This window comes from Phycomyces blakesleeanus (genome assembly GCF_001638985.1).
Source record: "Phycomyces blakesleeanus NRRL 1555(-) unplaced genomic scaffold PHYBLscaffold_4, whole genome shotgun sequence".
In the NCBI taxonomy this organism is placed as follows: domain Eukaryota; kingdom Fungi; phylum Mucoromycota; class Mucoromycetes; order Mucorales; family Phycomycetaceae; genus Phycomyces; species Phycomyces blakesleeanus.
This window is the reverse complement of record NW_017265137.1, coordinates 1-135,969: the sequence shown is the minus strand read 5'-3', so window position 1 is coordinate 135,969 and position 135,969 is coordinate 1. Positions and strand designations below refer to the sequence as shown.

The following is a 135,969-nucleotide window of genomic DNA, read 5'->3' as shown; positions in this document are numbered from 1 at the left end:
TTGCCACCTTTTGTGAGAAAATCTTTCGATATTAATTATTATTTTTTATATACTGTATCCAAGGATACTAAAGAATACAAAGAAAAAAGAAAATGGGAAATATATGTATATTTATTTATACAGCAACAAATCCCGCGTTCTTCGTTTCCCATTCTTTGGTTGAACAGAAAGGAAACACGAGGAAACAATCGGCGCTCTATTGATAAAAAAGATATATATATAAAAAGGGTCTGCTGCCTTTGACTATATAGATATGTTACACGTCTTGCTATCTTTTCTTTCTTTCTTCTTATTCTTTTAGCCAGATGTTTCATAACACGATTAGTCTACCTTTGAAGGGGAATTTATCTGCTTCTTCTTCCTTTCTTTCTTTCCTTTGATCATTTTGAACACAAGCCAAGAAGTGGAACACAGGAATGACGTCTGGTTGTATTTTACCCGCTTTATTCTTCTTCTTCTTCTTTTTTTTTTAATTCATCACTATTGTCTGTGTTTTCCCCCATCAATATAGAAACCATAAATGATGATAATTTCACAAGAGGTTCGGGGTTAAGAGAGAGAGAAATCAACTTATCACTATCCAGATAGACAATAATTTTACATTTGCCTTACTCTATCAATAAACACCAGAAAGAAACCCAATTTTTGTTTTCCAATCTACACATGGACAAATAGTTCAATGCCTATGAAGAACATGCGTATATACACACAAACACAATTCACTTGCTTTGTTTGATTTCTTTTATCTTTATTCAGGACAGTATTTATAATAAAAGCAAAAATCTATATAGTGAATTTATTTATTTTTTCTCTTCAAGTTGTATTAAATAAATGACAGCCACACTGCATTTCGTGTCTTTTTTTTTATTATCGGGTAGTTTAGTAAGATGACGAATAATTGCGTTTTAAGATATCTTCAACAAAAAAAACCCCATTTTTGGATTTTATTCTTTTATCATTGGCCAACAATACAAAAAAAAACTCATATTATCATTTTATATTATTCTGATAGTAACCTACTTGAAAGTTTTTAGGTAAAAGTGGAAAGCAAGGTAATAATTAGGATCTCAATTAATGTGAATAGAGTTTAATGATTGTCAAAAATCAAAATAATAATAATAATAGTATAGTATAACAATAAACAATAGTAACGATAGACATATTGGGATAAGATCATATATTTCAAATAAAATCAAGCAAGATTGGGAAGAAAAAAGGGTATATAAATACCAGTCATACGTGCTTTGGTTCATCTACTACAACACACAAACAAATCTAAATTCAAATGGTTCAAAATACCACGTCAATTGGACTGATTACAATGAATGAGGCCTAGAATTTCCTGGTATAAAATGTAAACAGATTTGAGAATGTTAGAATATATATATTTTGCTTTGTCTTTAAAGTCCAAGGTCTTGACCATGACAACTAAATTAACAGTCTTGGTATTAAAGATGTATCTATATTATGATTTTCTTGCATTAGAAATGTATTGTCGGAGATACAATATATTTTTCTTTTATAAAATTAAAATGTCTAAATATATTTATATAACAATTGACAGATTGTATGCTTAAATAGAGCCATTATATAATTTATTTATATATAAATATTTTTCTTTCTATAAATTTATTATATATATATATATTTGTTTCTTGGTTTTATTATTATTGTTTTGATTAGTAATCCAAACAATGTCTGAAGATAATGATTCAATCTGGGGATCGAGTGATGAAGACGATGTTCGATATGAACGTACAATTGCAGAAAAGGAATGGAATCGCATGCACCAAAATCATGGAAATGTAAGAATGTCAAATAGAGCTTTATTTATTCCATTATTTATTTTTAATAATAATAATAATACTTATGATGATAATGATAGGAAGGATACAAGGATGGTATTATAGAAGGAAAAGAGGTTGTTATGCAAAAGGGATTTGATCGTGGTTATGAAGATGGTCTTGGTATAGGAAGATCGATGGGATATTTACGTGGAGAATTAAGGTAAAAAAGAAAAAGAAGTTTAATGCTACAAAATATTTATTTATTTATTTATTTATTTTTATTGTAGTACTTGGATCTTGTTTTATCAACAGATGGTAAATAATCCAGAGGCTGTCAGAGTGTTGGAACTTCTTTTAGATGAGGTCAATAAGGTGGATGTTCATCATATCTACACCAAAGAGTATTTTCAAGACAACTCAAAGTCTGCCGAATACGTCTCTCCCCAGGATTTTGTAAAGAGCTTACAGGACAAGGTTTCTTCTACTTTAATTGCCTTGCAAGATCACTAAATGATAGTTGTATACATCTATACTGTTCACCAAGCCCTTACCCTGCATTACATTATATTAAATACACACTACTCGCATTAAATTACATGTACAATTTGTCTTTGTCTTTGTAACTGTATTTAACATTTATACTTGATACTTGATTCACATTCATTTTTATTATCATTTCAATATCTATCACTGACTGCGCCATCCAACACACACACACATATATATATATATATGTACAACAGTAGAAATCCATCGTCTTCTTTATGTCACTTCTTTTTTTGTTTTGTTTTGTTAAAAGTCGGTATCTTTCAACAGGTTTAATTTCATCTTCTCTTTTCGCTTTTGACATTTGTGAGAAAACAATTAAAAGAACTGATATTTGGGGTTGAGAGGGAACGGAGAGGTTGGGAGTTTTTCTTTCTTTCTTCTTGTTGTTTTAATGACGTCTTGGGGCTTTCTCAATCACCAGTCTGTCACCGGTGGCATAGAGAGTGCTGATGGCAGCCTGTCGCTTGACTACCTCGAGATCGTGTTCGGCCTTGCGAATAAACTGAGTAATCTTGGAGGGGTCTGTCTCTAGCTTGTTTTCGTGAAAGGCATCACGGGCTCTGCGAATGGTGTAGTCTTTAAAGTTGTAAGACTGGAATCTGTTACCGAACCGAATAAAGTTGCGATAAAGCGATAAGACGTGTGCACTTGAAGACATTATTTTTTAATTTAATTTAATTTAATAGAGAGAGAGAGAGAAGGAGGGAAAGTGAAAGGGTAATTATTATTATTTTTATTAATAATAATTATAGATATACATGGATGGTAATTTTTTTTTAACTATAGATTTTGTATGTAAGAGATGTAAGAGACAGAGCACTAGAATGCAGTCACAATATTTGATGACGATTTTAATTTTTAATTTTTTTAATTTTTTTTTTAAATACTTTCACTCACGGAGAATTTGACCGAAGAATTCAAAAGGAGAAAGTCGTACAGAACTTATACGTATAAGACAGGTACATACCATAAGAAATTTATAATTCACCAAGAACTGTATTCAAGAGAGTGTGGTTTCCCTCTAATGTTTCGTTTTAAAGCATAATAGAATGCATGTATAATATGTGCCAATACACCATCTGGAAGGTCAATGTTGTAGTTTGTTAGATTAGTGTGTAATCTGAACCCTGTTTCTTGGCAAAGACAAAGAAATATATATTAGTGAATAGGTCTAGCTTGATTGGATCTATATGCTTGAATAATGAGTCTGTATGTTACAATTATACAGACATTATAGTATTTCTTTTCTGTTCTGTAGCAATCCTAATCTACACATTCGACTTTTCTTTTTTTTTTTTTTGGTTACCATTACTCAAATTACCACCAGATGTACCTGTTGGCAATACCAATGACAGGATATTCCATATAATATTTCGTTTACTTGCAAGAAAATAATCTATAAGCCATGTATGTATATTAACTTGGAGAGATGGGCACTACTTGTTTCCCCCTTTTTCTTTTCTCTCTCTCTTCAGACTGTCCCTAACGGTTTACTTTTCTAGAAACCCGACTTTTTTTTTAAAAAAAGAAAGTGCTATAATGGTTTTGATTGATTGGCTGGAAAGTTCTGTTTCAGGAAGACACTGTATATAGGTATTATAAAAAATCCCAATTTACACATAGTAGAGTACGGTACAACACATGAATATGAGATACACATGGTATATATATATATATATATATTGTGTTTTTTCTATCCATTCATTTCATTTCATTTCATTTCATTTCATTTTATTTCATTTATTCGTCGCTTTTCGATTACTATATTATATTATATTATATATATTTTTGGAAGAAAAATAATTTTCCTATAATCCTCGTTAACATTCACCATCTTCATTTTACTTTATAAAAAAAAATCTTGATGAGCAAGATGAAGAGATGTATAAATTATATTTTATGTATGTCTTATGTATGTTTATGTATGAATGTGCTTATACACCAAAATATGCCTTATAAGAGAGATAGGTAGATAAAGGCATTTACTTGATCGCCAAGTCCAGGCTTCTATAAATCTTGTGACTACAAAAAGGACCAACTGTAACTGTAGTGTACTGTAGTGTATAAACAAACAAACAAACAAATATATATATATATATATATATACATATTATTAAAGGCAACAACATCTACATTGGACCTTGGCTTGGTAATGTGATTGGTGGAATATCTGACTTGCTCTATTCCATTACACATAATGAATATGGTAACGAAAAAAAAAAATTTACCTTTTTTTGGGGGACTGGGGATGACAAGTAAAAAGAGAGAGAGAGTCTTATTTATTCAGTCAGTTAGGTATTTCATTTAGGTAGTTGGTGGGTTGGTTAGTTTGGGATAAAGATAAAGATAAAGAGAGGAAGGAAAGGCAATATGAAGTGGTAAAAAGACTAGATTTGGAAGAATCACACGCGGTCAAATGGTTACATGTAAATATCAATTATTCAATCGATAAAAAAGAATAGTGAGCAAAATGAATTCAATCGAAATCTATTAAACAATTTAGAGCTAAATAGACCAATCCTTAGGCACAAAATATATATAGAGAGAGAGAGAGAGAGAGAATATGAAAAAGGTAAATAATTTGTGTTGTAGTCGATTGGAGTCAAAAAATAATAATAATTATAATTATAATTATAATTATAATACAAAACATATAAAACTTGGCGAATTGAAAGTAATACATATATATAAATTTTTATACTATGTATATAATAACAATAATTTTTTTTTTCTATTATTTACTTTTTCTCTTTTTCTTTCCCTTTCTTTCCTTTTCTTTCTTTCTCTTGACTTTTATTTTATTTTATTTTATTCTGTTATTTTATTTTTTGTTAAAAAGAATCAAGATGCCAAAAGATATCCAGACCTTTACCTTTGAACGCCCACCAAATTTTGATCAAATCCGAACAGTCATCCAGCGACGAACCATCACAAAACAACGACGAGCCGTTAAGCAAATCCAACTCACTCCTACCGCTCTCCCGTCTGGTCTGCCGTCTCCTCCAACAGAACTCATTGATTTCGAACCAAAACAAACCACCAAGTCCAATCTCAAGTCTCAAACCAAAATCTCAAACCAAAAGCCAAACCCAAAGCCCCAAGATCCTTCTCTTTCTCTTTCCCCTTCCCCTTCCCCTTCCCCTTCGCCATCCCCTACTTCTTCTACTTCTACTTCTTCTTCTTCTGATGCTAAACAAATCGACGAAACCCAGATCCACCAGAAGCTGGCTCTCTTGAGAGAAGAGAAACACCGGTTGTTCCAACTCTTTAAACAAAAGGCTGCCGTCCCACCAACGCCTACATTACCACCCACTCCACCACCACAGCAGTACCAGTTCCAGCACAAACAGAAAGAAATATTAATGTCACCATCACCTTCTTCTTCTTCCTCTTCTTCATCTTCTTCTTCTTATTCTCAATCAATCTTACCCTTATCACCATCAAATTCTACAATTTCATCGTCATCCACACCGTCTCCAAAAATTGCCTCTGTAAATCATCTTCCCTCCAAACGACAGAGACCATCTCGCTGGTCTCCCGTAAACCAAACCCCATTCCCGTCCTGCTATCCTTATCCCATTCGGCCTCCTCATTTCCCTAACCAACCCCCTGCCAGACTTGTTAGTCTCAGGGACCACTAAATATATATATATACTCTCTCTCTCACACTCACACTCACATATACATATAATAAAATTCTTTAAAAAAAACAAACAATCAATCAATCAATCAATCAATCAATCAATAATAATCAACAACAACAACAACAACAACAACAACAACAACAAGATAATAGCTGACTGACTGACTGACTGACTGACTGACTGACTGACTGAAAGGATGAAAGGATGAAAGGATGAAAGCAATTAAAAAAAAAAAAGTGTTTCAATAAATAACGACTTACCCTAATTTTACCTACATTACTTATTAGCAGTGTTACTCATTTATCATTTTTACCAATTACCCACTTTTTACTACCGTTATTTATCTAATGTATAAATATATACTTCTTTTGTACCATGTACCAATATATCTTGTAAAATTAATACCTCTTTGAGTTGTATATATATATATATTTATATATCTATATCTATTCATATGTTCATCTATCAGTGTATTGTGTATTGTAGTGTAGTGTATATATTACAACCATAATTATTTATCCAATTTTATTTTTATGTGTATATATATATATAGTTTAAATATTCATCCGGGTTGGCTTGGTTGCAACCCAGCAATAGTATCGAGAAAAGCTCTGATAGGCATCCCACTCATCAAGCACTTCTTTTACCGCACAGTCATACTCCTCAGACGTAATGTTCCAGCGTGTCACATGAAAGCTCTTTTTGTTCTTTAACCAAGCCTTTTGTGTTTCTCGATGTATAAATCCAAATTGTTTGAGTTCTACACACAACAAGATATATGTAAATATAATATCAATAATATCTTGAAAGATCTATAAATATACATATATATATATATCTTTACCTCCGTCTTTGGACCATTCACCAATCGGAAGATCGAGAGTACGAACCTCGGGAGGCCCAAAACCAGCCTGGACAATCCACTTCTCGAGAGTCTGGATGTAATTGACATCTAGACCAAGTGTAGAGTAGTATGATTCTAGATATCCATGAAATGTCTGTTGCATTGGTCCTGGGTTGTGATACCACAGATCAGATTCAACCAATTCGATTGTCCCGCTTGGCTTAAGCACCCGAAACATTTCCTGTAGCACCCCAGCCCACTGCTTGCCCTGGATCATCTGGCCCATGTCTCTCTGATGAATCCTAACAACAGAAATATATTTAATTTCATTTTTAATTTCAATAACTATTGGTAAAGAGGTATACATTTTTTTTTTCTTTTGTTTTATCATTCGTTGTAAAATTTAACTTACCGGTCAACGGAATTCGATTCAATGGGCCACGGAAGCTGGTGTATGTCGCTTTGAATATAATACAGATTTTTGGGGCAACCAAGCTGGGTGGTTGGTGGAAGTAAATCGAGTCCAATGACCTTGGCATCACGGTACTCGGCGGCCATTTCAAATGCCCATATTCCGTTACCAGTGCCGATGTCCAGAACAGTAGCACATTGTGGAGGACATGGTGCCCAGCAGTTTGTCTTTCGTGCTAATTTCAATAGATAATGCTAAAATGATAATTATAATATTATTATTATTGGCCAAAATGGTTTTGTATGTATCTAGAATACCAAAACATTCATTCATTTACCTGTCTTTGGAGTCTATCTAATTCGCGTGGATCATGCGGCGTACAATGGATAGATACAGGTGATGTAGGTTTCGATTGAGATGCTCCAAATAATCTTGACGCTGTTGTTTTTGATAATGATATTGATGTTGATGTTGATGATGATGCTTTTGATGATGATGCTGTAGATATGATTGATGATATTGATGCTATTGTATTTATTGTATTTGCTGCTGCTGCTGCTGTGGGATCATGATCAGTGCTGTTTGTGTAAGAAGAAGAAAAAGACCCCGTCAAGGAGTCGAGCCAGTCCTGGTTCCTAAAGCTGTGGGGGCTACTTGGGCGTGAGATCGAGAGTGGAGTGCAGCCAACGGTTGCAGTACTATGCCGCCTGATGTGCTTCTTTGGTTTTATTCTTCGTTCTCTGGTCTTTTCAATCGCACGACTGGTTTGATTACCCATCTTCTTTAAGCAATATACGTATATATAATTTTTTTTTATGATACAAGAAAGAAAGAAAAGAAAGAAAGAAAGAAAGAAAGAAAGAAAGAGATTTTTTTTATTGTTTTGTTTAAAATGAACAAGGGATCTGATGAGTGAACTAGGCTGTGATGGGTAACACTCACATTCATCACACGCGTACCTGTACACTTTGATGTACTTGGACGTACTTAGACGTACAAACCTGTATTATACTACACAGAATCACACAAAAAAAAAAAGAGAGAGAGAGAGAGAGAGAGAGAGATTGTGAGCTAAGAATCCTTTTACGCCAAATGACGTGAAATATAGACAGATGGCACTAGTCGTTTTCTTTGTGATTAGACTATAATATAATAAAATAGCTTGGTCTATGTCTATGAATTTATATGTCTGTATATTTTTGCTATCAAAATACAATACAATACAAAATATAATAAAAACATAGTAATAATTAAAGATAGAGGGAGGGAATTAAAGGAAACTATATGATTTTAATAAGCTTTTTTAGTATTGTATTCTATTGTTATACATAGAAAGCCTCGGAAGCACCATCCATTTAAGCTTAACTAAAGTAAAAAAGAAATTTATTATTATATATAGTGTACAACCCTTATCCATTGAAGGTAATGCTGTCATTCGACTCCTTATTTTGCCTTTTTGTTTCTTTGAATCTTGAGAACCAATCAGTACACAAACCCCATCTTGATAAATAACATAAAATACATTAGCGGGGTAGTTTTGATTTACAATAATCATATAATTACCATCATTTATACTTCTTTACGGTGATAGTGATGATTCTATAGAGAATATCAATAAACAAAACAAAACCAAAGAATTGTATGCATGGGAAAGGGAGCTGATTTAATGGTTTTAATGGTTTTTAGTAGTGTCTATTTTAGCTAGCGGGTGTCAAAAACAGGCCTTGTACAATGGAGCGCCATTGCCGTTCCCATCTCTTCGAGGCATATTCGGTCACCACATTCTCACGCAAACTATTCAGCAGTAAATCATCCTTGACAAACAAGATCTTTTTATATTTATTTATTTATTTATTTATTTGGTTTTGTTTGGTTTTGTTAGCAAAAATTATTAACCATGCAAAAAGAATATCAAATGTATTACTATTATCATTTAGTTGTTTAAAGTAAAAAATAAAATAAAAATAAAATCATACCTCTAATTTCTCGGCTAGCTCTTCTCCGGTTTGAAATACTAGTCCGTTCTTGCCATCTTCAACAAGCTCATGGAGACTGCATACATTTAAAGGTATCAAGGTTGTTATGCTTGAGGTTTCAAGACTAACTTTATAATTCTTTGTTTGTATTCTTACCATTCAAAATCTACTGCACAAACTGGCAATCCACATCCAAACATATCAACCACTTTCATCGGCAAATCCATGCCACTCGAACTAGTGTGGAGCGAGATACCGAGGTCTGCACTTCCAAGCAACAGAGGGTAATCATTCGATTCCAGCCAGACAGTAACAACACGCGTCTTTTGGAGTTTCATGCGAGATATCCGTTCTTCGTACACACTCTTCAGCGGTCCCTTTCCGGTAATCACGAACAGTAATTTCGGATAGCCCTTGTCTTTTTTGGCCTTTTCCTCATAGATCTCGACAGCCTTCAGAAGCAATCCGAAATCCTCGTCTTCTGTCCATGAAGTCGAGGACACAATAAGTTTTGGTCGGTCCTGTCTAGACACACATTCGTTTCCATTGAGTGTCATCAGAGTCTCATTTGGAGAATATGGTTGGCGTCCGAGGAATTCATTGGCATCAAGAGTTTCTTTTTTGACAATATCCTGAAGTCTAAATCCAACAAAAAACTATATATATATATTTTAATTAAATTATTATAGTTTTTTTTTAAGAAAAATAAAGAAACTTACGTCGTGTACTTCTTTAGTCGACAAGCGTTTGAAATGATAAGGAGGACTATCTTTGAATGTGACAATTTTGCCTCTATTGTATAAATCAATATATATATATGCATGCATGCATAGGTATTATAAGAGCTCTTACTTGACGTTCCAGTTTGTAAGTTCTTTATGCATTCGATCGGTCACTGTCAGATGACAATAGGCAGTGTTTCCAAAGTACTGTTCGTATCGTTGAGCAATCCGTACTATCCATGATTGGCCCAACTTGACTTTTAGAATAGAATAGCCAAAGTTGTGCCAATCAATCACAAGTTTCGCACCACGTAAACATGATGTCCAGCGAGCAATAGCCAATGTCGGAATAGCCGGTGGATTCTTTTTTATAAAAATAAATTTAAATGTGTGCTTAAATTATTATTATTATTATTATTATTTGGCTTACTTGTATAAAGATGTATTCAGGAGTTTGTGTAATACAATTCATAACCCAAGCCAATTGAAGAGCTATCCAGATTGCCTTGAAAGGTGCCCATAGAATATAAATCAACTTTGGGAACTTTTCAGGTAAACTAAAAGCAGGACGTAGGCGACGGACACGAATAGATCTATGGGTTGTAATACGACTAGTAGGATGTGTTTCTAAACAATATGTAAATAAATAAATAAATAAATACATATTTGAAATTTTCCTTACCAACATAACCAATAAGATCTACTATGCATCCTGCATCAGCTAATTGCACAGCATGAGAACGCATCCTTGGAGATCTTCCAATGTCACCCAACACAACCACTTGAACAACTGGTCGATGACGCAGAAATGAGTTTGAGGAATCAAACAGGTACAATCGCAATAGCTTTCCACCAAGGATGTAAGTGCACAGGATTACCAGCAGTACTCCTCCAACAGACACATTCCATGTCTCTAGAACATTCATTTGTTTGATTCAATATTTAATTATATTAATGTCAATAAATGAATGAATAACTACTATTAGTATTAGTATATTATGGTATATAAAAGGGTAACGCGCTTCGAATACACCTATTCGAACTCACAGTATATATATATATTCTCTCTCTCTTATACACTTACTTTTGGTAATGCTTATTTATTTATTTATTTAATTCAATTTTAATAATTAATTAATTAATTAGTTAGTTAGTTAATGAATGAAAAAAGGTAGTCACGACTATAGACCTTTATATTTCTTTACTTCCAATATCTTTCTTATTGTTTTGATCCCTTTTGATCGTTCTATTTGATGTGATTTTGATTAGATGCTAAAACCAGACTATATAATGCTATTAATTAATTAATTAATTAATTAATTATTTATTTATTTATTAAATAAGCAAGAAAATGAATAAATAAAATATATAATAAAAGAGAAAAGCAATAGAAAACAAATTAAAAGGTAGTTAAAAATAATTAGTACACATAAAACAAGCCCAATCTATACACCCACTTGTATGTGTAGGTGTGTAGGTGTGCAGGTGTTTATATATATATATATATATATCTAGATTGTAATTGACAAGAGAATATAATAAATAAATAATTCATTCATAAAATTATTCTTTTTTTTTTTTGGTTTGGTTTGTTTTGTTTTGATTTGATTTGATTTGTCTTCATGGCTTAAATGGGTTTGTAACATAGTAAAGAATATAAATAAAAAAATAAAAAATGAAATGAAATGAAATAGAAAAAAAAATAACAGGATGAGAGTTTAGAAGATGAAGGAGAAGAGGGAAGAGAGAGAGAGAGAGAGAAAAGGTTTGAAGACATAAAAAAAAACATCTTACAAGATTCCCCAATTTACTTCTTTTTTCTTCTTCTCTTTTTGTTGCCTTGATCTCTTTCTTTATCTTTCTTTCTTGTACTTTTTTTCTAAAGACGATGGGTACATCAAGAACAAGAAGTAAGATAGAAGAGAAAAAACAAAGAAAAGAAAGAAAAGAAAAGAAAGAAAAGAGGGTCTTGAAGTATGTGAAGGGGAGGGTTATTTTTGTATAAGATGTAAAGGAAAAATAGAGGGGGTGGAATGCATAAGAAAAAGAAAAACAAAAGGTGATGAACAAGGTTTGGGTGTGGCAATAGAAGTAAGAAAAGAAGAAGAAGAAGAAGAAGGGTTGGAGAGGATTATATATATATATATATATATAAAGATGTGTGCAAGTTGGATTCTTTTTTTTTTTTCAAAATGAAAAAAAAGGGGAGCTTAGTATTGGGGCAAGACTTGACCAAGGAAGCGTGTGAGACCATGGGCTGTAGAGCACTGGAGAAGGTTTGCCTTGACATGGGCGTCAATTTCAAGCGAAACATCTCTGGCGCTAGGACGAGTTCCGGGTTCTTCGTCCAACAACCAGGCAACCAGACCTCGCATGTACATCGAGGGGTAGCTGTAGGTGAAAGTGGGGCTGGGCTCGGTGGCGATAACGTCAAAGAGCTCTTCTTCGTCCTTGATCAAATAGTGGGGTGGTACACGGTCCATCATTTCAATAATTGTAATGCCAAGAGACCACATGTCAATCTTTTCTTCGTAGTATTCTTCTCGGATGACTTCAGGAGCCATCCACTTTGTTGTACCCAAACGATCACGGTTACGACGGGAGATACGAGCAGACAGACCAAAGTCAGCTTTTTTTTTGTTTTGTTTAAAAAGACATAAAGTGTTAATAATATCAATAATAATAATGTCAGTTCTTATTTACCAAGCTTTACTTCGCCATTCCATCCAAGCAAAAGGTTTTCACACTTGACATCTCTGTGCAAGAGTCCCTTTGAGTGGAGATAGGTCAGTGCCTTGAGAGTCTCGCAAGTAATATAGACCGTGTATTCTTCTGGAATTCCACGCTGGCAAAGCACAGCAAATACTGAACATCTCATCAAATCCATGGCAATCCAGATATCGTCTCTACACAGCGTAATCTCACGCAACTTGATCAAATTGGCATGACCGCTCGACATAATCCGCAGTTCACGCAGAATGGCTGCCCTGTACTCCTGATCGGGATCAAGTTTACAGCGTTTAATGGCGAGCTGGACACTTGGCTTCTTGCGATACGTTGCACGAACAACAGCACCATTGACACTAAAATAAAATAAAATAAAATAAAATAAAATATTTTTTGTATTTACAATATGTAAATGTGCACATACAATTATTATTATTGTTATTATTGTAGAAAAATATATAAAATAATAGAATAATAGAATAATATATATATATATATTTGGTATAAGAACGTGCATTATAGAGACCTCATGGTTTTATAATACGATGGATATAATAATAATGATAATAATATATATATATATATATATTTATGTATAATTGGCATGTTTAATTTACCCAGTACCGATCTCCTTAAAGTCGGTGTATCGTGCGCGTGGATCGGAGGAGCGGATGGAGACTCGAGGCAACATCTTACGCATCTTGACCTCGAACTTGTTCTCCGCACGAACAAGGGGTGGTAATTGAGGTACCTGGTAATGGGGGCTGGGAGGATACCATGGACGCTAAAATAGGATAAAAAAGAAAGAAGAAAAGGAGTTTTTTTTTTTTCGAAACAATACATATGAAAAATAAATAAATAGTAAATAGATATGAGTGGATGTGATATAAAAAGAAAAGAAAAAAAAATTAAGCTTGTTGCCATCACAACGAAATACATATATACATATATAAATATTACAATAGTTTCTTCTTTTCTATTTGAATTTTGGGGTTTTTGTTTTTGGTAGAATTGTAATCAAATGATCTGAATTTTGGAATATAGAATTTTGTATAGATAGATATGTAATGTTTATATGCCGTTACCTTTGTAACTTGCTTGCTTGGGTCATTAGGACGGAGACTAAGGCCAACAGGTGGACTTGGTTTAAGATAGGCGTTGCCAAGGATATCGGGGATCTCATAGCAACCAGGGGGACGCCATATATCCTTTTTTTTAAAAAAATAAATATATATATATATATATATATATATATATATATATATATAAGAAGAAGAAGAAGAAAATAATACAAAGCATAGATGTTTGTATAAAACAAGAAGAAAGGAACAATAAGCGTTAGTTGTCTCTTATATATATCTTTTCTTTTTTTTAAAAAATAATATTTCTCTTGTTGTAAAAGTGTAATGAACCTTGAGACAAGTGGATCGTGAGTCGGTTGTTTTGGCTGCATTGCTAAATGACGAAGTGCGTCTGAGATTGCCTGTCGATTTTCTCTTGGGATGAGCATGTGCAATTGTCAGGGCAAATGAGTTGGCGGCTGAACTTGCACAGTTTGGTTCTGATCTCGACTTTTGCATGATGGCCATGGACTATAATAGTTCCAAGTGTATATATATATATATTTCAAAAAAAAAAGAAGAAGAGAGAAAGGTTGTCCGATTGATTAATGCGAAAAAAGGTTGAAAGGTGGGTTTGGTTGTATAGGTTTGTACAAAGAGTTGCGAGTACGAGTACGAGTATGAGTACGAATGTGTATAGGTGTGGGTGTGGGTGTTTTGTATAAGATAAAGAAAATAAATGAAAAATAATAATAATAAAAAATAATAATAAAAAAAAACGTATGGTTAGATCAAGAGACCAAATGTTATATAAAATATCGTACCTTTCCAGACCGTAAGGATTGACGAGGAGAAGGGCCTCGTTTGTCAACTGCGAAATGCATTTTTAAGAGTTGTTTGGTCTTGCTTTTTTTTAATGAAAAGAGAAAGAAAGAACAAGTGTAAAAGAGAAAGAGAGAGAGAGAGAAGAAGGGGAGAGGGGGGAGGGCTTTATTAGGGAGAATGTGAGCGAATAAGAGAGTAAGGTTATTCGATCGGGGAACGAGTGGGGTGGAGTCTAAGTCTAAAGAGAGAGAGAGAGAGAGAGGGTAGGAGTAAGTCTAGGAAAAGGACAGTGATGAAAGGAAAGAAGGAAGGAAGGAAGGAAAGAAGGAAGGAAGAAAGAAAGAGTGAAAGAGGAGTATGTGGTTTTTTCTTTTTCTTTCTTTTTTTTTTGTTCAACGTGCAAGTGTGCTATAATTTATTTTTATTTTATTTTTTGTTGTAAAGATTTACTATGATTTCAGTTGGTCGATCGGAGAACTCTTTGTGGGTAGTTTTTTATATATATTTTGGTTGTGCAAGTGTGTTACCAATATTCAGGCTACACACAAGAGACACATAAAGGCACTCGTGCACTCTGTATCTTTTTTTTTTTTCAGAAATTGTTCGCGTACATTTTGAAATATATTTCGGAGTTTTAATTATTTTACATTTAAACATAGCACACATTTTACGCTTTTAACAAATTACAGCCATACACTTTTGTACATCAATATAACCATTAATATAAATGAATGAATCCCCATTTTATTTTATTTTGATTTGATTTAGTATAAATTCAACCAATATACAGCCAAAATAACCCACAAAATCAATTTTTATCAATTGAAGAATAAAAGAGGATTCCAGGTCAATAGAGACTAATTGTGCCTTTATTGTCTATAGTTGATTTAAAAGAGGTATTAAAAGACAAAAACAAAAAGGTCAATGTTCATTATTGTTCATACACACAGCCACAATAGTTATAGTTTAGCTATATCATTTTCTTCTCCTTCTTAAAATATTAACCAAACCTACTCAATTGGGATTTACCTGGTGAACAAGGAGCAAAGACAAGTGTGTCTATGCATCTACATCCACGTTTTGCAATCTTTTTTTGGATCTCAGACTTTTTCTTTTTTTTATATATATATTGAAATCATTAGTGTGTATTAAATATACATATAGTCTCTCCTGTATATTGGTATTTGATACATTTCTATATTTCTGTTGGTTTATACACCTATAAAGAGTCTATCTATATATGCATTAAATACGTTTGATTTGATTTATACATGGTTGGGTTATCTATCCTTTTTGCTCTAAATCATTTGATCAAATCTTTAATAATCACATCATTGTAATATACTTGGAACAGCCTTTAAAGTCATAGAATCTAGGGCTTTGTATTGACTGATTAATTGCAGTAATGGTTTGTTTGAATAGTAGAGAGAGAGAGAAAAAAAGAAAAAGTCAATGCAACACACACACACATATATATATGTATACACACAGACCTACACACAGACACGCACACAGACCCACACAAACATGAAAATAGAAATCTCATTATTTGGTACCTTTTTTCTTTTTACTTCTAATTAAATTAGGTTCTCCGCTACGAAGCCACTCTCCAAGCCGTCACAGACCCACTCCATATTAACTTTTTTTTTTATTTCTCTTTCTTTTTTTGTTTCCTCTCTCTGTCATTTTTATATTATATTTATAATATATATATACACACACAGCACATACATCACATACAGCATATCCCCCCCAAGATCTCTTTTTTAATCATAATGACAGACTATACTCCTGGAACACTTTCTAGCTCTATTATCGGCAACTCTGTCGACACAACTCTCAATGACCTCTTTCAAAAGAGTGTGAGTGAATTTAACCATAAAATAATAATAATTATCGTTCTACAGATGCATATAACTTACATTATTTTATATATATATAGGCTGGTCCAAGTCAATTGCTTACAAAACCAGCAGCAGTTTATGTCAGAACACCCAAAGGCATTAATGCAACCAAACAAGCAAAGGCCAAGTCAAAGACTCAAAATGCTCAGGCATTAGCAAAGAAGGCTGTCGAAGCTGCAAACAAGGCTCGTTCCCTGGCTGCCATGTCACCCCTCAAGAGAAAGGTACTAAAAAAATAAATAAAAGTATTTTAATAATTGTTATACTAATGGTCTTTCTGTTATTTTATTTTATTTTATTATATTATATTATATTATATTATATATATATATATATATAGAGAAACGAGTCTATCCAACCTGGAACAGTTGCTAAAAAGAGCGCCACTGACAAGAATTTGGCTCCTGAAACACCAGAAGAAAAGAGAGCAAAGGATGCTCGCACTGTATTTGTTGGAAACGTACCTGTAGAATGCATTGAAAAGGTAAAAAAATGTTACTATAAAAGAAAGAGGGAGTGAGTGAAGGAGTTGGTGGTGTTAATGACAGTGGTTATGTATTGAGAAAGGCAGAACAAGGGATCATTTTGTAGAGAAAAATGAAACCAACAATTATCTCTTTGTGTGTGGGTGTGGGTTGGGGGGTGGGTTAGGGAGTGTTTCTCTCTCTTATTATTATTATTATTATTACTATTATTAAAACGAAAGAAAATATCATCATCAAGTTTTATTAATATTCATTTTTTTTGTATAGGCTGGTTCCAAGGAACTCAAGGCAAAGTTTGCTGAATGTGGAAACGTCGAGTCAATTCGCTTTAGATCAGTGGTGGGTAAATAAATAGAAAGAAGAAAGAAGAAAGAATGGTTTGATATCAAAGAAACGGTTATTGATAGAATTTACCATTGTTATTCTAGGCATTTGCTGAACCCATGGCACGTAAGGCAGCCTTTATTACCAAGAGAGTGCACGAAGACCGTGAGGCTGTCAACGCATATGTAGTTTATAAGACAAAGGAAGAAGCCACAAAGGCATTGGATCTGAACGGTACCGTGTTTATGGGCAAGCATTTGCGTGTTGATCGTGCTTCCAACATGAAGGTTTGTATAAAATCAGTACTTTGTATATTATTAAGTATTAATTTGATTATATATATATACATATTAGCAACATGACCGTAAGCGTTCTGTATTCTTGGGATCGCTTCCTTTTGATTGCCAAGAAGAGGAGTTATGGACCTTTTTCAAGGATTGTGGTGAAGTAGAGAGTGTACGAATTATTAGAGACACAAAGACCAACGTTGGCAAGGGGTTTGGCTACGTTCAATTCACAGTACGTATCTTTTTTTCTTTAATATATATATATATATATACACATTAGATCATTCGATTGGTGATACAATTGTCTAATATTTGTGTGTGTGCTTATGTGAATTTATTAGGATCGTGCATCTGTAGAGGCTGCATTGTCTTTAGAAGACAAAACATTTAGATCCAACCACACTATCCGTATCCAGCGTTGCAAGGTATCGGCATCTGAGGGTGGTGTTCCTTCTGCACCAAGAAAGGCTGCTTCTGCACGAGGCACCAGAAGCAACGGCAGACCCCAGAGAGGCAACAAGATCACAGGTATTTCTGGAAAGCTGATACCTTCTGGAAAGCTTCACGAGGGTACACGTGCCAGTAAGAACGACAGTCAAAAGTTGAAGATGAAGAAGAAGAACCCAACTGCAAAGAAGTCAAACAACAAAAAGGCCAAAAAATAATGAAAAGATAAAGAAGAAATAAGCTTTACTCAAAATCCAATGCAAACCAAAAAGAAATCAAATCGATAGAAAGGTAGAACGAAAAAAAAAAGAGAAAACAAAACAAAACAGTACTTTGATTTGGCTTATTTGTTTTTGTTCTATTCAATCAATCACTCATTCAATCACTCATTCATTCATTCATTCATTTATTCATTCTAGATACTTGTTTTCCCTTCCCTCCCTCCGCCTTCTTTTGTTTTTGTTTTGCTTCAATTTGTTATTTTATTTATTCATATATATTTACTACATATCTCCCATATTTCCATCCATTTCTCCCACTTACAAATATAAAACCACGTACACACGATTTTCTCTTATTGACTTTAGAACATGAATAATACAATATTATTATAATATATATATATATAGAAAGAAAAGGAGAGAATTGAAACATGATCAACAATGATGATTATAAAAGAAAGAAACTAAATAAATAAATAAATAAATGATAGTGTATTTTTTTTTGGGTAATATCCACTTTCATTGGACTTTTTTCTTTTTTATTTCTTTATAAATATTGTTGGTATTTCTAGACCATATTTATTGATTGATGATGTTGTTTAAAGAAAAATAAGAAAGTCAAATAGGGAGGAGGTTAGGAGAGAGCAGAAAGGTTGTTAAAAGGGGTTTATATATATATAAAAATTGATACAAAATATGATCTATAATTGAATTGATGTCTATGAGTCTAATTTTTTTTTTATATTTGTTGCTATCGTTACTTGACCGTTAGTTGGTCATTTACTTGGTAATATTCTTTAATTGACTCGGCTTGACTTTGGTTGGGTGGTTACCACATGGTAAAAAAAATAAAAAAAAATAAAAAAAAAAAATATGCATTTCTTTATTTATATATTTATATATAATACTTGGTGTAGTTTCTCCTTTGATTCGGTCTATATTCTTATTATTAATGCATATTATTACAATTTCGATTACACGATTCCTACCTTATTGTTATATATTTTACGGCCTTTTTGCCACAAAAGGCATGCAGATTTATTTATTTTTTTATTTTATTTTATTGACGCGGAGCACAAGCGATTATTTTTATATATATATATAAAAAGGTTTGTTACCCAAACTCCCCCTCTCTCTCTCTCCAATACCAATACCAAAACTAAACTAAAGAAACCAAACTTTTCTTCTTCTTCTTCTTCCTGTCCCTATTATACAGCAAATTTACTAATATCATCATCATTATCATCATTAATAGTATTATTATTGTTTCTCCGTCTATCTCCTTTCTTTTGGACAAACCCGTCCCTTATTCTCCTTCTTTTAAATCAATATAAATAAATTATATTGAATGATGAGTATTTTGTAAAGATAAATTGAAACAAAATGATATTTATCTATTTATTTATTTATTTATTTATTTATTTAATAATAACAGCAATAATTGAACCGTCGTTATTTTGTAAAGTAACCTTGGTCCATGGACACTTTAGTAATCTATAGTATTAAATATGTATATATAATAAAATGATAAATAACTAAATAACTAAATACTAATACTGGTACTGGTACTGGTACTGGTACTGATGCGGATAATGATAGTAATAGTAATAAACTAAAAGGTCGGACTAGTAAAGCAACAGACACGGAAATTGGTATTTGGAATGGAATATATGATGACCGTATGCAATTTACATGGTGCAGAATAGAATAATGTGGAATACTTTTAGACCAGGCCATTTATTTAGTATTCAATTTCAATAAGACTAGCGCACAGTCCTTGTACCATGAACATGAAATATTATCATTGAAATATTAGATGCTTTGCTATATTTCTTTATTTCTTTATAAATCACCAAATCAATCCTATGTTTTCACAAGATGGCATCACACAAGCTGATAAGATTTAGACTATACTTGTGGTTAGTTGAGAATATATCTGATGATCTCTCTTTTAAATACATATATTGTAGAAAGGGTTTTGAAGATCCCCCCCCCCCTTTTTTTTTTCTTCTTCTTCTTGATAATTTTCATGGACTATCATTATTAATTATTTTATATTGTTTCGATTTGGTTTGGGTTGTTGACCGATTGTTCGGGAAAGCAAGAATAAATTATAGGGTTTTTATTTCCAGATCTCTATAAAATATATCTATGTACCAAAAGCCACTCACTCTCCCTCCCTCTCTGTTCTGTGGTGAAAGAGTCGCTAATACTGTCCTTATCATTACCAAGTAAGCACATATTAGCGCGCATTCCTATATTTTGTTGTATTGTAATTGTATTCTTGCTATATTTCACATAAAGAATACCGCGGATTTCAAACAATTATTATTATTATTATTTTGTGTGTGTGAAAGAACGGGCGAACAAATGTATAAAGCATATTTCTTATTGTTTCTTTCTTATTATTCAATAATAGTAATACAACAAGAATCTAAATTAAATGGAAACTTTTAGAAAAGAAAGAAATAATAAGATATATATATTTCTAGTGAGCACACGAAATTCAAACCACAAACAAAAACACAAGCATAGTAATTTAAATAATCCCAGCACGAGCCATCGCTCAAGTGTATTGTTATTTAAGAAAGAAAAAAAAAAAGAAGCAATAATGATGATAATAAAAGATCAAATCCAAAAGCAAGTAGACCAAAGAAAAGAGAATTATTATTCAAACAACCGCTCCACGTGCTTATCTTTAGTTGTACAACTTTGTGCTTATAAAATAATAGTATAACAATAACAATAGTAAAATTTGATTTTATTTTTTTCTTTTCTTTTCATCACTTGAGTTGTACCAATAACCACCAACAGAACTCCATGTGCCATAAGACATGGAAATTGTACAGAATAAAGGGATACAAGGTAATTGATCTCATAAATGGGGAATATCACGGACCATGTCTTTTTTACTTTACTTTACTTTACTTTACTTTACTTTACTTTACTTTACTTTACATACTCTGTTTGGCACTGCGTAGTAAAATTCAGTCTCAAATTCACAGACTGGCTAATTGAGTTTCTTCAAGAACATCATGCCATAAAAATGTCTTTGATCAAAAAGAATATATATATAAAGGTCTATTAGAATGAGAGTAACTCCACGCCAATGAATTCAAAAATGCACTCAGCTACTCATATATATATACAAGAATTAAACCCCCAAACTTGTATTTGTATGAACCATTCAATATAAAGCAAATCAAGGGCAATTCTTTATAATAAATAACCTCTTTATTAGGTGCTTTTCTCTCTCACACACACACTTATATATATCTTTATAGATATCTTTCTAAAGCTTTGATGTCTTGCTAAACTCTATGTTATCATTCACATTTGTGATTTTCTTGACAGCATTCTAAAAGAAAAGAGAGAGAAAGAAAAATGGTATATATAGTAAGAAATAAGTCGAGTTTTATATATAATCAGCATGACACATACCTGAAACTTTTGTCTTCCTTCTTCTGTATTAATAGGGTTGTTCTGAACGGCAGCCCATAAAGCTTCATAAGCCCTTCCATTCTTGACTCCAAGGGCAGAGTTGAGCTCAAAATCGGTAAAGTCAAATGCATCAGTCAATCCAATTGCATTGGGAGCAATGTTAGCCAATGTAGCACGGTAGTGAGCTTGAATTGCCCCCAAGTCAGCAGGAGCAATTGTCAAGGTTGACAAAAATGTGGCAGTAGAAGTTTCACAAATAGTTGAGAGAGCATACTATAATAAAATAATAATATGATAGTCAATATTAGTAAAGTTTACAAGTCTGGCTTAATTACTTGATTAGTTAGTTAGCTAATTTATCATTTATCATTATAAGCATCAGTATTAAACATAATAAACCTATTTAAATTACCAAGTTTGTCAGTTGGCGGATAACATTGGCCAATGGAGCATACTCGGATGATGACTCAAGTAATGCAGACCGACTAATCATTTGTTTCAGCACAGCATATTCGGCATGTGCGAGACATATATTCCAGCACTCCATATTCACGTCCGACCAAGGGCGACCAGACTCGAGCTGTTTGGCCAGATCAACTGCAAGACGGGCAGCACGGCGACCAAACAGAGTTAGCAGAACATCGTGATTCAATACAGAGGCATCTGGACCACCAAACACAAATGGGTTGTCGGTTCCATCCAAAAGTGTTTCAAGGTACGAAACAGTCGGAGAGGGTACCTTGCCGTTCTTGATCACGCCTTGAAGCTGTTTGAGAATATAACGACCGACTTGCTGAGATAGGACATAGTTGTCGCCTTCGTATGTGTTGGCAGGAACAAAGATAGCAAATATATCAGCGATCCCACTGAATATCGAGTATCCATGTCCACCCAATGCCTTTCGACATTCTTCTATGCCGTCTGCACCACGGCGAGTACACCACACCTTGAGTGCACATGAGCTTACGTGCAGCTGAGGAAGATTTTCCGTCTCTCCTTTAGCCAGTCCATCCATCAGCTCTCCGTAATCTCTGGCAAGATCCTGACCAGTAACTATACAGCCATAGGCAAGTGACAGTAAGGGCAGCAGGCGGTGCTGGACTCCAGAGTAAGACATGACTTGAGTCTCGAGAGTAGCCTTGTTCCCAGAAGAAGGAGAAGCCGGCTGCCCACCAAACTGACGGCGGATAGTGCAGTATCGAATGGCAATAATGACTGCCTTTGCTAACTGCCATCCCCCACTTTTCACAATGTCAACTCTGATTCGTACCATACTTCCATAAGACAGCTTGTCGTGGATAGGTGGAATATAGAGGCCTTCTCTTGTGACATGCGAAAATCGCATAAGCATATTTTCACGAGGAATTCGAACGTTATCAAACATGGCATCTAATACATGAATAAATCAATAAGATAGATAGATATATAAATATTTGATTTTGATATATCTGTTTAGTTTTTATTTTGTTTTACTTACAGCCATTATCTACCGTAGCAAATCCACCATATGCCTTGGGACCAATGTCACCTACAGTGACACCTTTCATAGGCTTATGATCCTCTATAAAAAAAAGATGTGTAAGAAAAATAAATGATACGGAAAATGTTTTACACACACACACACATATATATATATATATATTTGGATTGAATACTCACCAATAGATCGGATAGGAACAATGAATAAATGTGGTCCACGAGACTTGCCTGCAAGAATGAGTTGTGCCTGCAGAGTAAATAAATAAGTATATAGCCTTTTAATAATAACAATAATCAGTGGTAAATAAATAAGACTTGCTGTTACTTACTTGAACTACAGCATGAGTGCATGCTACTCCAAGGCCACCAATAAGCCATTTGGCAGCCTACAAGAATATACAAAGGAAAGAAGTATACAATATATTTTGATTACAGGTATGGATAAACCAAGCACACACACACACACATAGAAATAAATAAATACATAAATACATAATTTTATTTTTACACAATTTTACACTTACGGTCAGGTCTGGGGTATTGATCACAAACTCGTCTGTGATACGATCAAATGTAGCGGTTGTTTTGAGAGCAAGCACATTTGATCCATGAGCAAGTTCGGTTTGAGCATAGCATCCCAAGACAGCGTGTCTTTTGACAGCTCCAATCCACTTCCTGCTCTGTTCTGGTGTTCCAATGGTGTTTATCACAGGAACAAACGCTTAATAAGAATGATAATGATGTTAGATATCGATCCCTTGTTTGCTTCTTTGTTTATAAGATTATATGTGTGTGTTTGGATGTGGATCAGAATGATCATCACAATAAAATTCTTCAAGAAATACGCTACTCCAAAACTGGACTTATATCCATAATTGGATGATAAAATATTACCTTGAAAATGCAAGGTAAGCTTTTATACAGCAGAAAAGAGGTTCATTAAAAGCCAAAAGGAAAAAAAAAAGTGAGGGAAAGCCTGATTAGTACAAATCTATATTACTGACAATTGTAATGGCAATTGTACTAATTAAGCATTTCAGTTTTAACTTTATCATTAAGGTTACTACTATTACTATTACTACTACTACTACTACTACTACTACTACTACTACTACTACTACTACTACTACTACTACTACTACTACTACTACTACTACTACTACTACTACTACTACTACTACTACTACTACTACTACTACTACTACTACTACTACTACTACTACTACTACTACTACTACTACTACTACTACTACTACTACTACTACTACTACTACTACTACTAGCATATATATATGTATAAACCTCAAGTTACTCACAGGATTTCCGGTACCAATTCTGTTTTGAAAGTCTTCACGATCCTCATCGTTCCAACCGTGTTCATTTGACAGCTCCAAAAGTCTCTTGGCTGCATTAGTAGACCTATAAAGTCTCTATATATACACACACAAGAAAATAAAAATATATTAAATAAAAGTTATAACATATAATCGACCTTGTTACTTTATTTGATTTGATTTGATTTGTTGTCACCAAAGAAAAAAGCTCAAGCTTAATATAATATATACATATATATTTAAATTACCTCGTCTCGACTCAAGAAAGTGTAGGTAGCTTGTTCAAAAAGTGGTTCTTTGAGAAGAATCCTTTGAAATTCGCGCTGCTTTTCTGTATTTTGTTTGCCTTGGTGAAGGTAGTATGTCATAAGTTCAACTGGAAAGGTGGTCTGACGACGCGCCTCTTCAATATCAAGAGCCATTTGGTCGAGTTCGCTGATTCCACTTGACATTTGATGAATGCTGAGGAGATTACAAGAGATGAAAGAAATGAACAAAAAGAATATCGATACGCAAGACGTGTGTATTTGTATTTGTATTTGTATTTGTGTTTGAGTTTGAGTTTGTGAGATATATATATAATATATTAGCTTTGGGAATCCATCACATGATGGAATACATTTTTTTTTCTCCAGGGTCTGTGTATCCTTCAAGTTTGGGGGCGTACCAAATAAGAATAAAATAAAATAGAAACAAGTGTAAAGGCTTGGTCAATCTTTTGAACATAGCTTATTAGTAAGAATAATATATAAAATATTCCCACTACATTTCAGCTCTTGTTCATTCGACTATTACTGCCATATTTTCTTAATACCTTGAAAATAAAGTGTTTAAATTTGCTTACAATATTCAATAAATGTTTAATATATTTTCTTACATTTTTTTTTAAAAAAAAATATTATAATTATACTACACTACACTACACTACACTGTAGCTCAATTTTCCCAATACTAATGAATATACAGATCAAATACTATAGTGGTAATAACACTGTGATTCACTGATACTCCTGGAGAGTATTTCTTTCTTAGAATAAAGCAAAAGTCCAGAGTTTTATGTCTAGCACTGAGAATTCATAACCAATGGATCTGTGTAAACATGTATTCATGCATACGTATGTACATATGTATGTACATACTTAAGTATAAAAGTATGCAATTATGCAATTATGCAAGTATTTATCCTTTCAATATCTAAATCAAATCAAAGAAGCCAAAAGTAATGACAGCAACGATAATAATAAATAAAACTCAAGTATAGGGATTCGAGTATTTTATTCTTTGGCTTTAGTAATTTTGTACACTTCTTCCTTTTCATTTTCTTTCATTTGTATGGATAAATGTGTGGGCAGCTTTAAGATATATATATATAACGCCCAAAACAAACCAAAGCGAAACAAAACAGAAAGAAAATACTATACGCCTTCCCCTGATTACCAAGACAGGTTTGTAGGTCTGGGATCAACAGAAGCTTTTGTTGCTGCTTTTGTTGTTGCTGCTTTGTTGTAAATAACAGGAGAGCAATACTTACTACTGTGCTTATACACATATACGCATTATCTTTATAATATCACAAAATATGTATAATATATATTTTGAATAGACTATATATAAAATAGAAGGGAAAAGGGGAGAATGGGAGAATATTCACTTGGGCTTTCTCTCTCTCTGGTCACAAAAATGTATACCAGATTATGCTTATATGTTGTATATATTTAAATTGAGCTTTGCTTTATGTGTGTAGTTATGCATTTAGTTTTGGAAAGAAAGACATGAAGAAAGGAAGGAAAGAAGACAGCCTTAAAAAGCTACACTGGACTATGGGTAATAAAAGAAGAATATTTACTGAGGGGCCACTTGCTTGTGATTTGCAGTCCACTGGTAATAATACAACAGTGCAATTGTAGGTTGTCCAACAACACAAAATGTGATCCTAAGTAAAGAAGAGTAAAGAAGGAGAAGAAGAAGATTAATAAAGGTTATTAGATCATAATACATATATAGTAGATATATATATATATGTATGTGTGTGTGTATTTCATTTAGATTTGAATTCCATGTGATTTAAATGCACGGACGCCCATTCAACTCTATCTAATCCAATCTGATCCAATATAATTCAATATAACCCAACACAGTTCAACACAATCTCCCCTTGTTTGTTTTTGGTTTGTTTGATAGTGAAGAGCACCATCACTACTCCATTACCACTATCACTGCCACTATCGCTATTGATCTAGTTTAAATACTTACCAGAACACCGTGTTACCCAAGGCACTATTCTTGCCGCGCCACTTCTCAAGAAGACGTGTGAACGAGATAAGAGGAATCTGCCCCAACATTCCGAGAAACGCATATCCATTGATAGAGTGTGTCGGTACACCGACCAGAAACTCATGTAAGATTGCCGAGACCAAAAAGACCAGCAATTGGCAGACGCTTGGTGGAAGACCACGGCGGACCATGGGAATGTAAAAGTGACGCTTGAAGAACAGATAGACAGGTCGATTCCACAATCTCCAGTAGGTCGCCAGATTACCCGAGTTCCACCAGGCCAGATAGAATGTGCGATCACCAAACCGCAGCACTTCACTGAGTGCATTGAGAAAGGCGTGGAATAGGGCGTAGAACATCAGGAGCCAGATCACAACAGCTGTCGTGGACAATTTGAGAACACGTTCGATAATCGTAACCAGGTTGCGCTCCTCGAGGGCCTGGAGCGAATTGGCCAACGTTGGTTTTGCGTACTGCTCGGCCAGGACATACATCATCACAAGACAGACTACCAATTCACCGACCCGTTTCAAAAAAAAAGTTGTTCTGAATGCTGGAGTGCGTGGGTAAGATGGCTGATAGCAAAGCGTGGGAGCAAAGAAGAAATACAAAAGGTTTCTTGAAGAGATGTTCTTTGGATAAGCCGCATCGGTATCGTAAAACTCGTCTGGCTTTCCTTCCACATAGGCCTCACGCAATTCTTGATTGACCAAAGCATATGAAGACAGCTTGAGAAATGTGATCAGACTAATAAAGAGAGCTGAAGAACCGGCTACAATAATAATAATAATAATAATAAAATGTTCAAATACACACGCGAGAATCGAAATGTCAGCATGTATTCCCACACACACACACGCAATTGTAACTAGTTTCATACTATTTATTTATATTTCTCTTCTAATAATAATAATATATATATATTTAAATAAACAATTCTCTTACCCATGGGATGATATATTCTTGTGTAGACGATAAAGGAGGTGAACATCAAAAGAAAGACCAGATGTGTAACATGTGTGGCTAGTGCTACTCGTTCAAGGGTTGCCAGCTTTTTGACAAACTCGGGGCGGGTTTCCTTTGTTTCCCTTGCCTTGGTAGCCAATTTGGCCATACTGTACTCAACCAGGAGAGAGATGGCCAGACTCATTGGGACACTCAACCAAGCCAAGAGAAAGTAACCGTAATCTTCGAGTGGAACATAACTGTGGGGTAGGCGAATGAGCAAACCATACTTCATCCAATTCTCAATGACCAGTCGAATGTTGCTTGCACCCAGCACAAGCACTTTATTTTTTTTTAAAATAATAATAATAAATTAATTAATTAATTGTTTACTTTTTTATATATTTTATTATATATTTAAAAAGAAAATAATGATCATATATATATATATATGTGTGTGTGTGTATGTGCCTATGTAGGGTTTATGTACTTACTGCCTAGTCTAATAAAACCACTGTAGTTCTCGGGAGGAGCTTCTTTGGAAAGTACAGATGCCTTTGTGATAGTGTGAATTGGTATAGTGTGTGCTTGGTCTGTAAAGACTGCCGACTGTTTCTTCTTCTTATCATCATGTTTTTCTTCGGTGATAGTCGAGACTCTTCTGCTTGTGATATGAAGGTCGCGTCTGTATTTTGTGTCTGATTGATCATCTTCACTATCTGTGACAACCTTTACAGGTCGTCGCTGGACGGTAGACATGATTTATATTATTCTTACTATTAAATAAAGAAAAAACTTGTTTTTTTTCTATTATTTTTGTTATAAAAAAAATTAAAAATTAAATGTAAAAGGTAAAAGAAGAAGAAGGAAAAGAAGGTGTCTATGTATCTATTGAATCCTTATTATAATAATAATTAGCAGTAGCAGTTGCAATAGTATCAGTTTTAGTGGTATTGGTAGTAATGGCTTTTTCTTTTCTTTCTTTTTTTGGATTTTGGAATGGAGGGTTTTTATATATATGGCTGGTTTGAATGATGTGATGTGATATGATTACAGATATATATATGTAGTCCGGGGACTGAATATCCAAAATTAAAACTTGATTTACCATGTGATTTCTTGTTCGTTGTCAAGTTTTTTTTTTTTTTTTTTTTTTTTTTTTTTTTTGGTTTGAACTTGTCAAGGTCAGGTATTGTAATTAACTGATAACCAAGTAATATTTGATCTGATTTGATCTGTTTTGATTCTGCTTTTGCTTTTGCTTTTGGTTTCATTTTTATTTGTCTTTAATGTTAATCAAGAAATCCTTGGCGTCCAGTTAGTGCCGTACACCAAGTACAGAAAAAAAGAAAAGATTAGCTGGTTAAGTTGATAGTTCACATCACCACCCATTTATTGGCGTGCGTATCGGACAACGATCCTAAGCACGTGGAAATTGATACGTAGCAACGAGAGAAAGAAATAAAGAGAGGCAAACATGTCTGTGTGTGGGTGCGTCTGTGTGTTTGCATTACGTGCACCCAAGACCAAAAATTCTTATCTACTAACACACACACATATATATATATGTTGTCATGGATACACTTTTAATAGAGTAATTGAAGAGTATTGTGTAAATAGAATACTTTATGTCTATTTATTTCATTTTATTGGCTATAGATCGCTTGCTGTATATTCTAAAGTAGGGATAGTAGTAGAAGATGGATATTAGACACCACTTCTTTTTCTCCTTATGGCACACTATATAAAAAGAAAAATGTTCTTTCTTCAAAAGTGTTTCAATTTTTGTGACATGGTGTAGGTGTGTGTGTACGAAATATAGGTTTTCCTTTATAATCACACTTTACAACTACACTTACACACAAATACACAAACACGTATAAAATATTTAGCCAAGATTATCTTGCACTTGTGTACGAATGAATTATGCTCTTTTAACTTTTAATAGATGATGTGTGTACAGAATATAGAATAATAACAATATAATCATTGGCTTGTAAATGTGTTGTGAATTGGAATTCTTTGTCACTTTTTTGAGCGTGCTTTTTTTTACGGGGCTCCTTACAAGATCACCATTTTCCTTGTTTTTACTACTGATATATTTATATATATATATATATTCATTGTTGATAGATATTTGTTTTGACAGATATAAAAATATTTGATTTATCAGAAATTGGTTTTTTTTAATTAAAAAATCACACTCAAAAACACACGCGCACAGCAATTGTGAAGAAGTGAATTAGTGTTTATGTATGTTAATGTGTGACCAAGTGTGATTGAGTGTGTAACTGGGTATGACTGAGAGTATGAAAGAGGAATTCAGAGAGAAAGAGATATTAAGCAGATAACAATAATGGCGAGGGTGAACGTGAAGAAAGTACTCCTCCACAATTAAAAGGAGCCATAGTTTGTGCGACAATGTTGTCTCGCATATAACCATGCCTTATACTCAATTATTCGCTTACCAAGTCACCAAGTCATTCACTAATCCCAGGTTCAAGGATGAATGGTATTTCAATGACCCCAAAAGGAATTATGTCTGTTATTGTCTTGTTTATATATATATATATACATTGTTATTATCATTTGAAGAGTTGCGATTATAAAGAGAGAATTGCACATGCAAATTTCTATAATTTCATTATTTCAAAAATGGAACGAGAAACCTGTATTTTTGATCCGCTCACTTTTACCTCTCCTCTTGAAGGATCCTTTCCTTCTTTTGTGTACACACTAACTAACCTATGCATACATACAGATACACATGTACAAACGCACAATGTGTAAGTATACCTTTAAAAGAGATAAAGAGAAACAAAAAGGCAGACTTATGTATTGCAAGCATAATCATCATCATCATCTATTTTACCCACATGTATAATGTATATAGTGTTTTGTGTGTGTATTAAGCATGTAAGATATAAAAATCAAATTGAGTCATGTATGTATGTAATGCACTGCAAATTCTTACGGATTTGATTTTTCAGCAAAAAAAAAAAAACGGAAACAGAAAGGGGGTAAAATTTATCTTTCTTTATCTTTTGTTGTTTCAATGCCTATTATGTGATGATAATGATGATGTAACCGATCGTGTCAACAGTGTTTATTGCCTTTATTGGCTTCCTTTGAAGTGCATATGATTTTTAAGACTAAAAGAAAAGGAAGAAATAATTACAACATTCATTTTCGACCCTCCTTCCCCTTACCTGTTCCCCTGCTTTCTGTAAAATGTATATGTAATATGTAATTTGAGTATATTATATACTGTAATGTACTGTAGTGTACTGCACTCTGTATTAGTAGTAAATAGTAGTAATGGTGATAATTGCTTGCTTGCTTGTAAAATAAAATAAAATTATATATACATATATAAGGGGCAAAAATACCTATAGGAAAGATCGGACCGGGATGGACCGATTCACACCAATTTTGCTCCACTCATCTATGCATAAATAGTACAGTAAGTTTAACCCAAAAAGCAAAAGCTAATAAAGCAAAAAATAATAATAATGATAATTAGAAAAGCGCGGCAGTAAATTATCCCCCAATTACATTTACAGCCCGGAAGAAGTTTAACCTTGGTTCCCGATAATATATTTAATTGTATTATAAGAGTGAATATATGTATATTTATATACTTTTTAACCACTGTTGATATTGCTATTGCTATTGCTATTGCTATTGCTATTGCTATTGATAGTGGCATTGATATTGGCATTGCTACTGCTATTGTTATTGCTTACAGTGTACTACTGTTACAACTGCTATTCCGCTCCATGTGGTTGAAATGAAGCTTATCCAATCAATTGAAAAGATTTCATATATATATAGAAATGGCCCTGAATTTATTCTATATCATCTCCGTCATACACAGACTTTTTTTTTTTTTAAAAAAAAAAAAAAAAACACTCTTTTCACGATCTATTTGTGTGAATGTGTAGGTGAGTGTTTTTAAAGGTTACTAAGTGGGGTATACCAGATAGTGTATATATATATATATATTTAGATATCTTTAAGTAAATGACCATAAAATATATAATCTTACTCAACAAATGAACCTAATTGTCAGTTTGTATTTTATATATGTATTTGTTTGTTTGATTTTTTGATTATTTTATTCGAGACTGATAGCGCATATCTCTATCTCTTGCTCACACTGACACTATCCTCCCACTCATTTACATCCAAGCTTGAAATTCAAATTTGCTAAAAAAAAAAAGATAAAACCTGTCACAATTACTTTGTGTGTGTGTGCATGTGCATGTGCACAGGTGTACAGGTGTACAGGTGTGTATGTGTATGGGCATGCGTATTTGTGTGTAATTCAAAAGCTTCTGGTGAAAACCTTACTCTAACTATAAATTCAAATTAAGTATATTTCTGTACAATTAATTAGTTTACAGGTTCTTTTTTTTCCCTAATAAAAAAATAAAATTACATTACATTACATTATATATGTACATATGATAGATAGATAGATAGATATATACAGTAGGACCAATGCCAGAGTGCCTTCATTTCCCACAAAAAATGAACAGTCACTTTTTTTTTCTAAAAAAAAAAAAGAAATGGTAGTATTAATTAATGGGGGTACTCAGCCAGGTTGATCGATCAAATTCTTGTGTGAATCTTGGCCAATGGTATCAATTTGTAGTTGAGGACACCAAAAGACAAAAGTACAAATTTCGTACAAAATTCATAGATTTTTATAGCATTTATAGAATAATCTTTGCACATTCTGATTTCTTCTTTGAACCTGTAGGCATCTAGACTCTCGAAGAAGTCAAGTGCTCTTTCCCTTTACTCAACACCTAGCAATACATTGTCAACCTTGTGTATGTATTTATTGGCTTTAAGTGTTTGTTTAAGCTCCTTCGCGGCAGCCATCTGCTCCAACTTTATATTAACTTCCTTTTTGATTACTTCTAAAATATCTTTAATAAGCTCGTCTGCACTTGCTGATAAAGACTCTACCAGTGTTTTTTTTTCACGATAAATTCCCTGATTTTATGCGATTTCTTCAAGGCATCAATTGCTTGTTGCTTTGTACTATATTTTGGCATGTAAGATGGAGAGAAAGAAGTATTATATAACTGTTGGCAATAAATTCTATGATTTATTAAGGAGAAAGATAAAAACAGTATCGTATTGCATATAAAAAGTAAGGATTAGGTTAATCAGAGAGCCGTACGTTTTTCGATCAAAATTTGATTGAAATTAGATCGAAATTTGATCTTTCAAAAAGACGATCAAATTTTGATCGTCGCTATTACAATTTTTATCCAATAATATCGCGTTTTTTATTCAAAATTTGATCGATCAATCTGGCTGAGTACCCTCTATGTACTTGGACTAATTTTGCACTCTTTTTAAAGAAAGGTATGGTGAGTCATAAATTAGTCTGATTGGCCAAGTTCAAGATGAGCTCGTTTTGCCCTTTTTTTAACCTTTTTTTTCGAATTTTTAGTCTGTCCACACCGAGTTTGTGCTGGACCTGCCGAATTCTTTCAGGTTCAGGAAAGTGTGATTGCCTGTATTTTGTAGTATATAAACTTATCGCCAATACTAGAGAGCGGTTTGCTAAATTGAATGTCGGATAGTAAATAAGTTAAAAGGGCATCTTCCCAAATCTAAGGTGGAATTCAATAGCCAATCGTAAAGTTTCGGAAGCCTTGACAGCACCCTGACTTCAAATACAAAAAATCAAAAAAATCAAAGAATCAGATAATAAGACCGACGATTTGAGAGATGGTATGATTATCACAAAGACCAAAAAAAAATTGTATATTATTATTATTATGACGGTTATTAAAGAGAAGTATTAATGGGTAATTAGTAAGTATTAGGTAGTAAGTAGTAAATAGATTAAAATAGAGTTAAAGAAGTAGAGTTTAAGAAGTAGATTAACAAGATTAACAACAAAATGTGGTGTGCTTTTCTCCTTAACAAACAAAAGAGAGAAATGTAAAGATAAATAGAATGAACAATTAAAGTGAAATCAATAAATAAAATGTAAGTAAAATAGAAGGTTGTAGAATGAGGAAGAATTAAGTTGTAGAGATGAAAAGTATAAAGTAAAAAGTACAAAAAATATTAAGAGGTATTATGTCCCTTATTTGGCGAAATAGTGCATAGGTGGGATGGATGACTGGGACACAGTAGGTGAAGAAGGTTCTGAACAGGTGGGTGTCGATGTACTTGAGCAGAGGGTTGGGACAGGTGACGCAAGACCATCATCCTTTTCATCTGTAGGTAAACCGTAATCAAGACGTCTGAGTCTAAGTGGAACTCTGTCTGTCACAGGTGTATCCAAGGGAAGTACAAAGATATCCTGGAGTTCACCATCCATGTCAATAACAGCCGACTTGAGAACTTGTTGCTGCTGATTATATTCTTCTTGTCTCTTCATCAATCTGGATTCTTCATCGTCCTGTCTCTTGAGTCTAAAGGCCTCCGAGTCTGCTGGATTACCCATATATTCAATACTGCGCACAAATGCACTCAGACTGAGTTTCTCGATACCATAGTAAGCCAACCGAGTCCGGGCATTGGGTTGGATGCTGGGCAGGTAAGGACGGGCAATACAGAACGCGATTAAGGCGTAAATTGAACCACCCACGAGATCGATCATGTAGTGATGAGTCAGGTACATCGTAGCCCACCACATCCACATGGTGTAGGCAATGCAGACAGGCCACAGCTTAGGGCAGAGATAGAACAAGAAAAGCATCTCGATAGTAGCGCAGCCAGAATGCAACGAAGGAAAGGCACCAAACACAAGAGGTGAATTTCCAAAGGTTGAGCCGTACAACTGGAGCCCAAGGATATCATCGATACGGGACAGGCCTCCTGCTTCACCCTTGATCGAATAATCAGCTGGAGATGATCCGTAGATGTTTTCGTACCCTGTAATTTTTTTTTTCAAAAAAAAATTATATATATAATACGTTAGTTTATGTACGACAAAGCACAAGAAATATAGAAGAAGAAGAAAACTTACAAGGTGACGCATTAGGAAAACAGAGTTGAGTCAGGACTCCAGCAAGATTCATGAATCCAAATGCACTTCCAAATACTTTGAGACAACTGGGAGGGCCAAAGACAAAGAGAAGAAGAGACAAGACAAAGGGAAATGCAAAGTGGATGACACCATAGGGCAACCAGGCAAGTAAGTCCAAGGTCCAGTGGGTATGCTTTGAGATGATTTCTGAAAGATTGGCTCCGTAAAGGATGCGTTCGAGGGTCGGTAAGATGTTGACAAAGATGTGTTTGGGGCGATAGTCAAGAGGGATGAATTGACAGGCATAAAAGGTGATCAGCCAGGTGAAGATTGGTAAGGCGGGCAGGACGAAGCGACGGACATATGGAATGGTGAGGGATGTCATGAAGAGGCAGGCGAGGATAATTCGGACAGCAAGAGGAGGCGCTTGAATGATGGCAATGTCGAGTGCTAGAATGGTAATTATCAAAGGATACCGCCAACTAGACCAGGTCCAGTGGCGTCTGATAGATTGCATGTAAAACACAAAGACATTAGTCAACTCTGGGAGTGTGACTTCTTGTGATGCGGCCTTCATCACAGTTATGTTTTATTTATACAAAAGGTGATAATAAATAAATTGAAGAAGTAGAAGAAGAGAAAGTCGGCAGTTTGATGATTGTGACTTTAGTAATGATGAAGGTATTAGTGGTAGTGATGGTAACGGTATCTATGGTGATATGATTATGATGATAATTGTAATGATGGTCTTCCTGAGGAGAAAAAGAAAAAAAAGAAAAAAAAGGTCGATACAATCGTGGGCTATATAAACATTTTTTTTAATTTTTTTTTTATAATCTTTAATTTCAAAAAAGGGAACTCAAAAAAGAAGGTGCAGAAGTCGGAGACATTTGTTCTAAACTCATATACTAAAAAAGAAAAAGAAAAAGGAAAGAATCTGAAATACAACAAATAGGTATAACAGTACCAAACCCATAGTAGATTTGTGTGCCTTTCTGTGTCTGTGTCTGTGTCTGTTTTGGTTTTTGGTTTTTGGTTTTCTTTTTTGGTGCCTCTAGTTTTTCTTTGTGGAGTATATTTATGTGTATTGTGTGCACAAATCAAATAACCAAATAAAAATGAAGACAATGTTATGTGTATATACGACATAAATAATCATATGGGAGTCATAAATCACATACAAATTAGAATACAAAAGTGATAAAATATCCTCCGTCAAAGGTGTACGGTCGTCATCCGGCGCGGTGTTTACCCAGGTACATCTTTAACCGAAAGCCGAAAGTACAAAGGTATCACGCGACTTGTAATGTAATGTCCTTTAGTTGGGCTGGACCTTTTATATATATATATATTTTATCTAACCAAGCTGAGCATATAGTTTTCCTTTTTTTTTTTTAGATAAATGTAAAATAATCGGCAGCAATAATGACAACGGCTAAAAAAGACGCGTTTATGATACAACATTGACCACATATGTATCATTAGCATTTTGTATCTTTTTATTTTATTTTTAAGCTTTCTAGTCGTTGCCATGATTACATATTATACTTTTAAACAGTATAACATATACCGCATACCATACAAAATACAAAATACACTACAGGAACACAGGTACAAAGATTCCATAAACTTGAAACCGCGAGTTCAGTCTTAACAGATATATATATATATAAATATATTTGATTGCTTTCTTGGTATATTCTTTCTTACCTTTCTTATATTTTGCTTAGCTTTTTCTTGGATTTTGCTTGGCCTCGTAGTATTAAGGAGATTAACTATTATTATCATTCTTAAAATAACAACAGCCAAGAATAAGAATAGAAATGTAAATGTGAATGCCCAGGGATTTTGACAAAAAGAAAAAAGAAAAACTACTAATTTTAATAATGATAATGATAATGATAATGATGAATTTAAACTTTTTCTTAACTTGACTAATTACCCTTCAAAACCCACGCCTTTTGAATCAAATCTTACTATTCTTATCATTCCAGTCATGTTGTTGTTGATGTACCTCTTGTTGATGATGTTACAATCATAACTACAATATGTATATCCTTCGTTATAAAAAGCAAAATATATCAAAAAAAAATACTTTTGAATTGTTTATACATATACAAAAGGCGTTTATTTTTGCACATGTATACATACAACTTGTTTGTTATCTGTTTCTAATATATATAAATAAAATAAAGGGTTCTTTATGTGTGATAGCTTGTGTTTCACAATCTGTTATATATATATATATATATATTGTAACTGCGTACCTGAATAGCATTTCCGTTGCACTCTATCTATGAAACAAATCTGAGAGAGAAACATAAAAGAATAAAATATAAAAAAAATACCCTATTTTACTTTTTTTTATTACAATTTAATGCCACGGAGAACCTTTTACATTCAACAGCAAACCTCACTCAAAAAAAAAGTCAAATAGTGAATTTACATGTACATGTGTATTTTTATATATAAGAATTTTAATTTCCTGTGAATTATCTTTTTTTTTTGATTTATTGATGTATTTATCCTGTGGCCTGTGGTGCAACCCCATACCAGACGTGTGTTGTACTTCTACACTCAGCCAAGAATCTCAAAGGTTACTTTAGACACAAAATCACACGGAAAAATAAACCATAAATACAAACAAACAAATAGCTAACTAAAAAACTAAATAGACAAATCGACATATATAAATATTTGTAGAGCTAATAAGATAATAAGATAATAATAAGTAGTTGCTATATATGTACATCTACGTATATATACATACATATATACACACATACATACATAAATATACGTGTAAATGTTGTGTATCTGTATGTGTAGATATTTAATGGGTATAATCTTCTCTTTTGTTAGTGCTTAATATAATTATATATAAGCTTATATGTAAGGCGTTACATACAGCTAGCCTTAATATCAATGACAATACCAAGTGAAAAAAAAATGATATAAAAAAATCAAGTCGGGGAACGTAAGAAATTATACACTGCAAAAAAATCAATAAAATCGATAAAAACTCAACCTCCACTTCTCCCTCCTTCTTCCATTTCCCCTTCTTCGCACCCCGAACCAAATCTCAATTAGACTTTGTTCAAGGGGACTCCAATTAACTCTTATATATATACTTTTTTATGTATTAATTATATTTTTATCATTATCCTTTTTGTACATAAATATACATATTTAAATACGGGCCTAATATTCTCCCAAAATTACATATGTATATTGAATTAAACTTTTATTTTTTTGGAATATTCAATAAAATAATAATAAAATAAAAATTTTCATTGAGAAAGAAATGTTTAAAGAGGAATTTGGAGTAACCACACGTGGGTTGAACCCATAAATAATCATTTCTGTGATGCCAGAATAAAAATCCCTTTTCTCCCTCTTTCTTTATCATATATATATGTTATATTGTATATTTTACTTTCAAAGACCGGAAACTGGGTAATCAGAAAAAAAAATAGAAAAAAAAAAGGTTGGTGATAATTATTATTTAGACTTCCAGAAAATACAAATAAATAGATCAAATATCAATTAAAAAAAATTATCACATTATTATAATTAGTTTATTTGTTGACATGACAACAGTTGTCATGGGGATAAAAAAGAAAGAAAGAAAAGTCTAAATAGATTTTAAGTCATTCTGTTTAGATAAAATAAGAGTGGAATAGAGAGAGAGATTTGTAAAAAAATAAAAGTAATGAAAATTATGCTTTTTACTTTTTCACATATTTTGTTTGAATTTTTGAATTTGTTTGAATTTTTTTTATATATTGAAAATATGAACATTTTTGATTGCTTTTTTGTTTTTAAGGAATATGAGTAACGCTCTTGTCTTTGCGCTGTTGCTTGAACACCTGGCGCTGTCGAACCTCTTCGCTCTTGAATGCTTGTTGTGTAGACTTCTTTTCTTCTCGTCGGTTCTATATCATAGATTTTTTGTTAAATTTGGTATCAATGTTTTTGCTTTACTTTATTGCATTGCATTGCATTGCATTATTTTCATATATACACATATATTTACCTTTTTAGCATCTTTGACAGCTTGCTTTCTTGCTTTTTTATCTTCCTTTGACTCTTCTTTTGATCGTCGTGCACCCAGATTCAAACGCTCTTCCTCTTCCTCTTCTTCCTCCTCCTCCTCTTCGTCATCATCTTCGTTATCTTCATCAGCTGTTGCTGACTTCTCTTTCCTCCGCTGCTTCTTTTCTATTTCTACCAGAACAGGCATGCCGGTCTTGGGATCGATTGTGATCTTCTTTCTGGGTCCTCGGTCAGAAATCAATTGTGGGTGGTTCTCAAGGTTTGAGTAAGTAGAGAGTACACTCTGGCAATCCCACGCAGCTCTTTCACGCTGGATAGGACGAGCCCACAAGTTCTCTCCTGCGGTGTCCTTTTTAGGCTCTCTAATCTTAGTAGCGGCAGCGGCAGCAGCCTCGGCCGCTGTGTTTTCATCATGCTCTGACAGATGGGTCGCAGTCAGGGTTTTTCGAATGTTGGTCAATTGTTCAGAAGTATCGCCCTCCAACTTAAACTGCATTTTTCTGCCAACAATCTCGTACTTGTCCAAAAAGTCATCCAGAATGTCATCAAAATCAGCTCTTTCGACAGCAAACTCATCGTAAGGATCTCCATCTTCTCCTGAATCATTGTTGTATTCTTCTTCAATCTTCAATTATACCCAAAATCAAAGTAAAGTGAGATAAATGTAATTAGCACATGTTAGGAACATCTTACTCAATTATATATATATATGTTACCTTTTCAAATCTGTCATCCAACAATCGAAGCTGAGTGTTACGGTGCATAGCAGAAGAGGACATGGAAAAACCAGTGCCGACTGTTTGTCTGTCGTGATGATCATCATCGTCATCCTCATTATCAGAGTCATGACGGTTTTGGTTTTTCTTGAAGCTATTGATTGACGCACAACAGTTAATATGTGTACCATTTAAACTATCCTTACTCCTACTCTATTCTTTTTTCTTTTTTAAAAAATGTACAATTTCGATCAACTTACTTTCTGAAAGCAGCCTGCCAGTCATAAGTACCAGTATTATCAAATACTTCTTCAATTTCTTCTCCTCCTCTATGTATTCCTCCTTCTTCGTCACTATCGTCTTCCCACTCTTCTTCCTCTTCGTCTTCAGGTTCATACACCTCTCCTTCGGCATTCAGATTGTCAAAGAAATCTTCCGTCAGATCGTCCTCTACATATTCTTCATCCTCCAAGGCTTCCAAAACTTCACGGAGACGAGGATCCATATCAGGCTGAAGACCTCCATTGAGACCAGTGTCTCGGTTGATTCCGGAGATCTCGACATCCGAAGGAAGTACACCAGCAGGTAAGTCAATGAGTTCTCTGTTCTTTGAACTTTGGTCGTCACGGAGCTGCAACAACCCACCGCTTGGCTTGGCCTTTGCTTTCTTTCCGGGTGCTTCGACAAACACAGCCTCGGCATCGCTACCGATCGTTCTAAGATGCTGCATGTAATCGTATTCGGCATCGTCGAAATAGATTCCGTGAAGAGCGGCCTGTCCAACTCGTCTATTATTTATTTAAAGGAAGTAAAAGAAAAGAAAAATATTATTGTTATTATTATTAGTAAATTATTTTGGTTCAAATGTAGAATGGTACACCAAAAGATTAGATTTCTTTTCTTAAAAAAAAAAAGGGTGAACTTACTGATCAATCTCATCCTGAGTAAGTTTTGTAGGTCTTTGGTTGACAGCTGCCAATTCTTCCTTGGTTTTATACTATAATTTCAGGAACTTGAAAGGTTAATGTATTTGTAATCGATCGATCGATTGTAAACGTCATTGTTGTTGTTTATTTTGTTTTCTTTTTTGTTTGTTTGTTACTGTTTCTTACTTTTTTAATGTTGCTGGGAATTACTTCCTGAAGAACTAGTTCAGGTGCGTCTGCATCGTTGATAAGAGGATCTCGTTGGGATCTATGAACAACATGGAAATGCTTTGCTGACTTTCGATCAATAAATGTCTTTTTGCCCATAGTTGTAAAAGAGAGAAGATATGTATGTCACAAATAAGTTTGTAGGATATATATATATAAAAATATATAATATATAATTTTAAAGAGTGGAGTAAAAAAAAAGTGTCAAGTGGAGTTTGTAAAAAAACAAAAAAAAAAGATAAAGATTTACATAGTGAAATTCATATATAGTGCGAGTAAGAGAAAGAACAAGAGAATATGTGTGGCTTGTTTCTCGAGAAATTCACTTTACACATTATGATTGGCCTAAAGTTTATGTAACGCAGTTATTTCCTAATTCGATTTTAATTATTATTTTTTTATTATTTTTTAAAGTGCTACTTACTGCACCAATCTATGTCTACCAGCGCAAACACACCATCACTACTACCACTACTACTAATAATATTGCTACTAATATGATGATAATGCTACTACCGATATTAACTTTAATATAAAATCTATTACAATCATTATCAATAACACCCATCAATTTTTACTCAATTTTTACTCAACTTTCACTCAATTTTTACCAGCCCAACACAACCATTTTTTTTTAAACTTTTTTTTTGTACTTCCATTATTCTTTTCTTTTCCCCCTTTAATCCCCTCTCTCTCTCCCCCTCTCTCTCCCTCCCTTTCTTTTTTTGGTCTTTTATTCCAAGTAAAATTATAACACCATGACCGATTCTCCTACAACTCCTACCTTTGTTCTTCCTCAGGGCATCAAGAAGCCTAATGATGAGGCCTACAAGAAGCAGTTGGAAGAACTTAATACAAAGATTGACAAGCTCAAGCTCCAGTCTGTAAGTAACTTCATCATCTGAACATTCATTTTATCAAACAAACCTTTCTTTTTACCTTCTCCCCTCTCCACACAATAATGATAATAATATAAAAGTAAAAACAAAATAAAACAAAATATAATAGAATAGAATGAAGAAGAATATATAGAGTTTTATTCATACAAAACGCGTTATTTTCTCGTACATTTTGGTTATATACTTTATTTTAAACTTATTACAATGTGTAAAAAATACCAATATAATGATGATGATGAGAAAGATGATTATAATGATGCTAATGATGATGATGATGATGATGATGATGATGATAATACACATTATTTCTAACCATTAAAACTTAAATATACTTATATTTTACTTTATTTGACTTACATGTATGTATGTGTGTGTGTGTGTATGTTTATGTATATATAGGAGGCCGTCAAGGAAAAGATTAACAAGCTCCCCGGAAAGTCCGATAACACTCGCAAGGACGAGCTCAAGGCCCAGCTTAACGACCTTCGCGAAAAGCAGGCCGAAATCAAGCTCGGTAGACAGGCTGTCTATGAGCAGCTTGATGCTATCCAGGAATCTATTAGAAAGAAGGTACTTTATTTTTGTGTGTATATATGGGTTTGGGTTTGAGTTTGAGTTTGAGTTTGTTTTTGTTTTGTTTTTGGAGTTGCCCTGAGATTTCAAGAATTATATTATATTATTGTTTAAAAAAATGGAATCCCTGGTCATTTATTTATTTGTTTGTTTATTTATTGATTAATGTGTGTGTGTGCGTAGGTCAATACCATTAAGGCCTTCCAGAGCAAGGTTCCTTACAAGAGCACCACCGAGTTAGATGAGCGTATTAGGTAAAATAATCGTGTTAAAGACTTTGTAGCGCATTTTAGGAAAAAAAATCTATACGGAAAGGTAGAGAGATCGAGTGATATGATATGATCCTAATAATCTACACAAAAATATTTAAAGTGAGCTTGAGACCAAGATCGAGAGTGGTGTTAGACTTGTTGAGGAAAAGAAGGTAAGAACTTGACAACTTTTTAATTTTATATATCTATTATTCCAATGGAAAAGGAAGTAGTAATATGAGAAAGGAATACAATAAATGACATGGGCATAGGCACGGTGAAATAAAAGTCCAAATAAGTGAAATGCGCCAAGATTGGAAACTAAATGTAATATATTTTCTTTATGTTTCGCTTATTTGGTTTAGATGCTCCAAGAGATCTCTTTGTTGAAGCGTAGCAGACAGCAGGTTGAAGATCTTGATGAGCAGCAGGCTGCTATCGACCGCGAGAAGACCATCCACGCCGAGATCAAGAAGAACATTGATGACGGTGATGCCAAGAAGTACAGTGAGCAGTTTGAGACCCTCAACGCTGAGTACAAGCAGCTCAATGAGGAAGGATTCAAGTCACGTGAGGCCCGTAACAAGCTCTTTGATGAGCGCACCCGCCTCAGAGGTCTTTTGGACGAGGAGTTCAACGCCCTGCGCACCTTGCGCGACGATCACCGCAAGGCCAATGACGAGTACTACAATTTCATCCGCCAGTTGCGTGAGCACAAGCGTGAGCAGGAGCGTCTGCGCAAGCTCCAGGCCGAGGCCGAACAGCGCAAGGAAGTTGCCGAGCAGGAGCTTGAGCTGGCTTCCATGCCTGCATTTGCCCACGAAATTGCTCTGTGCGAGAACTTGGCCAAATACCTTGGTGGATTTGTCAACAACGGCCCCATTGCTGCCTCTGCTGCCGCTGCCGCACCTGTCAATGCTCCCGAGGGTATGGTTTTGCTCAAGAAGACCGATCTTGAGGAGACTTACTTTATGGGTGGTGGAAAGAAGAACAAGAACAACAAGAACAAGAGCAACGGTAACAGCCCTACTGGTGCTGCTGGTGCTGATAAGGCTTCTGTTCTTCCTAAGAAGTCTGACGCACTCAAGTTGCCCTTGTCTACACTCGAGGACTTTTTCCTTGTCAAGGTTACCGTGCCAACCAAGATTACAGAGGTAGCTGTCACCCTTGAGAAGCTCAAGGAGCGAAGAGAGTACTACTTGTCTGAACAGCCCAAGGTGACCGAAAGCAACAAGCAAAAGGCTATTGCCAAGATCGCAGCAATGGAGAAGGAAGAAGAGGAAAAGAAGGCTGCTGAGGAAGCTGAGAAGGAGGCCGAGAAGGAGGCCAAGAAGGAAGAGGCTGCTAAGAAGGCTGAAGCCAAGAAGGAAGAAGTCAAGGAAGAAGAGCCAAAGTCTGAGGAATAAAGAAAACCCACACACTAAAAAAAAACAAAAACAAAGAACAGCTTTTCTTTACTTTACTTTATCTTCTTTATTATTATTCTTTTTGTATTCTTTTTGCTTTTCTACTCTTATTTCTTCTTCTTTATATACATTCCCATGCATAGACAATAATACAAAAAGGTGCAAGGCATATATACACATACACACATACAAAAATTATAAAAATTATAAAAAAAAAGAGCACATATGTATATATACATATATCTCTTTACTATCTCTATTTAATCATTATTATGCACTATTGAAGTAAACTTGAAAATGCATGCTTTGATTTGCTTTGTTTGATTGGTTGGTTTGTTCTTTATTTGTTTGTTATTAAGTGAGTGAGTATATACAGGTGTGTAAATAAGTAAAGAAGTAAATAAATAAATATATGTATGTGTATGTATGTATGTATGTATGTATGTATATGTACATGTGTGTAATCATATATGTATATGTAAGTTATGTATCTATCTACATATAACTATATATAACTATATGTAACTTTTCCTTTCTTTCCTTTTAATCCCAGTGAAAATAATAGTAATTAAAGACCCTCGCTTTCTTCCTTTTTGAATCTTAACCTGGTTATAGGGTTCCTTCTTGTGGGCGTGGTTACAAATTCAGTGTAGTTGTTAGCTCTCAATAGACATGTCTTGTTGCAATTTAAAATAAGGTCTCTGTACATGATGTGCAATGAATGTGTTGGTGTCTGGTGAAAAAGAGTCAATGGGTGGTACAGCCATAATAATTCTGAATTTGGTTTTGGTTTTGATTTTGATTCTGATTCTGAGACATAACCTCTCTTGAGAGTACATATGCATCTTTGCACTCCATCGAAGGATAGTAATTCTTTGCTGTCATGATCAGTCGAAACCCATGCTTTAGATAGAAGTCAATGGCGACACTGTTGCATGTCTGGACATGTAAATAGACCGAAGTTATTTTTGGGTTATTTAGTCTAGCTGCTTCTCCCAAGATGTGGCTGATCAGCAAATGACCTACAAAAATTCAATAGAAACAACAATTCATCTACAGCATAATAATAACAGTGTTTTTTTTTGTTTGTTTGATAAAATAATAGATATACATAATTCTATTGATGTAATTCATTCATCACCACAGTCACCATGACTACACTACCACCCCAGCTAATACAATCATTCGCATCTGCATTATTTTCTTTGCATAGATTTGTATATATAACTTTTCTCTCTCCCTCTAATATTATATATATATATATTATAATTCTTCTATATTTTCTTGGACGTACCCAAACCCAGCCTTTGGAAAGCCTTGAGAACACCAAGTGTTTGTATGTAGACTGAGGATAAAGATGGGTCCAATGGGTTTTCTTGTATCCGGCAGCAAACGCTTCCCACACAGACCTTATTGAACATAACTATAATATATATAAAGAGAGAGAGAGAGAGAGAAAAAATAAAAATAATGATTGTTGAATTACCATCATTCCAAATTACTATTACTCATTCATTCATTCGTTTAAATCTTTTTGTTTCTTTGTTTGTTTTCTTATTTACCCATTTGTGCAAAAGGACCAGCCTTTAACACTAGATCATAAAACTTCGTATTGTATACTATTGGAAATATCTTGACATGAAGCCTGACAAGTTGGTCAATGTTGCGTTCGGTAACGTTTGCAAGTGAAATTGAACGTGGTAGAGCTTGAACTTGGAATGAAGACATTTATTAAGAGTTTTTCTTTTCTTTTTCTTGTTGGGTTGTGTTTGTATGAATATGAATATATAAGAGAATATATAAGAAAAAATATATATATAGGTGAAAGAAATCTCGAGAATTGAAAACTGAAAACCAGCAAATTTAAGGTAAGTCGGAGTTTGCGAGTCACCCGCATTTTCTCTCATTCGGTTTTTCTTTTATATATATATATTTATAAAATATAAGCATTGGCCAATTTCATTGCCAGTATTTGTAAATCAGATTTTGACTTCCTTTTATTCGCTCTCTTTTAATCCAACCAAATGAAACAAAATAGAATACATATAAATAAATGATCTTTTACTGTCATCATTCTTTCAAGTTACTTGTCTCTGTTTGTTTAGCCTACTGATGGCTTTATTTTAATGCAGATCTTTATATGAGACGTATATATATATATATACAATACACTCAAACATATTCCAATAAAAGGACAATGTTAGTTGTACGTACTGATGATAATACCATTAGTGTCAGTAGTAATGACAGCACTAGTGAAACAGAAGATTGAACAGCCTCTCTTTCTCTTTCACACACAAGCACAAAATGTATCTCTCTCCCTTGTTTTTAATATATATATATATAATTCTATTGTTATATAGTATACTTTTTGCTTCTATAATATTACACCTTTATAAAGAGGCTTAATGTTCAATATTAGTAATTTGCGGAATAGGATAATTATATACGAGAGTTTTCACAAAATATTATTCAAGTCCTCTTCTTCCTTATTTTAAAATAAATAAATACATAAATAATAATTGGTACTACAAGAAATAAGGTGGTTCGTGCTGAGAAAGAAAAAAAAAAAAGAACAAATCTATAAGAAAAACAGACCACCAAATTCGATTCTCAAAGTAAGGTTCAATTGCTTTTATTTCCTTCTTATTATTTTTATAAAGAAGTACTCTTTAAAGCTTTGATTGGAAACTCTTATTTAGATAGAGATATATATATTACTGTTAGAAAATCTAACACACAGACACACACATATATATATATTTGAATTTACTCTCCCTTTTATTCATGTTGGACACTTGCTGTTGTACACCACATGTTTAACTCATCAATACACACACATATATAGATAAATACTTAATTCATCATCACCAGCATAATCATTTTGAATAAATATGTATACAAATGTAACATCTTGTTTCAATTCTTTCTTTATTGATTATGGTTGAGTGTAACGAATACAAATTTACTTTATATATCTGTAGACTAGATATTCAAATAAGTACCAATATATTTAGTGAGTACTTATGTATGTATATATATATACATTTTGTATACAAGTATCTTAATAAAAATAATAAGTTTTATTTCTTCCAAAGTATACATATAGTCAAAGGTACAAAAATCAAATCAAATCAATTTCGCCTTCTTCTTCTTTACCAAGACATATGTACCGCTTGAGCTAATACAATATTTTTGTATCACTGAAAAATCTGGATAATAAATTTTTTGAGGTTGAGTTGGATTTTGTGAATACAAAATTGTCAGAATGTAAAAAAAAAATCTAATAATAAAGGTTTACCAACCAGGTCAAAAGACAGGAGAAGAGTATCGATTAGGGTAGATCATATGGGACCAGTACTGTCATGACACTCAGGTTTATCCAACAACTATAACTGGATGCTATATTTTATAGATAAAAAAGAAGAAGAGTGTGGCGAGAGTGAATAAGTAATATAATAGATTTTATTTTATCAATACAATTAAATAAGAAATAATTAAAAGCTAGGACCAAGTCCTTGGTTTTATTTGTTGACTTTGAGATATTTAAATCTCGTATATAACGTATCAAAAGAACAGCTTATTTCATTCCATGGATACTATACTTTGTTGGTTTGCTTAGTGAAACCAAGAAGAAGAAGAAAGTAAGAGAATTGCTCTCGAGACCTTTTTTGTTAAAGAACTTTAAAGTTAGATATACATACGTTCAATACATCTGGTGTGGTCATTTCAGAGAAAAAACAAGAAAGTTCAAATGGATCTTATTGCCCAAGTTTCTTTTTTTTCTTAATAATAATGATATTAGTAATTCATGTATTTATTGATAGTTGCATGAATAATAATAATGATGCCTGTCTTTAACAGTAACAGAAAAAACTTTCTGCACCAAATCTCAACTTATTTGTGAATAGCAATAAAAGAGTTTACTAGTTACTGCTTAATTTTCTGGCAAACTTAATATTCCTTTAGCTTATTCTTGTTCTTTTCCCTTTCTTTTGGCTTTCCCTTTGGCTTTCCCTTTGGGTCTACCTCTTCCGTTTCCTTTTTTCTTTTCCTTTTCTTGCTCTTTCTCTTGCTCTTGCTCTTGCTCTTTCTCTTTCAGTTCTTGCTCTTGCTGTTCTTGTTCTTGCTCTTGTCCCTGTTCTTTTCCATCTTTCTGTGATTTGACGAGAGCCTTGTATTCACGCAAGAGGTGATTATCTGTTCTTCCGGGCATCAATCGAGCAATAAGAGACCACTTCTGTCCATGTTCTGCTACTAATTTTGACAAAATATTCTTTTCCTATTTACATAAAGTAAAGTAAAATTATATAATTTGTATTTTGTATTATGCATTTGTATTTGTATTTTTCACAACTTACCTCATCATTGAGTGGATCCCGCTTTATACTGGGATTCAGGATATTAACCCATCGCTCTCTGCACTGCATATCCGTACGTCCTGGTATGTGCAAGCAAATCTTTGCCCAGTGTCCTTCACCATAAAGTACGACTGCACTCTTGAGCGCCACATCCTCATCTCTTGTCCAGCGAGTCCGCCGAATGGCCGGATCGATTGATTTTCTCCACCGTTGCAGGCACTGCTGCCCAGACTTCTTTCCCATCGTGGCAGCAACCTGTTGCCAGTTTCCATCTCCAACCACAGCCACGGCTGCTCTGAGCGACTCGTCATCCTCAGCTGTCCAAGACTCTCTTACTCCCTTGTATTGGTTCATCTGGTAACGCGAGAAACACTGAGAAGGTGTCCGATGATTGTCCATGCCTTTTGATATTAGCTCCCATTTTCCGTCAGACCCATGGCTTTGAACAAGTGTTTCAAGAAGCAAGTCTTCCTCCTTTGTCCACGGTGTTTTGTGAATAATAGGATGTTCCTGATTTGTCCATTGGATGAGACACTCTATTGGAGACTTTGAATGCACCTATACAAATAACAGTAAATATATATATATATGTATATCTACTACAAGTGTGTATATTTTAATTTTCATTTTTGATAACTTACTACTTTACTGATCCTACTCCAGTCTATTAATTCAACAGAGTGCCACTCTATCTCATCCTTATTCATACGCTCAACTTCAAATACTCTCCAGTCTTCTCCACTAATAAACCCAAAATCCCCAAGGTAAAACAAAAAGAACGATTAAAAATATGAATAAGAGCAAAGTAATCATATTACACTTACTTGCGTACATGTTGTTGTGACAGTAAACGTTTAACCTCAAGGTGTACTCCTTCTGATAACTTTGTTCGTTCATGATGGTACCCTTATTTGATGACATTGACAACAATAATCATAATGTTATTATATGGCTGTACCCCAGATCCAATCACTTACAAATTCTTGATTTATCCCCTTCGAATTCTGGCATATTATTTTCAATGGAACGCTGAGATGGCTCCTATAGAGAATATTATTTGTTTAATAAACTCACCCACTCACATATCCATTCATACTTTTATTCACAGAATAGCGATTAAGAGAAAGAAGAAATAAATAAATAAATAAATAAAAAGAAGTGCTTACTCCTATAATTTTATCAAGTGATTCAAGGTGACTCGGATAGCGTTTGTGAAGCTCTAATCGATTCTTTTCTTCTTCTGCCTCTTCAATTGCGAAAGCTCGAACATCTTTCTACATATTTCACACACACACACACGGACACATATATGTATATATTATTTATTTATTTTATATGCACATGCATGTATGCATTATATATTAGAATTATTTACTATTTACAACTTATTGTCATAGATACATATATATTTACAAGAAAATAATAATCAATCAACCGATCAATCAATTGGTCAATCAATTTCAATCAAGAAGGAAATAAACTCATACACACTTACGGCTAATACTTCATTAGCATCAATTTTCTTTTTAATGTGCCGTAGTTGAGCCATGACACAATTCTCCATCTCCACACTCAATTCTAATGCTTCATCAATAGCAGCCTTTTTATCTTTGAAGCTAGAATTGTTCTGGATTGGTTTGAACAATTCCATTAGTGCATCCACCATGCTGTCAGCATCTTCTTTTTCTTCTTCTTCTTCTAGGTCTTCTTCTTTGTCTTCTTCTACTTCTTCTTCGTCTTCTTCTTTGTCTTCTTCTACTTCTTCTTCGTCTTCTACTTCTTCTTCTTCGTCTTCTTCTTCTTTGTCTTCTGCTTTGTTTTTTCCAGAGTCTTTGTCAGAGTCATTCTCAGTTTTATTTTGAATTCTTGCTCTTTTTGTGATTCTATATTCTTTCCTGGATGTGGAATGAGTAATTTTACGTGAACGAGTATCGTGTGAAATAGTATTGGTGGCTACTGGAGTAGTTGTAGTCAGAGGAGAATCACGATGACGAATGGTGGTATCAGCAGTAGAAGGGGTTTTAGTAGCAGTAGTAGTGGTAAGTGGAGTATTATTATCATTGTTGTTATTATTATTAGTCGGAGGAGGACGCCGACGACTACCAGTTTTAGTAGTAGTAGTAGTAGCAGTAGAGCTATTTGACTGAAGTGGTGAAGAAGTGTGAGTAAGAGGACGATGAGTAGAACTTCTGGTGATTCTTTTGGTGATTTCGCGTTTAGAAATGACCATTTTGATATAATAATAACAATATGAAAGAGAAAAAAAATGCAAATTTATAGACCTATCCGAGAGTTGATAGAATTTTTTTTTAAACTCAATGAAATAGGAAATTTTTATAATGCATAGTTGTTAAGCTTTATTTTCTTGAAAGATTGTTGTGTTATCTAATAATTACCGAATATTTGGGGTGGACAGACTAAAAAGACGAAGCAAAGACCGGAATAGGATTAGCCAATAATACGGCCTAGATTTCTGGTCTTTGTTTCATCTTTGATCTCTTCAGTTTGTCCACATCAATCGTATTATTTTCTTATGTCTTTGAAAAGTTGAAATATAAGCACGTGACTTAGACTCTGCCTTTAAATTCTCTGCAAATCTTACCATTTTACGACCACATCACTTAAAGCCTACTATCCATTCAATAAACTGCTCAGCTCATTTTTACATATTAATTGTAATATATAGCTGCTAAAATTTTCATAGCAAAGATGTACATAAAACTTGAGGGGAGGTGGGGAGCTCTATTTCCAAAAAGTGTGCTAATTATTTATTAAGTTATTCCTTACATAGGTCTATAAATTAATCACAATATATATATATATATATGTGTGTGTGTGGGTAGACTTTGAGTACCAGACGTGACATAGCGAAGGTACAAATATTAAGAGAGGCAAATTGAATAGTAAGAAAAAGAAAGTCTTTATCGATTGATGTATATAAGCATATTATTCTATCTCTTTAATAAATAAAACTATCATAGTATGTACCTTTGCTAATCTTAAGATATTAAACTGAAGTCAGTTCCAAATACTTCGAACATTACTTTAACTTTCTTTAATAAATAACACATACATTTTTTTTTTCTAATATTGATATACTAATCCAAAATCAATCACAAATACTTTAATTTAGATGCGGTATAATATTTGACAAAAATTATAAGTTGGAATAAGAGGGTCAATTACTTATTATCAAATAATAATAAAATTAAAAACTAATTGAAAACTTGCAAAAAGGCAAAAATAAGAAAATAAAATAAAATAATTAATTTAAATTTAAAATGCCCAGTCTTTTTGGTAGATTACAGGGCATTTTTGGAACTCAAACGATCTAAGATGTTTTTAGTAATTTAAAAATACCTGGGAGCGTGACATTTTTGTGAGGCTAGCAGTTCTCGTCCACAAAAAAAAATGCGACGGTGTTTCAATATTTTGTTTCTCCTAATATCGTATAATCAAAAAAGCAAAATTTTCTCACTTCGGACTTAGCAGCGTACTTTAGAAAAAATCATACTAAACTGTCTATTTTTTATGTGCTACAAATAAAGTAGCAAAAAAAAGTCGGCAAATGAAATTAAATAATTGGATTTCACATATAATATTGCACTTTGATGTGTGTGTGCATGTGTTTTTTTTTAAAAAAAATAACTAAATCCTTTTGACTTTTTTTTTACTTTGTATTTATATATAGTTATTAAATATAAAATAGAGCTCTACATCATATATAGTACAAAACAGAGTATAATCAATGTGAATAAACATAGCTATCTTAAGACTAAAGCAATGAAGACTATTTTATTCATGAGTATTTCAATCAAAGTTATTATGCTTGAGGGTTTTTTAGTCCAAAATATTAGAGGTACTCAACAGTTTTTCTTTAATATTGAACATTGTTGGGTGGTAATTAAAGTATCGTTACATTGAATTGTCAAGTATTGCAAACTAATAACCCCCCCCCCCCCCCCCCCCCTAATATTGCTTTCTTAAAAGAATAAAAACCTTTACGCCTGTCTACCTCTTTTATACACTGCAACAATTAGAGCTGTGTGTGTTTGTCTTTTTCTTGTGAAACTCACAGATACCTTTTTCGAGACTTGTGGCCACGACTGCTTTAGCTCTTAAAAACATCAATCAAAACGAAATCCAAGATTCTGTTAAACGATAATTAAAAATCCCCTTTCATCTTATCTGTAAATTTTGCTTACATTCGTACAATGTTAGCAACTTTACTCCCATTTGAAATTCTCGCAATGACGGCATCGTTTATGACCCAAAGACAAAGATTCACCTGCACCACAGTATGCAAGTCATGGTCCAAAGCATTTCAACACTCTCTTTGGTACAGCATAGAGATAGTCAGTGAAGAAAAAGTTGTCGCTATCCTCAATCCACCAATAACTCAAGAAAACGCTTATAAAAACAATGGAAACCGTGTTCGAGATCTTACTCTAAAATCAAGTCTCCTTCTGACTAATGAGCAACTGTCTCAACTTCAAAGCTATTTCCAAAAACTTCTCATTTTCAGAGCCGGTTTTGGTAGCTTGGACCCAGATGTCCTCAATACAACCAGCAATTGGAAAAATTGGAGCTCTCTTGTAGAGCTTAAAATGGCAATCATGTGCATGGATAAAAACGAACCAGAAGATAAATTATTTGAGCTTCTAGTCCTCTTACCTAATCTAAAGCGACTGGATTTCACGGAATATTGCACCAAAGACACACATTACTACACATGGGAAACACTCGAAGATATTCACTGTGTACTGCCAAAACTTGAGAGCTTGTCTTTGGACATTAGATTAATCAGTACGCCACTAGATAACATTAAAATGATGATCAACATCTCGCCAGCAAGCCGCCTGAGATTTTTGGAATTACGACGACATATCATGAATTTTGGATGGCTATATTATATTTCTTTAAAATATCCAAATATTGAAAGCATATTATCAAGTCCTAAACTGGGAGTACGTATGCCTGACCTCAGTGTATCAGACAATGAAACAATGATGCTGTTAAAGAACAATACCCATGTATTATCTCATCTGAACAAAGTTGATATTACTCATGATATAGCGTCAAGGGATTCCTTCCAGTTACTTTGTGTAATTTACAAAGATCTGTTTAAATCGGTTTCAAACTTGAAATGCAATGTAGAAGTTTCTGGAGATCTCTTAGAGAACCCAGTAACTGTTGGAGTCGAACTTATGAATTCATTTCCAGCCTCACTCGAAAGTCTACATATTGAAATCACATCTCCTGGTTGTCTTGAATCCTACAAATTACCAGCTTTTCAAATATTTCCTCACCTAAAATATCTAAGGATCAACATCTTCAATTCCACGGTCAATATCGACAAAATACTGGATAGCTTCCCATCTTTGACCCATCTACATATGAAAGGAGAATTTATTACTCTAAGTTCACCTTATGCCAGAACCGAAAAACTACATGGGCTACGGAATCTTCAACTTCAAGATGCAATAGCAGATTCTGTCATATTCAAATATATTTCCTATCGATGCAGGGACCTAGTGGTTATGCTCTTATACGACTTGGATATTGTTGAAAAAAATAGTACAAAAGCATACAAAGTATACATGGATATGTCGTACACGCATTTTCAATCATTACTATTCAACCAAGTCAGATTCTTTGTTACTACTGAAACCGGAAGCTTTGATGAAGACAGTCCAACAAATTTGTTTGTTGTAGAACGACTAGTCCGTTTTCCACAGTACAACAATCCTAACCTTAGAGAAATCCCAGAGTTTTACAAAAGAATACCAGGACCTGATGGGACTATGATATGGGCACACTTCTATCATGATAAAGAGGACATATATAAACCGAGAAAGATGTCTATACTCAGCTATAAAGACGGTCAAGCCATCAAGAAATCATTTGCTTCAAATATTATTGTACCCGAAAATCCAGAAACTGTACATAGTCGCCGAAAACGATATTCTGGTGGGTTAGTCTTGCAAAGGTTTTGGAGAAGTGACATTCCAAAAGGTTGTGCCCGAATGCGGTGTGGATATGTACGATTATACTACATCGATCGAGTTTGTGTTAATATCGAGGCCAAAGAAATATAATATTTGCACATATAATCTTTTTTTTTTAAAAAAAAAATTAACTTTGATCAAATTCCCATTTACCCCCTCTCTCTTTATACCTTTCTAATCACTCTTAAAAAATATAACTAATATGAGGCACTCATTTACCCAAAAAATGTTATGAGCTTCACGCGCACATGTGTTGAGTATTTTCACACTTTTGCATTGTAATAAATCATAATTAAAATAAATATAATATACATACATATGTCAATATTCTTCTGATAGAAATTGTGGATCATCTGAATTAAATATGCTGTTAATTTCTAGCTTTTTGTTTTATTCAAATCGATATTTATTAAACATAGACCTTTTTACCTCTAAAGCTTATATATACAAAGAAGCACATACAGAAACATTTGTTAGTAAATCTAAAAGTATATATTGAATGTTTCTTCCCTATTACTCTAGTTTGAAGATCAAAACTACACATATCAGATCCTCACTGTTTTTGAGAATTTAGTTACAGGGTAGAAGAAAATATGGTACTTAAATACTTTTAGAGGTTCTAAGTAATAATAATACACCCCTTTAAGTTGAAGTTAATCGAAACATCTACTTGAAATATTGATACAAAACTTTTTTTACTTTTAGACATATGTTTACTAATAGTAACATCTTTCAAGACCATTACTTTTATATATGTCATGTCTCAGGACATTTGTCTCAATGAATCTTGTGAAATTATCATATCTCTTAGTCTACGCATCTTTAGAATAATGAGCTATATTTTCTTTAAGTAATATTATATGTTTAATGTAAAGCAATTACACATTCCCAGACTTTTTATTGCTGAAAAGTATTGTATAGTGCTGTCAAGTGACATGGCTAAATTTTGAACAGGATCAGTTTTTTGGTCACTATCATAGGATTCTTTCTTATATGGCTAGTATGTTTTAGCCACAGAATCGCTTTTTCATTTCGCTTTATGTCAAGTTTTCTTCTTATTTTTTCTTTCACGACAGCCAAATTATACCCTATTTTTATTCTTACCAAAGCTATTTTCAAATATTTGCTATTTTGTTCATACTGTTATTTAAGTACCTATGCCCAAATTACTATTATTATACAAAGTATTCCATTCACCCACAATAAACTTATTTAAGAAATCTATACAAACCTAATAGAATCAATTGAATAAAGTTTATCCATCACATACATTTTCTTCTTTATCCGAAGAGCACTGCTAGCTGTCCCGAATGTTATGAGTATTGATCTGATCACCCTTTCTTCTCTAAATTCTACTTTCTAATAAAGGTGCATCTTCAACCGTACCAACCAATATATTACATCTCATAGTTTCTATACTTTACACATTTGATAATAGTGCTTTGTATACGGGCTGATAAAAAATACAAATTCTATAAATTATGTGATAAATTATAAACTTGGAAGTAGAATGTTTCAATATGTTTCACTAAAATGTTATACAGACACACACACACAAGCACACACACTTTGAGACGATCAACACACTAATTATGATTCTATGTTTTCTTTTTTTTATCACAGTGTCCAATGTCCCGTTTCTAGTCTCGTTTTGCTTTTAAGCACCAGTACTTTTTAAGCCCTTTGCGATTATCGGTTAGGTAAATAAACACACATACACTTTGACACGATAGATATATTAACTTTATACTCTATTTTTTCTTCTATTTCTACTTTTGCAGTGATCCATAAATACCCCGTATTCTATCGGTCACGATATATCAAAAAGAATATACGTAAACATTTTAATGCAAGATGTGTATATCATGATCTTTAACAATGAGTCTTTGGGTTCATTTTCAATGCCCTCATTGTAGACGCCTTATTTATAGGGCTTGTCTTAATATGAGATTCTGGTTTTATATTGAGTACACTGCACTATTTGGCTAGTCTAGCCTTTGAATTCGCTCAAGGTACTATGGCCTAAAAGTGGTCTGTATCTTGCACGAATTTACCTGCATTTAGTGCAGAGGAGAAGAAACCAAAATGGGATTTCGTATTGGACTTTATTGTTTGAGATGGAAAAGCTCCAAAGTTTGAACCGATGTAGTATTTTGACTGCCCTGAATTGTGAACTAGTGAACTGCTTTTCCAGATATACCAACAAGTCAGTAGCCCTCACTCCCCTGGAAAAGGTTGTTGGAGGGTGCAATCAACTCACCTTGTCTTGAGTTCTTGTCTTTGTGTTAAGCAGCTTCCAACGAGTCGGGTTGTTTTTACAAACTCCCTAATCCCAGTGAAAAGTTTCATCGAAGACTAAATATATTTTTAAAAAACCAACTGATCACAAGTACCGTCAGGGAAAGTATCTCTTAGTGTAGAGCATACCTGGTGTTAAAGATCTTCCTGAGCCAGTCATATGAAGGCGGAAGCTGGATGAAATCCACGTCAGTTTTTCTGTGTTGTGCGGCACATAACATGAAGGAGACTGAGTAACGCAGAGGTAGCTTTATGCCATTTTCTTAGGACGTTGGATATTGGCACTTCAGATTTTGTCTTTCGAGGCATGTCAAGATTGTCACAGAAAGGTGCAAGTATAAGGGTGTATCACCTGGATGCATAGAGTTTTTAAATTCGTTGAGCATCTGGACATGAGGTAATGCAGGTAGATTCCAACACAATCGCCTGTATTTTACTGCTTCCTGTTGAAATGATCTCTGTACGTTTCAAGTTCTTCTCTGCTTAGTCTTTGACACTTGTAACCCGCGCTCTGGTAAACAGAACTGAACATGAGGGAAGAACCCGAAGCAAAGTTAAGGTGTCTAAGTAAATGCTATGTTGTCCCACTTGGGTGTCTCAGACATCTATCTTGAACAGTTTGGCATCAAACCATTTCACCGATACTTTGCCGTCATGGTAAATTTGATGCCATGCCGAGTAGTCAGGAATGAGGGTTGTTGAGAAGCTTGGGTGTAAACTTGAGTGGATCGATCTTCAAGCGCAGGTCTTGAGAAAAAAAAACTTTACTATTTTTACTTTTGGGATATATTGAATACATTTTAAAGATAAATGTTTATTTTTTATAAAATATAACTATATAACAAGTGTTTGTTATCTAATAAAATTTGATATTGAATCTAAATATCCACAAATAAGCACATATTAAATGAATCTTTCTGTAAATAAAAGTCAATGATTCTTAATTATACAAAATAATCTTATGATGTAGTGTCCAATAAAAGCTGCTCTTTATAAAATATAAAAAATATATAGATTGTTTTTTATAACAGCCAGAAGGTAAAAAAAAAAACGTCGGTCCTGAGAATATTTTACGTTCAAGAAATTACAATAGACATAGATTGTCTACAGATGTAAAAATAGTAATTTTATATAGGCAATTTAGCGGCACCACTAGAATTGCATGTTTATATATATGTATAAATTGGTGATTCCGTACGGTATATTGTAGTAATACACAAATCTACTATGATACACTTTAGTTGACGAAAGCATGTATCGATGGGCTTTATCGATCTCCTGAGGAGTTTGGTTTTGCTACTTTGAGAGTAGCACTGATTGTTAGTAGATTAGTTTCCATGTCTATAGTTCCTAGAAAAGTAAGCATGCTGTTATTTTAATAAAGAATGAGAATACATTACTAAAATGAACAAGATGGTACTGATTAAAGTCAACTGGAATTTCCCGGGTAGTTCACTATTTCTCTATATATATATATATATCTACGTATATATTAAATAAGCACAAAGAATCTAGGGCTGATCTGTGCTTGTACAACCAAAAGCTATCCAAAAACAAAACTCAAGTGTAGATAATTATATTAGCTTTATTTATGCTAAAGAATTCTGTGGGAATAGCTCGCAAGGAAACAGGCTATCGGTGTTTAGTTCCAGATGTTTTCAGTCGTCTGAGGTAGGCATCTATTGTCATGGAAACATTGAAATATTAGTAAATATCTGGGTGAGACTTGCGTGGGAATTGTTTGTATTCAAGAGAATTGAAAAAGAGAAAATTTCTTGGTTAAAATGATGGGTTCGATTGGTGTAGTCTTTGTAATTTGTAATTATATTTACAAGCTTGAATTTCCCAGGTTTTAATAGAAGTTCAAGTTCTTATTTTATCATGTGATAATTCCAACGCCTTGGATCCTTCAACTATTTCTAATCAGATACACCTTTATTTCTTAATTATTCATTTATTTTAAAAAGAATATTAAATTAATAAAAACCAAAATTTGTTAATCATGATTCTTTTTCAATCACACGCAAATCATTGGCTATTGTGGGATGCTGATCAATATCTTTACAAACAAAAAAATAAAAGCCAAGAATTAACTCTTATAATTTACACTTTTGACAATTTTAACCATTAGACAGAAAACAGAAAAAAAAAGTAATGGTGTAATATCTGGTGTTACTTGTATTTTTTCTTCTTCTTTTTTATATCAATTAACATGTTTGGAATTAAAGCTTACTACATATAAAATCTTAGCCGATCCTTCATTTTATTTATACTCTTCTTTTTCTTTTTTGGGTAATACATATATATATATATATGGGCACGCTATTCTCTTTCTTATTCAACCATTGAGTAATCTAATTTGCCTCGTAGTTCTTTAACTCATAAATTCCTCAAAAATTGTAAAGAGTCTTGTGAATTGGTGTAAATAGAATCGAGAGTGAAAGAGAGAGAAGATCCATGTATATGTATGTATGAATATATATGATCTGAGGGATCACACATACACATTTTCATTTTGAATAAAGTAGATATATATATATTGCGGATTTTACTTTTTTTTATGCACTTTAATATCCGCCAGGTGACGTGTGGAGTACCTTGTCAAAAAAAAAAGCCAACAAGGCAAGTCTTAATGTGTATAGATCCTACAAAGCGATCATCGACTTCCAATGCAAAATCTCACAACACCAGACGAACCTACTCTGCTTTACATCGGCAACCTTGATCCCCGTGTAACTGAACTTACACTCGCAGAATTGTTTTCTCCATTCGGTCAAGTTAAAAATACCAAAGTGATCTCGGACAAGAATGTAGGTTGCTTTTTTTTATTCTTTCTTTTATTATTGTTCCCTTTTTTTTTGGTTTCTTTTTTCTTGTTTTCTTTACTGTCAATAGAATTACTTAAAACCCCTCCGAGAATTATTACTACTAGTATTACTATTAGCTCTGTCTTTAAAGAAAGAGAGAGAGAGAGATAACCGAAAGAAAATACAGTGGAACTGGAAAGGTCCAAATCAAAAATATATATATATATCTTTTTCTTGATTGTGTATTGAACGGGAATGAAAAGAACAAGGGAAGGAAGAAGAAGAAGAAGTTGCAGTTTTGTTATTGATGATTTTTTATGATATTTCAAAAATTATACCATAAATTTCTCTCTCTCTCTCTCTAAATACATTATTCTTTGAACCTGAAAGCTTATTCCATATAACTCTGTCTTATTGTAATTTTTTACCCTTTACTGTATATTTAAATATTAAAAATTGTGCCTGAATTTGATGTTATTTTCGACGGGCATTAAACTCTTTTTTCTTTCTTATTTTATATTATATTATAAAAAAAACATTGTTTCAATTTTATGAGGATACTAATCCATGAATGATTATAATGATGGTCTTTTATAACTGATGCACACACACAATATATATATGTATATATATATATATTATTTCCAAATTGTTAGCTGACACACAGTGGACCTCGTTATGGATTTGTGGAATATGTTCACCCAATGTCAGCTCAGCAAGCATTATTAAAAATGAACGGAAGTTTGGTCTTTAGCAACGTAAGTTTTATTACTACCAATATCGGTACTATTGCTATTGCTATTATAATATTTAATCATACTTTTGCAAAATAACAGGAGATCAAAGTTAACTGGGGTATCCAGCGAGCCCAAAAGGAAGACAATACTAGCCAACACGCAGTTTTTGTTGGCGATCTTAGTGGTGATGTTAACGATGATATGCTTGCAAAGGCATTTGGTGTCTTTGATAGTATCACGTATGTTTATGCTCGCTCCTTGATTTATAGTACAGTCATACAATATAACACCACACTAATACGTCAAGCCATCTACTCTATATCCCTCTCTATTTTCTTTTTATACATACATAAACAACAACAAAATATGTGCGTCTGATTTAAAAGTGAAGCACGTATTATGTGGGATCCTCAATCTGGACAATCTCGAGGCTTTGGCTTTGTAGGTTTCCGTGACCGTGCTCAAGCTGAACAAGCAATTGCAACTATGAATGGAGAGCGCCTTGGAGCTAGAGCTATTCGTGTCAATTGGGCTAACCAAAAGAACCAGGGACCACAGAGTAAGTACAGATAATTGTATACATATATACATACATTTTAGAGAGTGTTTTTTTTGAATCATATAATTAATAAAGAATGTGATATTGTTATTGGTGCTTGTTATCATTAGGATTAATCACAGGACCATTATCAGCCAATTATGAAAAGGTGTTAAATGAATCGCCCGTAAACAACACCACAGTATATGTTGGAAACATTGTTCCCTACACACAGCGTAAGTTGTAAAAAAAAACTGGTAACTAAATATACATATACATATAGATATCTATGCGTGTGTGTAATATCTGACTTCCCCCCTTTACTTGAGTAGAGCAAGACTTGTTACCATTCTTCCAGTCATATGGTCAGGTTACAGAGATCCGTCTCCAACCTGAGCGTGGTTTTGCTTTTCTAAGGTAAATTTATTTACTGCTTCGTTGTTAATTCAAATCAACCAACCAACCATCCAATGTATATAATTTTTTTTTTTGGAAATCTAAATTAATTGTGTAGAATGGAGAGTCACACAAGTGCTGCTGCTGCCATTGTTTCTCTTCAAGGAATCGTTATTCACGGTCGCCCTGCCAAGGTTTGTCTCTATAATGAATTACAATATATATTAAATAATATTTGTGTCTGTGGATATATTGTAATTAGTTGTCATGGGGCCGTAGTAGACCACAAATTAGAGATGACAATAACAATAACAATAACCGTCAATCAATCTACAATCAATCTACCCCAGCCAATGGGTACTCACATGCACACACCTCAACACCAGCATCTGTACCTTTAGCTGCACCTACAACTTTATCTGCAGCTGGGAATGTACCTACAGCTACAGCCACAGTTACAGTTACAGATACAGCCACACCCAACCACGCACAGTTACAGTTACAGCTACAGTAACAACTTCTGGGCCTGCTCCTGCTCCTGCATCTGTAGTTGTTGTACCAGCCACTAGAGTTCCAACCACTACTACTAATCTAGCAGCCGTAACAGGATCAGAAACCAACAAATCGTCTGGTCAACCTAATTGGGATCCTTTTTATCCTCAGTATTATGAAAACCGAGCCTCTGTTCCTCAATAAACAAATAAATATAATATAATATAATATAATATAATAAATAATTACTGTGAGAATTACACATTTTAAACTTTCCATTTTACACTTTACACAATACCAAGCTTAATTGATTTTGTCTTGTCAAAGTTAAATTATTATTACTATCGTTTGTTTGTTTGTTTGTTTGTTTGTTTGTTTGTTTTTGGTTAATTAGAACCATAATCATAATCATAATTACTATCCCAATCATAATAGCAGTGGGAATTCTCACTGAATTTTGATTTTCTTTCCCTTCTTCTCCTTCTTCTTTTGCTTCTCCTGCTTCTTCTTCTAATAATCAAATGTGACCAAATGAGTAAATGTTTCTTTTGGGGGGAGGGGGTATAAATAAATCATTAAGTTTTTTGGGATTTTTTTTTAATGTGGGAGAGGAGTATGTAAAACAAGGCAAAGAAAAGGGGGAAAAAAAGGATATGCAAATTGAATAGAAAGAGAAGGCTATATAGAATCAACAGAGCGTGCAAGTGATATTGAGTGAGTTGGTTAGTTAGTGTGAATGGGTAAGATTGAAATTGAGATTGATAGTGAGAGAGTGCACAAGAAAAAGAAGAAGAAGAAGACGAAAGAGATATAAACAACGGAATACAAATGAGAAATAAGATTCCCTTTTTTTTTGAATGAGGGAGTGTGGAAAGGGCTAGTGAAGAGAAAGAAATGAAGGAGAAGATGTGAATGTAGAGGTAGAAGAGGTATAAAGTAGTAATAGTAGTAATAATAATAAAAAAGAAGGCATTTCTTTATATATCTTTCTCTTCTTCTTCTTCTCTTTCTAGTCATCCAGTGGTTTCTGGGCTAAAAAGGCATAGAGACCAATGAAACTCTTGGTGTTCATCATATCTTTCTTTGGTGCACAGACCGCCGAGGGTTCAGGAGACGATGGGTTGTCAAACGATTGTCGCATAAGAGGAGCAATTCCTTCCAAAGTAGCCTCATAGACATTGTAGTATGCATCACCAATCAGGCCACCCCAACCTAATGGGATTTCTCGATATTCGCTTTGCAAAATGGTCATTCTGGCATCACTAAGCATCATATCAATCTTTGCACCTGATGCCTTGTCTAGGCCCTTTAGAACACAAAACTTATCGACTAAGGACACACACATGGATATAAAGAGATGGATAAGCATATAAATATATAATTAAAGAAATATGAAAATCCACTTCTTTAGGTTGGATCAAAAAAATTTGGAGGCAGAATTTATAGAATACAATTTTCAATTCTACAGTCATAATAATAATATTAAAAGCCAAAAAAAAAAAAGGGCAAGCTTACATTTTGATACTTCGGTTTTGATATCGTGCAGTAAAGATGCCACGGTATCTTTCTTTCTTGAAAATTCATCTTCTGGATGTACTTTTGTCTCTAATAAAGAAGAAGAAGAAAAGTAGCAAACGATGTATATATAATCATTAGTACAATTTCATATAATATATATAAATATATAAATATGTAAAAGAAAAGGGAAAAGATCATTCATTGATCCCACAACCTGTGATAATCTCTATCAATCTCTATCTCTCTTTTCGTATGTATATATATACTTAAAATAAAAATCACAAACCTTCTGATGTTGCAGAGTAAATATCACTTCCTCCTTTTGATATCTATATATTTGCAGAGTAAGAATCTCTTGTGGTAGCAGCTGTACCAGTGTGTAGTATATTTGTTAAGGTTCTCACCGTCATATCAAGGTCAATGCACTGAAACATTCCTCCGTCTTTCAAAACTCTTTTGATTTCCAGTATAACCCGGGTCCATTCATCTGACTTGAAGGCAAGTGCGACAAATCTGTACAAATAAAGAACAAGACGTATATAAGTACTTATTCCACCAGTGCTGCTTTGTTGTACTACAGTCGTGCAAACACTAAAAGACGCACAGAGGGGAAAAAAAAGGGGGGGTAGGGTGAAGATAGAAATAAAGAAAATTTCTTATATAATAATAATGATATGTTACCTCAACTGTACAAAATCTGTAATAGAGAAAAAAAAATGATTAATAATTAGCGGTAGACAGACATTGAATGATTTACTAAAACTTACCAAAATATTGATCTGGATAAGGTAGTCCATGTAAAACATTAGCTCTAGTAAAACTCAGGTTGACTGGGCGGATGATTTGGGGCCACATAGTAGACATATCTACACCGGAGAAATGGCAATTGGGGTATTCGAGACTGGTCTGACAAAGCCATGTTGCTGGACCACAGCAGACATCCAAAATGTGTAATTCACCGCCCTGAAAATCAAGTCTCTTTGTGGCCTCCCTCATGATATTACTAAAGAATAAAAAAAAATTTACAATTATATATATTTCATTACAAGTTCACCAATAGAAATCAATGCTGCTAATAAGATTACGTACTATTGCTGCTATTGCTGCTATAGCTGCTATTGCTGTTATTACTGTAATTATTATTATTTAAAAGATTTCTTTTTTTGGGTTAAAATAATATGAATGAAAAGAAAATAAAAATGGTGCTTTATTTCTGCTTTCGTTCTTTACCATCCCAAGAGTTCCTTTGTCAAAAAGTGTTCTTCGTGGAGTCTATCGATTTCTCGGTCGTCCATAGGGAGAGGATAATTGCTGTCTTGTTCAGAATGATAAATACGGCCTTCGACTATCCGTTGTCCTTGTGCTGTCGATGTACGTTTTTCGGGATAAATATCACGCGCTGGTTTGTTGCGATGAGAACGCCTAACACTAGACGTTTGGCTTGATCGAGATAGACCACTACCCATATTTATTTTATTTTGTTTTTAGTTTACTTTTATTAAGAAAAAGAAATTATACAATAAATGGGTATATAAAGTAAGAAGAAGTAAGTAAGTAAAAGAGAAAGCAAAGAAGAAAGAAGTAAAAGGAGGGGAAGAGAGAAAGAGACAAAAAGAGGATGAAATGTAAGTGTTTCCTTTGTGCCCTGTGTGATTTTATGTGTACAAACTATACCAATCATCAAAAAGAGAAATAGAGTTAACCTATTTTAGATCAAGGTAACAAATAATATAAATATATTTATATTATTTATAATAGACCGATATATCAAGGAGGAAATTTTTATATATTGAGCAGAATATCAATATAGAAGTGAGTAGCCGTGTAAATAAAATAAAATAAAATAAAATAAAATATATTACATCGATTTCTCCCTCTTTTGTTTCACTTGATCAAAAAGACCTTTGATTGTGTCTATTAAACCTACTCTATCATGTACATCAAAGCTATCAGATTAAAATCAGATTGCAGACTATCTTGATCAGATCGACCTCTTCTTTTCATTTATTTTATCGTATCTTTATTTCTACGAGATTTTCTATGGCTAGTTTGGTTATTTCTTATTTCATCATCGTACTACTACAATTTGTAGAATCTAGATATAGCATGCTCTAATGTACTGCACTGTACTGCACTATCCTGCACTGTACTATAATGCAATGCAATGCACAGTATACATATATATTATGTGATGAAAATCTTCCTGTAGTGATGTGAATCTAATCTGAAAAAAAAATAAAAATAAAATTACCTACCACAGTAGGAGGTGGCAGAATTTATAACTCCGGCATAGTTATATCATATACGAGATCATATATATTTCCTATGAGTCTGGAGTTATAGATTCTGCCAATAGCATGTCAGCTTCTAGTAAATTAAAATCATTTACAGTGAATACTATTTATGGAATTTCAGATTACTTTGCACCTAGTCCAATCAAATGCTTTAAACATGGTAGATCTACACTTTTTTTTTAGGTACCTCTATTCTTATAATTAGTTCAACAAACCCACAGTTTTATACTGGAATTTTATGGCTTTTTATTTATCAGAATAATAGAAGTTAAGCATAAAGAAGTAGGCAAAGAAGAAGTACTAATTTATATGATACTTGGTAGCCGTTTAAGCTATAAATTTGATATATGATATACATATATCTAAAAAAAAAGACAGGTATTCTCAAAGTACTAAGATATTGATAAAGACATGTATGTTGCTTAATTGAACCTTTTTATCAAAGAGTATACACATTTTCTGTGTTCAGACATGACTATGTCTGATTCCTATTTTTGAGAAACCAAAAGACAGATTCCCTGTGATCCTCTCAATTCATTATTTCTCTCATGAGCATGCAAGTAATCTTGACAAAAAAAAACTGTGCATTATACAAATACTCTTCTGTAACCTCTCCTCAAACCTCTCTTGATTGTCAACTTTACTAACTTATATTTTATCAATACTAGCCTTGATAGCTAGTAAGCGTGTTTCTTTTAGATGCCTTTAACATTCTAGACCTTTTTTCTTCGCTAGGATACACCCAAGATACCGCTGGTAAGCTATTATTAGGTTTGAATAATTTTATCGTCTTTAATTCTTATACTGGGTCGAAGAAGTTGGGAAAAAGATGTTTTGCATTAACTGCAAAAACACGGTGGCGTAAAAAATAAAATAAAATATATATATAAAAGAAAAAATTAGTGTTTAATTAAAATTCAACTATAAAAGAAAAAATAACTTTAAACGCCGGAAAACTTGCAACAATTCACTAAAATCGCCTATTTTTCTTTTTTCTATAGGGTACTGATCAGCGTGCTTTAAGCCAGAAAATATCGTGTGAGCTTAGACTGGAAATGAAAATGAAGATATGATAAAATATGGAAATATCTTGCGTAGCACAACTGTGCGATAAACGATCCCCATTTGCAAATGTGGATTTATTGGTGACTCCCCCTCCACAAGATAAGCTCATTGGTCAAAACACATCTAGAATAATAATAACAATATATAAATAAAAAAACGCGCGCAGGCACACAGGCACACAGGCACACAGGCACGCACGAACTCACGAACGCATGCACGCACAAAGAGAGATATTATATAGCTCAAATATTCTCGATTAAACATTTTAGGAATAAATTCTAAGATGTGAACTGTGAATAGTTTAAATTTGTACATTCGTTTAATAATAATAGCTATATAATTTATTTTATTTTACTCTTATATATATATATAAAAGGTTTAGAAAGGTAAAGAAGAAGAAGTAGTCAATTAATCAGTAAGAAAGGAAAGAAGAGAGAAAAAGCAAGGATAAGCATTAAAAAGTAGAGGTAGATTAAACGATTAAAAGAAAAGGAAAAGGAAAAGATATATATATATAGAAAGAAGATGTCAAGGTCAAAATATTGCATGGATTAAAAATAAAATATTCTTCTTTATCTTCCTTCCCCTTAATGATTTTGAGCTACTTGATAATCTGGATACATAAATGCTCTGGTGTCAGGTATAGTCTTTTCCGTAGACGTGTACAAAGTATATAATGCCGCACACTGAAGACTGCTGTACTGCAAGGCCATAATAGGAACATTCTCTCTGTCCCAGATACTATTCGAGAAATTTCTGTTACTTGCAGATTCGAAATCATCCTTTGCAGCCTTTAGTATCCCGAGGTTGGGCCAATCCTTGATGTACTTCTCAGCACACTGAAGAAAGTTTGGCTGGTGTCCATCTGTACCACCAAGTTTGAGAGACATATCCAATGCACTTCCAAGCTTGATACCCAGCGTTTCTTCAATAGTCTTTGCCATAAATCCAATCGCCCACGTAACACGATTCACTCGAGGATGTGTGAGCAAGTATGCAAGCTCATTGTTCTTCTTTGTATGGAGGGCATTGTAAATATGCTCCACCAAAATGGTGTACGTATTACCGGTTGGGAAATGTATCTGCAACGCCTTAAGTATCATTCCGGCATCCATGCGACGGTTGCGCGGCACATACGCATAGTAAGTAAAAGCAATGGTCAGCGGAGAGCTCGGATCCGGAAGTGACTTGGGAATGTGCGCAAGATGTTTGACCTCGTTTATTTTGTACAAATGAAGATACGTTCCGTCCACCAAATAAAAGTCCTCTACAAAAATTTCATCATCAGACGCACCAGCATTTGCTCCTGCTCCTGATGCTCCTGATGCTCCTATTGATCCTGCTGCTCCTGTTATCTCTGTTGTTCCTGCTTTTGCTGATGACGATGATGTTGCCGTAGTGCCCATTCTATTTGCCTTCGCACCCACTGCCATATTACGATCAAGTCCTCCACCATCACTATCAGAGCTCAAACCATCATTGTCCGTATCGGAGTCCGAGTCAGCATCATCAAATGCATTATAGAACCTTGGTCCCTTTGGCTTGTATTTGATTTTAGGTCCTCCTTTTAGCGCCATCTGCATCGTATTTGGTCTGACCGTAACATCATCCCAACTGTCCTTCTCTCCTCTCCGCTGATCTCCCGAAGTACCAATAACCGTATTAAACTTTGTAGATCCAGTCGGTCGATTGATGTTCTTGGCCGCCTCTGCCTTCTTACGTTCATAGTTACTCATGTCCAGTCCCATATCTTTGCCTTGTCTCCAGTGAGTAATCGAATTGTCCATCAACTCCTTCCATTTCTCATCATCAATTTCTCCTTCCACGGGCTCCTGCCACTCGAAAGATCCTTGTCCTCCATACTGGAAAGCTGCCGATTGCGCATTAACTGCAGAATTGTCAAGTCCCCTTTTGACTTTTACCCAAGCAGGCTCAGCATCTTGTGAGCTTGCTTTACCAACCCCGCTGTCGTTTGAGCTATTCGATTTAATATTATTTTGACTAAAGTTAGATGGCTGAATAGTTTGAGGTGGTGCAGAGTAAGGACGAAGGTTACTCTGAGTCGGGTTTGTAGCAGTTAAAGAAGCTGAAGTTGAAGGTGAGACAGGGGCAAACATGGAATCCGAAACGGATGGAGTCGAACTAACAAGTAAAGCTGCTGGTTTATTTATTGATTGTGGTGGTCTTTGTGGATCGGGTTTTTCAGAGTAATGTTCGGCCAAAGGAACCCTTTGTTTAACTGGGAGTGGATTTGTTTGAAGCTGAAGAGAAGCAGGTCCTTTTTGTGCCTGTATTGGCCGTTGTTGTGGTGATTGTGCTGACTGTGGCGATTGAGGTTGTCTTAATTGTGGTGACTGAGGTTGTCTTGATGGGTATGATTGGTTTGTTGTGGGTAAAGAAGAAAGACCTAATCCACTATTCTCAGATCGTCGGTTTGATGAATTATTTGCCAGTGCAGCCCATCCACTTGGATTACTGACCGCTGAATTGTTCGTCAGAGGACCCCATCCACCAGTATTTCCACCAACGTTACCACTGACGCTACCACTGATACTTCCGCTGACATTGCCATTGCTGTTAGTATTTTGTTTATTAGCAGGTAAATTTCTCGTAAAATCTGACCATCCGCCTGGCTTTATGACAGGTGCTTTAGTGTTCTTTCGACTTTCTTCATAAACGTCGGGTGCAAATTGATATTCGTACGAATCTTCGCTATGAGAAGCCTCTAGCTCATGATAGTTCGTCTGTTCATCCGAGACAATCCGACGATCCGATTTGGTATGACTTAATATATTGTCAGATCCATTGCTTGTAGGCTGCTGTGGGGAAATCTCTGCTGGTGCTACATGATCGGTCTCAAAAGATTTCTTTGTGGGTTGTTCTACAGTCTTCTCAGATTTATTTTGAGCATTTTCATTTGATTGTGTCTCTCCATTGGATGGTACCACAGAGGTGCTGTTTTCGGATGTCCTTTGAGCAGGCTGTGGCAGTGATGGTTTGGGTGTGTTTCTTATGTACACATTATTATTTCCTTCGGCAAAATTGGAGGCTCTTTCACGATGCCATTTGTCCAATGCCTTTCTGTTGTATTCAAGTGTGATCGAGAATGGCCAAAAGTGCTTTTCATTTGTTTCTTCGTGCTCGGTGATCTCGAATAGAGCGACAAGGCTTACGACATCAAATACAGCGTACACTAGGGCACTTGGTGGAAGTGGATCTTGCATCCAGACGCAATTTTCTCCTGTAAAATGGAACATTTCTCCCAGCTGTTTCGCCTTTTGGAACTCTTCATAACCTTCCCAATCCTTAGCAAATCGAGTAACTCCATTGGCTAGACTGAGGTTTTCAACCACGATTGAACGCAATTTGGCCTGTAGATCAAGGACCGATGTCACCAGCAAGCCTTTAAATGCATTTTCAATAGCACGTCCATCGGCATTAAAAGCCCACCCAACTAGGTTAATACTATTGTCAGTCAATATTGGGCCAAGTAACTCCATCGCTACTCGATTTCCAATTGTGTTGATCATAACAGCGTATCCGCGCGTGCGTGAAACTGCAATCTGCAATAACTTGAGTTCAGGCGAACTATTCTTTATTCCGAGAAACTCGCAGTCTAGCGCAACACATCGACTTTGGCGGATTTCTGGTATGATTTCTTCAAGCTCCTTTCTGGTGGAAATGGCCTTGCAGACAACAACACTGTTATCGCTCAATGTAACGTTGACTGTAGAGGAATCAACGATTTCCCAATTGGAATCATAATCTGAATTGATCTGTACAGGTTTTCGCTGCTTTTTTGGCGAAGTATTGACGTCGCGTGGGGTTGGTTTGTACTCCATCATTGCTTTAATGTCTCGTCCATGGCGAATCAGTTGTCTAAGTGGTTCTGTGGTGGCATCTACTAGTGCATGGTCTTTGTTTTCGTAGACTGACAACATACTCAATGCTGCCTCGCAAACATTGATTGTGTTCTTCCAGTAGGTATGTACAGACAGAACAGTCTCCTCTGTATTGGTCGGACTAGCTTCTGAATCCATATCCTTTCTGAATTTCCAAACGAATATTCCAACAGCAAAAAAAAGGAGAGATACAGAGTCTGAATGAATAACAAATAAATTATAGGGTAATACAATGCTACAAGTTTACAAGAACTCTACAGGGACATGACGTCATTTGACTTTCTTCATTGGAATCTCTCTCTCTCTCTCTTTCTTTCTTTTTTTTTGCCTTCTCTTTTTGGGAGCATAAGGACGCGTTTGGGGGGTGTGGTGGGGGGAGACAGAGCGAGCTAGAAGGGGGAGAGAGGCGGAGAGAGAGAGAGAGAGTTGAGCTTTCTTTTCTCTCTTTCTCTCTCTCTCTCTTTCTCTATTTCTCTCTCTCTCTCTCTCTCTCTCTCTCTCTCTCTTTGCTCTATAGTCTTTGCTGCACCATTCTTTTCTTCTCTCTCTCTATTGCCCAGAGCAGCCTCTTATCGCTTATCCATTGGATAGAACTTCATCACCAGGTTCATTACCTGCAACACTAAAGTCCATTGAGACCTCTCAATCAGACCCGAGATGCACAATCCTCGACTTCGAGACAACGTGTCTACCGTCAAAGCATCGTCTCCTCTATCGGGAACTACGAGAAAACCAGCAATTACAGCAACTACGACAGCTAATACGACAAATTCATCCTCCTCCACCTCTCCTGATCACGTAGACCAGATTCTTGTTCAAGTGCGACGGCAGGTAATATATGTAGATATATGTACAGAATATAAGCCGAGATATCTATAAATATACATAAACACATTCAAATATATATATATATATATATACCAAGATATACAGAATGGCTCACAGCTACCATTACCACAAAATAAAATAAAATAAAAGAAAGCCCTTGGAATCCAGCCAAAGTCTATGCAACTTAGCAGGAAGAGCGGAGTCTGACAAAACCAAACTTCTTTACTGTATAGATTGAACGATGGGGAGAACACGCGAGGTGGCATATTAACCTAGTCTTGCTCGATCCCCCGAACAGCAAGCCAGGATCACCCCTACCTCACAAAGGACTATCACCCGTGCCTCAGAAGAACAGCTCACCCGGCGGAGACACTGGTGCGCGACTCCAAAGCCTATTTCAAACTCAATACGGCACCGGAGCAGGTTCACCACAGCCGCCGGCTTTGAGCATCTTTGGTGGAGGAGCTACAGGAACCCATTCACCGGTAAACACAAAAGATATAAAGGAAATCAAATTAAAAGGATATAATGAAATTAGCTATAAAACTAGGAATAGCAGCAACACAATATATACCCCCCCCCCCAACACACATATATATATATATATATATATAATTATATGGATCATTTATCAAGCACACACACACACAAAAAAGTTTGACCCAAAATAACAAGTGCTGTAAAGTGGGGTCGAATTGGATTGGATTAAATCTGGGGGTGTTTTTTTTTTGTCTTTTTGTCTGTAAAGTGGTGTATATTAATTGATATTTCTGTGGTGTGTATATGTGCACTATGCTTTTATTTGAAGTGGGAATACAGTATACCATCTACAAGTTACTCTTATACAAGGCCCAACCTAGACGATGCTCAGCAAAAGGTAAGTTTATTTGTCATTATAGTACATATTTAAAACCTAGTAAGCTAAATTCATCTTTTTACCTTCTTTTTTTTCTTTGGTTTTATTTAGCTTCAAGACGCGTACGATAGACAGCATCACCTCGAAAGTATTGTACAATCCCAGGCTGATCAAATGAAACTGCTTGGAGATCATCCGCACGATACTGAAAAAGCTATTGAAACAATGCGAACCGTGTATTTAATGACAGTAAGTGATGAAATTAATACCACATCAATCTTATTGTTGTGTCACCAGGAAAACGAACAAAAGCTGAGACACGCTCTTGAGACAAGAATGCTGCAGACCGAAATTGATACACTCGCTCGTAAACTACGAAGAGTTGGAACCACTTTGCGTACAGTCGAGAATATAGAACTATCAGCAGAGGTAAAGAAAAAAAGGCTATACTTTTGTACAGTAAATCAAATATATTTATATAAAAATCAAACAATTTCAACAGGAAACTAGTATGGACAGTAAATGTCTGTTAGAAGAACGGAAATTGATGATGCGGAAATTACACCTGGCTGAACTTCGATTATCCGCTCGAGATGCTGAGCTAGACTACCTGCATGAAACTCTACGGGCCTACAATGCTCATGCTGCTCACCATGAGCCTCCAATATCACGCCAGTCACCCACTCTTCAGAAACAATTTCGAAAAGGACCTCCTTACCTATTCCAGCAACAATACTCTCCTAAAATTAGAAGCGATCTTCGACCTCCCGCACAACAATCCCACTTGATGTCTGGCCTAGACAGCCTGGGAATTCTCGCCGATCAGATGCTCAGTAACCCTGATTTTGAAAAGAAAGAAACCCAGGGCGACACAATTGCAGGCAAAAATACGAGCACGGACCTAGAAACGGACACCGACACAAATTTTGCACAATCGTCTCCCACAACCTGGAGTATTCCTGCAGAACCTCGTCATTTTGATCTCAAACGCTCTAAACGGTCGATTGACTCTGCAAATACTTTAGTTGCAATGCCTTCTCTAGCCATCACTTCCTCTGATGGTCGAGAAAGTAATCATGTTAACTACGAGACCAGTAACAATAATAGTCCTATTCATACGCATAATCATCATAATCATAATCATCATAGTAGTAATATTAATAACAATAACAATAACAATAACAATAACAATAATAATCATAATAATCATAATCATAATACTACGGTGGATGTACGAGGATCTCCAAGTGATAGTCATTTCACAACAACATCAACAACAACAGCAATAACAGCAGCAATACCATCATCATCGTCATTGTTATTATTATCATCATCGCCATTATCATCCCCATCATCATCATTATCATTATCATCATCAACCGCAAAAAAGGCGCGCTTGGACAGCGTTACATGGACGCTTGAAGATGATCTGGCTCTGCGCCAAGCCGTAGATGGATTAGGCACCAATCAATGGGAGAAAGTTGCTGCTACGATTCCAAATAAAACATTACAGCAGTGTCGGCAGCGCTGGAGTGATCTCTGCTTTCAGCTGTCGTCTCCACCACAACCACAACCACAACCACCGCCACCACTATCACTATCACTGTCACTGTCATTACCACAATCATCATTGCCTGAAAATTTCTCGCCATCTCTATCGTCGAGACCATTCAATGCTCGACGTACACCTTCAATTGCTGCTTTGTTAGACTCGAATGAAGACATGCAAATGAGGCAGAATAATTATTCCTTCCGTCTTGGCTCTCCTCTATCCCGACACGAGACTAATCCATCTTACTGTCGATCACCACCACACCCACCCCAAGGTACAGGGCACATCCAGGAGAGACCCTAGAACGATATGCCAACCTTACAACACTCCTCCAACTCCAATTTATTTTTTATATATTTATTTCCAACTCTCACTTCCTTTACCTCCCTCTTTTTTTTAAAAAAAAATTCTTCATCTTATTTCATCAAAGTTGTACATAACTGCAATCTGTCAAACTACCACTGTCACTACAACAGCTGGCGCTACTACAAGAAAACTATCAAACAAGCTGATTTCCCGGTTTAGCTTGCTTCTTTTCTACCTACCTATCTATCTATCTCTATCTATTTTTATAAATAATCTTTCATTGATAATTACATTGTGTAGTATAGGCACAGCTAGTATATCTTTTTTCTTTATTATATTTCTTGTCTCGTTTATCTATTTTTCTCTTTATTATTATTTTCCATTGTTTTTTCTTCTTCTTCTATTTTCAATACAATCAAAATGCTTTAGTCAATAAGCGCAAACAATGGTAATCTTTAAATGATACAAGAATCTGTACAAATGACGATCATGGACTGCTTTTTTCTTATTTAAATTGTACAACTCTTTACAAAACATCATTCAAACGCCTATATCTGTTATCTTGCGTCTCCCATTATTATTCCTATTCTTCTCTTTCTTTCTTTCCCTTTATCTCTTTAAAGCACCCCCCCTACTCTTTTTAATGTCTGACCAAGAGACCCCGCTTCTGGGTCCTAGGGCAACACCTTTTGGCCCGAAAACCAAACAAGACCGTCTGGCCGGCTATTCTACTCATCTGGGTATAGGATTATTTACAGTCCTCGTACTTTCAGTCTTGATTAGACTCCCACTGTCAGTATTTACAATTCACCCGGTATTTATGACCATATTTGTGGTATCCATAAGTGAAGGTAGTTTTTGGCCTATTAAACAATAAATAAAGAAAGATAAACAGAATATCTATATATCTATATCTATATTTGTAAAAAAAATATTTTTTATTAAATAAAAAAGAAAAAAGATTAATAAACACATTATATGTATATGTATCTTTCTTGCTAGGCATTTCGCTTCTTCAGCCAACTCATACTCCAGAGCAAAAGGCACAGGGCTTGAAGAAACATGCTGCAATTCAAACGATCTCTTACGTGGCAGCCATTATTGGATTCACGGCAATTTTTTACAACAAAGTTATTTCCAGTAAACCACACTTTACATCGTAAGTCAAAATAAAATAAAATTTAGCTTTTTCTTTAATAAACGCATATATGTATATTATTTCCATTGATTAATATCTTTTTTCTAATTTTCTTTAACAAAATTGATATCTATCTATCTATATATCTATATATATATATATCTAGTGGCCATGCACAGCTGGGCGTATTTGTGTTTTCATTTTTGTTTGTCCAGGTCCTGTTTGGTATCATAATTGCCGTCTTGCCGAGAGTATATGGTGATCAATCAAACGCAAAAAGCTTGTGGAAGTACCATCGAGTGTCTGGATACCTCTTGCTTGTTCTTATCTGGACTACAGTTCAGCTCGGAGTCCGTGCTGATTATATGTTCAACAACCTTTGGTCACCGCAATTGATCTGGTTGCACTGGCTTGTGGTTGTTCTGGTTGGATATGGTGTATTGAGAAGAATACGATTTGGAAAGTGGGGTCTCTAAGACTAAACAAAACAAAACAAAACAAAACAATTTTTTTTGTAATTTGATCTATTCATTTCTTTTCTTCTTTCTCTATGCTTTGAACAAGAAAGCCGATATTATTATTTCTAGTAGTAAAGAAGTCTTGATGTTTCATCTTTCAAACAAACAAAAAAATACACACACACAGATATATACACGTCCCTAGAATATTTGTGTTTGTGTTTGTGTGTTTGTGAGCATACGTAAATACCTTTATGCAAATATGTACAAATATGTATGTACCTGCAAGCACACTCTGAAACACAAAAAAAATACTATTGATACCCAAAAACACCAATAGTGTCAGTAACAAAATTTCGGAAAACAAAGCGAGAAAACAAACAAACAAATAGTTACAGTAAGGCTGAATTTGATCTGTATCCATGCCCTGACAGTATTCGGAATTTTGATCCATAAATGCAAATGCATTATGCTATATAAAAAAATTGATAATAATCATAATAATAATAATAGGCGCATAAAGTATAACCATAGCTCTCTTTATCTATCTATCTATATCTCTTGTTTTTTTCAAGCAAAAAAAAACATCTATGAATTTAATTCAAGAATCGCTAGAAATATATCTCTACGGCACAAATGCAAACTTGCGCAAGATATTCAGTTCAATTTACTTTGAGTACCGAGTTACTTTTTCTTTTAGACTTAAAACGTAAAGAGAAGAAGAGATCTGGGTGGCAAGTGGTATGAGTACCAAAAAAAAAACCTAACAACGTATATGGCTGTACAAAATTGAACCTATTTTCAGTGCAACCCAAGTCGGACGAAAGTTTGAGAGCTTTAATTTATAATTATCTTTCTTTCTCAAAAGGGAGTAAATAAGAAACAAACATATTTTAGGTTGACCAAGTAAAGTACATTATTAATTATTGAAAAATAAAATCTTGTATTTCCTTGTTTTTGAGCTCTTCTTTACTCTTTTCTTTTTTAGCATTCACCATCTGGTTTCCCATGCTTCAATATCCTTATATGTGTTATCCAAAAAGCAAGAAATTAGTGAACCAAAGCAGTAATCTATACACATATACTTTCACTATTAAAGAAAACACATATATTCTACAAATCTGAAATTCTGGCGTAAAACCTCGATACCCAAAAAAAAGCATTCAATTATTCCGCACAAATACATGGATAATTGTGAGTGTGTGAGTGTTTTTTCTTGTACAACTACCAATACATTGTGAATGTGCATTCCATCTTACGACATCCTATTCCCTTACATGCATTAATATATACGCAAAAAAAAAGTGTTTGTAGATTGGAAAGCGAGTCTAAAGGAAGTTTTTCTGTCTTTGGTTTATTTGTGACAAAGTCATATTCTTAAAGACTTGTGAATTGGTTTCCAAAAAAAAAGATAATGGTAGTAAATATACAACAGTACATTACTTTGTAATAGGACTTTTCGATATTGAGATACCAATCTACGAGATTGTACGGTTTTGTAGTGTCGCCTATATATATATATTGCAATTGTTAATTAGACTTGTACAGTTGGCGCAAAGAGGATGAGTAGAAAAAAAATATAGTATTAGTATTATGGAACACTTGCTAAAAGACGTCATTTGATTTCTTTTAATTGATTATATTAATATGCCTTAAAGTGTACAGAACTTCTTGTTAATAATATCATTCAAGAAAACTTGCAAAACATAACCCTCAAACTCTACAAAAAAGTCTTGTTCATCTATAAAAGACAGTCAGATATAGATAGATAGAAGGAGATGTCTGCAAGGTTGTCCCAGACTACTTGTACTAGTAGCTTGGTTATTTATTTATTAGAGCTAAAACGTTACTTTTGCAACATTATAAAAAAAAATGCATCCAAAAATTCATCTCATTTTTTCTTTCTTTTTATTCTGAGCAATAATTCAATACAGCTGCATATCAGTATGCCAATTAGAAAAAAGAAAAAAACAAATTGCCCAGCTTATATATTCTATTATACTATATTCAATTAAAGAATCGATATTTATATAACAAAGAAGATGTTAAGCTGAGATTTTGTACCTTTCATATCCTTTCTTTCTTTATTAAATATATATATATATAAAATAGGAACTGTCCTAGGATTTCCAAAAACAGAAAAGCAAAAACAAAAATATCGGTATATCACGATTATCGCAAAACCGAATATCACTAAATCGAGCATTGATCGTGTAACCTATGAATATTTTAAAAACACGTGAGTAGATGGATTTCCTGTTTTGGGTCAAACTATTTTATTTATTTTTTACTGTCAGAATTGAACTGGGATTGATGCTTGATTGTATTGTCTAATCAGAAACGACCAAAATTACTACAGTAGTTTAATGACCAAACCACAGATAAATTGCTGCTAACTGATCAACTTACACGTTAATAATAATCTATAGATTCTCTATGTAAAAAATAAATAAAGAAAAATTCCATATAAAACACCTCTTAGAAATCAGTAATATTCATATCTCAATTATACTAAGCAGTAAATAAAGTCCATATTTATATGATAAACTCTTTCATATTCTCTTACTGTGTGACTTCTCGCATATTACAACACTGTATCACGTGTAGAAAACTTATTTTATTAAGCTATTTGGAAGGAGCAAAATAAAATAAAATAAAATAAAAAGTGCTGTGGCTACATAAATATATAAATATATGTCTCTTTTTTTTGAATAAATAAATAAATAAAAAACCCCCCCCCCCCAAAAAAATAAATAAATAAATTCCCATCCAAAGTATTAATGTTATTTCGTACGCCATGAATCCCTTTGAAAACATCGTCCCATTTAACCCTCAACTATATGAAAGTGGCAATGTTCCTCCATCAACAGACCGTCTATTCTCGTACAGTGGCTACACTGCTGGTTTGATAACAGGGATGCATCAAAATGTCGGCCCCTCCGCACCACCACCACCACAACCACCACAACCTATGTTTCATGGCATGCCGCCTCGACAAAATATGCCTGTATCTGTTCCAGTACCAGTTCCTATTCCAGGACCTATTTCACTTCCAGAGGCCACTGGGCCAACGAATCCTAATGAAGTTGGTGCTCGCTACTCTAGCATGTATGCAAGCACCGGTTTTGACATGCTTTCCATCCTTGCCCGTGTTGCAAACAGGTAACAAAAAAAGCAATAATAATAATAATGATAGTAGTAGTAGTAGTAGTAATGAACTCCTTAATTCTTCTTTCTTAAAATAACGAGAGAAAAGGAAAGAAATTATAATGATGTTCATTAAAACTAATATATCATCACTCAATTGCAACATTATTCTCAACATTATACTTTTGCTTCTTTTACTTTTATTTTAATATTATCATTGTTGTTGATGTTCTTCATCTAGGCCAAATCCACAGATCAACTTGGGACCTGTCGATTTATCCTGTTCTTTTGTTGTAGTAGATGCTCACCAGTATGACGCACCAATCGTCTATGCTTCTCCTACTTTTGAAAAATTGACTGGGTATACCCCAAGTGAAGTGGTTGGACGTAACTGTAGATTCTTACAGGCTCCGGACGGAAGAGTTGCCCTAGGTTCTCGTCGCAAATACACAGACAACACAGCAGTTTGTCACATCAAGACTCATATTTCTCAAGGAAAGGAATCCCAGGCAAGCTTAATCAATTATCGTAAGACAGGCCAGGTAAATAATAATAATAATAAAACAAATGAATATATATATAAATACTGTTTCTCATAATTTTCATCTTTGTTTCTCTCTCTATATATTATTTACCATGATTATAAAACAACAACAACGAAAACAAAAAAAATAGCCTTTTGTAAACCTTTTGACGGTCATTCCGGTTGCGTGGGAATCAGACGAAATCGATTACTTTGTTGGACTTCAGGTTGATTTGGTAGAGCAGCCAAATTTAATATTTGATAGCATGAAGGGTAGTTAAGGTATTTTCTTTTCTTCATTGGGAAAAAGGACCTTATGAAGAAAGTGGTTGCGAATCTACTGATCTGGTTTTTTTATTATTATTATTTTTACTTTTATATATCTATATTTATATATATATATAACTATACATATGTGTACGTGTATTGTTGTATCGAACACCTGTATATGTCTATGTATTAGACGGTACATATATGGTGAACTATCGTAGTCTTGTCATACCTCAGTCACTTCAACCCAGTAAGTTTATGAACGCCCATAATACGAGATCCGAATCTGTGGAAGATAAGGAGGGAATGGCGTTAACAACCAAAAAGAAAAAGAAGAAGAGGAAGAAAATAATGATTTTTTTTAAAAAATATATATGATTTAGATAACCCAATGAATCAAATCGAAAATCCTTCCGAAGTAGTTCAGGAATGGGTCAGACCTCCTTCACCAAAACCGGTCGCACCAACTATTCCAAACGAAGCACTCATGGATGTAGAGACCTTGATCAAGGAAGCAAGTACAGACGAAGGCAAATCGAGAAGATGTTGGCATGAGCTGCTACTTGACCAAAGTCCGGATTTCATCCACGTTCTTACTGTCAAGGGAATCTTCCTCTATTGCTCCGAGGCAACCAGACCTCTACTCGAGTACGATCCCAATGAGCTGGTCGGCAAATCTCTCAAGGAAATCTGTCACCCCTCTGACATAACCACTGTGATGCGCGAACTGAAGCAATCTTCGAGTGACGCAAGTGAGCCGGTAAACCTTATATACCGTGTCAAACGAAAGAACTCGGGTTACATGTGGATCGAGTGCTATGGTAAATTGCGGAACGAAGACGGAAGGGGCCGTAAATACGTAGTGCTTTCAGGAAGAGAGCGCCCAGTCTATCAATTCCCTCGCAACTTCCTTTCGCTCAAGAAAAGAGTCCAGCCCTTTGACCAGCAGCAACAACAGAACAGTGGAGCCATGAGCAGTGGTACAGATGACCACGAATTCTGGGGTAAACTTAGTCTGGACGGACTGTTGCTTTATGCGAGTTGGACGTGTGCAAACATTCTTGGACTACCACCTTCTCAGGTTATCGGGACGTCGTTGTATCAGCTGATGAGAAGCAACCGAACCACAGACCTGACTCGTGCGTTGGCAGAGGTCAAAGAAGGAAAGATTGTCTATCTCAGACATGCGCTCGTGAACAACACTGGAGACGAAATCATGGTCGTTTCTTCGTTTTACCCTGACGGAATGTCTTCTCTTCAAGATCAGCCTTCATTTGTGCTAATGCAGACAAAGGTGATCTTTGATGACATGGTGCCCGTAGACGAGCCTGCGTTTATCTCGACAGACCCAGATGTGAAGAAGAAGGGCCGGGCTGATGCAGTGCCTGTTCTGGGAGACAATGCTGATAGCACTACAACCACAACCACCGCAACCACCACCACTACTACTACTATTGCTGCTGCCCGCGCTCAAAGACAGCCTTTTATGTGTGTTGGCGAGAAAGTCATAGAGGAGCTGGATATTCAACGTGACGCTAACTGGCAATACGAACTTCACCAATTGCGCATCAATAACAAGAAACTCCGTGATGAACTTGGCCTATTGTTAACAAAAGCCAAAAAGAAGGTAAAACAAGAAAATAATTATATAATATAATATAGTATAGTATAGTATAGTATAGTATATAGTATACATGTATAGTAATTAAAGAAGAAGAAGAAGAAGAAGAAGAATAATAATAAAAGAAAAGAAAAGAAAAGACCAGCTTGATTTAACTTGACATCAAATCAAATATTCAAATTTGTTTCTTTGTTTAGAGTGTGGAACCTATGGACAAGATCTGCAGTACATGTTTACGCAGATTGCCAGGCTCAACTGAATTGCTTGGAAATAACTTGGATACTCCCGTATTTTGCAATACTTGTACTATGCGGCGCTTGTAGTTTAATTTTCTTTTCTTTTTTCTTTTTTTGTCTGAGATTAAATAATAATAATAATAAATAATAATAATAATTTTTTTTTTCAATTAAAAAAGCAAAGCCTCCCAATTTATATTTTCTTTACCCCTTTTCTTCACAATGGCTTCAATTGGTGTAAGTAGTAATAGTAAATGAGCACTAAGGCACCTTCCTCCTGTCCCTCGCCATTATTACCTTCATACTCCACCTCACAACCATAATTATGATCCGGACCCCCTCCCTCTTCCTCTTCCTCTTCCTTTTTGGATCCAAATGTTTTCTCTTGTCTCTGCTCACTCTTATACACATATAGACTATCTCCACCTACCCCAACAACGCCCGCGCCGCCAAGGCCGTCATTGCTGTAAGTTACCCCCTACAGTATCTAAAGATCATAGAATTATACTTTAAGCATGCTGACTTAACGCGTTACGACCTTCAAACCAATACAGGGTGCCTACAACGGCGTCAAGGTTGATCTCAAGGACTTTGACTTCGCCAAGGATGTCACCCCCGAGTTCCTTGCCAAGTTCCCCATGGGTAAGGTCCCCGCTTTCGAGAGCTCCGAGGTCAACCTCTTCGAGTCCTCTGCCATCGGTTACTATGCCGCCCTTGCCAAGGAGAACTCTGGTCTCGTCGGTAAGACCGCCGTTGAGAAGGCTCTTGTCATGCAGTGGATTCTTTTCGCTGAGAACGAGATCGCTGCTAACGTCGGTGGCTGGGTCTACCCCCTCTTGGGTTACCAGACCTACATCAAGCCCAACGTTGATGCTGCCCAGGAGAAGGTTAAGCGCGCCATGGCCGCTCTTGACAAGATCTTGTTGACCAAGACCTACTTGGTTGGTGAGGAGATCACCTACGCCGATATTGCCGTCGTCTGCAACCTCTCCCTCCCTTACACCCTCGTCTTCGACAAGGCTTTCCGCAGCGAGTACAAGAACGTAACCCGTTACTTCACCACCGTTGCCGGTAAGGACCACTTCAAGGCTGCTCTCGGTGAGGTCAAGCTCTGCGAGACTCCCCTCAAGTTCGTCCCCGCCAAGAAGGAGAAGAAGGAGACCGCCAAGAAGGAGGATGCTCCCAAGAAGGAGAAGAAGGAGAAGAAGAAGGAAGAGGTCGCCGAGGACCCCATGGATGACACCCCCAAGCCCGCCCCCAAGGTCAAGTCCGCCCTTGATCTCTTGCCTCCCTCCAAGTTCGTCATGGACGAGTGGAAACGCATGTACTCCAACAACAAGACCGATGTTGCCATGAAGTGGTTCTGGGAGAACCACGATTCCGAGGGTTACTCTCTCTGGCGCGCAGACTACAAGTACAACGATGAGTTGACCCTTGTCTTCATGTCCTGCAACCTCATCGGTGGTTTCTTCGCCCGTCTCGAGCGCGCACGCAAGTACGCTTTCGGTTCCATGATCGTCTGTGGTGAGAACAACAACAACAACATTGCTGGTTACTTCCTCATCCGTGGTCAGACCATCCCCGAGGAGGTCTACGATGCCGCTGATTTCGAGTCCTACAACTTCACCAAGATCGAGCCTTCCCAGTACGAGGAGAAGAAGGACGAGATCTACAAGTACATGGCATGGGAGGTCGAAGGTTGCCAGGATGGCAAGATCTTCAAGTAAACGGATCTAAAATCCATCTTGAAAATCAACCTTTTTTTTTTTACAAAAAAAAAGAATCAAAAAAAAATCTCTACAACATCAATCTTCAACAACACCAATAAATTTTCATTTGTAGCTCTTTTGCTTAATCAAAAACAAAACATACCATACCATACCATACCATACCATACGCACTTATAATGGATCTCATATTACATATATATATATATGTGGTTTTTTGAATCAATATTACCTTTTTTTTTTGTCTTTTGTAAATATGTATGTTCTTAATCTTGTAGACCAGATAGTTCCAATGGTACTTCTTCGTTAATACATATATATATATTATGTATTCTTTGAGATTGATGACGCGGCAATTTGCTTCCTTTGTTTGTTTATTTATTTATTTCTATTTGGGACTGTATTGATATTAAGGGGGTTGGGATAGGAGTTAGAGAGAGAGTGTGTGTGTGTGCGTGCGTGTGTCTGAAATATTGCTGAGCATAAATCAGTATATGGGAAATATCTACTCGAAAAATATATGTATATAAGAAATTGACAGCTTTTGTGTACAAGGTTTAGACGCACAAAATTTGAGTCAAAACATACGCAATATTATATCATCTTACGCTTGTTCCACAAAGTATTAACATGTCTTTGATACTGTACACAGCCTATAAGAAAAATTAATAGACATTTCTGAAAACCTTTGATTCATTAAAAAAAATACTGTCTTCTTTTCTTTTCCGTTTTATAAACTGATTTTGACACATTATATATTTATTTTCTTAAAAGAAGCCAAAAAGGTTGGGGTTCACTATAGCTCAAATATTGATAGTAAAACTTGATACAATGTACAAACAACTATTGCTTTATCATATCAAGAGGTATATCAACTATTCTTATTTCAGAAAATACAGAGTGCTAAAATAGATAGATAAAAGGCCGTAAAGATATTTTTGAAAAAGTTCTTTGTAAGAGAATCAATTGGCTCTCACTAATTCAGTCTAATTTACATATATATATATATTTGATGTTGATTTAATGCTAAATTAGTATCCTGTCTGTTTAAGTAAAATTAAAGGTAATCTAAGCTTGTTTTCTTTGAGAGGGGAAAAGAAACAGGAAAAGTCGACAAGTGAAAGAAGGTTTATATAATTTGGTACAACAAAATTGAAGTTTCATTTAAGAAAAGATGTTGGTTTTTCTCTATAAATGACTTGAATAAATATTTAGACCCTTGTATTCTTCTTCCAAAATATAAAGCATCTACTTAATGTATTCATCAGGTATATTGAATGATACTGATTGGGACTGCTTGTCAGTCGATAATACGTTTGTATATTACTCAAAGGATAATATATATATATGCGTGTGTGCGTGTGTGTGTGTATGTGTGTAGGTAGCAAGAGTGCTTAATAAGCCGTAAATAGATGGCGATAACCGCCTACTATTTGGTCTTGTGTACAAACATTATGATTTCAAAGTAATGTAGTCAATCATAGGTTACGCTGTACACTTACAACAAAATAATAATAATATTTGGATTTTCAGGGCTAAATTCCTCATGTAGCTTTATTTGTTAGTGGTAATGGCAAAATACTTGAAACTTGAGAAATGAAAAGGATCTACATGCATATTAACTATCGAATACCTGTCATGTCTTACTTTCATTGCATTACAACCTTTATATTACACTCCGTTATTTGCAACCCGTTATTACTTTCTCTCAAGTTGCTATCCAGAGCACACGGACCAAACAAAGCTCAAAGGGTTAAAGACATAAAAAGAAATTTGGACTACTTTGTACTATCAAAGCCTTTTTGTGTCTTTCCAATACCTTTCTGTCTTATCCTGTACTGCACTGTAATGTCCTTCTTTACCAGACTTTCTATCTCCACGGGGTGATGTTCTAAGCAAAAGTGTTGTCATACCTGTCTTAACTCCTCTGGTGCCCTCAAAAAGGACCAAAGACTCAAAACGCACCTGTCTAATAATAATCACACCACCCTTTTTCATATCATGTATTGGTAAATCTTCCGTTATCTTTTTTATTCTTTTGATTATTCAACCATTACATTAGCATGTTCTATTGTGAATCTTGGTTCACCAGACCAACCAATGCCATTAATGATTACCTTGAAATCAAAGCATACTCACAAGAGTTGAGACCCCTGACTGTTTTAAACTGGTGAGACTTGTTCACCCAAGAACCAAGGAAGTGAGGATAGTAGAGTTCAAAAAGAAGGGGGAAAGGGGTCCTTGAAATAATGAATGATTTATAGACAAATAACAACAACAATATGAAAAGAATAAGAAAAAAAATAAAAAAATAAAAGAAACTCTAGCTAAAAATTCATTACAAACATTCTAAAACACCTATCACGTCATCTTCGCACACCGTTTATTGCTTTATTGCTTTATTTCTATTTTTCTTTTCTTTTTTTTTTTTTTTTTTTTTTTTTTTTTAAAAAACTTACCTTTCTAGCCCTTAATACTTCTTGATTTATTTTATATACACACACATTATACATTTATCTATAGAAATATCTGTAGATTTTCATATAATTATAATTATTAATTTTTTTTATATATAAAAAAGAAAAACATTCACACTTATACTCTTAATACTGACTATGATTCCTACTATCAATTCACAATCTCAAAACCAAGAGATCTATCCTGGACGCGTCCATAATGTCTTGTCAAGAATGCTCACTGGTCTCAGGGATAGATGGAAGAATTCACTTGTCATTGAAAACCAACTTCCATTATTTGCATCGGTGTTTGTTGATGTAACTGAGCCCATAGAGAATCCTGAGCCTTTTTCATTTAAAGTAATTGAGAGTAATTTTTTTTTATTTCTATAGATCTTGATATTAGTTGTCAATTTTATAGTCTAAACATAAACCATTTGCTTCTTTCTATATTTCTTTCTCTATACATCTTTTATATATATATATATAAAATTGTATATGGTTTATATCAATACACTCAAACGCGTCAATTTTTTTTATTTTTATTTTTGGGTTACTAGAGCCATTCATTTATCGGAGACAACATGCTTAAATCAGCGGTATCGTTGTATCTTTCAAGGAAATACTCTTGGGCAGACCATGCAGACCTGGAGAGAATGTTGATTGTGATTTTTACAAACTCAAAATTTCAAAATTTAATCGGAAACAAGTTCAAGCTCGATGAATTTTGCGACGACACCGACCAACGACAAAGTGTCCCAGACATAGTCAACGGCTTTGTCGGTGTACTTTACTTGCACCATGGAATCCCCACTCTCGAGAATTGGATCACACCCTTCCTTGATTTGCTCTGTCCCTCCCTGCTGAAGCCTCTTCCGAAAGTGCTGTACAACAAGCTATTCGGATTGACCAACAAAGAAACAGAAAGGATCGTTGCTCAGTCGGCATATGTCCAGTTCACAGCCTATGTCCAGCGTGGAAAGGGCGAAATTGTAATAAACGAAAGTACAGATCCACTACTTGGACAATCACTTGAATGGGGAACCGACGTGTTGTACAAGCTGAATCCTACATCGGAATGGTACATCCATTCTCGTCAGGCAACCAACAAAAAGAGGGCGCGCGATCTGGCAATGCAAGACATCCTATCTTTCTACAAATCAAATCCCAACCTGGCACACATCCATCAACTACCCTCTGTTAACTCTGATCGGTCTACTCCCAACCAGCTGAATATCTCACCCGATGACTACACTGAAGACTTTGAATCCAATTTCTTGGCGCTCTCGACCCCGCCACCTGTCAAGCGAGACGTTCGACAGGTCGATTCTCTGAGACACAAGAACCGAACGTTCCTAGAAGCAGATGTAGATGAAGACGCGATGATGATTGCATTGATGGGCGATGTTTCAATGGCTGAGATTAAGCAAGAGCCGGGATGTGAAAATACTAATATTTCTAAAAACGGTGTGCACAAGAGCAAGAAACAGAAAACCAAAGTATCACTACTTGGAGGCTCAGCCAGCCCAGATTCGATCCGCCCACCACCAGTCTATGAACCAGCTGATCTAGAGGCAATAAAACAGATCCTGTACCAAAGCCAGAAGCTAGAGTCAATATTGAGAGAACAGAGTCGATACGGACACCCTAAATCACACATTCAACAAATCAAGAATTTCTATGGCTATAATATCGACATTTCATACGAAAAATCTGGGCCCTTGCATGGGCCTGTATTTGATGCCACATGTCGGTTCAAATTCCAGGGTTTCACCATCATTACTAACGGAAGAGCATCAAAAAAGAGCGAGGCAGAAATGCAGGCGTATGGCGATTTACTTGTGCTCCTGAGAGAATAAATAATAACAATACGAATATTCAAAGGCAAAAAGACAAAAGATAATATATAATATAAATAAATGGAAGAAGAAAAGAAGAACAAAAAAGGCAAACATTAGCATCTGTAATATTTTTTTTAAAAAAAAATTAATAATAAATATATATATGAATTCAAATTCAAGTTACTATATCAAAATATGCTCTATCTCTATATGTTAAAGTACGCGTCCATTATTTCCTAATCTCTCGGCAATTGCTATCCTACGTGTCCTCAAACTCAATATTATGGATGGCAGAGTATATTGCCTACCAGAAATCTAACATTCCTATTAGAATGATACAAATCTTTTGTAGACCAGATTTCGGCAGTACATCTATTGTCTACTCATTTGGTTCAATTTTTAGAGTAACTCCAAGTCCAAATTGATAGACTGATAAAACAAGCATACTGTCAATTTATTTCTTATAAAGTTTAATTTAGTTTACTTGAGCCATGTGTCAAAGTATCGTTCCACTTGACAATATGTTTTTTTTTATTGCTTACTTTTTTCTACTATTTAAACCCGTAATTATTATTAGTGATATAACTAATGGCTATACATGCATGTCATTTGTTGTTATGCAATGTATTAACTGATTCAATGCACAATGAAAAAAAAAAAGGCCAATGTTACTTCCCCTGAAAAACCCAAATCAATAATAAAAATAATAATAATATATGATATATGATATTGGTTAAAAAAAAAATCAAACAAACAAACAAAAGGGAAGATTTGAAATTATACGCCTCCTTGCTCTTTGGTGATCAAGGAGAAAATTATATATATATATATATAAGGATATTATCCTATCATTTCTTTGTTTTCATTGGATGACCCCTATAATGCCACTTACAAGCACACCGTCTCAGACTTTTTGAATTGCCAACCAATAAAATATTTCTATTTTAGTATTTCTTACCTTATTTGTTAATCAGCGTAACACTAAAGGCCAAATACTGGAAATTTATTGGCTTAGAAAACATAAAAAAAAAACCTGTGAGGCGCGTAATTTTTATATAAATATATATATATTTATCTTTCTTTCTTTGAAGGGTCGGTGTTTTAATATCCGCATCCTACAGTGGCGTTGCTTTTTTTCTTTTTCTTTTTTTTTTCTTTTTTCTTTTTTCCTTTTTTTTTTTAATATAATTCTACTCTACTTTATATCATGGAACAAGGTACAATTTGTATAGGTTATTTAAAAGCTATATTTTTATTTTGTAAAAAGGTTCAATTGTACTTACCCTTTTTTTTTATATCTTTTTGACACTGATAATATGAACAGTAAACGAACTTAAGACTGGACAGGTGTTTGTGATTGGTACCGGCGACGCGGGTGAATTAGGTCTTGGAACCAGCATGCTCGAACGCATGAGACCCATGCCAGTCAAGGCACTTGATGATAAGTCAATTGCAAACATTGTATGTGGTGGAATGCATACCATGGCTCTTACCAAGGATGGCAAGGTAAATAGTTATATTAATAATTAGGTATAAAAGTAAAAAAAAAAATCTAAAATGACTCGGCATTATGTATATGTAAATGTAAATAAAGTTGTACAGCTGGGGTTGCAATGATGAAGGTGCACTCGGTAGATCTGGAGAAGAGTATGAGCCTGGACTTGTAGAAAACCTTGAGGATGTCAAGATTACAAAGGTTGCCTGTGGTGATTCCATTACATTAGCCTTGTCCGACAATGGTCGCCTTTATTGCTGGGGAACTTTCCGTGTAAGTCAAATGAGTAGTATGTAAGAGAAAATATAATGAATTGAAAAAAAAAGGGGGGGGGGGTAATCTTTATTCTTCTTTCTGGTGTTGTTATTTTACAAGAGTATATATATATATATATATATATATATGTATGTATGTTTAACAACAACAGCAGAGAGAAATAAGAAAGGATAAGAAACTGATTTTTACCTTGGACATTTGACTTGTAGTGCGCTTCAGGAGCACTCGGATTCTCTCCTACCAAAGAACGCCAGACTACACCTATAATTTATCCTTACCTTGCCAACGAAAAGTTTGTTGACATTGCTGTGGGTACCGATCACTGCCTTGCTCTGTCTACATCCGGTCGTGTGTATGTATGGGGTAATGGCCAGCAATACCAGCTTGGCCGTCGTATCCTCGAACGTCGTCAACGCAACGGTTTGATTCCCGAGACTTTGGGCTTGCGCAAGATCCGTGCCATTGGCTGTGGATCTTACCACTCGTTTGCCATTGACCACAACAACCGTCTCTTTGTCTGGGGCCTGAATAACTATGGCCAATGTGGTCTCGACAGCAACGTTGATATCATTACTACACCCACAGTTATCTCAACCCTCGAGGGTAAAGGAGCCATCAAGAGTGTTGCCGGAGGTGAGCACCACTCGCTTGTGTTGATGGAGAGTGGCCATGTGTATTCTTTTGGTCGCGCAGACTCGTCCCAGTTGGGTCTTCCCAAGGACATGGTTAAGGAGTTGTCTGGGCAGGACGGACATGCGTCCGAGAGTTCCTTCAAGATGGCTGTCGGAACACCTACATTGATCCCTGATCTTGAGAATGTCGATAGCATTGCATGTGGTGGAAATCATGGTGTGGCAGCCACAAAGGATGGCCTAGCATTTGCTTGGGGATATGGCTCACAAAATGAACTCGGTAATGGTACTGGATGTGATGAGGAGACTCCTTCCAAGATTACCGGGCAGAAGTTAGAAGGACACAAGGTTATTCGTGTTGCAGCAGGTGGCCATTTTACTGTCCTTTTGGCAACTTTATAAATAAATAACAAAACAACAAAACAACAACAAAAACAGCAGATAATAATAATTATAATTATAATAACAATAACAATAATAATAATACTAGTAATAATATACATCTTTATATGTGTATGTGCAAGTGTATTTATATATATAAAACACTTTACTGATGGGTGCTTGTTCGTTTGCCTATTTTTTTTTATTATTATTATTTTTATTATTTTGATACTTTTTTTTATGTGCTTTGAGATTCTTGGCCATCTGTCACACTGAGCTGGCGTTGTTGGGTATTTCTCTTTTGTGAAAACTCAAATACTTCCGTTACTGCTTCCTTGAAGCACTGGAAATTGTAATCGATCAATCCATGCTTTTCAAAGTTATCTTGTCGCAATAGACAGATTAGAACGAGCAACCTATTTCAATTAATAAAACCATCAGTTCAAGAACTCTTTTTTCTCTCTCTCTCTCTTTTGTGGTATGTAATTATTGTATGTGGGTAGAAGGAGGAAAAAAAAAAAATAATTATCCACATTACCTATTGACTTCTCTCATGTACAGAACATCTCCATTGTCAAGTTTAATCAGACTTGACGCCTCTGCTTCCATAGGCGAGGGTGCTCGATTGTGCTGGGCCGCATCTGAACTACTACCTTCTGAAGCACCACCACCTCTTGACCCTCTATCCATACTTGATCCCCCAGAAGTTGGAGACTGCATCAATTCCCGACCATCCAATCGAGTATCATCCATGCCAATCTCTGGACTTGAACTCTGTGTTCTATCCGCCACACTTAAATATCAAAACAGTAACAATAGATACAAACCATGTTATTTCCAATCAATATCATAACAATTAGACATTCACACATATAATATATATATATATATATATATATATATATATATATATATATATTGTCTTTGCTCTTATAATCTTACCCATAGATACATTCGATATCAATCACAACATCAATCATGTCACTGCAGAGTTCATAAGAAGGCATATCAACAGGAGAACTATCGGTGGCAATATAAATCTTTGTCAGAGTATCAAACAAATATGCCTTGTCGATACCAGAGTTCTGTTGGATTACATTAATATGTTTCTTTATATTGTTGTATACAAGAGACAAATGGAATTATCCTCACCGAACACAGTACGTTGAGAAGATTCTCAAGAGTTGGTAATTCACGGATCAATTTCTGAATGATTTTACTAAATGCTTCATAAATCGAATGGTCATATATACTGGTGAGATAGTAAGTGAGGTGAATGTGTTCCATCTGTGCATCAGCCAGAGCATCTCCCATGCGTTGTTGGATATCTCTTTGAGTATCTTTAATAGCCAAAAGAAAAAAAATCAAAAATTAAAGAGGAATTTTATTATTTTATTAAGGTGTGCATATATATTTTTTTTATGTATATTTATTACTATTGTTGCTTTTGTTTTTCTTTGGTGATTTATGATATAAATATATATATATATATGTAAGCATCATTAGACTCACCAATCTTGTAGTCATCCGAAAGACCATCTACCTTGTGAATCAATACCTCAAATGTAATGCTTGGATTCACTCTGAATGCACCAGTAACAGTATAAAACAATCTGTGAAGTGCTTCTCCATAATCATCCTACATAATATCCACACAATAACCCATATATACATACATACATACATACATAGATACATATAGTATGCATTTCTGTCAACCAAAACATTGTCCCTTACCTCACACCATTATCAATGGTTCTTATTTTATGTCTTTTATTTTATTTATTTATTTATTTTAATATTATCATTACCTGTGCATCAATTACAAAGATCAAGGCTCCTACTGTTCCAAATATCTCTTGAGAATCATAAGTCATATCAAAGTAATTGACCTGACCAGGGAAATCCCAGATTTGAAAATCGATAAACGAACGTCTGTAAAATTGATATATATATATATATATATATATATATATAATTAGATTATTTAGTGATCAAAAGAATAATATAAACATAAGCATAAATACATACGTGATGTCTTCTTTTTGGATTTTGATGGTGCTTTCTAGATAGAGGGTGTCGTTCGGTGGCATCTTTCCAAATACAACGCGCTGTATACTTGACTTCCCGCTCCTTATTTTGGAACACAAGATATCAATGAACTTCGGGGTGTTCGACAGGCAGAATGGCACAACAGACCTGATGCTGTTGTAGATCCTAACCTCTGCAAGCCCATCAAAAGAATGCGGGGCTTATCGGACGAAACCTGGTCGTCTACGGTGTCGCTAAAATAAAATAAAAAGTAAGTACAAATAGCAATATACAAAAAAAAAATCGAAAATAAAGAATAAAGGTAATGAATACAACATGATAATATATAATGAAACGAAGAAAATAAGAGTCCTTGTATATATATATATATATATATATTTGGTTTTCTTACGCAATCTCTGAATCATTGTTGTGAAGGTAATCGTACTATTGGTGGCAATTTACAAGTACAAAATTAGGCTTTTTGATAAAGGTCATAGATATGGCTGGCCTCTAAAGAGATTGTCTTTGTGCCCTTACGTCCATCAAAGAATAAGTTCTCTTGGGTTGGAACAATCCAAAACAAAATAAAATAAAGAGAGAGAGAGAGAGAGAAAAAGAGTGTATTAGGATACGGGCGCAAAAGAAAAAAAAAACAAGTTGAGTTTCAGCAGGTCCGATGACGGGATGGACTCACACTGTACCACCCCAGATTTTGATTTCTTGTAACTTTCAAATCTTGTCAAGAAGAGCTTGAAGTGAATGTTCTTTAAAGACAATGTTTTGTATAATGATAAGGATAATGTTATGAATAATTTATTGTATTTCTTCCAAAAGAATAAACAGAGAGTGATTCTTTATAGACAAAGGTCTTTAAAGAGTATAACAAGAAGAAGATATAGTAGAATAGAATAGGATAGGGTTAAGATATAATATAGTATAATAGAAAGAAATGAATGTTTTGTGACAATATGTAATCTTTTTTTTTTGTTTTTTTTTTTTTTTTTTGAAAAATAATGTGTGAGTGTAAAATGGGAGTGTATATATAATTTTTTTTGCAAGGTGTTTTGTAAGTGTAATATGAAGTCTAAAGAAGATATATAAAATAGTAATAATAATAGTAGTAATAATATAAAGGAAATGATATATAGATATATAGATATATAGATAATGAAAGTGATAGAATGATTTGATTGACTGGTTGATTGGTTGGGATGAATGTAATGAGTGGGTAAGTAAATAATGTTTGTATGTTTGTATGTATGTATGTATGTATGTATGTATGGTATGTATGGTATGTATGTATATATGTATATATGTTTGTATAACCAACCAATAGAAAGTAAGCAGCAGCAGATTCTCTCATTTTACTTCACTTCACTTCATGTTTTTTTTTTTGTTTTTTTTTTTTTAAGCTTCGTCTTGGCTGATAAACAGCTGCTTTTCCATGTACTCGGAAATAGTATCCTCAAGAGGTGGACGGGATGGGAGAGATCGTTTACTGGCCATGTCAGCATTTTCACGCATTTCACGAATGACACAATCACAAAAGGCTTTGAGTGTGGTTTTGATCTAATGATAATAAAGGGTTATTAATTCCAATTGATTTTGATCGGTATGGTTTCATGAGCAAGTGAAGTGTTTAAATATAAGCTTACCATACTAAGGCCACGGTCTGTTTTGCGTGCAATCTCGGAAGGATCAAATGCATCAAACTGAAGATCAAATCGGAATTTACAGGCACTAAGGAAGAAAAAAAAATGTACACAGAAATAAATATATTAAGTAAGTAACAGATACATATAAAAACTCGGGTAATTTTTTTTTATGCTTAAATATGCATTTAGCTTTAATACATACGCAGAAAAGAATCGCAAGTTCTCAATAGCTCTATAGGTGCGCCGAGTATCTTGGTGAACTTTGTTGATAAAGCCAAATGGGCGTCGGGATCGCTTGACAATGTTGTTGTACGTATTACACAGAGTGATGCCATCTCTATTACACACATAAATAATAATAAGTATCAATTCAATATGTTTCATCTCATTTGATTTCCCGAGAAGAGTAAGAAAGTAAAGAAAAAAGGGAATAACCCCTTACACAAGACTCTGCAGAAACGCGTCTTCATCTTCATGTGGGTCAGGAATCAGAACCTCTGTACCAGCATCCGCTTCAAATGCACTCTGTCGATTGTCTTTCAAGAGTGCATAATATCGACCTAAGCAACAAAGTAAATAAATAAATAGATGTATAAAAAAAAGGTATTAATAATCTGAAAAGTCCAAATTCTTAGGAACAACAAGATGTGTGTCAGTAATGTATCTTTACCCATATCATCACCGGCAAATGACCCCCGTTCCAGCCATGATGGAATACCAAGAGATCTACCATTCTGGGCGCGCTTTTGGACCAAATCTAGTTCCGCAGCTGTTTGGGTGTCTGTAGATCCGGCAGTCGACGTAGAAGAGCCGCCCAAGAAAGAAGATCTATTCATGAGTGCCTTGATTTCGGGTGTGAACATGGCTGGGGGACTACCGATGTGGTGCGGCGGGTTAAATCCATACTTTTCGACAGTCTCGAGATAGGCATCAATCGCCAGTCGTTCTTTTTCTAGCATATTAAAGTCAGATGTACGGTAGATGTAACCATCCTCGCTGCGGTTGTCCTCTTCTTCATCAACCTCCATTCGGTGCTGGTTCTCTAGTTCGCGCATAGACTCAAGTAAGTTCAATGACGCGTGGCGCAGCTTGCTCATGGCACTGTCAGAAAGGTCGTGGCGGTTGAGGGTGTAGTTCTTGACAGCATTGATCATCTTTGTGACCGAACTCAGTAAAGGCAGGATCTGGAAAGATCCATCCGAGTCCGAATCAGACGCAGTTTCGTGTACCAGATGAGGGCCGGTTACCATGGACCATGTTGTTAATGTGCTCTGGATATCGTTAAAGCAGACCTCTAACAGCACGTCAAGATCGGTTTCTACGTCCAAGTCGATCCAACTTGGCGGAGGTGCCTTTGGTGTGGGTAGATCGTCAAACTCGTCTGGTTCTTCGACAACTTTGAAACCAAGTGTTCCAAGTCTAAAACAAACAAAGAAGTTTACAATAAGTCAATGCATAATAGATAGATAGATAGATAGATAGATAGATACTGACTTGTTGACTTGGAGTTCTCTTTTGGCATAAAAATGTTGGAGACGTTCAATCGAGCCAAGTGTCAGTACTGACGATCTTCTCTGGGCTACAATAACAAAACCAAAACCAAAACAAAACAAAAATTAGCAAGGTGCTTATTTATTATTACAAGAATACTGTAAGCCAATTTCATATTTCATATATAATATATTTAAATAGAAAAAAATAAAAGAAAAATAAGGGGGTTATATATATTTATATCTAACCTGATCGTGCGAAACCTTTGGTTTGAATACCATGCACAGGTTTCAAGTATCTTCTTCCGAATGGACTCGATGACCGTACTACATAGTCATGACTGTGTAGGTCAGGTATTGAATGATGCCATTGGGGCATTAGGTTGTCTTCTTCAGTAAGTAGCGAATGGTTTGGTTCTTCGGCAAGCTCATCATTGGGAGCGACATCCAAAGGATGTTGAAACATTGCAAAGTTAATAGAGTAGAAAGAATTAAGAAAGTAAAGGAAAGGAGAAAGAAAGTATGAACGAAATTTAAGAAAAATAAAATAAGAAGAGGAAGAAGAACAAGAAGAGAAGAGAAGCGAAGAAGAGGTTTGTGCCTTTATTTTATTTTATTTTATTTTATTTTATTTTATTTTATTTTATTTTATATATATATAATATATATACAAACTTTGGTTGCAAATACCAAAAGAAAAAAAAAAGTATTAAAGTCCAAGCAAAAGTACCAATTCTGGACAAGTCGAATGTGGGACCTGTCAAGTCACACATCCTAAAGGTGCAGTGCGACACCATCCTTTTCCCATCCGAACTCCACGCTATTCATTAACCTCTTTTCTCTCTCTCTCTCTCTCTCTCTCTCTCTCTCTTTTCATTCTTTCTTTTTTGTTCTCCTCCTCGTGTGTATATGCATATAGTTTTCTTGGAGATACAAAGAGGTCAATCTTTGTTTGTTAAAGAAGTAGTATGGCTGTACATTAAATGTTTATAAAAGCATATTCATTGTCCACTATCACTTCTATTATATATCAAAAATATATAAGTGTATAAATGTATATATGAATATATTATACAAGACATTGGTCCTTTTTTTTGTTTTAGATACCAGAGCTTCTCAACTCTTCCAAACGCTTAACAATGAACAGACTTGTGTCCAAAAAGCGATCGACACAGCTAGACAAACAAGCTTCTTCACTGCGCTCCATCTTGTTGTTAACCTTGAAGATACACTTATCCTAAAGATCATTTTTATATATAAATATTTATTTATTTATTTATTTATTTCTTTCTTTCTTTACTTATTAATCAAATTAATCTCTTCCACGTTTTCGCGCAGACAAACTAATACACACACACACACACAACTCACCCAACAAGTGTCAGCCAAGGAGTGAACGGTCTGTTGAATACGAGCCTTGGCATTTTCAGCCTCAAGGAACTATATATATATATATATATATATATATACACAAATGCATAAACGCACAAACCCACACATAAACCCCACAAACACGCGTACACGGAAATGTGGTCATGTCAGAGTGCTTTCTTTTTTGTTGTTCTTGTTGTTGTTGTCTACTTTATCTTGTGGTTTTGGGTATAATGCTGACCACATTCACTCTTTTGACAATACCTGAGCAAGTTCGCGCTGTTCGCTTTCGTTGAATTGGGGTTGGGACATGGTAAAAGCGGGGGAAGAAAAAAAGAAAAATTACAAGCGAGAGAGGGTCTTTGTTATTTTATTTTTATTTTTTTGCTTGGATGTATGCGAGCTATTCAATGCTTTTCTTACTATAGAAAAAAAAAGCTGGGTAAGGGTGGCTTGCAAGAATACGACGTCACACCATGGGTTTAAACCTCTCTTGTCCCTTTCCTTTTTCTTTTTTTTTTTAATGATAGTGAGTTGCATTAATAGCAATAGCATTGACAGTTGCAGTTGTAGTTGTTGAGGCTATTAATTAATCATAATAATAATGCATCATTTTCCACTAACCTTTTATTTTGTTTTGCACATAATAATTGAATTTTTACTCTAAAATTTTGTCTGAAATTCACCATATTCTTGTTTGTTCTTTATATATATATATGTGTGTGTGCAAAAGCATAAGTGAAAAACAGTGTATAAAAAGCAAAGCAAAGCAATTCAATTCAATTCGAGTAGTGAGATAAAGAAGACCTTTAAACAGGGAAAATGTACATAGTACTTTAAGTATGATTTTTTCTTTTTTACATTTATTGCTCACAGCATATTTATCATTTTGGACGAAATATAAAGTGCGCCTGTCTGTGCCGTACCTATATGTTCTCTAAAGTCAGCAACAGTGGTCATATTGTACATTCCATTTCACTATAGCTTTATTAGATTCAAAGTACCAATAAGTACATGAATTAAATGCTTTCATTGATTGATTCGTTCGTTCGTTCGTTCATTCGTTCTTTGTATATCATATATAAATGCAATCCAAGCTTAAAGTTAGTTTTGTTCTCAAACAGAGTAACCTCACACCAATCTTTGTGTATTTGGTACCAAAATCAATCTTGTAACCGACACTCGCACTAATTTTTATAAATGTCCACAATCTTACTGCAGCCATGTTGCATAACCACGTGTCCCTGAATGGTGTGTCTTTCTGTGCTCACTTTTGCCATATCACTCTTGTCCCACAGTACACACTTAATTCATCGACAGGTCCATCATCTCTATTACCCCCATCTCTTCTTAATTATTATTATTTTTTATCCCAGCCATTCTTTTTTTTTTTTATTTTATTTTATCTTATTTAATTACTCTTCTTCTTCTCCTTTTTAATCCATACAACCCACACCAAATACGCCAATGGATATTCAGTCAAACTGGAAACTCGGACGTGCAGCCCAATTATCTTTTCCAGCCACTGGCACAGGATTAATTACCTGTCTAACCATTCACGATGACACCATCATCTCTGCATCCGACGATTCAAGCATCACAATCACCGACATCAACACCGGCAAATTTATAAAATCTCTCCAAGGACACAAGGGAGGAGTCTGGTCTATGGAGGTTTTTGGCAATAGTCTAGTCACAGGCTCTACAGACCGGACTGTTCGCATCTGGGATATCCAGGCCGGGTTGTGTACTCATATATTCACCGGATTTACCTCTTCAGTCCGATCATTAGCCCTGGTAATACCAGCATTACTAAAAGGTGACAAACCCGAGCCTTTGGCCCCTTTGATAGTAGCAGGATCACGCGATGCTTCAATCCGTGTCTGGTGCTTGCCAGATCCTGCCGATCCAGAATACAATGATCCCGAGCCTGACGTCTGGCTTCTCCACACCTTGCAAGGGCATGAAAAGACTGTCCGGGCCATCGATGCGATTGGAAATGTGCTGGTCGCAGGCAGTTACGACAATGCAGTCAGTGTCTGGGATCTCGAGACTGGCCAGTTGGCTCATCGCATGGAAGGCCACGAGAATCAAGTCACTTGCATTGCCTTGCATTCGGCGTCTAATAGGTGCTTTAGTGGTTCGCTGGACAATACCATTCGTGTCTGGGACACCGTTACTGGCGAATGCATTAAAGTGCTCAAGAAACACTACGATAATGTCCACAGCCTGACCCTCACTACAGACTACCTCGTGTCTGCTTCTGCGGATGGAAATGTGCGTATTTGGTCATTGGATAGTCTGGAATGCGAACAGATCATCATCTGCTATCCCTTAGGTGCAAAACATCTGTTTGCAGACGACAACATGCTCTTGACAGGTTCGATTCAGGGTGTTCAGATGTGGAATATCAAGACCGGCAGACTCGTGAAAGATTTAATTACGGATATCGACTGTGTTCAACACATGGTTGTCGATGAACGCAGATGTGTTACGGTTACATGCACGTAAGTTGGCGTTAGCATTGGCGTTGTATTTGTTTTCTTTTTGTTTTGTTTTAATGAAATGTTATCTAAATACTTATTATCATTATCATTATCTATTTGTAGTAATGATATCATTGGATTCCGTGTTTTGGACTTTGGTGCTGAGCCAAAAGAGGTTGAATTGGAGGACAATACGGATGAAGCGGTTGAATTTACAGATATAGTAGAAGATTCAAAAAGCTCAAAGGAAACTAAAGATACAGAAAAAGTACAAGTAGAAGAGCCAGCAGAAGAAGTAGAAGCAAGAGACGTAAATGATATAATCTATCAAGATGAAAACAAGCCAAACACAATCATTTTCAACCGAGAAGAAATAGCTGTATAGACAATACACTCCCACACACACACACACACTCACACATATACACATATACACATATCCACTCACCTTACACCCACATATTATTATATATTTGCCTACACTGTAGGAAGTGGCAGAATTTATAACTCCGGCATAGTTATATCATATACGGATCATATATATTTCCTATGAGTCTGGAGTTATAGATTCTGCCAATAGCATGTCAGCTTCTAGTAAATTAAAATCATTTACAGTGAATACTATTTATGGAATTTCAGATTACTTTGCACCTAGTCCAATCAAATGCTTTAAACATGGTAGATCTACACTTTTTTTTTAGGTACCTCTATTCTTATAATTAGTTCAACAAACCCACAGTTTTATATTGGAATTTTATGGCTTTTTATTTATCAGAATAATAGAAGTTAAGCATAAAGAAGTAGGCAAAGAAGAAGTACTAATTTATATGATACTTGGTAGCCGTTTAAGCTATAAATTTGATATATGATATACATATATCTAAAAAAAAAAGACAGGTATTCTCAAAGTACTAAGATATTGATAAAGACATGTATGTTGCTTAATTGAACCTTTTTGCTGTTCACCAGCGTGTAAGGGAATCATCGAGGAAATTGACAAACTTTCTAAAATAAGGACTCTGATTACAAAAAAAGGATGTGCTAAACAATCATACTTTATAAAGCTAATTTTCTATAGCCAATATGAAACAAATCATTAACAAAACAAAACAAAAAAGTAAGAAACAGATGCTTAATAACAATCGTAATCTTATATGACACAACACAATTCCCTCGATGCAATTTCTTCGTACGCTGGTGAACAGCATAAAACAAAATTGCTCAAACCTCCCTAATATGTCGTGCATGGCTTTTTTCTTTCTTCCTGACTTTGCTGCCGGCGTGCCATGTTCAAAATAGAAATAAAGAAACCCCAGCTTTCTAATAAGTTACTACACCAATTTTCTTTTAAAAGCACTCTTGTAGTATAAAAAAAACATAGCAACGATCAACCAATAAAGGTCACTACTACTCTTTAACTTGAGCCAGTAAACATAGTTTGCCTTTAGTAAAGCTTACAGAAAGACTTTTTTTTTGGTAATAATTAAATTAAAGACAACAATATATGTATTGTCATTACAGACGAGTTGTTTGTGCTTTGTGTGTATAATAGAAGGCGGCACAGTTAATCTTCCAACCTATTGTAATTTTTGTTGTTGAATTGTTTAGTCCCTTTACTTTCTCTCTCGATCGCCTTTTTCAGTTAAACAGATACAGATATACATGTGTGATAGAGATTTAAGACATATGTATTAACAAAACATACACATACACATACAGAAATACTGGAAATAATTATTAATCAGTTTAACAAGTCATTTATTCAAATTTGTCAAATTTAACTGTCTTTTTTTGTCTTGATTATTAGCTTAATTTAAAGCAAACCTTTTGAAGAAGAAGAAGAAGAAGAAGAAAGTAGAGATCTTTGTATGTGCTTGGGTGAACTTATATCACACCAGCGGGGACAAGACTACTGTGCCCAATTGTAAGACTACATATGTATGTTTTATTAATAAAACAAAAATACCAGATATAATTATAAAGTAGATCTTTTGAGGTATATCTACATACGAATATGCTGTGTATATTTATTTACAGTTATAAGCTTTGATCTTTATACAGTTTACATGAGGATAGTATTAAACAAGTGCCAAATTGACTTTATTAACCAGACGCACTACAGAAGCGTATGACCACTGTACTACTTGACAAAAGAAATACTATATTATTTATGTACAGAAAAATAAAAAGTTACTTTAATAAGCTGTATACAAAACAGGACTTATGATTTGGAGAAAGGAAGAAAGAAAAATAGGATACACGGCAATAAAGATTATTCTTTTTCTACCTACACCCGGGTTGCAGGATGTAACATGAAAATCATTAGACTAGTTAAATATATAGATCTTCTTTAACATATAAGAAGAAAAAGAACGAAGTAAGATAGAGAGAATAGTATCATCTTTATAGACTTGAAATTCAGATGGCTTCTATTTAAGCCTAGAGATGTAAGCTAAGCTACAGATGGATATAATTCATCGTAATGGACAATGCAATATGTATCATACTATTTAGCAAATAAACTATTATATTATGCATGTGTCTTTGCTTACACATCCACAGTTGATAGAGCCATTTGAAATCAGCATTAAAAAAAAGGTGTCAAAGAGATTAAATGGTCATTTACATATACATACATACATACATACATACATATACATTATGCCATACTGTTTAACTGATATCAGCTCACATTAATAGCCTTGACGCTTAAAGACTTTAGAGACACAGCAAAGACAAGCAAGCAAGCAGAAATGTATCAAGCATTACCTCACTTACTATCTGTTATTTGATTTTATTAATGTATTTTCCCATATTCTATCCAGTATAAGTTTTGTAAATATATTTATTTAGTTTCAAGTGTCAAACCATCGATCGATTTACCCTTCTTTCCTTTTTTATCAATATATCCGTATGCCGTTTTCTTTATATTTATTTTAGTATTTTCAACCTACTGCTTTCAACCCACACACACACACACACACACATACATACATACATACATACATACAAGCTTATATATTAGTCACTTGTCTACGTAGTGGATATATTGTTAATTCATGTTGTGTATGATAGTATTCCCAAACTTATTTTAAAAAGAGAATCTCAATAGCAATATTATGCGATATTACTCTTCTTTTTATAAGCCTTATTTAAGGAACCCCAGATCAACTTGGTATAAGAGTCTTTTTTTTTTTAAAGAAAATAATAATAATAATAATAATAGTGAAACCAACTTCTCGACATTTATTACGCAGGTTATTATCATTATTAAGTTTAAAAAAAAACAAGGTAAACTTACTCTATGACCTCTTTATCCATCTAAACCTTTCCTCTTCCTCTTCCTCTTCTTCCTCTTCTTCTTCTAATACTTAGAATACTACCCAAACACATACATACACACACATACATACACAAAATAGAGAATAAAACATTTATCAATCTCATCTTGCCGCCGAAACGTACTCTAGATCTGTTACCAGTAATTAGCAAAAAAAAATACGACATCTATCAATTTTATATACATATATATGTATTCCTCGACATTTCCTTCAATGGCTCAATATTCGGCTAAACAACCACAACAAGCCGATTTTACAGCAAATGCTCACAATGCAGAAAACCCGAGTTTTAAAAACACGCCGGTTTCCCCTGCTGAAAGCAATATTTCAGGATCGACAGGTACACAGTTAGTATAAATATGTACATTAGCTTCTCTTGTGTTTAGAGATTATGACAGGGCTCTAAAATAAAAAGAGATGCGTACTACAGAATGGCGTCAGAACCAAGATTCTATTTCGAAAAACAAGTCAAACGCCGAGTCAGTAGATCTATCAATCTCTCATGGATCGGCTTTCGTGCCTGTATCTCAACACGGCATACAATGGGCAGACACCAACATGACTTCTCCGATGCCAAACAACCAAACAGATCTTCAGATCACAAAGGACTCGTCTTATTCACACCAGAATTCTAATTATCACACCACAAAGACTATCAAATCAATTCAGACTGGTTTGACGGATCAATCACATCGATCTGTGGTGCCAAGGGTTAGACTTACAACGACCATGTGGGAAGATGAAGACACCATATGCTACCAAGTCGATTTAAAAAATGTCTGTGTTTCTCGAAGAAAAGGTAAAGGAAAGAATAAGAAAGAAGAAGTGTATATTCTTACAAATCTTTTTTAAATATATATATATTTGCTTATTTTATTAGACAACAACATGATTAATGGAACAAAATTACTCAATGTCACTGGTATGTCTCGAGGTAAACGGGATGGAATCCTAAAGAATGAAAAGGATCGAGTGGTTATCAAGGTGGGAGCTATGCATCTAAAAGGGGTGTGGTAAGTTCTTGATATATATTTCAAGGGTTACACATATATAATAATAATTAACAAAAAAATATATACTATATGTGTATAATTGTGTATATGTTTTCTTCTTCTTCTTTATTCTTTATTCTTTAATAGGATAACCTTTTCAAGAGCTTATCTACTAGCAACTCGTTACAAAATACACGATTCACTTTATCCGCTTTTTGTGGAAGATCCGAGTATATTTCTTTATGTTTCGCCATTTCAACATTCGGCTGGTAAATTGGACAGTTCGGGACAATCTTACCGGAGGTTGTCTTCATTTGGAAACACTTCTGGGGTAGTCAAAGGCTCAGGGATAAGCTCTGCAGATACGCACGGACCAACAACAACATCAACAACAACAGCAGTAACAACAATAGCTGCTCAACAACCAGGTAAATTCCAATACAAATACCCATTCCTAATTTTACGTGTTTATTTTATTTTGGTTACCTAAATAATTATATATATATATGTGTGTGTGTGTATGTATTTGGCTGCTTACAATCATGTATAGATCATACAGCACAGCACGATAAAACTCATCATAATAATAACGTGACTTTAGAGCACTCGTCCAGACACACACAGCAATTTTACGAAACTGTGAATGGAATCAGTGACACTTGTCATCCATTAGAAAGCAGCAGCACTCAGCATGTATTTTCTAGAAACTCTCTGAGCCATGGATCAAATACACCTACTGTTCTTGGTCAGCAGAGTCAATACAAAGACATGTACTCAAAAGGATGCTTTATAAATAATCCACTACAAGAATATAACCATAAATACACAGTTCATGAGAAGTCTAATGAAGGTATGTACAACTATAGCATGAATACATCGTGTAAAGGTAAAGTATTAATCTTCTATATACATACATTAAAATATATCTATCTCACAATACTTATATATTAATTGTGTTTGTTAACTAATATAATAATGATAATAATAATAATAATAAAATACACACAATACTTTAACTGACTAACCCATATGTTCCAGTAACAACAAGATACCCGAGTTATAATGTTAACATGAACCCCCAACCTTCTGGATTGGCAGTGATACAAGGAGCAGAGCCTTACATGGGACCAATGTTCTCTCCGTTGCCTATGGAGGCAGACACAAGATACAACGGATCTTCTAGCTCGCATAGTACTTACCGCGAAACACTCTCTATAGACACGTATTCACGCGGAGTCCATTCACGCTTTCATCCCTACACGTCCCCAGGAAAGCACTCCTCGGATACTAGATCCTTGAGCATAGTTTCGTCTAATACAGATGATGGGTACATATTATCAAAGCCAAACAAGAAAACTCTACATTAAGTAGTCGTGCGTCTTTTCTTAAAAAGATTATTTCTAATTATGCACTGTTTCAATGAAAGCTCCAAAAAGAAGAGAAAAACAAAGCAAAGAAAGCCTTTATTCTCCCACACTTCCCCCTATTCATTTGACCATGCACTCACGATGAGAATAATCAGGATGTTATTTTCTTTCTCTCTTTCTTTAATATTTTAATACAGATAGTATATTTCTATGTACTTATGTATACCTCAATGTAAAGTAACGCATAAATACAACGCTCTTTACATTATGTATTCAGTTAATAATTTCCAAATTTTATTTTACTTGTAAATATATATATATATACGGCTTGATAATTTGTATGTACATTGTTGTAAGCTTTTAGACAAGTCTTCTTTTTGTCATTCAATTAATGATAATAATAATGATAAATATAAGTATAGAGCATGTGTATCGAAGTAGGGCATGTATACTTCACGCACATGCGGAATTGATATCTTTTGTTTTCCTTTTGTTTTCGGCTATCTCATCATATTCGGTTCATTATGTTGACGTGGTTGGTGGTGGTTGTATAAGATAGTGATCTTATTGTGGTGTAATTCCAAGCACAGTAAGAGTATTTCCAACCATAATCAAACTGCCAGTGGCTAATATCTGAACCTTCTTAGTCTCAGGTGCCGATTTGGCGTAATCGACTATCCACTCTGTTGCCTCTTCAAGTGATCCAACAACATGAACATTTTCAGCATTGAATGAAGGGACTTGTTTTACCCAGCTCTCTGCCAACAATGCCTGCATGGATAAAACATCAGCCATAGAGACTGTGTAGTTGGTATTGTCTATAAATACTCATGGTTAGTTATAAATTAACCCATATTTTTTTTATAATTACCTGCCGAGTCACCTTCCCGGTATGTCATATTGGTTGTAAAGATTACATGATCAAATCCAACAAATGACTGTATTTTAGAAATAACTTGCAACAAGTTTGGCCCGTCTCTGCCGTTTGAGGTATTGAATACCAAGATTCGAGACACATCCTTAATATCCTTCTTGTCTTTTGCTACTTGTCTGAACCAGTCTACACACACTTGGAGACTCTCGAGGGTATGGGCACCGTCAAGATACCATGTTACGTCTCGGGGGTTGGGGATTTGGGAAGCATACTTTGTTTCTGTCGCGCAAAGCTGTTGACCACGTCCAGGCCACTTTACATTTGCGAGACCCTTTCTGAATCCAGCCGGAACAGTCTCTGTAAGCTCAATTTGACGACAGTGCTTCAACCAGATCTTGCAAAGTGCAATAGCAGTCAATGCGTTGTATTTTTGGTGAACACCAGCCAATCCTTTTTTTTTAAATAATAATAATAATAATTAAATGCAGTTTAGAAACAATGTAATAATCATACAACAACAACAATAAATGTCTTACCAATTTCTACGTCCTTCAAAGCATCAATATCACGGGCGTGCAAGACTTGTAATGGAGCCTAGTTACGTTATATGAATTACTATCCTTTTTTGCTCATTTTTTTGATTATAAGGTATAATGATATATTATTTACCTCCTTCTCTTTAGCTCTTTCTTCAATTACTTGCATGGCCTCAGGAAGTTGCTCGAATGCAATAGCAGGAACGTGATTCTAATATATATATATATTAATGTCAGTAAAAAAGCTTTCGCTACTTTTTTTTTATAATCATTTTCTTTCTCGGAGGTTTTACCTTGATAATACCAGCCTTGTGCCATGCAATTTTATCAATAGTGTGACCCAAAACACCAACGTGATCCAATCCCAATGCTGTAATACCGCATACAACAGGACGCTCCACAACATTTGTAGAGTCATACTCTCCACCGACACCAACTTCAAGGATAGCAACATCAACCTTGTAACAAAAACGCGTTAAGTATGCTATTCTTATTCTTGTTATAATTAGCCATACATATACAGCACATACCTTTTCCTGAATAAATGTATGGAAAGCCACCAAAGTCAAGTAGCGGAAGTATATGGGCTTATCTGGGTGCTGTCTCTGGTCTCTCAAAGAAGCCTTTAAATCCTGTGTAGAATCCCTGTAAGATTTTCTTTCTTTTCGATAAACTCTAAAATATCATCATTTCTTTTTCGATTATACCTTCTCACTCAGACCGGCCTTTATCAATGCTTCTTCCTTTGTACTTTCTAGTCTATCCCACACTTCGTTGGAATACTTTGCAAACAGCTCCTCGCTCACGGGCTCGCCGTTGATTCTGATCCTCTCACGAACAGAAATGAGATGAGGAGAGGTAAATAGACCGGTTCGGATAGGCTTCTCGTCCGAACAATTACGCAAGATAGACTGGGTAATTGCACTAGTAGAACCTTTTCCTTTGGTTCCTGTCACGTGAATTACGTTCAATTTATCGAAAGTTTTGACCTATACACACGCACAACAGTAATAATAGCTGTCAGTTTAAAGCCGGGACGCGATAGATAAGAAAAAACAATTTGTTTTGGTTTACCTCGTAGCCAATACGTTTAAAGTAGTCTCTCATTTCAGGCAGACTTAATTCGTTTGCGCGCGGGCCTGCTTTTCTCAGTTTCTCGAGTAGAGAAGCATTCGTTTGCAATGAGTTGATTCTTTCAATGGCAATCTATAGCGAAATGAGTTGAGATTCCACATTCTTTTTTTTTCTTTCTTTTTTTTTAAAAAAAAAGAAAGGTCTAGAGTTTACAATTGTACGTTACTTTAAAGTCGGTCATTTTTGTAAGGGTGGTATACCACTGTTTGGAAGAGGTTTGAGAAAAGAGTGCAGGAAGGCGTACCATACAGTCAAAAACTTATTCCTTTATACTGAGAAATAAAAAAAAAATGATTGCACAAAAATTTAAACTCGAATTGAGCACATCTGATCTCCAAATCTCTAAAAAGCAAATTTGACTCTGTTTGATGAAGGATTGGCCAATCCAAACCCTCCATCTCCATCAGTATTTTTTTCTCTTCTTTTTTTTGGCTTTTGTTAGATCTCAAGTTAAGCTTCTAATGCTCGGTTCTCAGGGATACTAATATTGATATCAATTATTATTTTCCAAGATTATTGGTAACCAAAGAGAGAGAGAGAAAGAGAGAGAAATATGTATTAAGTTTGTAACATATTGTTTCATTTCAAGGAACATAGATCCAGCCTTCAATTTGATCCGAAATATCTTTTGCTAATGCTTGTACGGCCTTTTCGTCCTTGCCAACAATACTCACCACAACACGGGTCCCATGGGAATCCTGGCCCCACTTTGGGTAGCTTCCGATTTTAATATTATAATCCTTAACCTGATTCTGTGCTGCTGTCAAGCATTGAGCAATTTTTCCTTCTGGTTGAGCCGTGGCAATCTGGATACGATGGTACTTTTCTGGAGTGGAACGTCCGGTTTTAGCTTCAATTAATGATATGAGGTGAGGTTGAAGAGAGTGTATGAGTCTCTCGAAAAGACGAGGAATTCCGGGTAGAACATGTATGTTTTCATTCACAACCACTATAGGTACCCAGAGTTCAGGGGAGGTACGAATGAGTTTGGATGGTTTTGGAAATATTGCCATTCGTTTTCTAGCATCATTAAGAACCCAGTCTTTGATGTGACTTGATTTTTCTTCCATTTGTTTGCATGTTTCCAGGTCGAGTTCAAGAGGAAGATTGTACGCTTTAGCTAGAGCAGCATAAGTGATATCGTCGTGTGTTGGTCCTGACCCATTTTTTGTGGTTATTAACCAAATAAAGACCGATGCATTTAAATGTGAAATACCTACCTATACCACCACTGGTAAACACAATATCGTGTTGACTTGAGAGTCGTTTTATGGTTTCTTCAATAGCTTTGTATTCATCCGGGATTATCTCTACTCGCTTCAGGTCGACACCGATATCAAAAAGGGACTTGGCTATCTTTCTTTCATAAGTCAATTACTTTTATTGTATTAGAATCAGAATGTGTCTTGCCTAAAAAATGAGCGTTGGAATCGCGTGTTTTGCCATTAAGGATCTCATCGCCAATAATGCAGCATGCTGCTGTAAATGAGTTACTGGGAGGCATTGTTCGTATAGACCGATGAAAAATATTATGTTGAAGAGGTTTTGCTAGCTGTTTGACAAAAGGATTAGAGACTCTTACTAGACCAAATAAGAGTGATATAGTCATTGTCAAGCGATTCTCTTTTTCTTTTATTTTTGGTCTCTTTTTAAGTTTTCCCGCTACACACACACACAGAACAACTGCTTAAAATCAAGGGTTTTAGGTACCTTGCTTTGTAGCGCACTTTCAATAAGCCAGTATCGACATTAAAATATAAGGGCATCTTCAGAGCATCTTCAGCAGTCGGCTAACTTTTATTTTATCTGGGATCAAAAATTGTCACTTTTACATAAAAAAAGCCACCCCGCCCAGCAGTTAATTTTTTCTCTAACTTTTAAATAAATTTTGAGAGTGCTTTCAGCTAGAACTTTTAAATCCCTGTCAAATATAGCAGCTAGATAAAATTTAGGACCATAAATTTTTCATAAAATAAAATAAAAGGAACTGCTGGGAAATTAACTTTTGTGAACGCGCTGGTTAGCCTTTTCGTTACACTAGTGGAGATTCAATTAGGACTAACCAGGTGTTCAATGAGGGTGTGATTATAAGGGTTTTTAAGATAGAAACAATTATATAGGATTTGAGAATCAAGGTGTAAAATGGTCTTTATTTCATGTTATTTGCCTTTGCTTTTATATTGTTTCTATCCTATTTTTTACATCATTAGGTGCTCGCCACCACCTGTAAATATATCGATATCGAAAATTGAATGTCATCTCAAATATCCCAAAAGGATTATAACCTGCTTTTTATTCTTGTCTCGTTTTGGAAGAGTAAATATAAATACTAAAATAACTAATTTTTCTCCTAGTAATCTTTTTTTTTTTTAATATCAAACCCAAAAAAAGAGTGGTGGTAGTTTAGATTTCCTTTTTTTGACCCTGATTAGTTTGAGTAGATGTATTTTGTAACTTCAAAATCGTCGATATCCCTTTCCTTTTTGAAATTTTGTTCCCTTTTGGGATCCTGATTATTTTGAGGGGCTTTATAGATTGGGAACAAAAAACAGTGCTTAAATCTTCAAAATTGAAAATTTTCCGGGTGGTGGCGAGCACCTATTGTTTTATCATTTTCTAAGGTTCGCTAAGTCCCTTAGTTCTCTACTAATGTCTTTAGTTCTACACTAATTGTCTTTAGTTTTGTTGCTATGATTTTATTCTTTTCTAATTTCAAAATCCGTCGCAACGACAATTTTAGATAAAAGTCCAAATGTGGTATAAAAGTCGGGATAAAAGTTACTGCTGAAGATGCTCTAATATTCTAAAAACTTTTTTTTTCTTTTTCTTTTGGTGCATAAGTCAAGTAAAGTATTAGACAAAGTATATTTATAGACTTGAAAGTTGAAAAGGCTCAATATAGCTGACTATACGATTGTATTAAAATAAACAAAGAAGTATAGACATATATTTAGCTTGAAGGCTGAGTCGAAGCCATATTTATATTAAACTAAATCTGAAACAAGAGATTTGTGTAAACTTTAATGTAATATCGCTGTATACTTATACTTTCAATAATGAGTTATAATGAGCTCCAAGGGAGTAAAGATGCTTGTAGTACCTATTGAATGCCCTCGGTGTATCAGAATCTGCCGGTTACATATGTCAGGTACTTACGCTACAATCAATGGTTTCTTATCTGTAAATTCCTCCTCCCCAACCTTTAGTACAGGAGATCCCATCTGAACAACATATATCGGCACTTTTTTAGCCTTTGAGAGAGCGAGAATCTGCATAATTTGATTTTTATTATTATTAATACGTTCACCCTAAAAAACAAACAAACAAACAACAGCAATTTTGGGACAGTACCTCCAATTGGCCACCCCATCTTGGCGAGTTTTCAACATCATCGCAATAATGCTTGAAATCATCTAGATATAAAACCAGTATCTAAACAACCTCCTCTTTGCGAAGTATTTTAAGATATCCTTTACCTGCACTAAATATGTTTCCATCGTCCTTATATAAAAATGGAATGAAATCGTTTGGGTGCTCTCTCATGTATTGCGCTGCTTCTTTTCGAAGTTTATGATAATCTGTCTAATATCAAGAAATAATGTTTTTGTTTGCTTGTTAGTTTGATTATTTATTCATCCATTATTAATCAATAACATGGTTAGGCCTGATGTACATTATCTAAAGAAGTTTACCTCTTCATTATATATATACTCCAGTTGTTTTGCAATAGAGTTGTAAAGACTAAAATTATGGTCAGTTATATTTCTACTTTTAACTTAGCTCTCTTACCAATGGCCATCAGGCGAAATCTAGGTATATTAATCGAATAATTAGATATATCCTTTAGATTTCATTAAGGCTTCAAACATACTTCTTGAACTTTTAATTTCATAGGAGCTAATAGTTCTTTGATAGCTTCACTCTCTAATTCTCCCATATCCACTTGTCCCGAGGCTTCTTTCTCTGCTTCATCGCGTATTTTTTGTAATTCTTCCTCTCTACGTTGCTTTTTTAGGTCGTGTTTATTGGGTTTCTTCTTCTTTGGAGTGGTCAACGCTGGAGATGGCATAGGTGCTACTGGCTCTTCCTCTTCAGTTAGGAACGTAAGTCTGTCTAGAGAAATACCGTCATCTGGAGTCTATTTACATAGCTATAAGTCAAACGCTATGTTATACTCTGTGGACTTTAGGGGGTCTTGCTACCTCTTCTTCTCCAATTAGTTTTCCAGATAATAGAGACTTAAGTTGAGTGAGCTCAAGCTCTTGTTTTTGCCGTAATTCACTTTCAAGTTCTGCTGCTTTAGATGTCATTGCTCTCTTCTTGCGTTTGTCACTTTTGGGAACAGACTTTCGCATATTTGAAATGGTGCTCTGAAGATCGCGTTGCTCAAGTCGGTGACGATGCAGCATACTTTCTAAAGTCTCTTCCTCATTTGAAACAGGTTCGTGCGTTGGTGAAGGGCCAATTACTGCAACGTCTGCTACAGAATCTATAAGGTCTTCGGATGTACTCATCCTAATGTCAAGAATAAAAAAAAGAAGCTTCTCGATAACCGTGACCACGAAATTTAAACTGATCGCTTTAAAGGTAAGGTGCTCACGCAGTGGCTCATCGATGAGAATGCACCTTCCATAGTTAGAAGGTTACATTATTATATTTGGTAATTTATATTCAGTGTCCGTGGATTTTATTCCTGCTGTCTACGAGAGGTGCTCACGGAGTGAAGTGTCAATCGACCAAAAAGTGTCAATCGACCAATTTGGAAGGGTCTCAAGCCTAAATATGGTATATACTTTTTAAAGTCCACAAAAAATATCCCTGCTCTTGACCAGGGACAAATTATTTTCAAATACCATATATGGTATTTAATTTTCTTGCTATCAACACGGTGTGTGAGAACCATTTTTATTTCATTACTTTGTCTTGCTTTTCAATCTCTTTTTAATTATATATGCTAATATATTTTTACTCACAATAGTATTATTGAAATACGGCTTGTTGAAACTTGCGTTAAAAGCCATATTTTACATGTTTTCTCTTAATAACACATGGAAAATAATTATATTTCATTTGTTATATTTTTAAAGAGATATAAGTGTCTTGAGTATAGTATTTTATTATAATACCGACATATTATTACGTATACGGCACCTAATTTGTATTTTAAAAATTTACCAAAAATAGATATAAAATTTCATCGATGAGCCACTCCGTGAGCACCTAGTATATGGAAATCACCGCCAAAATTTAGGTCCTTGGCTGGTGCTTGAGAGGCACCTTAATATCGAGGCCTTTAATAGTGAGAGGGACGTTTTTCTTTTGGACTTTCTTGTCATAACAAAAAGTTGATAAAAAAGAAGTACTGAAATAGGTGGTTGATTGACATCATCATGTACGCATTCTGTAATATGGGTTGGTAAGACAAGATATTATTTTTACTCACATGGGATTTATTGAATTCATATATGCATATAAAGAAGCATGTTGAACTATTAATTTTAAAAAAGTATCTATCTAGTTTATTGGAAACTAACTAGTTAGAAACATAATTAACGTATTGACAATGGTGTCAATGGTTATTACTATGGAAAGTTACAAGCCTAATAGAACTGTTCTTTTGGGTCTAGGCGGACCTTATTAAGCTAAAATACTTTGCAGTTCATGTAGCACAAATGTCCTAGAAATGTGATTGTCATGACGATTTGTATACGTTGACCAGAAAGTTTGTTGTCTTGGAAACATATGATAGCCACTACCACAAATGAAGTTAATAATAAATAAAAAGTCTTGAAAAACCAAGATTGAATATATAAATTAAAGTTGAACGCTGAAAATATGCGAAAGTCTAGTAAGGGGATAGGATAAGTCTGGGCGAATGAATAGTTTGAGGTTATGCTACGGAGGCTGAATGTATACGTATTCCACAGGACTGTGCGGGACAGCAACATTGTGCCGAATCGCTGGAGAAAGCGTTCCCGCCTTGTACCAGATCGGTTTGATAGACTCTGCTCTCGTTCTCAAAGCAATTAGATGAATACATACGCCTAAAGAAATTGAGATACATATAAGACAATAATGTGGGTTATTAAGTACGCTATGCCTATAGAAAAGCAACTGTCCTGAAATCATCATAATATGTACATATATATATTATAAAAAAGACTATTATTCAGGGATCAAACAATACCAGAAAACATTGCATTTCAGCTAATCTTATTTGTTCCCAAAACATAATGATCTTTATCTGAGACCATTTCCCAAATGCGCCCCTCAAATCCATACTTCTCAGTCCGCTTATAAAAGCCGGCTGTTCGCGATTTTTTGCCTCTTGTCTGCCATCTTTCTTAACCTATCTTTTCTCTCTTTTCCTTCACAATGACAGCAAAAACAAGTAGCAATAGTACAAATACACCTAAGGAAGGAGCGAAACCCAGCAGAAATAATTCTCAAAAAGATGGATCAAAATCTACGCCCACATCTTCCTCTAGTGGTTTGACGGAAACCATTCAAAGCGTAGATCTTGAAGCAAAACTTGACTCGAAATCCGTTATAGCTAAGATTGGCACAACCGTTCCCAAAATTGAGTCGGCCGGCATTTCTTCAGAAATTCCCCTCCTTTATGCCATCACGCTCTCTGACGATGGATCCCCTGAAGACAAGAAAGCGGTATGTAAAACACGTTCAAAGTATAATAGCATCTTTTTTTTTCTTTCTTCTTTACTAATACGTCTTCTTCAGTATATTCGTATTCCGCTCAATGAGAAGACAGCGATACTTCGCTTCATTCTTAAAGCAGGGACATCAGCAGCCGGAGGTCATCCAACGCTCTGTACAAACTACCCCGTTAAAGGGTAAGGCTTTGTTAAATACAGCAACCATAGCCATTGTACTCACTATCTGTGTTGATATTTCTTTATTTAGTGCTTTTGATAGGCACTCATTTCATCCTATACCGTAAGTATATAATATTCATGCTCCACTTATATACTCAAATGTTATCGTTTTTAGCTTTGTCACAGACGAAAAACTATTGGGTGCCTATTGTGATGTTGAAGTTATCAACCCAGGTGTATATGAATACCGCGTTGAGTACACCAATAACACGAAAAAGCAAGTTTCAACATCCGGGTTCATTGTAGCCGAGCCTAGGTTAACAATTGAGACCAAGGATGGCAAAAAACCATTGCCATTGGACGCTCTTATGGCTCTATCAGTTGTGCCAAAGTGGATGGGACCTGTTACAGAATGGAAAAAGCAGTTGGATATGATCCACAGCGGGGGGTATAATATGATTCATTTTGTGCCCATGCAAAAACGCGGTTCTTCAGACTCCCCTTATAGTATCAGCAACCAATTGGCTTTCGCAGATGACCTGTTCAACTCCAAAGACGTCAAAAAATCCGACAAGGAAAAACTAGCCATAGTTGAAAGCACCTTGAGACGTATTCAAAAAGATTATGGTATTTTATGTCTATCAGATGTTGTGTGGAACCACACTAGCGACACCTCGCCATTTTTGCTAGAGCACCCAGAAGCAGGTAATTTTTATAATTTTCTATTAAAAATAACCTACGATGCACAACTACATCATAACAATAACAACAAACTCTTAATTAGGTTACAATTTACACAATTCTCCTCATATTGTACCTGCGTATGAGTTGGATACTGCATTTATTGAACTGTCTGTAAACATGGAGGAGGCGGGCTTGCCTCGCAATATTACGTCTGAAAGAGATGTGGATATTATCATGTCCTACGCAGCTAAACACACCATCCCTGCACTGAAATTGTACGAATACCTTGTCCTCAATGTCACTGAGCAAAAGGAGACTTTCAAAAAGGCATTGCTAGAGAAAATTAAGTGTGATCCTAGAAAGTACCTCGGGCGTCGCGATCTTGGACACTTGTCACTCAAAGAACAGGCCGATATTTTGAGCGAAGATGCTGTCAAAAATGGCAGCCCTGGAAAGCGTTTCAATAAATCAGTTGACCTTTCCCACGCCCTTTCCTTTGTTTTGGCATTGAACGGTATTCACACGATAGATACTGTAGGAGGACAAGAAGACAAATTAGTTGAGAAATATGGTCACATACTGGATGAGTATAACTTGCCTTACTATAAGATTTACGACGAAAATGTCAGTGCTGCTATTAGCAATATCAAGAGCCGTCTTTCCTACACCAGATTAGACCAGAATGGGCCCAAGTTTGGAGAAATCACAAAGAGGTAAGACATTAGAGATAAATGAATAATAATGATATAAAAAGTAAAATGCTCATATGTAAGTCATTAGTTCCCCTATTGTTGAGAGTTACTTCACTCGTCTTCAAGACAAGGATAATAAGCACCCTCCTGGAAGTATGCAGCTAGCTAACAACGGCTGGATCTGGAATGCCGATCCTATGAACGACTTTGCTGGACCCAACTCTCAGGCCTATTTACGCCGGGAGGTCATTATCTGGGGTGATTGTGTAAAGCTTCGATATGGAAAGTCGCCAAAAGAAAACCCATGGTTGTGGAATCATATGCGTGAATATACCGAGCAAGTTGCAAACATGTTCCAGGGTATCCGCATTGACAATTGTCACTCAACTCCCATTCCGGTAGCTGAGTACCTTTTGGACGCTGCCCGCAAGATTCAGCCCGATCTTTACGTTCTTGCTGAGCTTTTTACCGGATCACCAGATACCGATAACTTGTTCGTTTCTAGATTGGGTATCCATTCACTTATTAGAGAAGCCATGCAAGCTTGGGATACACACGAATTATCACGTCTAGTTCATCGTCACGGAGGAAAACCTGTGGGAAGTATGGATGAAGATATGACATGGAGGTGCGTCCCGTATGAAAGGGAGGAGTATGACCAGGTTTACTATATTCCTGTTTCTCATGGCAGCATGCCCCGGGCTCTCTTTATGGATTGCACTCACGATAATGAGACGCCTTTTCAAAAGAGACTTGCTGAAGACACGTTGCCAAATGCTGCCATTGTTGCTTTCTCCGATTGTGCTACTGGAAGTGTAAAGGGGTATGACGAGATTTACCCGCGTTTATTGGATATTGTTGGTGAGCACCGCCACTACTCTACAAAAAACACTAAATATGCCGGTATTGTGGAAGTTAAGAGCAAGCTCCAGAAACTTCATCTCGACATGTCTATTCAGGGATACACAGAAGTACATGTCCACCAAGAGAATGACTACCTTCTAGTACACCGGCAGAGTCCCGGATCCCAAGAAGGCTATTTGCTTATTTCGCGCACTGCATTCCCTAACGCTTCCACCGGTATTTCACCCATAAGATTACGTAAAACTCAGGCTACCTTTGTCCTTGGAGCATCGCTAAAGATTGACGGGCATAAGGTTGTTGACGAAACCATACTTTCCGGGTTACCAAGCCATGTCGAGACCATACCATCCCCTGATTTTGAGCACTACGAAGATGAGAAAGGAAGCTATACGCTAGTAGTCCTTCCTCAATCCTTTACTCCCGGATCAATTTATGTTCTCAAGACTTCTATTGGAGATGTATACAAGAATGCACGTGAGATTATTAGGACCATGGATGATGCAGTTGTAAAAGATTTGGACTTGCTTGATTGTAATGTAGCCTTGTACCGATGCGAAAGCGAAGAGATGGATGCTACTGGTGGCGATGGGGTTTACAACGTCTCCGGTTATGGAAAATTTGTATATGCAGGTCTTCAGGGATTCATGTCTGCTCTGACACCTATTATCATTAACAATGACCTTGGGCACCCTGTGTGCAACAACCTAAGAGAAGGAAAATGGATGCTTGATTACGTAGTGAATCGTTTGGAACGCCAGCATGAACAGTATCCTCATCTTAAGCCACTATCAGACTGGTTCAATTCAAGATTCGATGTGGTTAAACAGATGCCCGACTTCCTTGTGCCAAAATACTTCGCTATGACTATCCAAACTGCTTACGACAAGATTTACACCCATGCTTTAGCTTGTATGTCACCACTCGTTCAAAATGGAGACCAATTTTTGAAGCAATTGGCTTTGTGTAGTGTCCAGATGTATGGCCAGGTTCCTTCAGCTGGATTACATCCCACTAAATCCGGGCCTTGTCTTGCTGCTGGATTGCCTCATTTTACCACTGGTGCATTCCGCACTTGGGGCCGTGATGTATTTATCTCTCTTCGTGGACTTTTACTTGTTACAGGGCAATTTGGTGCGGCCAAAAACCATATAGTTTCCTTTGGTAGCTCATTGAAGCATGGCCTAATCCCTAATCTTTTGGATGCTGTACGCGTTCCTCGTTACAACGCTCGCGATGCTGCATGGTTCTTTATGCAAGCTATCCAAGACTATTACAATATGGCCCCAGATGGTCCTTCTATTCTTACCACAAAGGTCCTTCGCCGATTTCCAAAAGACGACCGCTTTGTACCTGTAGAAGAAGGCTACCAATACGCGTCTACCATTGGCGAGATCATGCAAGAGATATTACAACGCCATGCCCAAGGCATTCATTTTAGAGAATATAACGCAGGAGAGGCTATTGATCGCCAGATGAAAGACCAGGGTTTCAATATTGACATTGATGTGGATTGGGAGACCGGCGTGTTGGTTGGTGGTAATGAGTTTAATTGTGGTACATGGATGGATAAGATGGGCGAGAGTGAAAGAGCTCACAATAAAGGCTTCCCTGGCACATCCCGTGATGGTGCGCCTATCGAAATTACTGGTTTGCTTAAGAGTGCATTACGGTTTGTCTTGGAACTTTACAAGAAAAAGGAGTTTGCGTGGACGAGTGTTCAAGTTAATGGCAAGGCACTGTCATACCAACATTGGAATGATTTATTGCAAAAAAACTTTGAGCGTATTTACTATGTTCCCAAAGGTAAAACTCCAATATATATATATAACAATATCTGTACCTAATTTTCTAACTTCCCATACCATAGATCCTTCTGAAGACCACGCTTATGATATTGACCCTCGTATTGTCCATCGCCGTGGAATTTACAAAGACGTTTGGAAAGCAGCCAAGCCTTACACAGAGTATCAGCTCCGTTGTAATTTCCCTGTTGCCATGACAGTTGCACCCGAACTTTTTGACGAGGAACATGCAGCAGAATGTCTACGCTTCACTAAGAATATATTGGTTGGTCCTCTTGGTATGTCCACTTTGGATCCAGCAGATCGAGAATACCACCCCTACTATTTTAACAGTGACGATTCGGATGATTTCTTGGTTGCCAAGGGACGTAATTACCACCAAGGACCCGAATGGATCTGGCCACTTGGCTACTACCTCCGTTCAGTCTATATTTTCAATGCCATGCCTCCGCAATCTATTGCTCGTATTTTGCGTGCTCATCGTGAAGAGATTGCTACCAACCCTTGGCGCGGTTTGGCCGAGTTGACTAATAAGAACGGAGAAAAATGCTGGGATTCGTGTGACACACAAGCGTGGTCAGCATCAACTTTACTGGATCTTTTGCAGGGCATGATTGAAGGAGCTTAAGATAGTTTTGTTGTGTAGATAAAATAAATAGCATTTTGTTTTATTTTATTATCCATAAAAATCACTTTTTGCCTAGCAGAAGAGCTCTAAAATCATCATTGCTTTTGGGAGTAATTGTTTGAGGTGCAGTTGGCCCAGCTGTTGGAGCATGAGTAGAAGTAGCTTGTTCGGCAGGTTTTGCTTGATTTCTTGAAATAGCCAAACGTGTTCCTTTACCACGTCCTCTTCCACGTGCATTGCGCATACCATGGGGGATCATACCTAATCCACTGGCTGGCTTTGTTTCTACATTTGCTACTGCCTTTTTCTCTACTTTGGGTTCTGCTGATATTTTTTGAATCGGCTTTGGCTTCTTGAAGACATCGTTTTCAAATATATTCATTTCGGAGGCTTTGCGTTTAAGAATAGGTACAGTAGGTACAGAGTGTACTTTGTTTTCTTTTTCTGAAGGAGCCATTGATAATTCAAAGCTCTGTTTTTTTGTTTCCTTGAGCTTCCGGCGGTGAGCACTCTTTTTAATCTAGTAAAAAAGTTATGAATATGGTTATGAGGATTTTTGTATCAGGCACCTTTGCAGACATCTCTTTTTCCTTCTCTTTTTCCTTCTTTTTTCCTTCTGCTGTTTCTTGTTCAGCAAGATTTGCCTATAATATTAAAAGAAAAAATATGTTAGAGCTCTTATCCAGTACAAATCGTATTGAGAATTGTTTACCTGCCAGTTTCTTGTTAGTAGCTTTGAACCTTTGTTGATGCGAATAAGAGCATCTTCCATGGAGTCAACTGTTCCTTCCTCATGCTCAAAAGTCATCCATGCATCCATAATCCTTTCTGGATAATCGAGATTTTTTGAAAGTGCTTGTTTGAACAATGAAGCACATCGATGTTCATTTCCGGCGGATCTAATATAAATAGTCAATATTAATACATAGTTTTGTCAGATTAGAAACTCACCTCTCAAAGTCAATGTATTGAATCCATGCTTCTGATTGGCGGCCATGCTTCTTTATAACACCTTCCCATATCTCACGAGCTTTCTTTACATTGCCTAGTTTCTTACCCTTATAAATAAAAATAAATGAGTATAACCATACGTATTTAGTAAATTGGCGTATGATGCAATATAAGAAAAAAAATACCTCGATATAGGCATAGTATTTCTCTATGCGGTAATACGGATCACCAATCTTTCCGAATGCTGTATAACCTCTATCAGCTATTACAACCCTCATTTGTAATAGTATTACCTTCAGATATATATACCAGTGCCTCTTCAAAGGCAACACGAAGGTCCATAATAGTTTCCTCGTCGGCTTCAGGATAATATATATATGTATGTATGTATAGATGTTTGATGAATTCTTATCCAGTATTTACACATACACAAACTTACGCTCTTCCCAGTCGACACGCCGGCGTTCAAAGTCACATTTTGCCCTCAACAGAGCTACAAGATCTTCAAGACTTGCTAGCAAAGCCTTGTTCTCTAAGGCACGGTCGAATATTTCTATTATACAAACTTTCAATAGCTGTTTATTCTCACATTTACGTTTTTTTGTTAGCATTACCGGATATCTTTTCATGTGATTTTTTACCAGTCTCCTAAAAACAATGAAATAATATAAATATTTTTCTTGAGGAATACTATTTTTAGACTTTTTTACCAAGACTCTTCCGAGATGGGCCCACAAGATACCAGACCAAGGACAATTCCGAACAGCACGCAAAGTAGTAGCTTCCAAGAAGATTTGAACACGTACACGTTCAAACTTTTGGTCAACGTGTAGTTTAGTAAGTATCTGTGCAGTTTCTTTGAAGATTCTACTTAATTCTTACAAAGAAAAGAACATAATCATTCCAAAGGCCAACGTCGGTACAGTACATTGATACTGCACGCTCGTACAATCCTCTAACATTGTTTAAACTAGGCTTTTTGGTTGTTATTTTCTCGTTTTCAATATATTGATAAAACATATCAAGTGAATATCCATGTTGAGTCTACAGGAAAATGGTATCAAAATAAATATGAGACTAAATAATAATTAATACAATGACTTAAACTCTTACTAATTGTTGTTCAAAATAATCTCTTTCAATTGCTGCTTCTTTCGTTTTTGCGTAAATTTTGTTGGCTTCCACCATATTGGATTCATAATTTTCATTATCAAAGGTACTTATCAGGCCAGAATAATCGCTGAAAGTTTGTTCGCAGGCTAAAAGAGAGAAAGGTTTTAATTTCCAAGTGTATGCTTTATGATTATTGAATCTCACCAATATGCAAGGTACTCAAGCGTTCCATAAAAGCTTTTTTAACTTTTTCAAATCTTTCAGGGCTTTATATTTTAATGTTAGTTTAACTTATATTTTAGAATACCCACACATTTTTTTACCTTTGAAAACGCTAATGGAATGTATTGGATAAAAACAATATAATATGAAGGGATAAATAAATAAATAAATAAATGGGTAAACAATATTATTACCTTTAATACTCGAATCTCAAATCCACTGTATTTATTCCATATTTCGTGGCTCTATGATCAAAGTTAGTATAGAATGAATTCCATGTAAAACAAACAAAAACAAAAAGACGTACTTCCATCACATGGTAGCTTGTAGCGCGCACTGCTTTCATTAAATCTTCTCGTGTATTCTCTATAACCATCTCAGCTTCGGCTTCATTATTGAGTCCAGTTTCATCGTCGCCCCAGACAGAATCAAATCTGGCGAGGATAAAATCCACATAAGACTTCCAAATAGGAATGGCTGTTTTAAGCATGAATAAGTAAAGAAGTGCAGTTTATACTATATCACTATTGTTTTATACTTACACAAGTAGTCTTTTTCAGCCTCATTATACAGAAGGCGTAACTTTGCCTCTCCATCCTCTGTATCCAAGTTCTTTTTGGCGTCGTTAATCCAATCCAGCCACATAGCTAGCATTTTATAAAATAAAAGCATTTAACTTTCTATGCCGACGACAATTCTTTTTCTTCTTACATTCTGGAAGAGGGAATAATTCGTGCATGTTTTCACGGGCAGATTCAAGCTGATCGGGGAAGTCTAGCAGGGACAGAATTTCAATCAAGCGTACATGCAATTCAAATCGTGTATTATCTTGATCCAACTAGTACGTATGTTGTGAGTGATAAGTTTAGATAATACGTGTTGGTCGAAGCATCACCTGTTCCATGACTTGCGGTAATTGTTCCAAAGCCTCAAGAGTTTTTTGTGCCTGAATAGCAGCAGGATCATCCAATTCTGAGATTTGGTTATCAAGCAAATCATCATCTGAAGATTCATTCACTTCCATGGAATATGTGGGATTTTTATTTACTATTCCTGTCAAGTCCATCGTAGTTGCATCAGTGAGAGATTGCTCATTAATAGCCATATCGTTGTCACCAGAATCTTTAGCAGGCACAGAATATATAGTCTGATCGACCGCCGCATTCCCATGTGCTGTGATGTCTTTCGGTGAGGCCATCGCTATGTTTTACAACTTCTTTCGTCTTGTTCCTTCACAAAGTAAGCTATAACGCGACAACTTCTTATCCGTCTTTGTGACTGCCTCTTGATCATGCTTTAAAGAAGGGCCAGTTATTTTGTATGATTCTTCCAACTTATCTGATATATTACTTGTATAATGCTGATTTGCCATGGTCTAACCTCTACGAAATATACATTACGGCGTACTATGCATTCAATAGCTCCACATACGAAAAAGCTGGAGGGATATGAATTCTATGAAAAAACTCTTGGTAGCCCCAAGCACATTATTGCGCCCATGGTCGAGCAATCCGAACAAGCTTGGCGGATATTAAGCAAGCGTTATGATTCCCATTTATGCTTCACACCAATGTTCCATGCCAAGCTATTTAGTGATTCTTTTAGTGGTCCAAGATACAGAAAAGATCAGTGGAGCACAAACGAAAAAGATCGACCTCTTATTGTACAGGTACCCGATTATGTATATATATATATATATATATATTTGCTTTGAACATAATATGTTATCAAGAAGAAGACTTATATTCCTAAAGTTTTGTGCGAACGATCCATATATACTGCTTAATGCAGCCAAGATGGTAGAACATCAATGCAATGCGATTGATTTAAACCTTGGGTGTCCACAGAATATTGCAAAACGGGGGCGTTATGGATCATTCTTGCAGGATGAATGGAAAGTAATTGAATCTATGATATCTTTGCTTCATCGTGAACTATATGTACCAGTCACTGCCAAGATTCGGGTCTTTCCGACTGTCGAGAAGACAGTAGCTTATGCAAAAATGCTCGAAAATGCAGGGGCCCAACTTTTGACTGTTCACGGTCGCGTAAGAGAACAGAAAGGGCATCACACAGGTCTGGCTGACTGGGATAAAATCAAGGCGGTAAAGGATACTGTTAAAATACCTGTATTTGCCAATGGAAACATTCTTTATCATGAAGATGTTAAAAGTTGTCTTGATTATACTGGGGCGGACGGTGTTATGAGTGGAGAAGGACATTTGTACAATCCTACCATATTTACACCTCAGGATATGCCACCATTGTCGTGGGTTATTGCTCAAGAATACCTAGAAATATGCAGGGATATCTGCCCAACGCGCCACAGCATCATGAAATCGCACCTCTTTAAACTATTTCATTCCGCATTGCCTTTACACACAGATTTGCGAGAGAAGTTGGGTAAATCTTTGAATTGGCAGCATTTGTGGGATATTTGCGTGGATATGAAAAACAGATTAGAAGAGGACAGAATTCGGATAGGCGAAGAAGAGTTACGAGGACAAACTAATGATAAAGGTTTGCGGAAATACGGTCATTGGCGTTGCCAGGTAAAACAAATATTATGGATTCGTCTTAACCTACACTCACATACATTACACAGCCTTACTTCCGAGCCGGATTTCTTTTGGATTACGAAAAGGCGAAAGGGGAAGAAAAAGAAAGAAAGAGAGGGTCTAATATGGTGAAGGCTTTAGAAGATGAAGAAGACATGGCAGTTGCACTCGGATAGAATAGAATATATATGCAACAAAAAAATACTCCACACTAATTTACATTTTTCTTTTAATTTCACATTTCATATTGTATCATACCAATATTATATATTTAACTGGCTCTCATATTGGCATCCTTATTTATTCACGAGTTACTGACAATAAGAATGCACATTGCCATATTTATAGGCCAATAGACAATACAGATGTAAGTCAAGAACCATGACTGAGCTACTTGAAAATCCGCAAATAGTGCTGTCAAGACACTAGTAAGACAATTACCCGTGATAATTGTAAATAAAGTGACAAGGCCGGCAGGCGATGTCAACGTAATAATAAGCCATTGGGCGAGTCGGGCTGCAGAATTTGGCGAAGGGCGAATAATACTATAGGGTAAAGCTATAGTTATTGCCGTTGCCACCGCAAGGCTGAAATTCAAAAGGGATACGGTGGCGATTATTAATGCACTCTGAGCCAAACAGAATGACTTTAAAATCGCACCACTGTGTGTAGTGGATCTATTTTTTGTCACCCACAAGCTAAGGCCTGTGACAGTTGTGAAAGCGATCAAACAGGCAATAATGAACTGTCCGTGAACGATCTTTTGATTTTGTATATATTATATCAGAAAATCAGTCATAAAGAATACAGTTACATTACCTCTGCCATTGGAAAGCTTCTAAGAAATTGTTGCCCAAAGATTGGTTGGATTACATAAAATATTAAAACACCTGCGAGATGAGTTGCCCCCAAAATAGAAAAAGCAAAAGATACATTCTTCTTCTTGACAGTAAAGGCTGGTGGGTATTCAGTATTTAGGTTTCCTGTTGTCTCTAAAGGAAGGTAATAAAGTACAAGGGAGTAAAGACAAGGTTAAGAATAAACAATGACCAGATTACGTGTCTGAGGATGCCCAAATTGGTATTTCTTTTGGAAAAAAGGATATTTGAAATATCAAGCTACATGCAAAGACAATAATTGGTGGCATATAGACACCGATAGAGACATAGCGATTAGGCTGTGGCAAGAAATAAAAGAAGAAAGACTGATGAAAATGCTCAAGCAGGTTGTTTAAGCTGCGGAAAGTGGATTCTACCAGACTATTAAAAAGGATATTAGAGCCTATTTTTTAATTGAGCTTTTTATTGGTTACTTACACTCCTATTCTGTGGAATCCAAATAAGTGGTTCAAATCTCCAGATCCATGAATACCATGCACTGTAATTGCATCAATTTTGTATCTATAATAATATTCATAATCAACTATTAAAACTATTAAAACTATTTCTTCCGGAGGAACTGTCTTACCTTAAGTAAAGACCTGCATCACTGGAAGGGTGGCATAAGGCTTGATACTTCATAGTACGGAGCATATGCAAAAGAGAGCCAGCGTACACACCCCATGATTTTTCTTCGTATGAATTAGATGTAGTATCGTGAAGGACTACTGAAATCTGAGCAGTGTGCCTTGCTATGACAACTATGGAGTTGATGAGATCTAAATTTGGCAGCTGCCCATTGACACCCTCTAATACCAAATTTAATCATTAGAATTGATTTTACGAGCATGATATTAATTACCAAAAAAAAGTCCAAGACTTTCATAATCATTTGTCCCCGGAAAGTCTAAGTTGATTGCTCCTTGAACAGCTCCTGAGCGTGGCATGACAACAGAAGAGAATCCGGCCTTGTCGATTTCTAGTGTTTTAGAGGTTTTCCTTATAAGAAAGTGATTCCATGCACTCAATGACTAATATACCTTCTGATTGAGTAATTCCATGATATGCATCCAACCATGCCTGAGTTCCTGACAGATCCTTGTCTGTCACAAGTAAAATTATATCCTTGGACCAATATATATTACCTAATATAATAAGGTAAGTGCGTGACCCATATACACGTCTTTAATTTGGATTAATCTCTTACGTTTGAACAATTTTGCTAGAGACAGCAATGCAGCAATACCATTGGTATTATCTAAGTTGTATATTATCTTAGCAAGGTAATACATCCCTTATACTTCAATTAATAACTCACAATCCCCTGTGCGTGACACCCAAGGTGCACTCAAAATAAGTGCTTCTTTTCCATCACTTCGGGGTGCTCGATGAATAGCAAATGCGTTTACTCCCTTTTATAAGTAATAATAATAAATTTGTTCAACTCTTCTTTTATTCGCTTATCATCTAGTATCACGTTTTTGTTTTGTTTTACATGCTTACAGTTTCGTTTAAACCATTTACAGAAAAATGTTGAAGCGCAGATGTGAATCCTATACGTCGTAGTTCCTCTTGGATAAACGACGCTCTCCTGTAATAAATCTTCAATCAGTCTAATAACTCATAGAAATTAAGCTTTTGCTTACATCTCACTGTCTTTATCCTGAATCCGGATGATTTTTGACCGATAGTCTTCTGCTGCACGCATGTCATTGTATCCATAATTTACGTTTGCCTAATCATGTCTAACATCATTACCTTATTCTTTCTTTTAGCTCTTATAAGTAGATGTATACCTGTCCAGGCAAAAGTGCATTTTCTGAAATATAAGTGCGTTTGTTGTATCCTTCGTACGGTAATAAGAACAGCCAAATGACTGCAACCACAAATAGGATAATACTAAAATGGAATGTTAATCGGGTTGTCATCTCACAATTTCCCTGTACCTTAAAATTGGTATGTATTTTTCTAAAGCAATGGCAATCTTGCGTTGTTTCTCTAAGCTAAATTCTGAAGACACCCTCTTGCCAGTCAGCTTAGCCTTAATCCTTGAAAGAAGCATGGCGTGAGGAGGTGGAGATCAAGAGTGTGCAGGTGGGCGATCATCTATATCCCTCGATTAGAAGCCCGTGACGCCCTTTGATTTCCTTTATTTCCTGTACCTTTTGTATATTGAAGTCCGCCCGGACAAGAGAGTGTGACCGGCTTTCCTTCTTTTTTTTTTGGCCCTAAGGATAATACAGGATTTCCACTCCAAAGGTATTTTTTTTTCAAACTATATATTTTGCAAAATCAAAACTTTCATTTTGTGCTCCGACTATATATAAAAAAAATCAATTTATTTCTTGGCTATTTGTACATTGGGGGAAGAAGCTAATGCTATGATCAACCCAGCCTTGGCAGTTTTCCATAGCGATATGACGGGAGCACTCAGCAATATACTCCAAGAATTGACCACATACCAACCCGGGCTTTCTCTTGACCAGTGTTTTGAGTTTGGAGAAGCACTCTTCAATCGGGTTTAGGAAAGGAGAGTATGGGGGGAGAAAGTGTAGGTGGTGTCGTGAATTAGCAAACAATTCAGTGACAAGGTGGGATCTATGGATCGAGGCATTATCCATAATGAAGTTGTGAGGGGCAGCATTACTGTGGTCGAGCGAATCCATAATCGTCTTTACAAATTCAACGAAAATTGGTCCTGTCGTGCCACCAGGGGTCAACTTCGCCTGCACACTCTCAACACCTTGGTAAGAAATACCGGCAAGAATTGTGATGTTTAGTCCCCTTTTCGACTTCGTCTTCACAATGCTGGCCTCGCCTTTCTTGGACCACCCTTGTCCTCTGATCAGGTTTGCATTAATGCCTGCTTCGTCCACAAAAATGCAATTGGTTTTATACGATAAACCATTTGTGTGCATACTGTCTACGTATACTTTTCTCAGCTCAATAGTCTTCGGGTCGTTTCTTTTTCCCTCGACCGGCTTGGTTCTCTTCAATGTGAACCCGATGTTGTTGATAATGTGCTTATGTAAGCCACTGATGCTCAAGTTCTGCTCTTGAAGCTCTGGAAATTTTCTAAACAGTTCCTCTCTCATTTGACCAAGAGTCAAGGTGCAGCATTTGTCCAAGAGGTCTTGAATGAACTTCGAATGCTCATCGGTTATCTTAAGACTTTCCGCGCGCGAGCCGCCTCGCTTCTTGGGCTCTACAGTAGCATCCCTCTCGAATTTGGTGATGATGTTGTTAATCGACGCCCATGAGACACCAAATGCCCTGGCTGCTTCGGCTCGGGTCATGGACTCTTCTATATAACATTTCTCCACAATCATGTTCTTGATGTGGATCGGAAGAACCTTTTGTGGTCCATTTCTCTTTCTTCTCTTAACGATAGCGATTTGATTGGGGTTCATGTTGGAGGATTTGAGTATAGAAAAAGATAATAGATAAAGACAGTTCCCAAAACCATATTACAAACTTAGCATTATATACTTTTCTTATAACAATATATTGACATTGCATGTTTTCTTATATTGTTTTTAATAAACAGTGTAGACATTCTTTAAATACTTTATCGCACATATTAGCATTCTTCATGCTCTTTATTAATTTGCTTTAAATTTCTTTCTATCCGCATTAATTAATTTATTTTTTTCATATATAGTCGGAGCACAAAATGAAAGTTTTGATTTTGCAAAATATATAGTTTGAAAAAAAAATATAACTTTTGGAGTGGAAATCCTGTAATAATTACCCCTTTTTCTCTATTTTAATACACTACTGAAACACCACCAATGTCTGAAGTAACACTTACAAGAAGAGAACAACAAGCCTTGAGAAAGGCAGCACTCGGAGCAGCACCTGTCAGAACTCTGAGAGATATTGGATCTGCATTGGAACCTTCGACAATTCCTAATGTTATGAAGTTGAAGTCTAACATTGTTTGTGTTTTTGCTTCTGAATGGGAACTTTGCAAACAAGAAATTGAAGAACAATGCTGCGTCAAGTGGATTATCAGTCGTCCTAATAGACATAGTTCCGCTGTTGATATCACCAAGAAGAAGCGTGTGCTCTTCTCCCAGGTATACTCCTGTCATAGAGGTGAAAGCTATGAACCTGAAAGCAGAGAAAAGCGTCCGATTCAACGTAAATCGAAGAAAGTTGGCTGTGAGGCAACTCTCATTATCACCTGTCACGCTGACAAACCTCATGTTTATATGTTTGATTTCATTGGCAACCATAAAAATCATATTCCCGGGGATATTCAAACCGATCTTGGACTTATTCCCTTGACTCGAGGTCGTGTTAATGACATTGTTGCTCGTTTGACAGCTAGCCCTGGCTCGTCAGCTAGAAAGATCAGACTTGAGATTCTTCGTGACGTTGACCGGCAAGAGTACTCTCTCAATGAACGTAAAATCAACTACTTTGATATTTACAACAAAATTCTTGCAGTAAGTTATACACAAAAGCTATAATCAATGTTATCAATGTTAACATTTATTTTGATATATTTGAATTATAGATCAACCGAACAATCTTTCGCTTGCACGAGGACGACTTCAAGTCCATGAAGATGTGGTTTGCAGAGAAACTTTCTCCCAAAAATTTCATCATCTTCGAAGGAAATTTGCAGGCATACACAAATGACGAGAGTCTTTATGCCTGTGGATTCGCGTCACCTTTCCAGCAAGGCAAGATCAAAGCTGCAACAACATTTTGCATGGATGCCACTTACATCATTACCCAAAGATCTGATGACATTCTTTACACCATTGTCATTCGTGATGAAGAGCTCGACCGCGGTTTCCCTTGTGCGTATATGCTGACCAACGATCATTCTCTAGGCCCGATTGTCCAGTGGTTGAAGCACCTGAAAGACAATCAGTTGATTGTAAACCCTCAGTAGTTCACGATTGACTGTAGTAATGCTGAGACAAATGCGCTCGCAGCAATCTTCCCTGGATGTCAGATCCAATACTGTCTCTTCCATGTGAGTCAAGAATGGTACAGACAGTTAAATCTGAAGGTCAAGACTGGAAGTACTGTCAACGAAAACCGCCTCATTCGTGGCGAAATTATGGCTTTTCTTAAGCACATCATGTACGAAGAGCATATTGTGGCATTTCTGAACAAGATCGTCGGGGTCATTGAAAAATACGAGCATACACAGCCTGATTTTGTGAAATACTTTGAGACCAACTGGTGCACCATGGCTAAATATTGTGTTTGGAGTAGAGCTTTCCATCAGCTCGAATGCTTTCACATGCTAACAAACAACTATATTGAGTCTTGGCACAACCAACTAAAGACTCGTTTTTTAGGCCGTAGTCGCAACAAGAGATTTGACAGACCAATCTTTATATTGACAAACGAAGTAGAGTTTTACTTCAAGGAGGAGGCCATGAGAATCAACATGCGTAGTAGTCCTATGACAGCAGCTCAGAAACAGCAAAGAAAAATAGAAATGTCTGCTGAAGCTGTTCCTCCATATATGCGTGCTAACATGATTGTTAGCCCATCCAAAGCAGCATCTTTAACTTCTATCTCCGATGACACTGACGATGTTCCTGAAGATGGATTCTGGTTCATTGACTCGTTTACTGAAGATGGTATCACATATCAAGTTGAAGTTAACAACAGTGTTATTCTTTCTTGTACTTGTTATTCCTGGGCTAGGTACATGAAACCTTGTAAACACATGCATTTGCTTCGTATCCATGTATCTGGTTTTACTTTCCCGTCTGTGCCTTTTGCTGTCAATAACATGTTGTCTGTCAGTATTTCTATCGAGCAGTTTGTTGAACAAAATTCCATGACAATTGGTAGCAGAACAGAGACCACTGGCCGTGGATATGCAATCGAAGCATTTGAGTATACCAAAAAGTGCTCCTTGACAACTCGACACAACGAACAAGATTTGTATCAGTTGATCCAGTATGCTACTGAAGAGGAAGCAGAAGCTATTAGAGCAGCATATGCTGCCCCTATTAAAGCCTTTCAAGCAGTTAAAGCAAAATACGAAACCCATTTCAGAACGTTAACCACACAACGTCCTTAATAAAAAAAATCTGTCTTATTTACAACTGTTTTCAAGATATATAACTTTGTCTCTCACTTTTTTAACAACGTATTTTTGGACATATATGTGTAAATAGAGACGTTTGTGGACTCAGATTTTCAACTTTTTGCACGAGCTCATTGCCTTAGAAAGGAAACCCAATGTTACATACACATCTATATAGAGACACTACTCTACCAAACCTTATTCAAATTGGTAGCCTCTAATATTCATTTATTTGCTTTTCTAAACTGACGTTATTTAAACAGCAGAAATATATAGAGAAATGTAACTTTCAAATATAAGCTTACAATGGCATAGAAAAAGTCTGATTATACATTTTTATACGCAATTTACTCTAATTATATATCACATATGGCTTGGAGAAAATATATGCAATACAATCTCCAGTTACATATAGAATTTACAGCTGTTTTATAGTCAAATCAACAAAAAGTTTAGTTTAATCAATAGCATACATTATTAGTTGTAATTTTAGTAGTCGCCTTGTCAAATATATTATCTAGGTAATGAGCAGTCCTTCTATGGATCCACTTTGAAAACTTCAAAAAACCTTTTTTTAGCTAATTCTTGTACAACTCTGCAAATCTGAGTCCACAAACGTCTCTAATAATATATATTTAAGCTGTATTCTTGATTATTTTTATATGTTCTTATTTTGGTTCTATATTGCATTTTTTTTAAAAAAAAAAAGAATAATAAAAAATGCAAAGGTAACATGTGGCTTACTTCTGAAATTCAAATTCTGGTTGTCCGGTGTGCAAAAGGTACAGGAAATAAAAAGATTCTCGATTAGTATGGAGATATGCTTTCCTTCATATATGGCATCATGTAGTGACTATTATGTGTTAATGGTAGCATTAAGTTGCTCTAAGTGCATTAAGTCTTAATTACAAGTGGAATGGTCATCAAAATATTGGTAAGACAAAGCTTTATTAGTATTTTCGTTATAGTTAACACTATTATAATCATTTACATTCCTGTTAGAGTGGGAATCTTGATCCTCACACAACTGATTACCCTTTAATTCAGTTGTGTGGAATGATAGAGAATTACATCCTTGGGCCTTGGCGCATCTTTCGTCTAATTGGCGGGTGGTAGCAATACGGTCTGGGCATCTTGCTGGTGCCATTTAATATCGGAGCGGTTGGCGGAGCTTCGCCTGTTCTATTGGCCTGAGCGTCCACAATAATTGGTCCGCATGGACCCCCTCCCCTACATAGAATCAAGGTCCATGGGAATAGGTTCATCATCACGGAAATATTGTGGAATAGGATCAGGACGTGCCAGGCGAGCAGAACAACACTCGATTTTGTATCCAAGGGCTGTGCGTGCAGTCTCACCAACGTCCAAAGGCTCACAAAAATGAACCTGACCACGGGTTTCAGGGCGTAAACCATCAACAAATCAGTAAAACGCTTCATCCTTGGCCATGGACAGGATTACCATGTGGAGATTATAGTAAGTGCTGATATAGTTGTTGACAGACCTTTTCTGGCGCAAAGAACGAATGCGATTACGGGAATTCTGGGTAACATGGATTTGATGGGATGCAAATTGCCATTAAGCAAGTGTGTAAACCTGTGCGAATCCGAAGCTCTGGTAACATTGTCTTCCATGCGGCACCACCAGGCATTGGCACAATTACAAAGAAGAGTAATATAATAGGAGGTCCAACTGTCATATTCTATGCGATGTAGTTCAGCAAAACGTTCCACAGAACAAACCCAGCCATAAATATTGTTGAAAGAACGAGCACTGCGATAAAAGTCTGGGCGTTATATACGGACAGACATAAACAGGGAAATATTGATGTGCGCAGAAATTGGGGCAGCATAAAGAGAAGGTAGCTGCGAGTCATGAAGAGCAGTAGTGAAGGTGACAATTAACTCGGGTATATTCATGGCACCATGATCAGCATGGTCAGCATGGTCAGCATGGTCAGCATGGTCAACAGGGACATGTGTATCACTCATGGGTAAAGAGTTTGGAGCAGGTACGTAAACTGGGATACTCTGGAGCAGGGAGTGTAGAAACATATACACTAGAAAATTTGAAAACGATGTTTCTGCCTTGAGTATCCCAAAAAGCGACATGAGCATGAGTAGAACGGATACACTGTTTTTCAGGAATATGGGGTACAGTACAGCAAGCAAGGTATGAACTCATTCTTCAATTTCAAGTTTATTTTTTATTTTCTTTTTATTTTTTCATTTGAGCGTCAGTAAAGTGGGCGCTTTTCTGGTAAGAGAAATCGCTTATTCAGCTACCAATTGTCAAGTCTCGATCTGATTTCTTTTTCTGGCACCTTTAACTAAGTCGCCTAATCAATACCACTGGGGGATTATCAAGTTTATGAATAGTTTTCAGATAAGAATAAAAATACTTTTTTATTAAATACATTTCTTGCTTATTTATACAAAACGATTGTTAATTTCTGGATATGAAAAAAAAAAGAAATAGCTACAATAAAAGGTCTTAGATTATGAATATACACTAATATCTCTATAAGTATATTTGTCATCTTTAACATCTAAGAGTATCTGCAGTAGTTAAATTTCATAAATCATTAAATATACATTAACAGTTTAAACTATCTTGATCATTTTAAATTATTATCTTTTTCTCTTTGTTTCCTTTAAATCCCTTTGTTATAACAAGTAAAAGCCTATCGCAGTAAACAGCAAATCTTACACAGAATATGTTCACTACGAAGCCAATAGCCTTGAGGCCATTAACTAATTTCATTATATATATAGAGGTGAATAAAATTACCAATGAAGAAAAGTCAGCTTCATACAGTGTTATATTTTGAACAATATTTTAATCTAAAAATATCAACCATTACTGATTGCTTCCATGTTGCGATTTTGGTCTCGGATGTCAACTCTAGCACTTTAATATAACATATCAGTATAGCAAATCAGATAAAGGATACAAAACAGTTTTTGTTATATTTGATGTAGGTTGTCTTATATACTTTTTGAAACAATTATTTATCTTTGGTTACACTCCAGAAGCGTCTAGTAATAATACATATCTATAAAGTTACAAAGTGAAGAGTAGTCATTCTAGTTCCTGCTTCTTCTGTAATAAGAAGTCGCTAGAAATTGTATCACCAAAACTAAGCACGACAACTTTGAGCATCACTTATTTTATCGTGCCTGAATTCTTGTTAGCCAATCAGAACAACAATTACACAATATCCTCTTTTGAGAATAACGATCAACATGATTCACTTTTGCTCACAAAATAATTAGAAAACATATAGCTTAACAAAAAAGTATAATATAAGCCAAAACAGACATTTACAATGGCTGAGTAGGTTTAGAAAAGATGTGAACGAAAAAAAATCATTCAATAAACGTTATTTATCTTTCTGTCATATTTCTATTCTTGTTTATTTTAGCTTACGATCCCCAGCAGGTTTGACAGTTTTTGGCTGTGTTATGGCATTTGAAAAACAACCCAGCTCGAAAGCGACAATGCTACCTGGAGAGACTGAACTAAAAAAATTCGATGGGATTTGGTGTGATACCATCTGCATTGCTTCAAATTGTTTGGTTTATGCAAAATCCAGCTGTATAAAAGCATATGATTATACAACGCTCTGGTATAACAAGTTGATCGTAGTAATTATATGTGTGATATATATATATACCACAATTGAGTGAAATACAAGCCCATAAACAAGAACGGATACTGCAATTGCCAATGAGACAGGCAAGGGCACATTTCAGGGATGTAACACACGCCAGTCACTAGTACACTTCACACTGCTTCAGGGACAACCAACCATTAATGGATGAATATTTTAAATTAGGAAACCGAATATCCATATAAGCAGTTATAATCATATTTCTTAAATAAACCATACTATTACAATGTCTATTATTCTCTTTTCACATCTTATTCGTATATCTCAATCTGAGCCAGACGGATCAATTCTGATTAACATTTCAGTCAACCGGAACGATTCAGGTTAACTTTCTAGCCAAACTGGTAACAACTACTTAACATTCAAGTAAAAAAAAAAACTTTCGGTTAACATTTAAGCCAAGCTAGTAACGACCAGTTAATATTTAAGCCAAACCGGTAGAAACTGGTTATTTTTTAAGCCAAACTGGTAACAACTGGTTAACGGTTGAGTCAACTGGTGACGACTAGTTAACACTTTAACCAAACTGGTAAGGACTGGTTAACGGTTAAGCCAACTGGTAACGACTGATTACTACTTTAGCCAAACTGGTGACGATTGGTTAACATTTTAGCTAAACTGGTAACGACTGGTTAACGGTTAAGCTAAACAAGTAGCAACCGATTAACACTTTAGCCAAACTGGTAACAACTGGTTAACGGTTAAGCCAACTGGTGACGATTGGTTAACATTTTAGCCAAACTGGTAACGACTAGTTAACGGTTAAGCCAAACTGGTAGCGACCGATTAACATTTTAGCCAAACTGGTAGCAACTGGTTAATGGTTAAGCTAAACTGGTGACGACTGGTTAACACTTTAGCCAAACTGGTAAGGACTGGTTAACGGTTAAGCCAACTGGTGATAACCGATTACCACTTTAGCCAAACTGGTGACGACTGGTTAACAGTTAAGCCAACTGGTGATGACCGATTAACACTTTAGCCAAACTGGTAGCAAGTAGTTAACGGTTAAGCCAACTGGTGAGGACTGGTTAACATTTTAGCCAAACTGGTGGAAACTGGTTAACGGTTAAGCTAAACTGGTGACGACTGGTTAACAATTAAGCCAACTGGGGACGACCGATTAACACTTTAGCCAAACTGGTAGCAAGTAGTTAACGGTTAAGCCAACTGGTGTGGACTGGTTAACATTTTACCCAAACTGGTAACGACTGGTTAACGGTTAAGCCAACTGGTGACGACTGGTTAACATTTTAGCCAAACTGGTGGCAACTGGTTAACGGTTAAGCTAAACTGGTGACGACTGGTTAACGGTTAAGCCAAACTGGTAGCGACCGATTAACATTTTAGCCAAACTGGTAACAACTGGTTAACGGTTAAGCCAACTGGTGACGATTGGTTAACATTTTACCCAAACTGGTAACGACTGGTTAACGGTTAAGCCAAACTGGTAGCGACCGATTAACATTTTAGCCAAACTGGTAGCAACTGGTTAACGGTTAAGCCAAACTGGTAGCGACCGATTAACATTTTAGCCAAACTGGTAACGACTGGTTAACGGTTAAGCCAACTGGTGACGACTGGTTAACATTTTAGCCAAACTGGTGGCAACTGGTTAACGGTTAAGCTAAACTGGTGACGACTGGTTAACGGTTAAGCTAAACTGGTAGCGACCGATTAACATTTTAGCCAAACTGGTAGCAACTGGTTAACGGTTGAGCTAACTGGTGTCGACTGGTTAACATTCAAGTCAAACTTGTGTCAACTGGTTAGTATTTAAGCCAAAAAAATTAATTCTGGTAAAGATTTAAGCCAACTGGCA

The 135,969-nt window shown here is 35.4% G+C and overlaps 41 protein-coding genes across 41 annotated transcripts; 20 read left to right on the top strand and 21 right to left on the bottom strand.

The window, feature by feature from the left end:
• Positions 1-1,694: 1,694 nt before the first annotated feature.
• PHYBLDRAFT_141172 (hypothetical protein) lies at positions 1,695-2,297 on the top strand (the record flags this gene model as incomplete). The annotated part of the gene is made up of 3 exons (XM_018430539.1): positions 1,695-1,805; positions 1,886-2,007; positions 2,075-2,297. The coding sequence occupies 3 exons, from the start codon at positions 1,695-1,697 to the stop codon at positions 2,295-2,297; spliced, it is 456 nt and encodes a 151-aa protein (XP_018295326.1).
• A 130-nt stretch (positions 2,298-2,427) lies between these two features.
• Positions 2,428-3,010, bottom strand: NDUFA6_2 (NADH dehydrogenase 1 alpha subcomplex subunit 6 NDUFA6). The gene has a single exon (XM_018428865.1). The coding sequence runs from the start codon at positions 2,992-2,994 to the stop codon at positions 2,725-2,727; it is 270 nt and encodes an 89-aa protein (XP_018295325.1). The 5' UTR covers positions 2,995-3,010; the 3' UTR covers positions 2,428-2,724.
• A 3,524-nt stretch (positions 3,011-6,534) lies between these two features.
• PHYBLDRAFT_141169 (hypothetical protein) lies at positions 6,535-8,014 on the bottom strand (the record flags this gene model as incomplete). The annotated part of the gene is made up of 4 exons (XM_018430538.1): positions 6,535-6,740; positions 6,825-7,126; positions 7,237-7,490; positions 7,574-8,014. The coding sequence occupies 4 exons, from the start codon at positions 8,012-8,014 to the stop codon at positions 6,535-6,537; spliced, it is 1,203 nt and encodes a 400-aa protein (XP_018295324.1).
• Positions 8,015-9,206: 1,192 nt separating this feature from the next.
• On the bottom strand, positions 9,207-10,860 carry PHYBLDRAFT_108773 (glycosyltransferase family 33 protein; the record flags this gene model as incomplete). Its single annotated transcript, XM_018428066.1, has 6 exons — positions 9,207-9,288; positions 9,369-9,868; positions 9,932-10,004; positions 10,065-10,297; positions 10,365-10,561; positions 10,617-10,860. 6 exons carry the CDS (start codon positions 10,858-10,860, stop codon positions 9,207-9,209), a joined length of 1,329 nt encoding a protein of 442 aa, XP_018295323.1.
• A 655-nt stretch (positions 10,861-11,515) lies between these two features.
• PHYBLDRAFT_131051 (hypothetical protein) lies at positions 11,516-14,846 on the bottom strand. Its single transcript, XM_018429400.1, has 6 exons — positions 14,547-14,846; positions 14,074-14,253; positions 13,747-13,869; positions 13,279-13,445; positions 12,638-13,017; positions 11,516-12,563 (listed from the first exon to the last, which is right to left on the bottom strand). Exons 1-6 carry the CDS (start codon positions 14,604-14,606, stop codon positions 12,145-12,147), a joined length of 1,329 nt encoding a protein of 442 aa, XP_018295322.1. The 5' UTR covers positions 14,607-14,846; the 3' UTR covers positions 11,516-12,144.
• A 1,476-nt stretch (positions 14,847-16,322) lies between these two features.
• PHYBLDRAFT_141166 (hypothetical protein) lies at positions 16,323-18,212 on the top strand (the record flags this gene model as incomplete). The annotated part of the gene is made up of 7 exons (XM_018430537.1): positions 16,323-16,409; positions 16,490-16,675; positions 16,792-16,935; positions 17,204-17,275; positions 17,365-17,547; positions 17,615-17,779; positions 17,889-18,212. The coding sequence occupies 7 exons, from the start codon at positions 16,323-16,325 to the stop codon at positions 18,210-18,212; spliced, it is 1,161 nt and encodes a 386-aa protein (XP_018295321.1).
• Positions 18,213-21,362: 3,150 nt separating this feature from the next.
• Positions 21,363-24,949, bottom strand: PHYBLDRAFT_179796 (hypothetical protein). The gene is made up of 10 exons (XM_018438210.1): positions 24,718-24,949; positions 24,452-24,565; positions 24,030-24,048; positions 23,660-23,856; positions 23,465-23,521; positions 23,316-23,382; positions 23,134-23,217; positions 22,069-23,045; positions 21,657-21,929; positions 21,363-21,573 (listed from the first exon to the last, which is right to left on the bottom strand). Exons 1-10 carry the CDS (start codon positions 24,919-24,921, stop codon positions 21,508-21,510), a joined length of 2,058 nt encoding a protein of 685 aa, XP_018295320.1. The 5' UTR covers positions 24,922-24,949; the 3' UTR covers positions 21,363-21,507.
• A 1,362-nt stretch (positions 24,950-26,311) lies between these two features.
• Positions 26,312-28,031, bottom strand: PHYBLDRAFT_108349 (hypothetical protein; the record flags this gene model as incomplete). Its single annotated transcript, XM_018428046.1, has 3 exons — positions 26,312-26,402; positions 26,723-27,515; positions 27,689-28,031. Coding segments are annotated over 3 exons (1,227 nt in total), but the record flags the coding sequence as incomplete, so codon positions are not given.
• Positions 28,032-30,455: 2,424 nt separating this feature from the next.
• Positions 30,456-32,063, top strand: PHYBLDRAFT_164192 (hypothetical protein; the record flags this gene model as incomplete). Its single annotated transcript, XM_018434966.1, has 8 exons — positions 30,456-30,474; positions 30,582-30,604; positions 30,972-30,993; positions 31,066-31,151; positions 31,212-31,261; positions 31,305-31,437; positions 31,698-31,707; positions 31,963-32,063. 8 exons carry the CDS (start codon positions 30,456-30,458, stop codon positions 32,061-32,063), a joined length of 444 nt encoding a protein of 147 aa, XP_018295318.1.
• A 212-nt stretch (positions 32,064-32,275) lies between these two features.
• PHYBLDRAFT_60407 (hypothetical protein) lies at positions 32,276-33,235 on the top strand (the record flags this gene model as incomplete). The annotated part of the gene is made up of 4 exons (XM_018440637.1): positions 32,276-32,449; positions 32,659-32,754; positions 32,816-32,852; positions 33,159-33,235. 4 exons carry the CDS (start codon positions 32,276-32,278, stop codon positions 33,233-33,235), a joined length of 384 nt encoding a protein of 127 aa, XP_018295317.1.
• A 1,033-nt stretch (positions 33,236-34,268) lies between these two features.
• PHYBLDRAFT_12373 (hypothetical protein) lies at positions 34,269-35,103 on the bottom strand (the record flags this gene model as incomplete). Its single annotated transcript, XM_018428948.1, has 2 exons — positions 34,269-34,597; positions 34,692-35,103. Coding segments are annotated over 2 exons (741 nt in total), but the record flags the coding sequence as incomplete, so codon positions are not given.
• A 7,602-nt stretch (positions 35,104-42,705) lies between these two features.
• On the top strand, positions 42,706-43,746 carry PHYBLDRAFT_108829 (hypothetical protein; the record flags this gene model as incomplete). Its single annotated transcript, XM_018428070.1, has 1 exon — positions 42,706-43,746. One exon carries the CDS (start codon positions 42,706-42,708, stop codon positions 43,744-43,746), a length of 1,041 nt encoding a protein of 346 aa, XP_018295315.1.
• Positions 43,747-44,493: 747 nt separating this feature from the next.
• PHYBLDRAFT_17398 (hypothetical protein) lies at positions 44,494-45,474 on the bottom strand (the record flags this gene model as incomplete). The annotated part of the gene is made up of 3 exons (XM_018437162.1): positions 44,494-44,752; positions 45,037-45,169; positions 45,309-45,474. 3 exons carry the CDS (start codon positions 45,472-45,474, stop codon positions 44,494-44,496), a joined length of 558 nt encoding a protein of 185 aa, XP_018295314.1.
• A 2,467-nt stretch (positions 45,475-47,941) lies between these two features.
• Positions 47,942-48,431, bottom strand: PHYBLDRAFT_93447 (Homeodomain-like DNA binding domain-containing transcription factor; the record flags this gene model as incomplete). Its single annotated transcript, XM_018443831.1, has 2 exons — positions 47,942-48,028; positions 48,108-48,431. Coding segments are annotated over 2 exons (411 nt in total), but the record flags the coding sequence as incomplete, so codon positions are not given.
• Positions 48,432-52,321: 3,890 nt separating this feature from the next.
• On the top strand, positions 52,322-54,205 carry PHYBLDRAFT_141158 (hypothetical protein; the record flags this gene model as incomplete). The annotated part of the gene is made up of 1 exon (XM_018430536.1): positions 52,322-54,205. One exon carries the CDS (start codon positions 52,322-52,324, stop codon positions 54,203-54,205), a length of 1,884 nt encoding a protein of 627 aa, XP_018295312.1.
• A 1,057-nt stretch (positions 54,206-55,262) lies between these two features.
• Positions 55,263-56,722, bottom strand: PHYBLDRAFT_164185 (hypothetical protein; the record flags this gene model as incomplete). The annotated part of the gene is made up of 5 exons (XM_018434965.1): positions 55,263-55,284; positions 55,517-55,568; positions 56,170-56,300; positions 56,376-56,470; positions 56,633-56,722. The coding sequence occupies 5 exons, from the start codon at positions 56,720-56,722 to the stop codon at positions 55,263-55,265; spliced, it is 390 nt and encodes a 129-aa protein (XP_018295311.1).
• A 267-nt stretch (positions 56,723-56,989) lies between these two features.
• PHYBLDRAFT_164184 (hypothetical protein) lies at positions 56,990-58,300 on the top strand (the record flags this gene model as incomplete). The annotated part of the gene is made up of 5 exons (XM_018434964.1): positions 56,990-57,070; positions 57,428-57,451; positions 57,655-57,771; positions 58,014-58,084; positions 58,249-58,300. The coding sequence occupies 5 exons, from the start codon at positions 56,990-56,992 to the stop codon at positions 58,298-58,300; spliced, it is 345 nt and encodes a 114-aa protein (XP_018295310.1).
• Positions 58,301-59,082: 782 nt separating this feature from the next.
• PHYBLDRAFT_164183 (hypothetical protein) lies at positions 59,083-61,587 on the top strand (the record flags this gene model as incomplete). Its single annotated transcript, XM_018434963.1, has 9 exons — positions 59,083-59,223; positions 59,877-59,978; positions 60,057-60,196; positions 60,344-60,516; positions 60,627-60,731; positions 60,828-60,912; positions 61,010-61,085; positions 61,154-61,248; positions 61,317-61,587. 9 exons carry the CDS (start codon positions 59,083-59,085, stop codon positions 61,585-61,587), a joined length of 1,188 nt encoding a protein of 395 aa, XP_018295309.1.
• An 805-nt stretch (positions 61,588-62,392) lies between these two features.
• Positions 62,393-64,439, bottom strand: PHYBLDRAFT_76317 (hypothetical protein; the record flags this gene model as incomplete). Its single annotated transcript, XM_018443141.1, has 7 exons — positions 64,132-64,439; positions 63,669-63,904; positions 63,583-63,598; positions 63,306-63,414; positions 63,188-63,230; positions 62,899-62,988; positions 62,393-62,712 (listed from the first exon to the last, which is right to left on the bottom strand). The coding sequence occupies exons 1-7, from the start codon at positions 64,365-64,367 to the stop codon at positions 62,393-62,395; spliced, it is 1,050 nt and encodes a 349-aa protein (XP_018295308.1). The 5' UTR covers positions 64,368-64,439.
• Positions 64,440-65,258: 819 nt separating this feature from the next.
• Positions 65,259-67,299, top strand: PHYBLDRAFT_185434 (hypothetical protein; the record flags this gene model as incomplete). Its single annotated transcript, XM_018439078.1, has 6 exons — positions 65,259-65,355; positions 65,401-65,492; positions 65,873-65,951; positions 66,294-66,371; positions 66,637-66,646; positions 66,779-67,299. 6 exons carry the CDS (start codon positions 65,259-65,261, stop codon positions 66,813-66,815), a joined length of 393 nt encoding a protein of 130 aa, XP_018295307.1. The 3' UTR covers positions 66,816-67,299.
• On the bottom strand, positions 66,848-70,326 carry PHYBLDRAFT_76316 (hypothetical protein; the record flags this gene model as incomplete). Its single annotated transcript, XM_018443140.1, has 1 exon — positions 66,848-70,326. The coding sequence occupies exon 1, from the start codon at positions 70,298-70,300 to the stop codon at positions 66,848-66,850; it is 3,453 nt and encodes a 1,150-aa protein (XP_018296191.1). The 5' UTR covers positions 70,301-70,326.
• Positions 70,327-70,819: 493 nt separating this feature from the next.
• On the top strand, positions 70,820-73,701 carry PHYBLDRAFT_60396 (hypothetical protein; the record flags this gene model as incomplete). The annotated part of the gene is made up of 6 exons (XM_018440636.1): positions 70,820-70,993; positions 71,224-71,475; positions 71,739-71,867; positions 71,958-72,095; positions 72,144-72,275; positions 72,349-73,701. 6 exons carry the CDS (start codon positions 70,820-70,822, stop codon positions 73,699-73,701), a joined length of 2,178 nt encoding a protein of 725 aa, XP_018296190.1.
• A 602-nt stretch (positions 73,702-74,303) lies between these two features.
• Positions 74,304-75,626, top strand: PHYBLDRAFT_185432 (hypothetical protein). Its single transcript, XM_018439077.1, has 3 exons — positions 74,304-74,555; positions 74,707-74,863; positions 75,009-75,626. The coding sequence occupies exons 1-3, from the start codon at positions 74,348-74,350 to the stop codon at positions 75,316-75,318; spliced, it is 675 nt and encodes a 224-aa protein (XP_018295306.1). The 5' UTR covers positions 74,304-74,347; the 3' UTR covers positions 75,319-75,626.
• A 2,418-nt stretch (positions 75,627-78,044) lies between these two features.
• Positions 78,045-81,184, top strand: PHYBLDRAFT_76314 (hypothetical protein; the record flags this gene model as incomplete). Its single annotated transcript, XM_018443139.1, has 6 exons — positions 78,045-78,462; positions 78,689-78,989; positions 79,123-79,243; positions 79,434-79,490; positions 79,624-80,867; positions 81,059-81,184. The coding sequence occupies exons 1-6, from the start codon at positions 78,098-78,100 to the stop codon at positions 81,182-81,184; spliced, it is 2,214 nt and encodes a 737-aa protein (XP_018295305.1). The 5' UTR covers positions 78,045-78,097.
• A 134-nt stretch (positions 81,185-81,318) lies between these two features.
• PHYBLDRAFT_122276 (hypothetical protein) lies at positions 81,319-83,154 on the top strand (the record flags this gene model as incomplete). The annotated part of the gene is made up of 3 exons (XM_018428864.1): positions 81,319-81,334; positions 81,513-81,563; positions 81,652-83,154. Coding segments are annotated over 3 exons (1,240 nt in total), but the record flags the coding sequence as incomplete, so codon positions are not given.
• A 2,139-nt stretch (positions 83,155-85,293) lies between these two features.
• Positions 85,294-87,311, top strand: PHYBLDRAFT_185429 (hypothetical protein). The gene is made up of 2 exons (XM_018439076.1): positions 85,294-85,640; positions 85,841-87,311. Exons 1-2 carry the CDS (start codon positions 85,440-85,442, stop codon positions 87,137-87,139), a joined length of 1,500 nt encoding a protein of 499 aa, XP_018295303.1. The 5' UTR covers positions 85,294-85,439; the 3' UTR covers positions 87,140-87,311.
• Positions 87,312-88,302: 991 nt separating this feature from the next.
• PHYBLDRAFT_179786 (hypothetical protein) lies at positions 88,303-90,082 on the top strand. The gene is made up of 4 exons (XM_018438209.1): positions 88,303-88,338; positions 88,446-88,627; positions 88,716-88,889; positions 89,102-90,082. The coding sequence occupies exons 1-4, from the start codon at positions 88,329-88,331 to the stop codon at positions 89,924-89,926; spliced, it is 1,191 nt and encodes a 396-aa protein (XP_018295302.1). The 5' UTR covers positions 88,303-88,328; the 3' UTR covers positions 89,927-90,082.
• Positions 90,083-90,090: 8 nt separating this feature from the next.
• Positions 90,091-92,514, bottom strand: PHYBLDRAFT_122270 (hypothetical protein). The gene is made up of 10 exons (XM_018428863.1): positions 92,477-92,514; positions 92,349-92,383; positions 92,128-92,190; positions 91,937-92,038; positions 91,717-91,840; positions 91,418-91,544; positions 91,058-91,245; positions 90,848-90,990; positions 90,444-90,698; positions 90,091-90,321 (listed from the first exon to the last, which is right to left on the bottom strand). Exons 1-10 carry the CDS (start codon positions 92,480-92,482, stop codon positions 90,144-90,146), a joined length of 1,221 nt encoding a protein of 406 aa, XP_018295301.1. The 5' UTR covers positions 92,483-92,514; the 3' UTR covers positions 90,091-90,143.
• An 832-nt stretch (positions 92,515-93,346) lies between these two features.
• PHYBLDRAFT_60388 (hypothetical protein) lies at positions 93,347-95,550 on the bottom strand (the record flags this gene model as incomplete). Its single annotated transcript, XM_018440635.1, has 7 exons — positions 93,347-93,508; positions 93,595-93,679; positions 93,797-93,931; positions 94,037-94,154; positions 94,265-95,013; positions 95,089-95,173; positions 95,334-95,550. 7 exons carry the CDS (start codon positions 95,548-95,550, stop codon positions 93,347-93,349), a joined length of 1,551 nt encoding a protein of 516 aa, XP_018295300.1.
• A 633-nt stretch (positions 95,551-96,183) lies between these two features.
• PHYBLDRAFT_141146 (hypothetical protein) lies at positions 96,184-96,767 on the bottom strand (the record flags this gene model as incomplete). Its single annotated transcript, XM_018430535.1, has 3 exons — positions 96,184-96,321; positions 96,456-96,524; positions 96,720-96,767. 3 exons carry the CDS (start codon positions 96,765-96,767, stop codon positions 96,184-96,186), a joined length of 255 nt encoding a protein of 84 aa, XP_018295299.1.
• Positions 96,768-97,922: 1,155 nt separating this feature from the next.
• On the top strand, positions 97,923-99,578 carry PHYBLDRAFT_131023 (hypothetical protein; the record flags this gene model as incomplete). The annotated part of the gene is made up of 2 exons (XM_018429399.1): positions 97,923-98,962; positions 99,065-99,578. The coding sequence occupies 2 exons, from the start codon at positions 97,923-97,925 to the stop codon at positions 99,324-99,326; spliced, it is 1,302 nt and encodes a 433-aa protein (XP_018295298.1). The 3' UTR covers positions 99,327-99,578.
• Positions 99,579-102,495: 2,917 nt separating this feature from the next.
• On the top strand, positions 102,496-104,641 carry PHYBLDRAFT_164169 (apses-type HTH transcription regulator; the record flags this gene model as incomplete). Its single annotated transcript, XM_018434962.1, has 6 exons — positions 102,496-102,622; positions 102,698-103,081; positions 103,163-103,295; positions 103,422-103,702; positions 103,825-104,124; positions 104,313-104,641. The coding sequence occupies 6 exons, from the start codon at positions 102,496-102,498 to the stop codon at positions 104,639-104,641; spliced, it is 1,554 nt and encodes a 517-aa protein (XP_018295297.1).
• A 274-nt stretch (positions 104,642-104,915) lies between these two features.
• PHYBLDRAFT_185425 (hypothetical protein) lies at positions 104,916-107,405 on the bottom strand. Its single transcript, XM_018439075.1, has 9 exons — positions 107,352-107,405; positions 107,126-107,257; positions 106,759-107,040; positions 106,582-106,683; positions 106,345-106,509; positions 106,185-106,262; positions 106,052-106,109; positions 105,513-105,965; positions 104,916-105,459 (listed from the first exon to the last, which is right to left on the bottom strand). The coding sequence occupies exons 1-9, from the start codon at positions 107,364-107,366 to the stop codon at positions 105,206-105,208; spliced, it is 1,539 nt and encodes a 512-aa protein (XP_018295296.1). The 5' UTR covers positions 107,367-107,405; the 3' UTR covers positions 104,916-105,205.
• Positions 107,406-107,769: 364 nt separating this feature from the next.
• Positions 107,770-108,689, bottom strand: PHYBLDRAFT_154498 (hypothetical protein; the record flags this gene model as incomplete). The annotated part of the gene is made up of 3 exons (XM_018433331.1): positions 107,770-108,341; positions 108,406-108,537; positions 108,596-108,689. The coding sequence occupies 3 exons, from the start codon at positions 108,687-108,689 to the stop codon at positions 107,770-107,772; spliced, it is 798 nt and encodes a 265-aa protein (XP_018295295.1).
• Positions 108,690-110,033: 1,344 nt separating this feature from the next.
• Positions 110,034-111,710, bottom strand: PHYBLDRAFT_122264 (hypothetical protein). Its single transcript, XM_018428862.1, has 8 exons — positions 111,388-111,710; positions 111,057-111,323; positions 110,975-110,994; positions 110,878-110,926; positions 110,662-110,767; positions 110,537-110,598; positions 110,342-110,454; positions 110,034-110,285 (listed from the first exon to the last, which is right to left on the bottom strand). Exons 1-8 carry the CDS (start codon positions 111,697-111,699, stop codon positions 110,228-110,230), a joined length of 987 nt encoding a protein of 328 aa, XP_018295294.1. The 5' UTR covers positions 111,700-111,710; the 3' UTR covers positions 110,034-110,227.
• A 2,068-nt stretch (positions 111,711-113,778) lies between these two features.
• PHYBLDRAFT_36305 (glycoside hydrolase family 133 protein) lies at positions 113,779-118,776 on the top strand. The gene is made up of 7 exons (XM_018440074.1): positions 113,779-113,851; positions 113,924-114,036; positions 114,107-114,139; positions 114,194-114,723; positions 114,803-115,415; positions 115,483-118,061; positions 118,126-118,776. The coding sequence occupies exons 4-7, from the start codon at positions 114,387-114,389 to the stop codon at positions 118,686-118,688; spliced, it is 4,092 nt and encodes a 1,363-aa protein (XP_018295293.1). The 5' UTR covers positions 113,779-113,851; positions 113,924-114,036; positions 114,107-114,139; positions 114,194-114,386; the 3' UTR covers positions 118,689-118,776.
• On the bottom strand, positions 118,750-122,172 carry PHYBLDRAFT_164164 (hypothetical protein; the record flags this gene model as incomplete). The annotated part of the gene is made up of 18 exons (XM_018434961.1): positions 118,750-119,208; positions 119,258-119,332; positions 119,401-119,587; positions 119,640-119,746; positions 119,825-119,901; positions 119,933-119,998; positions 120,079-120,192; positions 120,254-120,287; positions 120,350-120,454; positions 120,522-120,683; positions 120,753-120,898; positions 120,957-121,018; positions 121,076-121,086; positions 121,169-121,219; positions 121,282-121,451; positions 121,517-121,621; positions 121,686-121,812; positions 121,870-122,172. 18 exons carry the CDS (start codon positions 122,170-122,172, stop codon positions 118,750-118,752), a joined length of 2,361 nt encoding a protein of 786 aa, XP_018295292.1.
• Positions 122,173-122,406: 234 nt separating this feature from the next.
• PHYBLDRAFT_89637 (hypothetical protein) lies at positions 122,407-123,409 on the top strand (the record flags this gene model as incomplete). Its single annotated transcript, XM_018443727.1, has 2 exons — positions 122,407-122,643; positions 122,729-123,409. Coding segments are annotated over 2 exons (918 nt in total), but the record flags the coding sequence as incomplete, so codon positions are not given.
• Positions 123,410-123,797: 388 nt separating this feature from the next.
• On the bottom strand, positions 123,798-126,515 carry PHYBLDRAFT_179779 (GPI transamidase GAA1). Its single transcript, XM_018438208.1, has 13 exons — positions 126,357-126,515; positions 126,207-126,309; positions 126,057-126,145; positions 125,914-126,001; positions 125,729-125,822; positions 125,618-125,668; positions 125,451-125,555; positions 125,273-125,389; positions 125,000-125,219; positions 124,849-124,932; positions 124,638-124,791; positions 124,352-124,552; positions 123,798-124,292 (listed from the first exon to the last, which is right to left on the bottom strand). The coding sequence occupies exons 1-13, from the start codon at positions 126,470-126,472 to the stop codon at positions 123,837-123,839; spliced, it is 1,878 nt and encodes a 625-aa protein (XP_018295290.1). The 5' UTR covers positions 126,473-126,515; the 3' UTR covers positions 123,798-123,836.
• A 1,686-nt stretch (positions 126,516-128,201) lies between these two features.
• Positions 128,202-130,468, top strand: PHYBLDRAFT_164161 (hypothetical protein; the record flags this gene model as incomplete). Its single annotated transcript, XM_018434960.1, has 3 exons — positions 128,202-128,861; positions 128,933-129,312; positions 129,334-130,468. 3 exons carry the CDS (start codon positions 128,202-128,204, stop codon positions 130,466-130,468), a joined length of 2,175 nt encoding a protein of 724 aa, XP_018295289.1.
• Positions 130,469-131,541: 1,073 nt separating this feature from the next.
• Positions 131,542-132,884, bottom strand: PHYBLDRAFT_179778 (hypothetical protein; the record flags this gene model as incomplete). Its single annotated transcript, XM_018438207.1, has 4 exons — positions 132,276-132,884; positions 132,010-132,176; positions 131,709-131,860; positions 131,542-131,656 (listed from the first exon to the last, which is right to left on the bottom strand). Exons 1-4 carry the CDS (start codon positions 132,589-132,591, stop codon positions 131,542-131,544), a joined length of 750 nt encoding a protein of 249 aa, XP_018295288.1. The 5' UTR covers positions 132,592-132,884.
• Between the last annotated feature and the right edge of the window lie 3,085 nt (positions 132,885-135,969).

Coding starts and splice junctions, on each gene's coding strand:
- PHYBLDRAFT_179796 (XM_018438210.1), bottom strand. CDS start 24,921: ATGTCAAGTGGAATCAGCGAACTCGACCAAATGGCTCTTGATATTGAA. Junction 23,522..23,659: donor TCAATACCCCAGACCTGACC/GTAAGTGTAAAA, acceptor ATATTCTTGTAG/GCTGCCAAATGGCTTATTGG. Junction 21,930..22,068: donor TCCGCCAACTGACAAACTTG/GTAATTTAAATA, acceptor ATTTTATTATAG/TATGCTCTCTCAACTATTTG.
- NDUFA6_2 (XM_018428865.1), bottom strand. CDS start 2,994: ATGTCTTCAAGTGCACACGTCTTATCGCTTTATCGCAACTTTATTCGG.
- PHYBLDRAFT_185432 (XM_018439077.1), top strand. CDS start 74,348: ATGTCTGACCAAGAGACCCCGCTTCTGGGTCCTAGGGCAACACCTTTT. Junction 74,556..74,706: donor TGTGGTATCCATAAGTGAAG/GTAGTTTTTGGC, acceptor CTTTCTTGCTAG/GCATTTCGCTTCTTCAGCCA. Junction 74,864..75,008: donor AGTAAACCACACTTTACATC/GTAAGTCAAAAT, acceptor ATATATATCTAG/TGGCCATGCACAGCTGGGCG.
- PHYBLDRAFT_122270 (XM_018428863.1), bottom strand. Junction 91,545..91,716: donor TCTTTGTAATTGATGCACAG/GTAATGATAATA, acceptor GATATTATGTAG/GATGATTATGGAGAAGCACT. Junction 90,699..90,847: donor GATATCGAATGTATCTATGG/GTAAGATTATAA, acceptor TTGATATTTAAG/TGTGGCGGATAGAACACAGA.
- PHYBLDRAFT_122264 (XM_018428862.1), bottom strand. CDS start 111,699: ATGAGTACATCCGAAGACCTTATAGATTCTGTAGCAGACGTTGCAGTA. Junction 111,324..111,387: donor AACTAATTGGAGAAGAAGAG/GTAGCAAGACCC, acceptor CTATGTAAATAG/ACTCCAGATGACGGTATTTC. Junction 110,455..110,536: donor GATGGGGTGGCCAATTGGAG/GTACTGTCCCAA, acceptor CAAATTATGCAG/ATTCTCGCTCTCTCAAAGGC.
- PHYBLDRAFT_185425 (XM_018439075.1), bottom strand. Junction 107,041..107,125: donor TTAAACGTATTGGCTACGAG/GTAAACCAAAAC, acceptor GCGTGTGTATAG/GTCAAAACTTTCGATAAATT. Junction 106,510..106,581: donor ATACATTTATTCAGGAAAAG/GTATGTGCTGTA, acceptor TTTTGTTACAAG/GTTGATGTTGCTATCCTTGA.
- PHYBLDRAFT_179779 (XM_018438208.1), bottom strand. CDS start 126,472: ATGCTTCTTTCAAGGATTAAGGCTAAGCTGACTGGCAAGAGGGTGTCT. Junction 125,669..125,728: donor GGTGTCACGCACAGGGGATT/GTGAGTTATTAA, acceptor TATACAACTTAG/ATAATACCAATGGTATTGCT. Junction 124,933..124,999: donor GATGCAGGTCTTTACTTAAG/GTAAGACAGTTC, acceptor ATATTATTATAG/ATACAAAATTGATGCAATTA.
- PHYBLDRAFT_36305 (XM_018440074.1), top strand. CDS start 114,387: ATGGCTCTATCAGTTGTGCCAAAGTGGATGGGACCTGTTACAGAATGG. Junction 114,724..114,802: donor GCTAGAGCACCCAGAAGCAG/GTAATTTTTATA, acceptor ACTCTTAATTAG/GTTACAATTTACACAATTCT. Junction 115,416..115,482: donor TTTGGAGAAATCACAAAGAG/GTAAGACATTAG, acceptor GTAAGTCATTAG/TTCCCCTATTGTTGAGAGTT.
- PHYBLDRAFT_185429 (XM_018439076.1), top strand. CDS start 85,440: ATGATTCCTACTATCAATTCACAATCTCAAAACCAAGAGATCTATCCT. Junction 85,641..85,840: donor CTGAGCCTTTTTCATTTAAA/GTAATTGAGAGT, acceptor TTGGGTTACTAG/AGCCATTCATTTATCGGAGA.
- PHYBLDRAFT_131051 (XM_018429400.1), bottom strand. CDS start 14,606: ATGCATTTCGCAGTTGACAAACGAGGCCCTTCTCCTCGTCAATCCTTA. Junction 13,870..14,073: donor CACGATCCACTTGTCTCAAG/GTTCATTACACT, acceptor TTTAAAAAAAAG/GATATATGGCGTCCCCCTGG. Junction 13,446..13,746: donor CAAGCAAGCAAGTTACAAAG/GTAACGGCATAT, acceptor ATCCTATTTTAG/CGTCCATGGTATCCTCCCAG.
- PHYBLDRAFT_179786 (XM_018438209.1), top strand. Junction 88,628..88,715: donor CTCTTACCAAGGATGGCAAG/GTAAATAGTTAT, acceptor ATGTAAATAAAG/TTGTACAGCTGGGGTTGCAA. Junction 88,890..89,101: donor ATTGCTGGGGAACTTTCCGT/GTAAGTCAAATG, acceptor TTTGACTTGTAG/TGCGCTTCAGGAGCACTCGG.